Source organism: Salvia splendens, chromosome 5, assembly GCF_004379255.2.
Source record: "Salvia splendens isolate huo1 chromosome 5, SspV2, whole genome shotgun sequence".
NCBI classification, from domain to species: Eukaryota; Viridiplantae; Streptophyta; class Magnoliopsida; order Lamiales; family Lamiaceae; genus Salvia; species Salvia splendens.
In genome coordinates, this window is record NC_056036.1 from 30697650 (window position 1) to 30841828 (window position 144179).

A 144179-nucleotide genomic window follows, 5' to 3' on the forward strand; every position below is an offset into this window, starting at 1 on the left:
AAACCGTAGTTAAAACTCCCAAGTTAAAGCGTGGCAGCAGCCAACCCCCCTGTTCACTACTCACACACTCGACACACCAACTTCTCTGTGGGATCGACCCCGAACTTGCCACTTTACTGTTAAAGTAGTGCGAAATCGGGAGTTATAAATATAATCTTTGGCGCGTTTCGGTTCGAGGATTGTTTCGATTAAGTGGCAACGACAATTTGCTAACTGGTCCAACCGATTCAGTTATCCTCCATATAACTTGATCCAATCTTAATCCGTGCGTTTCCGAGCCCGCCAGCAGGCTTCACTGTTTGTACACAACTGATCAACTTGGCTTCTTTTCTGGCCATTTTTCACTCATTTCCCGAGTTGATCAAGTTGATCCTGCACTTGCCGCTTCACACTCTATAGCCCCCTGCACACTCAAATTCATCATTCTTTCCTCACATTATCAGCCATGTTAGTGTAATAAACCCTATAAACCATGCTTGTAACGAGCCCTATCATTGATATACTGATTTTGGGAGATAATACGAGAAAAGTTGAGTTTTAGTGTGCATATTTTCAAGTTGATTAAACAGTAGGTGCACCTTGATCAAGTAAGCGCACAAGGGAAAAATGGCCCAAAATTGGTGCAAACGGATCAATTGGGCGTAGATAGGGGATGATAATGCCAGGCAGCCGTGCTGGTTGATCAAGCAGATCTACTATTGATGGCGCTGGAAAGATGAGTCAGAAGAGAGAGAATACAAAGCTGTCTTTTTCTGCAAGGGTATTAATGCCAAATCATGAAGGGTATGCCCTAGGGATTGGAGCTGAAGTCGTCCTATAAAAGCAGGAGAAACTTGAAGAAAAGAGGAGCTCGGATCATTCATTTTCACACTGAGTTTCACACAAAACCACCGGGAGAATACTCCCCACCTCCTAACTTGGAGGGAGAGAGCCTAGTTTTAGCAAGAATCCAGTATTGTTCAACACTCCACTAGGAAGAAACTTAGTTGATTGCGCTCTCATATTATTGGCGCCTCGGCCGAATTCGAAACTCCCTTTGGTCGGCGCCACCTCACTTACGCCGATCACACTGCTTCCGGTCGCGCCCTCCACTACATTGAGAACTATGTCACGACCAAATTACTTCCCTTCTATGGTAAGTTCATCAATAATCATGTATAAATCATAAAATCTTAATTAATCAATCTTAATTAATCAATGAGAGTGAATTCTTTTTGGTTGCTGAAGTGCAGGAAGTAATGTATAGGAGCGAGTGTGTTTTCAGTAAAAATGTGATGTGCTACGCTGGGTCGAGATACCAAGACCTATGAATTCACTAGATCACTTGGTCTAGGAACTCAAGGGAACACAGAATACTCTGTCGTTGTACACACTAACCTCCCCTTCAAAGATCCCTCATCTCGAATACTATGGATTAGTATAGAGAAGCAGGGGTCGATCCCACGAAGATGGATACGTAAGAAAACATTTAGAGACTCTTGACAAAGGCGGCTGCTGCCACGCAAACAGGGTTGAGATATAACTACTACTAGACCTAGGCAGGAAATGTAAACACTAGACCTAGAAAGCTGTAAACATGCTGAGACCAAACATCATCAAGACTTCGATATATTAAATTCACTTCCTAGACCGTGTAAACGACTACCTAATTTAGCTAGACAGGAAACAACTAACAGTGGGGACCATGACCCAGAAATAGCGAGTACGACAGAAAAGCTGCAAATAACTGACTGAGAAAATAACTAACAACGGCATGCTTTTCTTCAACGAATTTAAACACAAAGATGGAGTAAACAGAGCACATACCCAGATTCGAACAAAATGTAAAAGTTTGATCATCGGAAACTTACGACAAGCCGGAAATAACGCAGATCTACATATACTAGACGAAGCGAAATGAAAACTCGAAGACTAGGCATCAAAATAAACCAACTCTGCTCAGATCTCACGTCGAACGCTTAATCCACTTCGGATCCAAGCTATCCGAAACCAACAACAACTAGATTCCACTCCATAACTTTCGATCTAACAGATCTACTCCGATCAACTCCGAATTTAAACGTTTCCACAATCAAGCTACAAAACCAAATTCAAACCTCCGATTCATTCACCAACAAACTCTGATCACTCTGATCCAGTCATTACTCTGCTCAGTTTCCGTAAACAATTACGAAACGCATCCAAAACAAGTAAGCTAGCTCAAACTCCAGAAAATCACAACGGCAAAAACAGAAATCAACATTATCGACATAACAGAAAATTAAACTTGCTTAAAACAAGGGAATAGTCGATAAAACAGAATGCCGAGCTTCGAACAGCGAAGCTCGGTGGAAACCACAAAATGCGAGAAATTAAACGGGGAACTTGTTTCTTCGCCCTCAACAGGACGGTGTTACACCACAGCTTGAAAATACGAGAAAGCAGAAAGTGAACCCAAGTGTGAAACCCCTTGAATTTCCCTCAAAGAACCCAAGTGTATAGAAAAGTGAACTAGCTGCAGACTGTTAGTGAGGTCTCCACCTTCGAAGATCCCTCCAGAATGCATGCATCCTTCCTTTTATAGACACGGACATAATCTTCTAGAACCTTCGTAGAAATCTCCATTCTACCCTTCAGTTCTGAGATTTACTCCGTCTTGCAATTTCTTTCACAATGTTCACTTATTCGCCAGTTTCCTCAGGCGTGTGATTGCCTCCTTCTTTTCCTGGACCTGGCAAATTTCTTCTATACACCTGGCTTAAGACATGTGTTAGACCCAGCAAATTCACGAATTTATCCCCTAGACCTATGCATGAAATTAGCCTTATCAAACTGCTCACACTTAAACCATGCTTGTCCTCAAGCATGAAAGACAAGAAAAAGGAATAAGGCAAATTTCAACGCACGGTCCCCAAGAACGACACTACAAACAAGACACTAACACAAAAACAGACTCCTAGACCTAGACAACTACAGACTCATAAAAGAAAACAAGCTTATATTGGAATATTACGAACAGCCACTACAGACGTAATATTGACCTCCCCATCCAAATCTGAAATTACAAGTAATCCGGGTTTCCATTTTGTTTATTATTATTTATTTCTCGCGCTTAAGATAGAAATGTCCATTAATTAATTAAAGTCTGCTATGGACTTAATTAATTAACATCTTATTAAATCCAAGAGTGGACTTAGCAAGAAACACTTATTTATTATTCATGGAATAATTAAATTCTAACTGGCCAGTTTCTGAATAATAAAACCTTGTTCAAGCTCCTCTTGAGGACATTATCAAACGAGACTCACCTCGCGCACGATTCAACATAATAGCAATCCTAGCACCGCTAGATAATGATCACCACTACCCAATATACCTGGATCGTTAGGTGACGAAAAACCCGCACCTTTGGTAAGTCAAAGTAGTAGATACTCAATATCGTATGCTCAATGCTAACGTACATTGATTAAGAAATAGATATTTATCAAGACCTCGTCTTTCAGTAGATAGCATAAAGACACGTCTTGCTGTTAGATCCATTCAGTGCTATACCACACCAACGTCATCTTATTTCAATAAGGCTTAAAAATAATCGGACTGACATTGCAACCTTTCACAATAGGTAGCCAAAGCCTATCTAGGTTGTGAAATTCTTCTTTTTCTTTTGCAAAGCATTGCTTAGAACCGACTGTAGTACCTTAATGTGAGCGCAGCCCACGACCAGTCTACTAAGCAAAAGACTTAGGCTTTGTTTACTTCTTATGCATTTAAATGTTTATAAAACATCTTATAAACGCACAAGTAAACACAATGTAATAATATACTGATTCTATTCGTGCGAACTGCTCGAATAATACTGAATCGGGTTAAAAGTGGATTGTAGACTTTTTTCGCATACAAGCAAGATTCCTATTCGTGCGAATTTGCTCGAAACATGCTTTTCAGTATACTAAACCTAACAATCTCCCACTTATACTCAAAACATGCTTTCGAGTATACCCGCTGCCAAAAACTCTCCCACTTATACACAAAGCAGGTATTGGAGCTAGATATATCGAACTACCATTCATTTCACATCATGTTTGAAACATGTTGCCACAAAGGCATTTTTCTATGAAAAATCTGCTTGGTTGTTCTCAGATAATATCTTTTGCGTCACTATGTCTTTGCTGCGTACTTGATCTTTAATTAATTTCATCTCTCTATGTGATTGTTTAGCTTATGATCTCGTGTTCCTCTTGAGTTAGCCTTTGCTAGAGTAAAAATACTCATAGGTATACTCAAACTTACGATCAAAGCTACTAGGAGTATACTCCTAATGTAAACACATAAACTGAGGATGACTTAGTATACTCCTAATGTAAACACATAAACTGAGGATGACTTACTCGATCACTGATTAGTCATAAGACTTAGTCAGTGTAACCCTAAGGACATTACATGAATGACTGGTAAACTAGAATATAGCGATTAGTCTTTCTCAAGTACTATGGTATATTCATTACCTCAATCAAAGTCCTTTGTCATGGTTAATATGATATATACTTGCTATGCAAAAGCACAACTAATATCAAACTTAGTACACATCATAGCATACATGAGACATCTATCTGCATAACTAGTCTCATAATTCTTGTTCTCACTAAGCGTCAAACGACACTTGACTGGAGACAAGACAATTCCATCTTGAAAGGTAGAAACTTTTGCATGGAAATTCTAATGCTAAAATGTTCCAAGCTATGTGTAGATATATGATTCCTAAGAGAATCTCAACATTCTTCCTAGCAATCTTAAAGACTTTAGATGCTTAGAATGTAATTAGTTTCTCTATAATCCTTTATCTTAAACTGGGTAGACAACCAGTTTCCTACGCTAGATGCCAATCTTAGTTGTTTGCAACTTTTTTATATTTCATCATCGTAGAGTACCAATAATACCATATTTAATGCACTTTCAACTTCCTTGTGCTTACTACACACTTAAAGAGCACATGTCAAATTCCAAACATTTGACAATCTCGACAAAACACTTATCTCTGATTTAGACGTTTGCCTAAGACCACAAAGGTCTTCATAAGCTTCTAATCATGTGTTTCTTGCCCTCTATTACATACCTATTAGGATGTTCCATGTAGATGATTTCTTCAAGACTTCTATTAATAGAAAGCTGTCTTGACAATCATGATACATACATTCTAATTATGTAAGTGCTGATAGACAATAGGATCGATTAAATCTTGGCACAATGACAGCGAGAAGATGATATTTCTCTTTGGGCATTCCGCTCTAATTAACACATTTGCTAAAATGAAAATATCAATTCAGGAGTTCCATTTTATCTTCTCCCTTTATTTTTTTTGCTCAACTCATAAAATAAAAATATAGTAGTATAAAATTTCGTGGCGAATAGAAAATGCTCCATTTAAGGTTTAGTGGAAGAATTACATTTTTTAAAGTGTACATAATGATATTAGTTCTTTTTTTTTCTGTTGAATTATTTAGAATTCGTAGGAGTATTTAATAAGTAAAAATCTTATAGCCAGTGCATAGCTCGGGTGGTTATACTAGTTATATTTAACGCCGTTGACGTATAATACAAATAACAATTAGATATCAAATTATCAAAACAATAAAAACACACCGAACAATAAAAATATGATTATGTGGTTTCCATTTTTAATTATATGAGTTGTCAAATAATGTGAAATCACCTTAATATATATTCTCAATAGAAATTAACTAGCTATTTTTTGTAGTGGACTAACACTACTATGGATGGAGAAATTAACTTTTTGAGATATAGAAAATGAAAGATGACTCCTATTTATATATCATGTATGCATGCATGCGTATAAAAGAGATCTCGGAGAACTAGACCCTTCGGGGACATCCGATAAAATTGGAATGATAAGAGAAGATTAACATAGCCCTTGCACAAGGATGACATCTCGAAGAAATCGCCCAGCAGGCCAGCAAAACCCATTGATGCCATATTTTTACTATTTAAACTTGATACTATCTTTTCTTTTCTTACTATACGTGTAAACATATGTTTGCAGCATATAATAACATCCCCTCTACTAAATTATTTGACATTCCTAGCTATATGAATAATTTGAGGGATGTATAGTTTAGGTTTATAGAAGCAAGAGGGGCCCTTCATCTTTGGAAGATGTGACTCTGCCCGTGACCCTATTTTTGGTTCTTGCCTTGTTTCCAAAATGCCCTATTAAATGTGATAATTGCTTCCAAACAGATGCTTCCATACAATCTCTAAAAAAACAACTCATTTTGTGGTACATTATTCAAGGCCACCCCATTGATTCAAAAGGGTAGTTATAAAATATTTAGTGGCAATGATGAAATTGATCTCATTTTTGGATGACACGAGCTTTAATGAGCAATTAATAAAGTAAGTGATATGAGGGGAAAAAGGGTTAAAGTAAGAAATATAATAAAAAAAAGTGGATAAAGTATGAAAGATAAAATAAAAAGTATAAGAGAAAATTTTCCATTTTTAAAAATGAGACTATTCTTTGTGAATATTCTAAATGGTAAAATGAGACTATTTTTCGTAGACGAAAGGAGTACAAAATACTAGACACAGTTTAGACTTATGCTGAAATTTTAATTTTAAAAGTAAAGTTATGCAGGCACATCCTTTTACTAGTACTACTATTACAAGCTCCACACACATCACTTCTATTTCATCACACAATGGGCTACTCTTGTTTCACACCACTACTCTTTTTGACCCTCTTCTTCTTCTCATTCCGGCCGTCGTCGGCCGATCTAATTCACCAGACGTGCAAGACCACCAAGTACTACGATCTCTGCGTGTCGACGCTGAAATCAGACTCCTCGAGCCCCAAGGCCGACGACGTCAAGGGACTGGCGCTAATCATGGTGAGGGCTGCGACGGCCAACGCAACCGCCACCAACGCCTACCTGTCGTCGCAGATGCTGAGCGCAGCCGCGAACGACATGAAAGCGGCGATCAAGGAGTGCGCAGACAAGTATGCATTCGCTAGTGAGGCGCTCAAGAGCTCCTCTCAAGATTTGAGCAGCGAAATGTATGATTACGCGTACATGCACGTGATGGCGGCCGCGGACTACCCGAATGGGTGCCGCAACGCCTTTAAAAGGGCGCCGGGGCTGCTCTATCCGCCCGAGATGGCTCTCCGGGAGAACGGTCTCAAGCGCATCTGCGACGTCGTTTTAGGAATCATTGATGCTCTTGCTTGATTAGCTGCTACTATGTCTGTGCTTTTTGTTGAATGTTTCAATGTTGAGAATAAAGTCTCTGTGTTCTGGAATTTTAATTTCCGAAGCAGAAGATCTGCTACTTAAATTATGTACTGTTTGACTGCTTTGATTTATTTATTTATTATACCGGACCAACATTTTTGTTTGTAGGTTTTCTTGAGATGGCATATTATCATACTTTAATGTAGTATGGAATATTGTTTTTTTTAACTTCTTTTTTTGTAAAATACTGCCTACTCAGATCTCGAGAGCTCACTTTCTATGTTTCTCAAATCACTTCCACATTTAAGACCATTCACAATAGGCGACCGTTGGACACCGAGGGGACGGGCTCCAATTGGGCGGACGGCAGTCGCTCGGCGCTGTCTCAGGGCTTATTGCGCAACATCAGACCACCGAGCCTGTTCCATCCCGCATTTTTATTTATTATTCCAACTCTATATATACAACTAATTGCACTTCATTTTATTCACAATTCTCGTTCTCCGGAGTACAAATTTTATTGACACCTCTCATTCTCTCCGATGGGCTAGAAAACGGCAATGCGGATGTCGAGAGGAGCTTCCAGCGGGTCTGCGTAAGTCCAATCGGGCGCCGCCAATTCGGATCTATCCCAAAGCATCAAGATGCAAGCGTCGAAGCATCTGTTCGACGCCGTCGTACATTTGGCCGACACAACCGACCCAAAAGTCAAGAGACAGTTATTTCTCGTCATGAATACGATGAGGCGCAATATGGGGTTGTCGATCGACGACGATGCGGAGGATGCTGGGGATGATGGACAAGACTCCGACGAGTGAGCCGGGCGATGTGTTCAAGCTTGAAGAAGGTAGTTTTTTTTTTTATTTGTAGAATTTTTTTTCTTTTAATAAAGTATGTTTGAGTTGTCCTCTTTTTTGTCCGATTAATTTCGTATTTGTTGTTTTTATATTTGATAATCACCAACAACTATTATGAATTAAATGGGAGGGCAGTTGGAGGGCCATGAGGTATTTTTAGGAGGACTAATGATATGGCAAGAGGTATTATTGGGAGGGTTGTGGGAGGGCATATTCTATTGTGAATAATCTAATGAGTTTTTCTCTTACATAAAGTGTGTACCACTCTAAACTAACAATACTTCAATTACTTTTTCTTTCTATCTCTTATACTTTACCAATTTCGCATTAAAACTCATTCTATCCAACAAAGTACTTATTTTTAGGGGACGGAGTGAGTATATTATATGTATTGAGCACGGCAATATTAACCTCGAGCACTCCCAAACTTGCAAACTAATAAGGCAAAAAAAAAAGTAATAGCCTTAGATACAGCACTACTTGTAAGTCCTTTCTACCATTAAAGTAGAATTCTCAGTCAAGTAAATATAGGCATCATCTTTTCTACCTGTGCATGGAGATGAATGTGGTAGGGCTAGATCAACAGGAAACTGCTAAAAATCAAGAGCAAAATACCAAGTTAATCGATAGCCATGGGGGTAATGCGCCTCTTTGCAGCCTTAGCTTGAGGTGCTGCTGCTGTACTTGGAGGAGCATGTTTAGCATCACCGTTCTCATCCTTCTCTTTCAGTAAATTCTCTTCCTTTTCTTTTCTACTATCTACAGAAGCACTGCTACTACTGACATCAACCATGGCTTCTTCCACAACGAGGCTCGTATTTTCATCACCCGTCACTTGCTTTTCCTCTACAAGACAAAAATTCATCAGTATACATGTTTTGCATCTTACCTAACAAAGCATATTGCATGTACAAACCGGATATGGGAATAAGTGCCCCAAGTTCTTGATTTTCAAATTCAAGCAGTGTGCAGTATCCATCTTGAGAGGATAACACTAGAAAATTACCGGACGGTGACCTGTATGAGAAATATAGAACAAATAAGAAAGCTGGAATAATTAAAGAATATATATATACAGAAAGGGGGGAGTAAAGATTACCATGCAATGTCTGTTATAGCTGCATAATGAACTCCAGCTACAATTACTATTGGTTGAATGCTTTCAGTGTCATAAATATACAAGGAGTTCAACGTGGCCACAGCAAATATAAGGCGATAGGGGAGCTTAAATGATGAAGCTGTCCAGAGAGAGAGATAAAATAAGATAAGTAAGAAGGCAGTGCTAGGACTTTTAGGTCCAAAGAGTGAACAGCAGAGATGAATCATACATGTAGTCGTCCCTAACAATTTAAACTTCATGGGGCAAAACCGAACTGCAACAACAGGTTTACTTGCACCAGGAAGCATTAGAGCAGGTCTGCTTGACAGAAGGCATAAAATAGATTTTCAGCTTATATATAACCAGACATGAAAAGCAAAACTATAATCTTATATGTCGACATGCAGATATTAAACAAAATTTAGCAGAGTTTGATCTAGTGAGTCAACAAAATAGGAATGTTTTATCAAGATCAACATGTTGACCGTATTGGAATATAATTTAGTTAGTTCTTGCCTGGAAACATCTTTTCTTGAAAATACATAAGCAGTATTGACAGGTTCAGAATTTGGTGCACTTTTGTGGGTACCTGAAATGAAAAAAAGTGTATGACAAGAGATTTTTTTAACTTCAGTGGAGGAAGTATAACATGCTCTCAAGCCACCGAACTATACAAGAATGTAAAATTTGGATACCAGCGGGTACAAGTAAAAATGATCCATCTGGAGACCAGGCTAATCTTCGAAAGAAAGATGGCAGTGTCTCATCAAGGAAAAGATGGCTTCTAGCTGACTGAATCATAGTCCAGTAAAACTCATTAAATTCAGTATTTAGTGTGAAGCAAGATATAGTACAAATTTTTTGTTTTAAAACCTTAGACTCATCAGGCACTGGCAACTCTGCCTTTGAGATGACATGCTGGCAAACATAATTTGACCTCTCAACACCTTTGGCTTTAGAAGGCTTGTTGACATAAATACGACAAGTCCTGTCTGAACTGAATGATGCTGCATATTTCCCCAAGGGGTCCCATGCTACACCCTGAACATAATGAAAATGTGCATCCAAAATTTGGTGTACAGAACCTAACATACGCAATAAAGAGTTAATGGCTTAAATTGCACACTTTGCAGGATACCAGTATTAAATTTATATTTGCAGTCGTACCCTTATTAGCATCCCATATGATGCATGAATTATCTACTGAACCGGTTATGAGACATGCCCCATCAGCAGACCATTGCAGGTCTAATACATCCTTACGATGAAACCTGAAAGAGTCTTATCCATGAATATATGGCAAATGACACTTATAACCAGTTACCGGCATATTCAATTGAATACATACTTTTTCATATACAGGGTGATTACACATTTTGGTTGCAATTATCAGGCTGCAAAAACTAAATATATTAAATGGATACATTGAATGCTCACACTAAAGACTTGTGGACTTTCCAAACTTCACCAGCATCAGTAACATTTAATTTCCATAAAATCAGCTCTCCACCTGCAATAACAATAACATAAAGCTTTAGGTTTTCTAGGGAAGAATAAAATTTAAATGAACAATCTAAGTTTAGGCAACTAACCATCAGCACCAGAAGCCAACTGGTCTCCTGCAGTTTTAGAATAAAGTTATATTTATGAAAACCTACTAACAGAGTAACAATCACGTGAACGCAAATCCACAACAAAAACAAAAGGAGGTCCCAGTTAATGACTACTAAATCTAAATTATAGTGTTCTTCATCACGCTTTACTAATATTACCGGATGAGTTCAGCAAGTGTCCAAATTTAGGTCCTTATTGTCCAGAAAATCTCATTAGCAGAAACGCAATCATTGGTCTTAACAGGGACAAATTCAGCAAATTGATTTACCTTCTTCTCCTTTCTCTAGTCTGTAGGCATGTAACCTTATTAACATTTCCATCTATGCATAAGACACTTAAAAGTTACATTGGACATGGACAAAACTACTGTGGAAATAATGAATCAAAAAGATTTATTCAGTACAAGGCTAGATAGAAAGCCAGAGACTGTATTATGAAACCATTCTCTCATTTAGGTGTCCTTATCATTGCCCCTCGCACTAATATCTGATGCACTGCCAGGATCTTCCATTAATTTGGTAGTTGGTACTAACAAGTGTATAAATGTTATTTTCATACTGTAGATGAAAAATCATTGAAGTAAACTTGGAGCACTGGGGAACATTTAGGCTGAATGAAAATCTCAGTTGAAAGTGAAACAATAAGAACACTGACCAGATGGGGAGAAGCGAAGTGCATTTACAGCAGAACTATGGTATGAGAGATTGCTCTGGTAAGTAACCCCAGGAGCCTTCTTTTGGTCAGAGCTAGAAACCGTTGCCCAAATCTGCATATCGCCATTAATTAGAAATACAAAAATCCACCATCAATGTTAAAGCAAATTCGAGCAATACTCTCCTCTGCACCTAAAATTGGATACCTATAATTTATGCTTGCAATTTTGAATTGGTAAAATTTGTAACAGAATACAACAAAAAGAAGTTTGAAATTTTAAAACCAAAGAAAAAGAAAGCCCAGAGTTTAAAACCAAAAAAACCTGAAATGACAAAATAAACTAAATTTGGAAGAATTGTCAGTTCCAATTAGACTAACTCTACTCAAAGCTGTGGGAAAAAATGTCTCCACGCAGGAAAAAGTTGTCAATTCCATGGAACTACTCGCCTTAAGAAAGTAAATTAACCTTAATGTCGTAGTCGGCGCCGGCGGTAGCGAGGAGGGCGGAGATCGGATGGAAATCGCAGGCGAGTACGGGTTTGGAGTCGTGCCAGTTGATCTGAACCGTTCCACCCCTCATTTTTCTTCTTAAACCTAAATTTGTTCAGCAATTATAGAGAGAAGAATTGCAAATCCGAAAAATTCAGAGGTTTACGAAGATGGTATTAGGGTTTGAGCAGTATTAATGGCGGGAGCAAGAGCAGCAGACAAGTGAAGGGGATTTGGGCGGGAAAATGGAGCTCAAGAATCGCTCTGGAAATTGTAAAATCGTCATCTTCTCTTAACAAGATAGAGCTCACCTAATTTATTACTCTCTCCGTTTGTCAATACTCCGTCATTGAAGTACGTCCATTAATATTTATCATACTTAGACATCATTTGATAGCTATGTCATGTTTCGATTAAATATGATACAATTTGTGATAGTTATTATAGTTTTGATTAGTTAATTTATCTTGGTTTATGAGTTATCCTGTTTATGTGTTCGGTAAAATTATGATTGTCCAAATTATTCTCATTAACTTAAGTTAATGACTAAACTATCCTTATGTTACCCTAATAATTCATATAAATGTAACAGCCCCTGCTATTCTCGCTTCTGAGCAGTATTATATTGTGCTTCCGCATCATGAAGAATCTAGTGAGTTTACTCATTTTCATCTAAACAAGTATGGCTTATTTCGTTTGTTTAGATGTCGATTTAAAGCTCCCCTAAGTAGTTTTATATTATGCTTCCACTTCAATTGTCGATTTACTGCTTCCACATCACAAGCGTTTTCGTTATTTTGTTTAGATTTTCGAGAGGTTTTTTTCCCCAAATTTTTGGGAGTTTTTTTTTCTTAATTGTGTGTTGATTTTATTTTATACAGTGTTGGTTTATGTATTGTGATGCATAGTGTTGTTTATGTAGTTTTTGCTTGTTTATGTATTGAAATATAGAGATAAAGGTGCTGAAAATTTATTATTTTTTCAAACCTTTCTCCAAGTGAAGTTGTTGGTTTATGTATTCGAATGCAGTGTTGTTTATGTGGTATTTGCAATGTGTTTTTATTAGTGACTGAAATGGTTTATTTGTTGTTTATCAGTTGTTCATTAGTTGGTTTTAGGAATGCAAAAATTGTTGATGCAGTGGTTGTCTAGTGTTTTTTATGCAGTTAATCTAAAGTTTTATGCTTTATTCAGTCTGTGTATTAGTATTTCCCATTCACATTGTTGCAATTCGAAAGGGTTGATGCACGTAGAGCGAACAGAGGTGATAAGTCCAGGCGTAGTTGGTCCGGAAAGGAAGAAGTAATCTTGGCTGCAACAATGAAGGAGATTGTGGCTCAAGGGTGGAAGTCTGATAATGGCTTTCGATCCGGATACCTCAACAAAATAGAAGAAGCCCTAAAACGTGAGTCAAATATCTATTCCTAAAAGAAGAATTATTCCTCCTTGGTGTAGATTTTAATATCAATGGTGATTTCAAAATTGATTGTGAAAATGATCAACAGGTGCAAATAGTGACGTATATTTTTACCCCTTGTTACTTGTGAATATGATTTAATTGAATTAACTAATCGAGTCATACTTTTTAACAACATATTGATGCAATGCTCGTTACATGAGAAACAAGCCATGGCCTTTCTAGTAGGACTGGAAGATAATTTTTAACAACATATCGGCATAGTCCATGTTGAAGATTTCAGCCTCAACGATTTGTTCAGTGGAGAGGGAGCGAGTGACAGCTTAACGACGAATGCAACTGCTAACAGTGTGACTGCAGGCGGGAAGGCACTCTAAACTTTGATGATGATGGGCAGGAGTACAAATACATATTTCTAGCAGGCGTGCATTTCGTCAATGTTTATCCCATTCAATTCAGATATGAATTGGCAAATTGATTAATATCTCTGTAATTGTAGGGCAGTTTTCCCATAAAAATTACACCACTACAACTATCCCTAAATTAATGCCTCTTTAAAAGATCCATATCATACTAAAAATCCGGTCTGTAACAGACTACATTCAAAAATACTTTGTGCACAGCTTGTTTGTAATTAATGCAGCTGACAAATGTATATTTGGTGATTACATTAAGGGTAAATGGGTCCTAAACATATGACCAAAATACGAATTTGATCCAAAACATTCACTTTTTGAAAAACTTGTCCATAACAAATGAAATCCTTGTCGGAGTGGATTAACCTCCAAAAGAACAATTGTTTTACTTTACGAAAACCCATTTTAGAGTAACAAAGTAAACAGCGGATTAACTTCTAAAAGGAGTTGACATGCCAAAAATAGTACTCCCTCCGTCCCGCTTTAGCAGTCCCGGTTGAGCCGGACACATGTTTTAAGGGGTATTTAAGTGTGTAATAAATAAATGATGTAGTGGAGGTTGGGTCCCACTTTTAAACAACTTTTTTTTACTTTTTTGCTTTTAAGTGTGTAAAATAAATGATGTAGTGGAGGTTGGGTCCCACTTTTAATTGATGTAATAAATAAATTGATGTAGTGGACATCAATTTTTATGCACCGAGTTCAACTGGGACTCCTAAAGCCGGACACCCGAAATTGATCAACTGGGACTGCTAAAGCGGGACGGAGGGAGTACGAAGTAAAGAACTCTTGGGGCATAGATAAAAAAAGTATAGCAGCGGAAATAAGGTTTCAAAGAGAGTCAAGGATGACGCCTATGTATGAAGACACAACGCATCCAAAAATTTCCAAGGCCGACTCAACATCCACCGCAACATCCCGCTCAACCTGCACATAGGGAAAACACATGCAGGGCTGAGTACTTGTTGTACTCAATGGGCTCATGCCGAAAACATTTTATATATAGTTATGTCATCCATACCAGTGATCTCGAGTTTTACATGTAGTTAAGAAATATCACGAGAACACAAAAATATTTCATAGACTGGCCAGTCAAATAATCTCCCCACTTTCTCAACAATCCATAAATCACAATCATCATTCCATGTGCGACGAAAGTGTGGCCACACTATTCACCCACGAGACCGGCCGACTAGCAAGGACGGCTCACGATCCCACCAGTGTACACAGCCTGATAGGGTTTGCGGCCCTACTCAGACCCGAATTCGTTTCGTAACACAGCCATATAGCCTAACGAAGCAAGCTCGGAGGAACTAGGCATCAGGCAACAATCTCATAAACAAAACATCATGGCTTGACATAACAAGTTAAACCACCCTTATAACACCACATCATATTTTCAGAAAATAAAATATTTGTAAAAGAAAGCCCACCTCGTTTGCTTAAACAATTCAATATCCAACTTAAGGCAACCCTCATTCCTCGTGCTCACGTACACACAATAACCCTTGCCAACATCACAACACAAATCAGCCTTCCATCAATTCACATTATCATGCATGTCCTATCGTTCCTTTCCTCGTTCTCTTAAATTACACATCCCAAACATTCATCAACATAAGAAAAACATGCCATAATATTTCTCAACGTGTCACACATAATCACGTCATAGGGTACATTCCTTAATCATACATGCATCATATAATTTACCCAAACTTGGCAACAAGTGATATTTCAACATAACAACAAATCTGACAGAACGTTGCAGTTGGTTTGTAAAAATCACCAAAACTCCATCCTACCTCATATGAAGCTAAAATTTGGTCACAACACAGTATACACATTCAAGTTCATCCAGTTAAAATTTTACATCAAAATCATGTCATTTGGTCAGTCAAAACAACAATGAAACTCTCTGGTCGGGACACAAAAATTCAGGCAGTACTGCGCAGTTCAATTGAAAAATTTACCAAAACTTTATCCGATGTCCAATCAGGCTGAAATTTTCACACAACATAGAAGACGCTTCAAATTGCATCCAGTTCAAAATTCTCATCAAAATGAGGCCATTTGGTCGGTCAAATAGAAAACGAAACTTTCTGAGCGAGAATACAAGTTTCTGGCAGAATTGCGCAGTCGACTTCAAATATTTATTAAAATTTCATCTTTCATCACAAGGGGCTGAAATTTACACACAACACAGAAACCACCGTGAAGTTTACTCAGTTAAAAATTCGCACCAAAATAAGATCGTTTGGTCAGTCAAACACACGTCGGAATCCACTATCCGAACACCACAGTTTTCAGGTTTCACAATTTCGAAATTAGGGTTTCTTCCTCATTCATCCAAACACAATTTTTCATGCTTCCCACACACAAACATGCTTCAAAAGGTTTTCACAATCATGTTCTCATATAATCACACATCATTCACCAATGATTCATTCAAACTTCACACATATTCATTCAAAATCGCATATTCACAATTCTCTCATACAAAACACAAATTCCCACTGATTAATTATGCGATCTATGATTCCTACACTCACTATATGCATGAGAGAATCAAGAACAATGTTTCAATGGAGAAGATGAGGAAAAGATTTTAGTTATATCTTCTTGAATAAAAAATTAAACGGTAGAAGTAAAGATTGATGCGATTCGTCGGGAACTCTTGAAAATTACAACTCCAATGGATGCAAGAACAAGTATGGAAGAAATTTTGGAGAGGATGAAGAGAGTGAGAGGAGAGTGGCGTGTGGAGAGAGGGAGATGATGAAGGTGGACGAAGATTTGAGGGAGAATGGGGGCTAGGGTTTAGTTTAGGTGATTATATAGTCCTAGGTTTAATCCCAAAAATTAATTAATTGTGGAGGAATAAAATAGAGGCCAATAAATAAAATCCCACAATTAAAAAGAAGGAAATTTCAAAAATTGGGTTGAAAAAAATTAATAAGGAATTTATTTGGTATTTACTTGGAGAAAAATAGATTCACAATTTAGGAAATAAAACAATGACTATTCCATAAACAATGGAACAAAATAAATTAAATCTCCAAGTAGAAAAAAAGGGGCCGAAAATTCCATAGGGAATGCACAAGGAAATTGTTTAAATCCTCAATTAAATAGAATAGGGTTTAAATTTGGTAATTTCTTTATAGAAAAAGAGTCCCATAAAATAGGTAACAATTAAATAAATTTCCACACGAAAATTAAACAAAAAGGGCGTGCGACACAAGGAAATATTCACATCCCCAATTAATTTGACTTAGGTATTAATTTGGTATTTCATTGAATAAAAGGGGTTCCACAAAATAGGAAACAAATATATTCTCCTCTACAAAATAGAGGGGGGCGAAAATTGGCTTAATTAGCCGCAAAGAAATAATTCAACTCTTAATTTAAATTAGGGTGAGGAAATAAAAGGTGGCAAGATTTAATTGGATTTAAAATAGATCAAGGGAACCAACAAGGTACCAATTAAATCAAAGAAACTAATTCATCCTCCTAATTAAAAATAGCGAATATTCGAAACTCTAAAAAATAATAGGCTAGAGTTCGAATTTCATTAGCACAATTTAGGGATAATTTGATTTGAATTTAATTTGGATGAATATCCCAAAAAAATTAATTAAATCCAAGAAAATAATATAATTTCCAATAATTGGAGGGGCCGACAATAGCCACTTTATTTGGCTAGAATAAAATGCATGATCTTATTTAAATTGATCCCCCCACATTTGAAATATAAATTGTTCTTCATTCCAAACACCCATAATCATTTATTCCACATAATCAAACTCAATCACATAGCAACAATTAAATTTCATAAATAAAATTCCCAATCGACATATTCAAATAAGAGTCGCAAAAATTTTGGGATGTTACAATTTGCGCACGAGATAAGTTGGAATTAAGTCAAGTTGATCAGTTTGAATTTCCTCTGGATCCACTCACATGCATCTGCATGTGAAGATATCCATCGATCGGCTGGATCATTTTGACCTTCCGATTTGATCAGCCCACAACGACAGGGGAACTCAGAAAACAACTACGAGAGATAAAACAAACACAAACATCGAACACAAGAACAAGTGCTTTCACTTTAAATAGAAAAAATTACACACAAGAACAGGGAAGAAAAAATGAGAATGAGGAAAAATGAGAAATAAGAAATTGATCTTGCATAAGAGTTAAAGATTTCTGATCACCCATAAATTGTGCTCGGAAATCTGTGAGCACGTGTACTTGTGCTCGAACATTTCCGAGCACAATTTTTGGGCACTCGTATTTCCTAGCAATCCAGTGAACATAATTTATTTCACTCACAAACTATCGGTGGAAAAATAATAGTTATTTTTTTCCTAAATAATTTTCCGACCACTCGTTGTATTAACCATTTTCGGAAAATGGTCTGTGTTCATTTTTCCTCGCAATTGTGGTCAATGTTGTCCTAATTTGCGAGCGCAAGGTGTGCTGGGAAATATGTTGTCGGAAACGAGCATATTTTTTGTAGTGAATATTGGTTACTATGTTGTTCTTAAGGTTACATAAAATAATAGAATTGTTTGATCAATTAATTTTAAAGAATAAATCATAATTTGAAGGCCAATCATATGACTAATTAATTAATGTTTTTAACTCAAAACCGAGAACATTACAAAAGGCAAGCAATTTGTTTGTATATAAATCCTATGCGTTGCTCGATTGATTTTTATGTTGATAAGCCTATGGTGTTAGGGCTACTGTTTTGGGCTGATTGTGCATAGTTTTGAGTTGTTAGTGGGCTTGTTTTGAAACCATTAATACGTTGAAAACAAAATTAGGTTATTTTTCTAAAATCTGTTTGTATATAAATCACTTTTTCGCAGCAATCTAAGGGAGCCGATCATGTTTAGCGAATACGGTTAATAAATAGTCTTTCTTCAAAAAAAAGAAGGTTAATAAATAGTCATTCCTTTCTTAATTTACGAGAATAGCCATTTCATTTCTATCTTCGTTTTGTTTCCACTTCCATTTCATTTTCTTCGGATACATTCCATCAAGCACCTCGAAAAAATACTTCCTCCGTTCCCCATAAAATGCCACATATTTCATTTGTGGAAGGTCCCCAATAAATGTTCCATTTTATTTTTACAATTTTTAGTAAGTTTTTAGTTAGTGAAACTCAATTCACTAACTTTATGCACCCGCTTTTCTTCACAAAGTTAAATAATTTATTAAAACTCGCACTTGTCAAATTATGAGACATTGGATTGGGAGATTAGGGTTTAGGGTACATGGATTAAAGGTTGGTGCCAAACTCTTCATTGACATTGACACCATAATAGTCGGGAAGATATTAGAAGTGGATGGGAGTTTTGGTATCCAAAAAGAAGTAGGAATTGTTGAATATGGTGTGTTTTGATGTCATTTTTACTTGTTTGTTTTTGTTTGTTGGGAGAACGTAGTAGGATCGCTATGAGCGTGGCTTGGTGGATGGTGTAGCTAGTCTTCTATGATTTTTGCCTTTTGGATCTGCTTAGATTAGACTTAGATGCTGCTTCTCCTTTGTTTTTGGTGATGTTATGCTTTTTCCGTTGACGGACTCCTAACTCACCAATGATTAAAGGATTGGAAACCTTTTTTTATTACTTTTTCAAGTTATTCAGTTTTAGCTTTGTTTTTTGTATTCCTAAAGGTTGAAAAGTCTCACGAAATATTGTTGCTTGACAAAATAGAGAGAATCCCAAAATAGTGAGTTGTTTTGTGAAGAAACAGTTTTGCCAAGGTAACTTATCTTTTCTTTTTTGATGTCCATAAGGTAACTTCTTAACGTATATTTGTAACTATCGAATTACAATTGTGAAACAATACTCCAAAATACCAAAAACTATATTTCCTCATATGATGCAAGAAAATCAGCTTCTTTCATTCTTGTTATTAATTTTCTTCTATTTTTCTTAAACAAACTATCATACTCTAGATAATTTGAATTAATAAGTGTACTGTGTACACTTTTACCTCACCAAATTTGTCATCCGTCATCAACTTAGAACATAGTTTCTCAGTAACATTAATGTATATAATTAACACAAATACCTTACGTTTAGCAAACTAAACCCTAATTAACATTTATCCAACCATCCACAAGAGAATGGTTCATGATTTTGTAATCTATCATGTGTGGTAATTTAAAGTGTTACCGCGAAACACAATGCTCCTCCGTTCCCAAAGAGTATGAACTATTTCCTTTTTTTCATCCGTCCCTAAAGAGTATGAACTTTCTAATTTTGAAAAATTCAAACAACATACTACTCTTACACATCATTTTATTTACAACTTATACCATCACCATTAACACTTATAGCATTATAATAATGTGGACCTCACTCTCCTCTAACATTATTTCCTCTACTCTTTCTCTCCTTCTCTTACTTTACCCCTTATTTATTAAAACCTATGCCGAACCCAAAGTTCATACTCTTTGGGATGGTGGGAGTATATGTATAGTAAAATAACAAATTACAAAACCATCAAAATAAATCATGAAATCAAGAAACTACAATAATCTGAAGGTACAAGGTGACACTATATGAATTCAACTTCCACTGCATTAAATCTTATTCCCTCCTCCCTATTTTAACATCTCACAGAAAAAAAGGGAAAAGGAACCAAAATGAACATGTATAGAAGCTTTTCTGCCAGGGCAGTTGAATTCATTAGCATCATTAAATTCAACAATTACTTAACTTCCTAAAATTTTACAGAAAAAGAATCACAATCTAATTATATGGTTAATACAATTAGGTTAAGAAACGAAACTTAGAGCATATACATCTAACAGACTTGGCTCCATATTCTTTTTTTTTCTCAAAATATGCCCACTATTTTTATTATAAAAACTTATTCTTAAACTTGTAATTTTAATTACAAGGAATCCAACGACATTAATCATAGCTCAACCTAATTTTGGAGTATAGAGGGTGGATGTATATATATTACCTAGATCTACTGAAACTTAGGCAGCAAATTTGCAACCGAGGAAAATCTTAGTACTAGTCTGTCACAGTAGGGTTTGATCGGCAATGTTGATCTCTCTGATATTTGCAGTACCTACTGCAAAATATCAATCATTTCTGCCTATTTTGGAATATCCAATTTAATATCACCACACTCACTTCCATAAGCCTATACTACACACACTCATAGGTCAAGTGTGTGTATTATAGTACTATATGACATTTTTTTGGGGAGGGAATTAGGCGAAAGGAACTTTCAGATGACCAAAGGTTTTAATTTATACAAACATACAATAAATAAGTTAGCAGAGCTAACCGTTTTTTGATTATTCCGATGCCCATTTAGTCAACGAAATCCTAACAAACCTTTATTTTTTTTCTTATCATCACATGATGGTTTTCATTTCTTCATCAAATACCACTTCATTTAAGAAATTACTAAAATAATTATTCAGTTGGAATTTAGGATCATCACCTCATGCCGTCACGTCACCGTATATATTTCTAATTTCCATCGCTCATTATTTTATAAATTTTTTTTTTATTACTTTCACTCCTTTGTCACCCATATCAATACCATTTTCGACGATATTCACACCAAAAGAAACTGCACAGCTCTCAATAGTGAAGTGAACCCCAACATCAAAATCTTTGATTCGTTAATGAGTATATACAGACATAAATAATATATTTGGACCAAATCACAAATATCAATTCATTCCAATGGTCCAATTAGTATATAGTATAAACATACATATTATTTCTAATTTCCATCACTCATTATTTTATGATTTGTTTTTCATTACTTTTCTCTATATTCATGCCAGAAGAAACTGCACAACTCTCAATAGCGAATTGAGCCTGATAGAAATCCATGGGTTCCATCCTAAAACCAATTGGTGATAGGAGGAGGGGCCCATGAGACTTATATATTAGTTTCAGTTTTATCTTGACACCGATATGGGACAGTTATATGTTATTTTTTTAGTTTCAATTGCCAACACCCTCCCTCAAACCCTTCAAGGTGAATCTTGGAGGGGTTGGACTTTTTTCTAATCGATTGGACAATCGGTCCAATTTTTTTCGATCGGTTGAGACCACTTGGCCCAAATTTTCCTTCAAGGTGAATCTTGGAGGGGTTGGACTTTTTTCTAATCGATTGGACAATCGGTCCAATTTTTTTCGATCGGTTGAGACCACTTGGCCCAAATTTTCAGCCCAGTTATACTGCTGGGTTAGTCATTTTTTTTTTCGGTTTCAGCCCAGATATACTGCTGGGTCAGTTAAATATGACCCACAGTCGGCGACCCGCTCTGATACCATGATAGAAATCCATGGGTTCCATCCTAAAACCAATTGGTGATAGGAGGAGGGGCCCATGAGACTTATATATTAGTTTCAGTTTTATCTTGACACCGATATGGGACAGTTATATGTTATATTTTTAGTTTCAATTGCCAACAGAGCCATCCAACATCAAAATCCTAGCTTCGTTAACCAGTATATACAGACATAAATATTATATTTTGACCAAATCACAAATATCAATTAATTCCACTGGTCCAATTAGTATATATAAACATACATATTAGGGCAAATAATAATTAAACTAAAATGAACTAACTAAACATCAACAAACTTATTAGTCATGACCTGCGGCGGCGCCGAACAAGTAGGGCGGCGGCGGGGCCGGAGCGTCGCCACCGCCGCCGCCTTGGAGAATTCGGATTTGCCTCTTCAAGAACTTAACATACCGAATAGCCTCATCGAGCATGGAGGCCGTGTCCATCTTGGTCCCGCCCGGCACCAGCCGCTGCAGGATGCGGATCTTCTCGCTGATCCGCTCGCGGCGGTGACGGGCGGCGACGCTCTGCGGGTCGTCGCTGATCCGCACGTTCCGCCTCCTCGGCTTGCGGATGGTGGCGGGGTCGATGTCGACAGGCTGCATTGAGGCGATCTTGAACATCATCTCCTTCATCGCCCCGAGCTCCTCCTCCTCCTCCTCGGGATCCTCCTCCTCGTGGTGAAACGGGAGGTAGAGATCGTAGTCGTTGCTATGCTCCTCCATTGCCATTGCCATGGCGTATGGATTATCCCAGAGCTTGTGTTCCATTATTATAAAGTGGAGTATATTATTTTTTTTTTCTTTTTCTTTTTCTGTAGAGAGAAGGAGGGGATTAAGATTTATGAGTCTCCTCTATGGAATAATAGGTTGAAGAAATCTTTGATGGGGCTTTGCAGCTTTTGAGAGAGGTGGGAAATTGGGATATAAATAGGAGGAGAATGGAGATGGGACCAGCCTTGGGATAAAGTGAGGGAAACTAGTTGTCAAATTTCTTCATCACACAGATTGTTAGGGTTTGTTTTTTCAACTATTGCTTTTTCCTGCTACATCCACTTTTTAATATTTATACTCTCTCTATCTATACATATCTTCATTAAGGAATTTTTTTATTATTTTTAAATTGTAGTGGCAATGCGATGCTGAATAAAATTAATTATGCTACCTCTATCCCCTTGAATTTATCTTAATTAGTAATAAAAGTTTTTGTTGCGGTTTTATTATTAGTTTAAATGATATCTTTGAACTATTTAATAAATAAGATTTAGAAACCTTAGTTTCTGTGTCTGTTGGTTTCGTTCCTCTCATATGTTCTGATGAAAAACGTTATAAAATTTGATTGAGTAATAGTAAGAGAAAACTCAATTTCTTGAAAATGTAAATACTCCTATTAATCAAAACTTTCGTTCAAAACAAATACACCCACCATTTATAAGCAGCTAGAAAACCCTAGAGACCCAAAAAAAAATGAAACGAATACTAAGAAATTAAAAATAAACCTGAAAAAATTGTAAATTGTGTTTTTTCACCTAAAAATTGTCGAATGATCGAAGTCACTGTGTTTCGGCGCGTGTGAATTTCAAGTCAGTCTGGCATAGAAAACTTTCTCAGTGTCGTTTCTTGACGTCGACTGATGAAACTGCATCATATTCGGTCATTCTCGATTGCGATTTGACATCCATTTAATCACTCCATTTTATGACAAATGTTACTCCTATTTAGCTTTTTTTTCTTTCTTCCTTAATAAGTGTTCAATCTCAAAAAAATGGAGTGAGTATTTGTTTATGAACTCATGCATTTTTTTTCTCATAAACTATAATCTGTAGCACTAATAATAGATGCGTTTTTAGAATATTGCTACAACATTTTTAGAATTTCGTTAATCCGAATTTTCATTTTAGGTTAATATTGCAACAAGTGGTATAATTAGTACTCCTTTTACTAATTAAAATTGATAAAAAAATAGATTTTTTTAAGCAATTAACCCTAGTTATAAATAGTTTTAAATTGAAACCTGATGCAACAATTGGAATGATTGTATATCATATTTGCTTGTGATCGGTGACAATATATCATTGTTACTATAGTAGAATTTGAATCATAAATCTCTATGTTCAAACACCTTACAAAGAAACAATTGAAAAACAATTTATACTATATATACTTAGTTAGTGAAACAAACCAATATCTCACTATAATCATTAAAGGAAATAATACATATATCAGAAATTTCTAATATTGTTTCTAAGATGAGTATTCCATCAATTGTGAATCCACTTGGTATTCCTGTTGCAGTTACTTTAAAAGTAAAAAAAAGCATGAAAAAAATCTCTATAATTTATTGAAAAAGTCTGGCTAAAGAAATTAATTTTTACTTCTTATGCACCCCTATTTATTAATAATAATTTGACACGATCGTCACAGTGCTTCGCTAATATTTCTTAAATTTCTCTTGAGTGACAATGACCACTCGATGAACTGCATCTGGCTGAGATCATGATAATTTCCAAAATAAGAGCTCAATATATTTCATACGTTACTTCTTTATCAACTAAAGATGCAGTCTTTTTTTTATCATTAATCAATTAATGTCGTAAGAAATATATATGTTTTCGTTCTAATTAATATCTAACTTAAATGATGCATTGAATACTATTGTGTACAATGGAACGTGCTACTAATCTACTAGATGTACGAGGTAAAATTTCACCAAATTTTAATTGCAAAAACTCATAATAATGGTAGTACTAACATTTTTTATCTGTAAACAAAATAAGTAAGAAAATCCAAATGCGAAATTTGGTAGATTTTGCAAATACTTTATACATAGCAACCATTTATAAGATTTAAAATGTTACATAATCAGGCAAGAATTAATGAAATGAAAGGGCTGAGACTATATTTTATGTTCTGTTACTCACCCATTATGTGGATAGAATACCTTTGGTTCTTACACATCTTACAATTGCTTAATATATGGGAAAATTTTGTATTACTTAAAAGTAATTATCATTAATTAGCAAATTATATTATTCGGCTTAAGGGAGTACGACTTTTAAAAAGAACCCGTCGGAGATAGCGTGGAGTTTGGGGTAGTCTAAAAAGAACAAGCAAGGCTCGAACCGCGCTGAACGACCAGCTCCAAAGAATAGCCCATAGACCACCCAATGACCAATTGCCAAGATCCAAGATCCAAGGCACCAGGCACCCGGTGCACAGGGCACGGGGCACGGGTCACGGGACACGGTGCACCGTGCGCGCATGTGGGCTTTGTCACCCGTCTTATTCCACGATAATTATTACACCTGATAATTCATCTGATTAAATACTTCATCAAAGAAGTTTATCATCCCCGATGTTGGATAATTAACACCTAGTTAATTAATCTCTTAGTCTTTTCACATAGTTCATTTCTAGCTTTATTGTGACCAACTTTAATATATTATTTCTCACTCACCGGGAATCGGATTTGAGAAAATGAATATACTACGGTCATCTACTCGGAACGTAGATCGACGTTATTGCATTTAATTTTATAAAATTAAATGTCTTGTAACATTTATTATTAGTCAAAAATCATTTGACCAAGCACGATTCCAACAATTCCCCACATGAGTGGAAATTGTCAAATGCATATGTATGCAGACACAAGCTGAACCCTCAAGAGGTATGTAAGCATAAGGATAGGTAGTTTTTGGCTTTGAACCATCCATAGTCAACACCATCGGATACACAGGCGGACTAGTAGCGCGATGCTTTGAACTATTTCTCCACGGCGTGCACCGAGACAATGATGTTAACACTTAAAAACCTCAACCTCATCCATTCTCACGTTTTGTGTCCATTTCTAGCCTTGGACACCACTTTGGATTCATAAGTGTATCGTTTGAAGCGGCTCCACCTCACACTTACATAGGTGATTCCTCGTTAAGTATCTTGCCATACTCGGTCTCCTAGAGAACTTCATCTCAACGAGATCCTTTAGGGATCATTAAAAGTCATAGACTTAACCTCACCACTAGGCAAGTTTTACAACACTCTATTGCTCTCTAGGGAATAGATATAGATGAGTGTTTCACACGAACTCTCATAGCTTAGTTTTCCCATTGAACCAAGTTCTTGGGATCTCCAGTCATCATGGTTGGGTTACCACTATGACAATTCTTTATTTTGTGGATTTCAAACTCATTCCCTCTAGCAATTTATTCATTTGATCACGATTTAACCATTTGGTTAGCGGATCCGCTAGATTATCCAATGACTTCACGTAGTCAATTGTAATCACCCCTGTTGTGATCAAATGTCTCACGGTATTATGTCGTCGACGAATGTGTCGAGACTTACCATTGTACAAGCCACTATTTGTCCTCCCAATAGCGGCTCGCTATCACAGTGAATTAACACTGGAGGCACGGGCTTTGACCAACATGGAATATTTTCAAGGAAGTTTTTAAGTCATTCGACTTCTTCCGCGGCTTTATCTAAAGCTATGAATTCAGATCCCATAGTAGATCGGGTTATACATGTATGTTTCGTGAATTTTCACGAGACAGCACCACCCTCAATAGTAAAGACATATCCACTTGTTGAAAGTGAGTCTTTGTTATCGAATATCCAATTTGCATCGCAGTACCCTTCAAGTACCGGGGGGTATCTCGAAAAGTGTAGCCCATGATTTTGAGTATACTTGAGATACCTCAAAACTCTTACAAGAGCTTTCCAATGCTCTTTGCTTGGATTGCTCGTATAACGACTCAACTTGTTCACGGCGCAAGCAATATTAGGTCGAGTGCAATTAGTAAGATACCTAATGAGATTGTGTTAAGGTGATTCCTTCGGATGTTCTTAGAGTTTTCATTCCAAGAATTACATGGGCTAGACACATATCCTTCATGTTGAAGTTTCTATTTAACATGGCTTTCGTGTCGTTAATCACTTGGGTGTTACTACCCATGATTAACATATCATCAACGTAGAGACACACTATAACGTATCTGTTATCTGTGTTCTTAATGTAGACACATTTGTCACATTCATTGATTTTAAATCCATTTGATAACATAACGTTATCAAATTTCAAGTGTCACTGCAACGGCGCTTGTTTCAATCCATAGAGGGATTTAACCAGCTTGCACACCTTTTTCTCTTGTCCAGGTACTACAAAACCTTCAGGTTGTTCCATAGATTTCATCTTCAAGGTCACCATTTAGAAACGCAGTCTTAACATCCATTTGAAGAATCTCAAGATTGTGTACAGCAGCAATCGCGAAAAGCACTCGAATTGATGTAATCCTCGTTACAGGTGAGTAGGTATCGAAGAAATCGTACCCTTCCTTTTGTTTAAAGCCTTTGACTACCAGTCTAGCTTTACTTGTCCACTGTTCCATCGGCCTTAAACTTTCTTTTAAGGACCCATTTGCATCCTAAAGGTTTAGCACCTTCAGGTAGATCAACCAACACCCACGTGTGGTTTAGCAAAATTGAATCAATTTCGCTTTGAACAGCTTCTTTCCAATGCAACCCATCTGGCCAGCAAAGGCTACTTTTATCGATGTTGGTTCTTCATCCAACATAAATGCAATATAGTTAGGACCAAATGTCTTTGGTGTTCTGACCCTGCTACCATGTCTTAGTACCGCATCGTTTAGATCATGCCTTGTTCGCTTGCGAGATTCAGGCTCTTCATCTACTGATTTAGAACTAGTGGCTTCATCCTCAATTCTCGTCTCAGAATTGGGTGTAATATTTTCCTTGTCTTTGCGAGGAAATATATTTTCAAGAAATACAACATTTATTGACTTGATTGTTGTTCCCATGGTCACAGTCGGTATTTCAGACTTGTGGACAACGAATCGATATGCACTACTATTAAGTGCATACCCATAAAGATACAATCAACAGTTTTAGGACCGATTGTAACTTCTTTGGGCGGAGGAACCATTTCCTTAGCCAAACACCCCCACACTTTGAGGTATTTGTAAGATGGCTTCCTTCCCTTCCACAGCTCATAAGGAGTAACGTTCTTACCTTTGCGTGGGATTTTTTTTAGGATGTAGTTGGCTGTCAAAACAGCTTCCCCCCACATGTTCTGAGGCTTCCCCGAACTGATTAGTAACGCATTCATCATCTCTTTGAGAGTTCGATTCTTGCGTTCTGCAACACCATTAGATTGTGGTAAATATGGTGCAGTCGTTTGGTGAATTATACCACTTGCGTTGCATAATTCCTCAAACGGGGCTACGTATTCACCCCATCTATCACTTCGAATCATTTTGATTTTACATCCAAGTTGATTCTCAACTTCGTTCTTATAATTTTTGAACGCTTCTATTGCTTGGTATTTACTTCTTAAAAGATAGACATAACAATATCGTGTGCAATCATCTATGGATGTGATAAAGTATTTTTTACCACATCTTGTTTGCACCAATTTTAAGTCACATACATCCATGTGAATTAATTCAATGGTTTTTGTGTTCCGTTCAACCGAATGAAACGGTAACTTAGTCATTTTCGCCTCAAGACAAGTTTCACATTTGTTTTGAGTTTCTACTTCATTTGCCTTTAGTAAATCTAAACTTACTAATCTTTTAATGGCATTTGGATTTACATGTCCCAATCTATTGTGCCACAAGTTAGAACACTCAGTGAAGTAAGAAGAAGTAGATGCATTCTTATTATTAGCCAACGGCTTAGGGACATGGCGTACAACTACACTAAGCTTGAAAAGTTCGTCCGTTACAAAGCCTTTTCTGAGTGACTTTCCAAACTTGTACAAAGAAAACCAATCAGATTCAAATACAAGTTTAAACCATTTATTCACTAGTATTGATCCTGACACTAGGTTCTTGCGGATGTCCGGGACGTGCAGCACATCCTTCAAAGTGATGGTGACGCCGGACGTCATCATGAGAATCACGTCTCCAATGCCGAGGACTTGAGACGAGGCTTGATTCTCCATATTGATCTTCCTCCCTTCAACTGCAGTGTAGGAAGCGAACTTGCTCTTATCGGTACAAACGTGGGCAGTAGCTCCAGTGTCGATATACCAGCCACCTTTGTTATCAACAAGGTTGACTTCTTCTGTGACCACAGCAACAAGGTCACTTTCATCCCAGTCCTTGAACTCTTTTTCAACAACATGGGCAGTCGGCTTCTTCTTCGGCTTGCGGCTGTCCTTGGAAAAGTGGCCAGGTTTGCCACAGTTGTAGCAGTTGCCTTCAACCTTCCTCGCAGGCTGCTTCTTCTTGCCCTTGTCCTTTGCAATTGGACGGGAGCGTTTGTTGGAGGGACCGCCCCGCTCCAATAGATTGGTCTTTGCAACATTTGGGCCATGGCCCTTAGCCAATTCATCGCGTTTGCGCACGTCTGACTCTATGCGCAACTTAACGATCAATTCTTCAAAATTCATCTCCTTTCGCTTGTGCTTAAGGTAGCTCTTGAAGTCCTTCCAGCCGGGTGGAAGTTTTTCAATGACCGTGCCCGCCGTGAAAGAATCAGGCAGGGCCATTCCCTCGGCGGCGAGGTCATGAATGATGAGCTGGAGCTCTTGCACTTGGTACATGATTGGTCGGGAGTCGACCATTTTGTAGTCCAAGTACTTGGCTATTACAAATTTTTTAGTACCCGCATCATCACTACGGTACTTCTTATCTAGCATTTCTCACACTTGTTTTGATGTGGGAATAATGCAATACACGTTGTTAGGTAGAACAACATTTTCTGTTGCCATCTCTTGAAATTCGTTCCCGTGAACTTCGATAGCTTCTCGGTGGGTGGCATCATCCTTGGTGCCATTGGTGTCGAGCTTGTCCCATCGAAGGGACCAAATCCGTTGCCCCGTAGGAGCTAACAATTGGTTGGGGCACAGTACCCCCCACAGTTGCGTGGAGCATGGAGGCCCCCGCATTTGTGCCGACCCTGAAAGATCCAGCACCCGTGCCGACCCCGATGGATCCAGCACTCGTGCCGATCCCGAAGGAGCTAGCACACGTGTTGACCCCAAAGGGTCCAGTACCCGTGCTGCCCTGAAGGAGCTAGCACTTATATTGACCCCGAAGGATCCAACACCCGTGCCCGAAGGCCCCGACACTCGAGGTGAATCCGGAAACGGTCCCAGAGAGGTTGTCAAACACCCAAGTGTTGAGGAAGAAGTTGAGAAGCCAGGAGTCGGAATCATCGTTATGTCCGACGACGTGTTGACGGGAGCGACGGGGGACACAGTGGATGGAACGGTGGCAGCGGCGGTAGACGGGTAAGTCGACATCTCCAAGCAAAGGTGTTGATTTATGTTCAGTTGGTGTGTAAACTCCTTAGTGGCAAGAATATCTCGTCTTGCGATTGTTTTTTAAATGAGATATACAAATCTTGCCGGGCGAAACTACAATGGAAAATAAAACAAGGAAATTACACGAAAAATAACTGAACAAAATTACACGGAAAACTTGTGGAAAGTGGTAAGCCGAGTCGAGGAGTCCTCTTTCTGTAAGACGAGATACGTCCCGGTAGTGCTATCGGTTTGGCGTGTCGTCCTCAAAGATAAAACGGCTTCGTCTCTGAAATAGCAGCACTGCTAGCAGCAGAGCTCCGGCGAACGGGAGTAAGGCGGGGGCAGAGCTTCGACGGGGAAGATTATGCAGAGAGGGAGAGAGCGTGTATGCAAGATGCTTGTGTATGTTCTGTGTAGAATGCAATGGATGCATGCATATTTATAGGCCAAGTCCACCTGCAGGGCATTGATGAAGTCAACAGCCATTATGTGTGCCATGATGGTTTGACTATAACCGCCGGGGGTTATTGACTGGTGCACTAGCCAATGGGAGCTGAAGAGACACGGCGCATCTGGACATGCTACACGACAGGATACACCATGGACCGTCGAGGACCTTTTGTCTCCCGTTATGCGTCGGGGTCCAGCAGGGACCTTTTGTCTCCTGTTGTGCGTCGGGGTCCAGCGGGACCATGACGTGGACTAGGACCCGTCGGGGATAGCGTGGAGTTTGGGGTGGTCTAAAAAGAACAAGCGAGGCTTGAACCACGCTCAACGACCAGCTCCAAAGAACAGCCCAAAGACCAAGGCACCCGGTGCACGGGACACGGTGCGCGGGTCGCGGGCGGCGGCGTGCGTATGTGCGCGCGCGTGGGCTCTGTCACATGTCTTATTCCACGATAATTATTACACATGATAATTCATCTGATTAAATACTTCATCAAAGAAGTTTATCATCCCCGATGTGGGATAATTAACACCTAGTTAATTAATCCCTTAGTCTTTTCACATAGCTCATTTCTAGCTTTATTGTGGCCAACTTTAATATATTATTTCTCACTCACCGGGAATCGGATTTGAGAAAATGAATATACTACGGTCATCTACTCGGAACGTAGATCGATGTTATTGCATTTAATTTCACAAAATTAAATGTCTTGTAACATTTATTATTAGTAAAAAATCATTTGACCAAGCACGATTCCAACGGATACCGGGGTTGGTTAAAACCTTTTTTCGTAAAAACTACACGAAATCTTACGCTTCTTAATTATATTCCCTGTGCCCTATTAATAATGTCTCAAAACCATTTTTTTATTCTCATTTATAAAGTCTCGAACCCAAAAAAGTTCATAAATATTGTCTTACAAACGAATCCCTTCAATTTGCTATTGATAAATTATGAATGTCTTTATTTTATTTGAATAATTGCAATGTGCACTTTTCTTAACCTATTTCACTTTAATCTACATTAATTAGTCCCAATTCCACAACAACTTTTGTCACTTCTTTGAATAATTATTATTTGAATCATGCAATCCTGTTACTATGCACATTCGACTGCTTATAAATACTTATATAAACATGCATTTATTAGTGAATCTGTCCAATACAGTCTAATTGTATCCATGAATCCTATGGAATTAATTAGTTGTAACCATAAATTCGATAAAGTCGCCCTTGTAGAGTTAGGACCATTCATGATGACTAAATGTATACTTTCTTCTTATGATGACTCATTTTACTATTATTCATAAGAAATATAACAATTCAAAATAGCATCAGAACAGGTTAATTAATTGCTTTTAAATTTTTTAAAATTTTATAAAATCAGTTTATTGATATTTAACACCGAAATGGTTAGAATTTCTAAATTTAAATTATACAGATAAATGATAATAATACTTGCAGTGACGATAATATCCTACGTACGCCTACAAAAACCAAAGAGTGACATCAAAGATAGTCCGGATTGGAGCCTTGAAATCCTCCGGAATATTGGATTTAATTCCAAAGTCCAAACAGTTTAATTTATAAATTATTTATAAGAATAAAGAGTAATATTGGTCTCTTCTTTGTCGTTTATTTTGAACTTTGTTACGTTGTCGATGCTACAATTTTAAACCATGAATTAACCAAAAACAGAAGATCAGTCGATTGGTACCTAGCATGTAAATTTCAAAAACTATACTCAATTCAGTCTTCAACATAAGTTAAAGAATAGTGTGAATTTTTAATATAATTTGACATTAGTTCATAGCAGTGGCGGATCCAGGATCCGGAATCGGAGGGGGCGGAATATATAGTATTAGTTTGATTTAGTGCGGACATGGCTATTCTTTTCGTTGTTCGGGGTGACGCCGGAGGCAAACGGAGGGGGCGAACATGGTAATTTTACGTCCCGATAAGGGGAAAATAATCGCACGGAGGGGGCGACCGCCCCCTCCTGCCCCCCCTAGATCCGCCACTGGTTCATAGTATTTCATTGTCTAAGAACTTTATTTTTCATGATGTCTATTGCAAAGCTCTAGACAAGACATTTCACATGTACTCCATCCGTCTCATAAAATTAAATCACTTCTGATATGACATGAGTTTTAATGCACAATTGATAAGTAAGAAAAATTGAAAGAAAAAGTAATTAAAATATTATAAATTAAGATCTATGATGGTCCACCTTATTGGAGAGAAAAAATTTCTTAAAATAAAAATTATTTTTATGGAACATGCCAAAATGATAATAATAAAAAATGGTCTATTTTTATGAGTTAGGAATAATTTTATGGAAACTTACAAACCATTTTTTTAATCACTTTGGGTGATTAAAATCAAACATTAATTATGAATGACATTAGAAATTTAGAATACTATCATCAAGAATCTTTCAACTATACTTATATCAAATTTATGTATTTACAAGTGATTTTACCTAATTTAACCAAAGCAGTAACAAATTTTCAAATTCTAAAATATAACTATTTCAATAACGATGTCACGTCATCCATATATGGAGTAATTAATACGAACAACAGCTTCACTCTTATAGACGATCCCTTCACTTTTGAACTAGTAGTATATACTCCTATTGTTCTTTTATAAGTTTATGAATATTTACATTACTACATAGACACAAAAATATACTCCTATACAATAAGAATAAGATATTTAGATAAATTCATATTACAAAAGACCTATCTTTTATGGACATAAAAATTGAGGCGCAATCACTTGTATTGAAAAGTTTTAAAAAATAACAATAATTTAAGAAGCAAAAGCAAGTTTACAAATTAACTTAATTTTTTATTTTTTAAGACGCTTCTATTTGTGTCCATTAATTTTAGTTGGGACACCAACAATAAGGATGTTTTTTGAAATTTCGGTAGTATATTCAGAAACACAAATTAACATATCTTTAATTGTATTAAAAAATGTCCTTAACGATTTTTAGTTAGTTTAGCAATAAATTTTAATCATAATTTGTTTACAACTCACACCAGGTATATATACATGAGTTTTACAAAAAGGTGATGAAAAAGAGAGAGAAATTGCGAACACTCTCATGGACCATGATTAAGCATAAGTATGCAATTTCATCTTAAAACAACCAACCCCCTACCCATGCTGCTAATTGAAATTCGTAATAATAATATCTCATTTACTTGGTTAATTTAAGAAAGAAGAAAATGGATGTACATAGCTAGATTTTAAATTAATCCAATATAAAGTGATTTGATTAGCAAGAAAAAAGGTAAAAAGAGAGGGAGAATTAGAGAGGAAAGACATAAAAAGCAAAACATGGAGAGATATAAATTGAGAGGTGATGAAAGAAAGTGTGATTCAGAAATGTGTAAGTGGATGAGGTCAGCTTCTCCCTCTCTTCAATGGAAACAAAGCAGCTGTCTCATCATCATCATCATCATCATCCCATTACCTCATCATTCTTTAATTTTGTGTATAGCTGTTGCAGGGATAGAATTTCTGGGCTTGAGAAATTGTTTCAATAGTGAATGCAAGTAGCCAGAACAAGTTAATTTTGTGTCCATTTATATATTTTTTTTGCTCATGGTAAAGTTGAAATGTTAATGCCTTTTCCATCCATTTATTTAGCTCATTGTCTTTTTTATTTTTGGATTATATGAGTGAGTGGTGTTTCTAGTCTTTCACTTTATACCCACTATTAAAGAAATTGAGTGAGTTGGATTTTGTCCATTCAAGATTTTCACAAGAAAGAGCTTTTTATTTTACTCACTTTTATGGATTGCAGCTTTTCACTATTTGCTAATTATGGAAACTATTCTTTGAAATATTGGGTTTACCCATGCTCTTTACACCTCTTTTTTCTCGACGAATTATGAATAAGTAGGCAGATAATTATTTCGTTGCATTCATTTCTTTGGATCGAAAAGGGATTCACCGTTTGGGAACCCAATTTGATTATTTTTTAATGTTAATATTTTAAATCCTACTTGGAACAACAATAGATTTGATCATCAACATATAACAACATAGTAATATCCTTAGATCCAACATCAAATTTAACATGTCATGAATTGAAACTAAATACTACCTTCATTTAAAGTAGTAGTCTTAGAAATTGGACTGGTACAAATTTAATTAACTTGTTTATTTGACTAATTTTAATGAATAGTCCAAAATTACAACAAAACTATTTTTATGCTACCACCATTAAGAAAAAAAGTTTTGTACTTCCTTTTGTTAGGTTTCGGCGTTTGGGAGATGACACGTGATTTTATGAACATTTTTAGTGTGTAAAGTAGAGAAAAGGATGATTATATTTTTAAAAGAAATGAGAACAATATAGTTAAAGTAATAACGACAAACTTTAAAAAAAATGTGACATCTATCTAAATAGACTAAATTGAAAATAAAATACTCCTACTTAATTATGTTTTTCAAAATTGTTTTATTAAAACGTTTTTAATACCTTCGGAAGTGTTCAAAATCGATTTTCTTAAATAATAGATGGTTTTGTATCTCATAATCTATTATCTATTATTTGGTAATATATATTCTACGTATAATATAAAAAATATACAAATATAGCAATTCACCTGTCACGCATCTACAAAATACATTGATAATATGTTCAATAGGAAGAGATATATAGTGGAAGTGCTAGGATATGTATAGAAAAGTATGTTTATAGTATATTCATTATTTTCCTATTTTATAGTATGAAATTATATACATATATATATATAGGGTTTTGATCTATGCAAAACTAGATTTAAATACAGAAACGCAGAACAATATCATGCGTAGGACATTTTTAGGTCATAGTTAGTTAATTTTTAGGTCATGCTAACAAAGTATGATCTAAAATGATCTTAGCATGACATTAAACCCAAATATTATAATATGACCTAAATTGCTTAATTATGACCTTCCGTGCTTTTAGTTAATTATTAACCATTAGATCATCTAATCCTAGGGCCAAGATTTGGGATGCATTTCTGTATTTAAATGAATTTTTATTTTGATCATATATATATATAGAGAGAGAGAGTAGTGATCTAGGGCAGGTGCCCATTAAGTACATAAGAGCATCCACAACCGTGCTCTTGCTAACGAGCACGGATGTGGGTCCGGCCTCACTTTTTCTGCCTGCTCTTAGGCAAGAGCACAACACCCACATCCATGCTCTTCCGCAAGGACGAGCACAAGGGTCCTACCATTCCATTATTCAATTTAAATAAAAACATTTCCACAAAATTAAAATACGTTAAAAATACCAGGAATAATATTACAAAATACATTAAAAATTAAAAATTACATAATTAAAATCCTAAAAAATAAAAATTACATAATTAAAATCCTAAAAATTAAAAATTACATAATTAAACTCCTAATCAATAAAAAATACATAATTCAACTCCCAAAATAAAAAAAAACCACTACTCGTGGCCGAATTTCGCCCAAATGTGTTTGATTAGGTCTTCTTGTAGCTCAACGTGGGTTCGGGTATCGCTCATTGTGTACCTTGTTTCGATCCTCTCACCCACCGTCGTATGTACACCTCAGCGTGGGGGAGACCTCGCGCTTGAGCTTCCGACTTCATCCTCGTCGTAAAAGCTAGCCGCCATCGGTCCTTCGTCGGCTATAATCATGATGTGTAAGATAATACACATGTACATGATGTCGACGATATTTTTCACGTACCACAGCTGAGACGGGGCCTTCACAATGTTGAATCGGGCTTGAAGGACCCCAAAGGCTCTTTCGACGTCTTTCCGCGCGGACTCTTGACGCTGCGCAAAAAGAACCAGTCTCGGGTCTTGCGGGTTGCTGAGCATCTTCACGAAAGTCGACCACCTTGGGTAGATACCATCGGCGAGATAGTAACCCATGTGGTATACATTTCCATTGACGGTGAAGTCGATCGCTGGTGCTACACCATTCAACACATCATTGAAGAGGGGTGAAGAATAGAGCACGTTCAAGTCGTTGTTGGATCCGAAAACACCGAAATATGCATGCCAAATCCATAGGCGGTAGTTGGCGACCGCTTCAAGGATAAGTGTTGGGCCGCCGCCTTTGTGGCCGCTTAAGTGTTTCCCCCTCCAAGCAGTCGGGCAATTCTTCCACCTCCAATGCATGCAGTCAATGCTGTCAAACATACCGGGAAAGCCATGCACTCAATGCATTAAGTTGTATGAAAAATATGAATGAGAGATGATTTGATGTGAAAAATGGATGATGAATGTGTGTATTTATAGATGATTTTGGGGAAAAAACTTTAAAAAAATCAAAAAATACAAAAAACGGGAAAAAGGCCATTTTTTGGGATTGGGAAAATATTTTTATTTTTATTTTTTGGTATTATTTTCGATTTTTAAAAAAAATAAAAATAAATGATTTTCCAACGGATATGCCATGGCCAATCACACGCTGCCAAGTTGTCTGCTCGCTGGCACGGACGTGCTCGATAAATCGAGCAGCGCCGTGCCAACGGCAAGAGCGCAGCGGCGGACAGCTCCTCCGCGCCACTAGTACGGACGGACGGACGAGCACATGCTCTCTGTTGTGGATGTTCTAACTAGAGAACAAATCACAGCCACAAGATCAAGAAAATCAAAGGCTAGTATTAATACATGTGATTTTCGAATTTAAAGGAGAATCAGTTCACTTTTATCACAAATTTACTTCACTATAACAAGGTGGGGGTATAATGGTCACTTCACGGATAAAATTAGGGCAAAAAGTAAAATGCTCTCATTTGAAAATTAACATCGTCGCGCCATTCAACCTTCTCTTCTCTCTTCTGCAAAATTCACGCGATTCAATCTTCTCGTCGTCGGAGGCAGCGGTGGAGCTATGGTCGGATAAAAATGGGGATGAGGCCACAGCGGAGGTGGAGGGGGACGAGGCGGCGCGATTGCTATGGAGCTCGAGTGGCGGAGCTCCGTCGTCACTCTCTTCAGGCTGAACGTCAGCTTGGAATTCGGGATGGTGCTCCAATTGGCCTTGCCTTCAATTTTTTCTCGTAATTTTAACCATTTAGAATAGCCCGATCAACCAATAATCGTCATTCAATTTCTCTGTAATTTTCCTTTTCGATTAAATGTAATTGAATCACAACTTTTATAGACGTGGAATTCAATAGAGGGACGTCGACGGAAACAATTATAATAGGGAGTATTATAAAGTTTTATGTGATTTGATTACGTGAATCGCAAATAATTTTTTAAAAAGGTTTTGATGTTGATCAAGGAATTAATAATCAGATAATGCAAATAATGTTCAAATAATTTGGTAATAAGGAATTCAAGGTTTTAAACACATCACTCTAAGCATGTACTTACTTCACTGATGTGAACAAAATAGATCAATATAAGTAAATATCACAGAGACTTCACTCTAGCCTTGGAATACATCACTTTAAGCATGTACTTACTTCACTGATGTCAACAAATTTGACCACTATAAGTAAATATATCAGAGACTTCACTATAACCGTAGAACACATCAATCTAAACATGTACTTACTTCACTGATGTTAACAAAATAGATCACTATAAGCAAATATCACAAAGACTTCACTCTAGCCTTAGAACACATCACTCTAAGCATGTACTTACTTCACTGATGTTAACAAAATAGATCACTATAAGTAAATATCAATGAGACTTCACTCTAGCCTTGGAACACATCACTCTAAGTGTACTTACTTCACTGATGTTAACCAAATAGATCAATATAAGTAAATATCACAGAGACTTCACTCTAACCGTGGGACACATCACTCTAAGCATGTACTTACTTCACTGATATGAACAAAATAGATCACTATAAGCAAATATCACAGAGACTTCACTATAACCTTGGAATACATCACTCTAAGCATGTACTTACTTCACTGATGTTAACAAAATAGATCACTATAAGCAAATATCACAAAGACTTCACTCTAGCCTTAGAACACATCACTCTAAGCATGTACTTACTTCACTGATGTTAACAAAATAGATCACTATAAGTAAATATCAATGAGACTTCACTCTAGCCTTGGAACACATCACTCTAAGTGTACTTACTTCACTGATGTTAACCAAATAGATCAATATAAGTAAATATCACAGAGACTTCACTCTAACCGTGGGACACATCACTCTAAGCATGTACTTACTTCACTGATATGAACAAAATAGATCACTATAAGCAAATATCACAGAGACTTCACTATAACCTTGGAATACATCACTCTAAGCATGTACTTACTTCACTGATGTTAACAAAATAGATCACTATAAGTAAATATCACAGAGACTTCACTATAACCGTGGATCACATCACTCTAAGCATGTACTTACTTCACTGATGTGAACAAAATAGATCAATATAAGCAAATATCACAGAGACTTCACTATAACCTTGGAACACGTCACTCTAAGCATGTACTTACTTCACTGATATTAACAAAATAGATCACTATAAGTAAATATCACATAGACTTCACTCTAGCCTTGGAACACATCACTCTATGCATGTACTTACTTCACTGATGTTAACAAAATAGATCACTATAAGTAAATATCATAGAGACTTCACTCTAGCCTTGGAACACATCACTCAAAGCATGTTTTTACATCACTGATGTTAACAAAATAGATCACTTTTTGTAAATATCAATGAGACTTCACTCCAGCCTTGGAACACATCACTCTAAGCATGTACTTATTTCACCTATGTTAACAAAATAGATCACTATAAGCAAATATAACAGAAACATCACTGTAACTGTGGAATACATCACTCCATTAATATAACGAATTACTGTATATGTTGAGAAACAATCAATAAATGGTAGTAGTAATAAGTTGAGCAACAATCAAGAAATGACACAATTAATAAGTTGTGCAAAAACTAAGAGTGATGTGTTCCATGGTTAAGTGATGTTTCTGTGATATATGCGTATAGTGATGTATTTTTTCTTTATATCAGTGAAGTAAAAACATGCTTAGAGTGATGTGTTCCACGGTTAAGTGATGTTTCTGTGATATATGCGTATAGTGATCTATTTTGTTCACATCAGTGAAGTAAAAACATACTTAGAGTGATGTGTTCCACAGTTAAGTGATGTTTCTGTAATATATGCGTATAGTGACCTATTTTCTTCATATCAATGAAGTAAAAACATGCTTAGAGTGATGTTTTCCACGGTTAGAGTGATGATTCTGTTATATTTTACATTATCACTTGAAATTATAAATATCGACATGTTGCAGTCTGACGTATCCTCCAATTAGTTAAATCATTTGTAATTATAATTGAATCCTCCAATTCAATTCCTTAGTCTGACGCTATGAATTTCGTCAAATCCATAATCTCAGACGGTCACGAAGCTCCCACTTCCGAATCCGACCCAGATTCTTCTGGCGGGCCGAGCAATCCCAACGACGCCGCCGATGCCTGGAGTTTCGGGGGTTTTATCAGATCTGTCTCCATGCAATCTGAATCCGTGATCGAGTCGTACCGCAAAGATCTCCAGGAATTCAGGTCGGGCTTGAAGAAAGAGACCGAAATTCTCCGGGATGCGGCTAGCCGCGCTGTCAAGGACCTGCCGTCTTCGCTCGACGTGGTGCTGAAATCCACGGTCAGTATGATAAACAAAGAAGCCCTGGCGCCGTCTTCCGACGGCTAGCCCGAGACACTGGGCGCCAACCGAACCCTCAATTCGGGTCGGTACAGTCGGTTCGAGGCGCATCTGAGTGCAATGCAGAGTGATTTGAATACTTTCTGCGGTTAGAGTGATTTTTCATAAAGTGAATTGGAAAATACCCTTGGCCTATTTTACATTATTAAAATAAATAATATTTGTTGCATTTATTGTGTGGCTGAGATTTGTTCTCTAGTTATACATTGAATATTAGTTATACTTTGATCATCTCACTATATATATATATATATAGAGAGAGAGAGAGAGAGTCGTGATCATATGATAACCCCTAAATATCGTAATAACCCTATAACCAAATCTGGACCACACATATTTCTAATCATGCGGTTGAGATTCAAACTTAGATTTACTTCATAAAAAAAAGCGCGGGGTAAAACTGTCATTTCCCTCATTTAATTTCTAAATTTCGCCAAATATCACGTAAAATGATAGGTTTATTGCATAGAATGATAGTTTTGAGATTCAAACTTAGATTTACTTCATAAAAAAAAGCGCGGGAGTAAAACTGTCATTTCCCTCATTTAATTTCTGAATTTCGCCTAATATCACGTAAAATGATAAAATGATATGTTTATTGCATAGAATGATCTCTGAGTTGATAAAATGATACTTTTGACTGACTGATAAAATGATAGGTTTATTGCATAGAATGATAGTTTTGCCGGATAGAATGATACTCTGAGTTGATAAAATGATACTTTTAACTGACTGATAAAATGATAAAATGATAGGTTTATTGCATAGAATGATAGTTTTGCCGGATAGAATGATACTCTGAGTTGATAAAATGATACTTTTGACTGACTGATAAAATGATAAAATGATATATGTTAGGTTTATTGCATAGAATGATAGTTTTTCCGGATAGAATGATACTCTGAGTTGATAAAATGATACTTTTAGCTTATAAATGTTAGGTTTACTGCATAAAATGATAGTTTTTCTGGATAGAATGATACTTTCAGCCGATAGAATGATAGTTTTGCCGAGTAGAATGATACTTTCAGCCGATAGAATGATAGGTATTTTTGGTGTATAAAATGACATTTTTGTTTAATAAAATGATATTTTTACCTGATAAAATGATAATCTAAGCGGATAAAATGACAGTAACCTTATAAAAATGATACTCTGAGTTGATAAAATGATACGTTTACTGCTTTGTAGGTTTGTATATTATGTATTATGCCGATTATATTAGGTTTATTGCATAGAACGATAGTTTTTCCGGATAGAATGATACTTTGAGTTGATAAAATGATACTTTTGACTGACTGATAAAATTATATATGTTAGGTTTATTGCATAGAATGATAGTTTTGCCGGATAGAATGATACTCTGAGTTGATAAAATGATACTTTTGACTGACTAATAAAATGATATATGTTAGGTTTATTGCATAGAATGATAGTTTTGCCGGATAGAATGATACTCTGAGTTGATAAAATGATACTTTTGACTTACTAATAAAATGATAAAATGATATATGTTAGGTTTATTGCATAGAATGATAGTTTTGCCGGATAGAATGATACTCTGAGTTGATAAAATGATACTTTTGACTGACTGATAAAATGATAAAATGATATATGTTAGGTTTATTGCATAGAATGATAGTTTTGCCGGATAGAATGATACTCTGAGTTGATAAAATGATACTTTTGACTGACTGATAAAATGATATATGTTAGGTTTATTGCATAGAATGATAGTTTTGCCGGATAGAATGATACTCTGAGTTGATAAAATGATACTTTTGACTGACTAATAAAACGATAAAATGAGCGAAATTCAGAAATTAAATGAGCGAAATTTGGATACGTAAATTTTATCATGAGCGAAATGACATATTTACCCCCGCGCTTTTTTTTATGAAGTAAATCTAAGTTTGAATCTAGACCACGTGATTTTAAAAATGTGTGGTCCAGATTTAGTTATAGGGTTATTACGGAAATTGGGGGTTATCATTATAATGCACCCCTATATATATATATATAGGGATGTATTCATTTCCTTTTTGTATCTTTTGTTCTTTGTTCTTTTTAATCTCAGCTCCACGATTTTGTCATCCGACGGTTAGATTGGTGCCATGTGTCATTTAATAATGCAGATTTTCAGTTGAATAATGCACACCGACTAATAATGCACCATTATAGTGTAATAATGCAGATTTTCAGTTGAATAATGCACACCGACTAATAATGCACCATTATAGTGTAATAATGCAGATCATCTGGATCGTTGATGAATGAGATCTAACGGCCCATATTAAGAAGAATAAAAGATCTAAGGGATGAATAGGAGAATAACGCTCCCATATATATATATATATATATATATATATAGGTCCATGATCAATTGAGATTTTTTAGGCTAATTGAGAAATGAGATGCAATATTAGCCACTCATTTTTATTAAATGAGTGGTCCAGAATTTGCCACATTAAAAATATTTTTAGATTAATTAATTATAAAAGGGCGGAATGGTAATTTCATGTTTAAAATGGGTTGTTCAGCTTGTGTTCTCCCTCTCCTTCCCAAATCACCGACGCAGATCCACGACCCTCACGTCCACGCGGCCCTTCCTCCTCGCCCTGAGGCGGCGCCGCTCCTCCTCCGTCAGGAAGCCGTCGCTGATCTGGCTCGCCGGGATCGAGAGGCGGTTGTGGTTTTTGCTCACGTCGGTGCGGAACAGCTCCTTCTGAATCACCAGCGTCGCCGGCGCCGTCAGCTCCTTCCCGCGCGCCATCTCCTCGATCGCCCTCCTGAATTCCTCCGGCAGCTGCGGCGGCAGCGGCCGATCATGTTCCTGATGCGGCGAATTTTGCCTTATACTCCTCGGCGGCGCTAATTTGGATTGCGCGCTGCGCGGCGGCGGCGAGTACGTCGAATTTGTGGCCTTCTATTGTGAACAACAGAACAAGTCTTCCACATCTTTCAATGTTAAATCCCTAAATCCCATGAAAATCTGTCTCTGCGGCGTTTCTCGGATGTTGTTTATTTGTTGAAAATCTGCGGCATTGGCTGTTGGTTTTTGGGTGAACAAATTTGCTGTTGACATTATACTGAAACTTCAGTTGTAGACATTTGCTGTTGACATGTTGAAATATAGGAGATGCTGGTTTGTTGACATTGTGAATTGAAGATGAAAATTTAGGATGACATTTTGTAGGTGCCTTTGGAGGTCTGTTGACATATTGACATTTGCGTTGCTAGTGACATTTCTCTGAAATTTATGAATACATTATGGGATGTTTTTTGCTGACATTTGTGGAATTAGCATGAGAACATACCTTGAGCTTCGTAAGACATATCCATAAAATACCAATTTGGTAGATGAGATTGTATAAAATATTGACATGTCATGTCAACTACGGTACATATCGTGTCAACTACACGTACAAGCCATGTCAACTGTGTTACAAGTCATGTCAACTACACGTACAACCATGTCAACTGCACATAGAAACCATGTCAACAACAATTATAAGTCATGTCAACTAGACATACAAGCCATGTCAACAATCCGACACATTAAAACACGAAATGACACTTATACCCCCGTGTTGACATAATGTGATAGCTGTTGACATGTCGTTAATCTTGTGGATTAGTGGCTGAGATTGCATCTCATTTCTCAATTAAGCTAAAAAATCTCAACCTAACAGGACCCTATATATATATATATATATATATAATTGGTTTTCCTTTTATTATTATTTTTTGTTAAATTTATGGAAAATAATATTCTTTTCGTCCTGGGCTAAGTGAAGTGTGTTTCTTTTTGGGACGTCTCAAAATAAGAGCATCCACAATATAGTTGTCAACTGGCCCGGGCTGGCCCACCCATCAGTGAAACGATGTGGGCCTAGGCTGGGCTTATTGGTTGAAATTGGCTCTAATTGGGCCATTCTGTATACCAAGTCCAGGACCATCTGAAGCCCAAGTCAGGCCCAAGCCCATCAGAGGCCCAATTTATATAATTTGATTTTTTAATGTAATTAGGTAGTTAACAACTAAAAATTGTATATTTCTCTATTTATGCATGTAATCTTGTGCATGAGAGAGGTTAATCTTCTCTATATCATTCTAATTTATTGGATATCTCCGAATTGACTCAAACAGTAATAGTCTATTATATCTCCGTCTCTTCTTATTGAGTAATCAAGTATGAGATCTCAATGATTATTTTTTTACTAAATTTGTAGAAGCAATATTGAACATATGATGTTGGTTATACGTTAAAATGACTTGTCAATTTGTTAAGATTTTTCGACCCCCAATATTTCATGGCATCTTGGATAGCAGTAACTAGCATACAAGAAGGGTTAGTATTGTTACGTTATAAAATTGTCTCTATCCGCCGACTGTCCACAAGGGATGTTATGAACGAAGCTTTAGATAGAAACCTAACTAGTTAGAATTTTCCAATACAAAATAATGGCATCATAACTCTTAGCACTCATTGGGTAAAGAAATTAATTATATATTCGAGCCAATAGCAAGCTCATTTGATTAATGGATACAGAATTTGTTAACTACTCTCTCTGTCCCAAACTACAAGCATTATATTGCATTTCATCCCAAATTACTTATATTATTTTACTTTTTGGCAAAGAAATTTATTATCTTTTACACTTTATTCCCTCTACTTAATCTTTAAACATCAATTTCTTAAATCATGTGACTTTAAATTATGTGACTAAAGAAACAGTGCTAGTTGCTATAGATATAGAGAGGAAATATAAAGGAGCATAAATTTGGTAATCTGACAAGTAAATCAACGTTAGATCACTATAATGGTAATAATTTATTAAAAAGGAGCATTACTCTATGTGCAAACAAACAATAGCCAATTGTGGTTTTACTCTTTTTAAATATGTCAACAGTTAAACCATTAACATATTCAATTTCATCTTACAAAGAAAGCAACAGCTAAAATAGTTTATTATATAATCAATATTACATTGCCAAGTAACAACAATCTGCACCAGAAAGAATAAAATAACTACATATTGAAGGTTATCACAAGAGGATCCTCACCTGGATCAACTACAAATGTCTTGGTCACTTTCTCATCTTGTAAAAGACTGACAATTTCAACTTCATATGATCCATGAAATCCTCTGAACTCGAAATGGCCTTGTTCATCGATATGGCCATGACATTTTGACAGCCACTCTTCCTTGAGAGCAAGATATTTTTTACCAGCTTCATTGATGTCCCCTTCTGCATTAACCAAGTGTCCGTTGTCTCGGCTCATGAAGAGCTCCCAGAATCCCCACAACATCACACCTTCAACTGCAGGGTGGGCAAAAGCTTCGCGAAGCATAACCTCCAAATCATCAGCTCTAACATACTCATTAGTGGAAGAGACATCGAGTTCTGTGAACCAGATCGGGAGGCCAAGAATCGCCAACTTATTAAGAGCGGAACAGACAATCGGCCCAACTGGATGATCTATGTGACCTTGTATGCCTATTCCTCCGACGGGGGCTCCCTGCTCTTGGAGATCAAGAATGTGCTGAATGTACTTCTCGGGTGATGAATGTGAGTCACATCCATCCTCAACATGATAGTCGTTCACAAAAAGGGTGGCAGACGGGTCCAGCTGATGTGCAATCTTGAACATGTTTGCCCTGATATCTTTTCCCAGACGATCTTGGTAGAACGACCCATGCAGCATTTCATTGTTGACATCATGGTGCTTAAACTTACCCTTGTAACGGGTCAGTAGGCCTGTCAAACGGTTTTGAACCGCTGTCATCAGATCATTTTTGCTCAAAGCTCGTATCCATGACTGTACTGTTGACTCCACCTCCCAGAAGATACAGTGCCCACGAAGTTGAATGTTTTGGCTTGAACAAAAATTCAATAGGTCATCAGCGTCTTTGTAGTTGAAGTTTCCTTTGTTCGGCTCCGTCCAATACCACTTCAACTCATTACCAAAAACAGCCCAGTTGAAGTTCTTTACAAAGAAATTAACAAAGTCCTCATTGTCTATATTTGTCCTGTTTACACATGAACCAAATGGAAAGCTGTTTTGAGTTTGTCTAATTTTCACAAAAGTTCCAAACAGAGGACATGAATCTGATGTGGTAAACTTCAAGATAACATCCCGCTTGCGTATCTGCACAGTTAAACATATACCAATATTGTGAAAATACATATCAACATAATGGATAGTAAATTTAATAGAAATCTGGTAAAAGTCTTTACACCAAGAAAACAAGGGTTCTGTTTCCAAAGTTTTTACACCAAGAAAAACCAGGGTTTTTTTATCATGTCCGACAAAATTGAAAAATTAAGATCATCATCTGCTGCTAGCACGAAAGTACGTTGGACAATCAATAAAATGTGTAAAAAAGCTGAAAACCTACTTTTAGTAGTTTTCGAATACACCAAAAGCCAGAAGTTCAGAACTAACCTTATCAGTTTGTGTTTTCAAGTGTTTGAATCTCGCAGATCTGTCCACTGGAAAGATTTGTAGCCCTGCAACCATTAAATCAACCCCAGGATCAGGACCCTGTACATAAACTATTATCTTCGTGGCCCGATTCTCAATTCTGAAAGATCCACCAATTTCATGCCATTTATCATCATTAATCTCAACTTGGCCACCATTTACCCATTGAGAGTCCACCCCAAGAGCCACATTGACACTCTGAGGTCTAGTTGCCCCACTTCCAATTCGTACCCATGCAGACACTTGATAGGTCAAAAAAAGTTGCACTCTTTCTGTAATCGTCTGAGCTGGACCCATCCACGTCTGAGTACGATTAGTTACAACAATACAGCAACCACTCAATGGCTCCTTAGGTCCAAGAGACTCTTGAGCCATTGGAGGAAGGATATGTGGTGCACCATTGCCAATACTAAGATTGCAATTTCCAAGTGGGAACCACCCATTGGTGCCTTTTGTAAGGGTGCTATTAGCAACAATATTAAATCCGAAAATAGAGATCTGGAGAGGCAGAAAAAAGGTAGAGCTATTAGCAACAATATTCATTCTGAGACTACCAGTTTAATTATTCAGCTACCTGAGTGGCTGGTCGGGATGCAGGTGGAGCTTTCGGAGCATGCTTTACAACTAAATTGTTAAGAAGAATATCAGTGCCCGGAGGCGGACCTTCCAAATAAATAACAGCCCGTGAAGGCAAGCTATTTAAAAGAAATTTTCCATGCAACTGCACCCAATCTTTATCTGTTGCCTGCACACTGGAAACCAGCAAACTTCTAAGAAGAAAGACTTACAGAATATGCAAACTGCATAGGGATGATCACATTATATTACCTAAAATCCCATGCATAAATCAGACAAGATATGCTACCTAGTTCAGTTACAAAGTGTGATTAAGAAACATGTGAAAACAAGAATGAAAAATATAAGCCTTGGTGCATCAGTCTAGAGACTCTAGTCATACCTTTTCCCTTGCATCTTATCAAGGAACTCATAAGAAAGAAACAATAGTGTCCACTAAAACCTAATACCAGACTGATTGAACGATAACACGCTCGGAAATGTCTACGAATTTGGTCTTCCACGAAAACCAAAAAATACGACTCAGACGTTAATGACATGTTACATATTTTAACCAGTGGTACTTCAGAGCACAATATATTAATTTATTAAATTTCTAGATATATTTATTCATGGGGTTCTTTTGGGTCAATCTTATCGTGGACTGACTCTAGGCAGATATGCTAAGTTAGTATTTAGAAATGGTGATTATCATTTGTTAGGAACTCTAGTTCTCAAAGGAAAATTCAAAACTTCATATTGGCAAGTTCAGTCTGGCCATTGGTTGCTCGGAATGTCTACCAGTTGATGAAAGGACTCCAAGTCAGTCCACCAGAAGAGATAGGATATGCGAATTTCTTTACAAAAACCAAAGATCGTATCAGGCATGTATTGGTTAGAGTACATACCTTGCAACCCCTATGTATTGTTCACGCAGATCTGCTGTCTGAACCCACAGTGTAGCTCTAACATCTGCACTACTGACATTGTTACCAAATATTCGCACTGTAGCAAAAACCTCATAGGCAAGCTTCTTCTGCACTCTGCTCGTTATCTCTTGTTGAATTCCATTCCAGTTCTGAGTACGATTTGCTGTTGATGCAAAATATTTTCCCGTCTGTGGAAGAATTTTTCCACCTGCCATAGACTCATTCAAAACAATTTTGCAACCTCTCCCAGACCAGTTATTAAGGCCGTCATCAAATCTTGGGTTCTGTACAATGTCACTATCCTCATCACAGAGAGAACTTTTGCTTTGGGTCTGTTAGATGAAAACAAACAGACCACTTCATTATATTGCATATGAAAGGGAAGGAGTATCATATCAAAATAGTAGAAGACTTTTTCTTTAAATATATTTAGATTAGATTGTGCATACTGAATATTTCATGACAAAATCGTCTCAACAAATTTACATGTATATTATACTAGGATAGGGGCAAAGACAACCCCCTGATAATTATTGTGGAGCAAATATACACGTCTCTCTAAAGAATTTTTGGGCGCAACTGAGTTCAAATCCAACATTAAGAGTGCAATCAAACCCAGTCCTCTAATGGTGCAAATTGACCTAATTCTATCTTCATCTTTCTTGTGGAATTCAACTACTGCTGACCATTGGCCAGTTAAATCAACCTGATGGTTAGGCACCACACACTTTCAAAGCCCTCTATCAATTATACAATCCGATGTGAAATCAAACGTCGAAATCCAAAAACCACACAAGACTATTGTATTCATACTTGTTGGTATTCCCGTCTTTAGATTTCTCATAACAGGAGTTTCTTATAGTATTCATACTTGTGGGTGTTCTCTCCAGAAGCACCCTGAAATTTGTCCAAAAATCCGAGCATTCACACTCATGCATTTACATTATTGTGTGACATTTTGGGCTAAGTTCATGCAGCCCAGACGAAGATACTTTGAAAAATAAGTACTGTTAGTTGAACGAAGGGAGACTGTTATGTTCACCAATGTCCTAGGATGATTTCAAGTTGGGATCTGACATTGATTCTTGTAATTTAGCAAAAGGTTTTAGGACCCTGGAGTGTGGGATGTCCAGCCATAAGGTCGATTTAGATGGCCAAAGACCAGCAGTGGTGTAATTGCACTCTATTTTGCACCATTGGAAAATTTAGTTCAATTAACTATAAATTTGAGGGTGCAGACTCAAGAAAAAACCATACTTACTGGCTATTGAGCATGTGACAAGTCATTAAAAGAAAAAGTAGTTTGTAAATAAACTTACAACATATTGACTGGAACCAGGGCAGGAAACTACTACTGATTTTACGAGTATGTCAATGCCAGGCGGAGGTCCCTCCATGTAAAATATAACTCTCTGAGGCATAGTTGATAGACAAAAAGTCCCTTCTAGCTTTTCAAAGCACTCCATAGAAGCAGATACTCTGAAGAAGGCTCATGGCAATCAAGATCGTGATCTCAAGAAACAGATTTAAATCAGAGAAAAAGAGTTTACCTTCCAACGGATAAATAGCTAACTGAGGAATGTTGGTATTCAAGTTTCAGAGTGGCCTGAACATCAGCAACAGCTTGACCAGATCCTGATATTCCAACCCAAGCACATACTGTGTAAGTGGAACCTGCAGAAACCCTATTTGTTATGTCTTGTTCGAGGCCTTGCCAGCATTCGTTCCGGTTCGTAACTCTGGCAAATGGACCATTTAAACTAGCCGAAATCCGTTGAGAATAACCAGAGTCTGAGGAAACCACAGAGCCATCACAGCCATTAGGATGCCATGAATCAAGTCCTCCAGAAAAGTCATGGTTCAGGATGACATTAGTTGCAGGTCTGTTTGTTGTATCATTCAATTCCTCTTTCGAATTCTGCCAGAAATATGCCAAAAAGAAAAGGACTGATGAAAATGATATGAACTTGATGATTGATATGTGAAATCACATATCACATAGACTACAGCACCAGGCCCAACAAATGGTAGCAAAAAAGAATTTCAGGCTGATGCAGGGTGAAAAATCAAGCTACGCACTTGCCAAAAATGTTTGGGATTTCCTTGACAATTCATTATAGCAGAAGCTATACATTTGAAGGCAGATTCCAAATCATCAAATGATAATAAAAAGAAGAGCTGGAGGTAAAAAGAAGGAAGTTCAGCTCTCTAATCTTCAAAACTGTTGTACTCCATAATATATGTACCAAAACACCGCTACTATGAGATTAACATGATGCTGCAAAATATCATTCTTGACATTGCACAAGAGTAACTGAATGTCAAGCTCAAAAAACAGATTGATCTTGATTCTTGTCACTGAAATCAAAAGATAAAATATCGGCTTATCTCAGTTTAACTTTTTGAAGCACCATTAGATAGCTCATCTGCACGACAATTGACAAATTACTCCTTCATGCGGCACTAGTCAAATTTAAAGCACAATTAGAAAGTTCGTGAAATGAGCTTTCTAACAGTACTCGTAGTTATGTGTATTCTCGCCATAAGCAGCCTAAAATTGGTCGGAAAATTCACGCACCCGCACTCACACATTTACATTATCTTGTGACCTTTTTGGGAAATTTCATGCATCCCCCGAGGATGCATCGAAATATGGATACTATGAGTTGGAAACCGAAGTTAGTGGCAAGTGCTTTTCGCACCTATGTCCTCGCGTGATTATAACCTGGAAGTAGACATGAATTCTTGAAATTGACAGAGGACTTGTGTAGTTGCTCTACTTTATATAGTCCGGCCGGAAGGCTGAGTTTAGTTGAAGCGTTAATTTGAGAATTTGGAATCAATTGCTCCCAAACAATCTTTAGGGATGGAAATGCACACTTGGTTAAACTTAGAGGGATATTAACTTAATAAATCTTAATCGCAACTAAGTAGATTCAAACTGAAGCTAACTCCTGCAAAGTTGCTGGTAGGTAATACATACTTTATCAGGCATAACTTCGCCTACTAAGAGTATAGAATGATATTAGTATGTTCCAGAAGTAAGCTTTTCCAGATGTTCAATAACCAAGGATAATGGCACATGCAAATTATGCAAGCTAATAAACTAAACATTTTATACAAGCTACAATTCATAATGTGATAATCTATCATTACTCGTAACATAATAATGTAAAGAGAAAATAATAATTACCGGTTATCATGCACTTGGCCAGTCATTTAAAGAAAGTAGGTTGTAGATATCAGATAAACTTACATCATATTGACTGGAATCAAGGCCAGAAACTTCTACAGATTTTATGAGTATGTCAATGCCAGGGGGAGGTCCCTCAATGTAAAATGTAACTCTGTGAGGCATAGTGGATAAACAAAAACTCCCTTCTAACTTTTCAAAGCGCTCCATGGAAGCAGAAGTCCTGAAGATGGCTAAAGGCAATCAAGATGATGATATTAAGCAATGCGATCAAACTCAAAGGGAAAAAGAATATACCTTCCAATGAATAAATAGTCAACTGATGAGTCTTGGTATTCTAGTTTCAGAGTGGCCTGCATATCAGCAACAGCTGGACCAGATCCTGATATTCCAACCCAAGCACATACTGTATAAGTGGATCCTGCAGAAACCCTGTTGGTTATATGTTGTTCGAGGCCTTGCCAGCATTTATTCCGGTTCGTAACTTTGGCGAACCACCCATGTAGGCTATTTGAAACCCCATGAGGATAACCAGATTCTGATGAAACCACAAAGCCATCACAGCCATTAGGATGCCATGAATCAAGTCCTCCAGAAAAATCATGGTTAAGGATGACATTAGTTGCAGGTCTGCTGGTTGTATCATTCAATTCCTCATTTGACTTCTGCCAGAGATATCCAAAAAATGACTGATAAAAATGATAGTATGAACTTGATGATAGAAAATTAGAAATGTATGACAGCAGAGCCTATAAATGTTACAAACTTTTCATGCTGATAAAGGGTTAAAATTAAAGCAATGTGCTTGCTATTTAATGAAAAATAAGAAAACGGATGCCCCCGACAATTGATGACAGCAGAACCGATAATACACAAGCAAATTCCAAAACCATCAAATCACACTACTTCGCTGGTGGAATGTGGGGTCTACTTACCATTTATGGTAACACCATTTATGGTAATAGTGAAATATGACTCTTATTGTGGGACGGAGGTGGTACATGATTTAAACAAAAAATGTACTCCTTCCGTCCCACCGAAGATACCTACTTTCTTTTTTAGTTTGTCCCACCCAAGATGACCCATTACTAAAAATAGAAACTCATTTAACTCTACTTTATTCCCAACATACAAAATAAAACTACATAAAATCCTGTGCCACCCAAGGAAGGGGTCATCTTCCTTGGGACGGAGGGAATATACAATTTAAATTACTATAAAACATATATTTTGAGAGATAAATCAAAATATAGAGAAAAGCTGGAGAAAAACTAAGTGATTGGATAGTACCGAGCGAAAGGATCATCACTCAACGGATAAAAGTTATTCTAGAAATAACATCGCTCAACGGATAAATGCTGGAGGAATAAAACGAAAAAAGCTCATTTCTCTAATCTTCAAACATCTCGTAGTCTCGTAGAGACTATAATACACACTTAAGCCCATCAGCCAAATACCACTACTGATGGGGTTAACATGATGCTACCAAATCTCATTCTTGACATTGCACAATGAGCTCAACAAAAACAGATAGTACTAGCTCAACAAAAACAGATAGTATATCTTTTCTCTAAAGCCAAAACACAAAAATATCAGTATATATAAGCTCATCCAAAACCCAATTTTCAATCATGCGAGCACCATGAAGCACCAAAAAGAAGAGGAATCCACATCATTACCTCAGAAGGAGTGTTACCGTTGGCGTTGCTAGTGGATGGCTTCTCCATAGAGTCGATTGATCCCTAAAACCCCATTTTCAAAAAAAAATAATCATTATATTAAAATGAGAAGGAAACAATTGACTATTCCAAAAACTGATCGGTCAATGCCCTACCTGCGGCTGCGAATCTGAAGTTTGATTACCGACCGGAATCGTGAAGCAGCAATTCAGGAAGCGCCCCATTATATACAAGCTCCGCTCTGCCAAAGTTTCGAAAAGTGAAATCTAAGTTAAGCAAAGGCGTTGACAATTGTCAAGTAACCAATCAATGTTTAGTAGTCGTATGGAGATAGATACATACATACACAAATTGAAATGGCATAATCATCTCCACTTTGGGCTTTAAATAGACTGAATTAGGTGCAGTAAAAGATTGATTTTTGCGGAATTTGGTCATCGGATCGGATGAGTGACGTTTCCTCAGGGGATGCTGTGCGTTTGGGATTGGGATGCTTAAATTGAAATGCAAGATTTTGCAGGTTTTATTTGATAATTTATAGATTAATTTGCTTCACAGCAATGTCATGCTTGCGTATCGCCAAATCGATTGCTGCTGAAATCTGATTTTGATTACAAAATGTTTGAAAGTAGAGGTGGAGCTGCATGTATAGGAACCGACACTGATGGGATACTATTCACTTCTTTTTCAATTAAAGCAATTTACATATAAACGTAAAATATTACTAGTACTAGTATTAAATTTCATGAAAGTAAAAATATATGATTAAAATAATAAACAACATCATTTAAATAAAAAAATTTATAGACAATTTAAATTGTAAAAATATATACTTCATCCGTCCACTAAAAATAGTTCTATGGATGGACGTCACGAGTAATGAGAAATTGTTAAAGTAAGAAGTATGAGAGAACGATAATAAATGGGTAAAGTACGAGGGATGAAGAGGAAGAGAATAGGTTGATAAAATGGTGTTAATAATTTGAAATAAACTTTCCATTCTTGGATGAGACTATTTACTGTGGACACACCGAAATAGAAAGATGAGACTATTTTTCATGGACACGTGAAACATGTGTATAGATTTCAAAACTTCTTTAAGAAGCTAATTTTTATGTATTTTATCGGATCATTATTTATCCAATAGTTTTGTCTTTTGGTTAACCAATAGAAAAATTTTCCCTTTTAAATGGCATTCATGTAAAAAAGCTAGTTTTTTTTGTATTTTATCAGACCATTATTTTATCGATGTGCCGCCGTGCATGTCGCGGTATGTCCTTGGTTTAACGCAACAACTGATGCATCCGTCCTTGTTGTCGCTGCCTGGACGCACCGCTGTTGTCTCCCTTCAGGCTGACGCTGACCTTGTCCCCGGTGAGCTATCTTTTTCTTCATTTTATTTCATGTTTTCAAGACATTGAATTCAAAACTAATGTAAGTGTTCAAACTTTCAGAATTAGGTAAGTCGAAAGATTCTATACATTTCTAGCTAATTTGATATGTTTGTGCCGGAGCGGTCGTCGGATTCCAAGCAGAATCACCCAGCTATGTTGCAATCAAAAAATTAGTTCGGATTCCAAACAGAATTACCCCTGCTATGTTGCAATCAGAAAATTAGTCCACGTAAATGCAAATTCAATTAATGATGGTGCACCTATTTAAAGTGTTTCAAAACTTTTCTAAGAAGCTAGTTTTTCTACATTTTATTGGATTATTATTTGTCAAATAAATTTTGTCTTTTGATCAACTAATAGAAAAGTTCCGGTGTAAATAGCATTCATGTAAAATTTTCAGAAAAGTGTCATAAAATGTATAGATAGCAGTATCCATGGCATGGCCCATCAATCCAAGATTGTAAGTGTCATTATCTGGTTGGACTTCACATTTCGTTGAACTGATGACGATGCCCATAAAAATTGAGGAATAGTATATGAGAGTGTGGAGAGTGATGAGTCTATGCATTTGAAGAAGCCATTCTAGCTACGGCAGTCTTGTTTCCAGTTTCCACCCCAGTGGCGCAGCCTCTCCAGCCAGTCGCAGTCCTCATCGATGCACGTCTCAAGGCGGACGTCCTTCACCCGGATCCGCCAATGCGCATCGGAAAAGTTCCCCATCTCCGCCTCCCTCCTGTCCAGCTGCAGCTGCGCCTTCTGCATCGCCCTCAGCAGGCAGTAATGCTGCAGCTCCCGGGCATCGCGTCGTGCACCCGCCACCACAGCGCGTGCGCGGCGTAGCTAGCAAACTCCCTCAACAGCTCCACATTCCAGTTGCAATCATAGTCCCTAAAACACATCCACGGCTTGTTCCCCAGATAATGCAGCACGTACATCCCGGGAGGGTCGGACTCGAACATATGGTTCTTCTTCTTTTTCGCCACCGCGTCATCCCCTACCCAGAAATGCTTCAGGAAATTCACCCACCTCGGGATCCGATGCCACCACGTGAAAACCTCGTTCAGGTATCCCTGATCCCCGCCGTTGTAGGATTCCAAGTCGTTGACATGGTCCATGAGGAGTTGGAAGGTGCAATTGGATGGCTCGATGACCATCACGCCAGAGTTGAACATGTGCTCGTGGTTCCCGGTGGCGGAGAGCTCTGGCATGGTGAACAGGAAGTCGATGTTGCGGAGGACGAGGAGGTCTGAGTCGATGAAGATAACCTTGTCGTAGTATTGAGCCAGAGCCGGAACTTGCTGTAGTTCCACTCGTTGTAGGCATCTTTCTCGGCTTTAGGGTTGCGGATGCTCTGTATGGTGCGCACCTCCCACCCGGCGGATTCCAGCCCCGCTCGGTCGGAGGTGTTGATGTATTCATCCACCAGGATTACCAGGTCCTGTCGGACCTGGACATCCTGATGCTTTGTGTTACCGGGATGGCTCCACAAACGTAGACATAGTTCGAATGAAGCACAGTCGCGTACGCCTCCCGCCTCCTCTTTCTTGGTATTGAGTATGGTTGCTCTTCTGTTTGGTTTGTAATAAAAAAAACATTATAAAGTTGAATGAATGAATAAATGTAATAATATGTCTGGACCACTAAATTTTTATTCGAAATCCTAAATTTTTATTCGAAATCCTATGTGATTTGAAAAAGAGAAACCTAACCCAACAAGTGGAAGTGCCAGCTGGCAAGATCTGATTGGAAGATGTTTGGTTCGTAATAAAAAAAAAACACATTATAAAGTTGAAAATGCAATATGTGAACACTAAATTTTTATTCGAAAGACTTGGATTTGAAAAGGAGAAACCTATCCCGCCAAGTGGAAGTGCCAGCTGGCAGGACCCGATTGGAAGCCGAAGCTTATCCCTCAATCTCCCCAAATTTGGTTTGTACAACCAAATGCTGCCTCTACGTGTGACAAGTTCCTCGCATCTGAACAAATTAGGCACGGGGAAGCAGGTCGTGGCGAGGAGAATATGCAAGGGCTGGGTCCCCTTGTGCGCGGCAGCCAGATCCGCAGCCTCGCAACGTTTCTGAACCACTTGTACTTGTGTCAGGGCAGCTTGACAGCGATGAGGTCGAGGCACTGCTTGGGCAGTGCAACTCTGGGGACGGAGGGGCAGCCGGGGACTTGCACCTCTTCCTCCTCGTCGATCCACTCAGGGTAAAGGACCTCCCACGTTGCGTTGCTCGACGCGTGATCTAGACTTAGGACTGTCTGATTGGCATGGGGAATCAATTGCTTCCATTCATGGATTTCTTTCATGTTGAGGTTGAGAATGCCTATGTGATTGAATTTTCCATCCTCTCCTAATTCATTTACTACTTTCGATATCTCGCCCCAGTCCATCTCCAAATCCGATTATTCGTACCCATCATCTGATGACCATGTCCTGTTTCAATAAGAACACAGTTAGAGAATTCTAAAATAGAAGAGTTATCTATCTTTGAAAACGGGCAACTTACTCGGACAAGGGTCGGGGAGCGATTGGATGGTAAACAAAAACTACAAGGCAAACCACAAGTATTATGACTTGGAATCTCCATTCTGTGATCTTCCTCAATTTAAACCAAATCTCCCAACTCCTAGCCTTTTGCACCCTTCTCTTGTACATCTCCTCTTTCAAAAATTCAACTGTTTAATTTTTTCCAAACTTTCATTCACAAAATGGTAGAAACTAAACACACTTATGATTGAGGATCTCGTGTGCCAGCATTAATATGCATAAATAATAACATCTACACTTACCATGTTCATAAGATCTTATTATAACGTCGTACACTTCATAAAATTGGATGCTTAGAAAATGGGACATCGGATTTCAAGTGTTTGTATGTATAGAAGATAATGACAAATTGAGTTATCTATTTAATTCACCTAATTCAAATTCTCTATACACAAATGTTTTCATGTGTGGTGCAATCATTGTATATCTTCTCAATTTGCTAAAAAAGATCGGCATCTATATATTCCACTTGTGTAATTTGCATATCATACATTTTCCCCTAGAGCAAACGATGGACTCTTCTCTTGAGTTACTATCTTTTAACCGACGGTGGTATTGCATGATTTTACAAGCTTAAAATATAGGTGAAGTATTATTCGCTTAGGTAAAATAATAATGAGATACAATGTGAGAAAAACTAAAACAGTGTTTGTCTAAGATTAATTATTCGCAGGAGGTGAAATGAATAATTGTAAGATACAGTGTAATCTTGCATTGTAAAGACGAGCTAAAATACATTGTCATGATCGAGCCTTTGAAAAAAAAATGCAACCTAATAGTACTCCCTCCATCCCAAGGAAGATGAACCCTTCCTTGGGCGGCACGGAATTTTATGTAACTTTATTTTGTGTGTTAAGTGAAGAGAGTAAAGTAAGAGAGACTAGATAGAGTAGAGATAAATGTGTTTTCATTTTTAGTAATGGGTCATCATGATTGGGATAAACCAAAAAAAAGGTAGATCGATCATCTTCAGTGGGACGGAGGAAGTAATAAAAATAGATATGGCTTCTAGCGAGTATATATGACAACTGAATGGTTGGATCGGGATTTTGAGAAAAAGGACAATCCAATAAGAGCATCCACAATAGTTCGTGGACAAGCAATAGCCCAACCATAGCTCAGCCACAAACTCCTCTGCCACATCAGCAGTACTAAATTCCTCCTGCCACATCAGCAGGACAGGCAACTGGACAAGCAATAGCCCAGCCATAGCCCAGCCACAACATCAGCACTAAAAACAAATAATTAAACAATCACACAAAATACGGAATTAAATTTACTACACATATATGGGAAAATTCAATAATAATATTAAAATTTAAAAAAGTACATTAATTAAAAAAAGGTCAAATAAAAAAATTACATTACTTAAAAAAAACTCCTAATCCACGCACCAGCCCCTCGCCTCCGCCGCCGCCTCACTCCTCGCCGTCGTCACCGCTATCCGGGACCCCCAAATCTGCGGCATCTAAGCCCGCGTCAGAGCCCCCCACCTGTGCCGCGCCGGGATTCAAATCCTGTTGCATACTCACGAGCACGGCGTGAAAAAAACTCTTCTCCTCGGGGTCAGTTGCATTCTTCCATTGATCTATGATCTTGATCATCTGAGCCCGCGCTTGTTAAGCGCCAAGAAGACGAGGTCGGCTGTCGAGCTGCCAACAGGGGGGATGCTGACTGGACCTTCTGGGACCTCTGGCGCTAGCGTTGCGCCCGCCTTTGACAAACCGGGAGAGTGCGGCGAGTAAACGCGGGAGGGGACGGGTCTTCTGAGCATCTTCGGGGAGGTCGTGGGAACCGTCGCTGCTACCGCCGGCATAATCACCTGAATAGTTCAGGCGCTGCTTCTTCGGCCAGCCCGCATTGACACTTGCCCGAAACTTCTCGGAATCCATTAGCACCTCGTAGCAGTTCCAGTAGGTGAAGTCCTTGTAAAGCCCGGGCACGGGGAACTCTTTCTCTGCCTCCCTCCTGCAGTCCTCGTCAGTTTGGCCGTTGGACTTCATTCGGAGGGCGTTGGTGTACAACCCCAAAAATCGGGAGACCCCAGACCGGATTCGGTCCCACGCCTTCCGGCACTCCTCCCCGCTGCGTATCCTCCCCTCCGGGAAAAATGCCTTGTAGGCTGCTGCTATTTTAGCCCACAAGTTGAGGATCCTCTGATTGTTCGAGGCGAGGGGGTCATCGCAAACACTCACCCACGCCTTGGATAGCGCGACGTTCTCCGCGTCCGTCCACTTCCTCCGTGGCTGGCTGTCGTCACCAGCTGGCTGCGACGACTCGCCGACCACCCTCTTCCCCTTCTTTTTCTTGGCCACGCCCCGACCCCGCCCTACTCATCCCATTTGAACGGGAGTGTCCGCATCCCCGAGATCTATCCCCAACTCCTCTAAGGAGAAAGTATCACACCCAGTGAACTGCGCCTCCGCTGGGGTCGATGTGTGCGAAGCAGTAGTAGCAAAATCAAGACTGGGGCGATAGACGTTGTCCCCCCCCGGCGTCCCCTGCATCCCCGGGTACCCCGGGCTCATCTGCATCCCGGGTGCCCACCCCGGCATCATCGGCATCCCGGATTGCATCCCCGGTACCCCCTGCCCGCCCAGAACCGCCGACCCGCCCTGCATCGTCGGACCCCCCGGCATCCCCTGCCATCCCGGCATACCACCCCCGGATGCCATCCCGGGCATCATCTGCTGCCAAGGGTACATGTTGTTGTAGTACCCGGGCATCTGACCCCATCCACCTCCCACGGGGACCGTGGGAGTTTGAGACCCGCTCGTTTGAGACCCGCTCGTCCCTGGAGTAGGCTCGTTGTTGAGATCCATTTCTCGTTGTTGCTCTTGTATAGAAATTAAGATAGAGAGAGTATTCGTTAAAACAAGTGGTGCGAATGAAAATGAAGTTCAAATCGCGTATATATAGACTTTCGAAAATTAAAAAAAAAAAAACAAAATTGCGCTCGTCGGTCGCTCGCCGATCGGGAGGCTGCAATAGGGGCGAGCCGATCGGCGAGCGCCCGGGAATCGGCGTGCGCTCGCTGAAATTCTCGCCGGATTTGGCGCTCGCCGGCTGCAATAGTTCGGCGAGCATACCGCCGAGCGCCAAAAATCGGCGAGCCGGTGCGCTCGCCTCTATTGCGGATGCTCTAATAGATAAAATAAACATGACTTCTAGTTATAAGTAAACATGACAACAACAGAACTGCTGGACGACATATGTAGATATAAGGATCGTGATTTTTTACTAACAAAGATTACAATACGTATAGGCTACTTCGCTTGAGTTTCTACCTTTTCATATTTTGTCAATTCTTCTGAAAATGTTGATATTAGTCAATTACAAATATCATTGGTATTCAATGTGATATTGGAGGCGACATTTTGGTATTATCAAATTAATTTACGTGTTTTTTTTCGATTACATATTTACTTTGGATGTTTAATAATATCATGCAAAATGTGGTGTATTAGTAAAATCAATTGAAATGCCCTAAAATCATAGAAAACGAGACAACAAAAAAATAGAAATATTTATAGCAACGGTATATGGCATTTTTTAACTGGCCACACTCTCAATCAAATGATAGGAAGGTGTGACAAACTGCAATTTGGGAAGGACATAACTCAACTGTCCGAGTCGGAGATCTTCTCTTCTTTAGAAGGCGCATATTGTCTGGTAAGTCGCGATCTCGTCCATGGATCAACAGTTGGCCTCTGTGGTGGTGGCGGCGTCGGTGGCTTAGATTGCCTAAGTTCGTTTTCCCTATCTATAAACCTGAGGTGTGGAGAAAACGAAAAAAAAAAAAACTGGACTGGACTGGACTTACTCAATGTACGCCATTGGTGCAGCATCCCCAACTCGTATACGAGTTCGAAGCATTCTCGTGTATCCACCAGCTCTATGTCTGTAATCAATGAATATCAAATATGTTATAGCAATCATGTACCAGAAGCAGAGGATGAGATTGGAGGATTGAGATTCACTTGTGTCGATAGGCCAATTCTGTATATAACTTGTGGATGACATCATCACCACCAACAAAGGCACCAGCACGCCTTGCAGCACATAGCGAGATCAGGTGTTCAACGATGTAAATATCACAAAATTAGAATTCAATCACTGATAGAAGTCCTTCCTTAATTATAAAAACCAATCAATAACATTAAAATGCTGCTTAATCCCACTTCCTTTTGGAAGACATTTTGGATATGAGAATAATAGCATAAGTTAATGTAAACGTGATAGTTGATAGTTCCATCTTTTTTGAGTTAGCTAGTGAATACAAATTTCCAAGCATTTTAACTGTTATGCTCTACGTACTTATAAATAGTAAAAGTTCGTTCAAGTATATAAGTCCTATTTCAATACAATCAAATCCTAAATTGAATAAAATAATAAGCTATTGACTAGTCCTACTGAAACATGATTCTCAAATAAAGACAACCAGTGAAATAATAAATCAACTAAGAAAATCATGGAAAAGTGACTCAGATACTATTCACAACATTTTCCATAGCACGTAATCTTCTTCTGTATCTTCAGTCTTCACTAATATACCACAATACCTCGACAACTATCCGGATCAATGTCACTAGATATGTGACGGTACATTAATTGAATCGAAATATACATATAGGGTGGAAATTGTATAAATTCTGATTTGAAATGTATGACATTTAGAATAAATCCAGTGAAGTGTCCATCATTTCAAACTTTATGCTCGTAAAACTTCAGATTGCATAAAACAAATAACACACCTCTTTTCCGAGCTGCACCATATTATCAGCAAGCCTGCGAGCTTCCTTTGCCTAAAAAGATAACAAGAGAAATTATAAACATGAAGCCATTTATTGAGCCTTAAAGAGTGACTCTTATTGTTGGACAGATGGAGTATTACTCTTTCTGTCCCAAAGAAGATGACTATTTTCTTGAACGGCACGAGATTTTATGCAATTTTATTTTGTGGGTTAAGTGGAGAGAATAAAGTAAAAGATGTGAATAATGTAGAGATAAAAGTATTTTTATTTTTAGTAATGAGTCATTTTGATTGGGACAAACTAAAAACGAAAGTGAGTCATCTTCGATTGGACGAAATGAGTAGTAAGTATATAACAATTTATTTCCTCTGTCCACCAATAATTATGTAATACCACGACTTTTTTTCTACCTTTTTATTTTTCTCGAAAGAACGTCGTTGTGCGTCTGAAAATTTTTAACCTTTGTTTCTTTTTTTTCTTATTAAAGAATGATCAACGATGGTTCTCCATCTACCCCCGAATTGACTCGGACCCCCGGCCTAACGGTCAGAGGTGAAGCGTCTTACCACCGAGCTGCGCTTCGTTGTCGGGTTGGGAAGGAACGAGTCTGTATAACCAACCTCCCCCAAGCACGGGTCCAGGCCAGTGACTCATTAATCCCTAAGATGCGCCATCAGGGGTCGAACACGTGACCTTCAGGATGGCGCGGTATCCTTACCCCTCAACCACTTGAGCTAAGGGTCTTGGATTTTAACCTTTGTTTCTTTGAGAGAAGGATTTTACAAATTCGGGCCTATTACATTTATTCTTCCCTAATTTTTGTCGTGTGTCAGTCTCACAAATCTCACCCGAAATTATGGAATAGAATTCAGATCGTATATTTTCCTCAATCACACGATTCCTTCCACATTCATTCAATTTCAGAGAAAACCTTGCTTTCTCCCATGATCTGCAGTTACAATCATTACTCTCCATCTCCTGCACGATCAGAATTTCAATTTACACCATGTTCCAAACTGCAGATTTACATCCTCCTTAATCTGCTCCATAGTTCACAAATTGAGAGGAAACACCCCAGTGAAAGCAGAGAGTTCTGTAGTCGAAAATCAGCAAGGAGGATTCTCAGTTCCATCTCAATTTCAAACCCGGCATGTTCGGAATCGGAACTGGCGCTGACCGAGATGATGCGGGGCAAGACGGCGCTAGCGGAGGAGAGACCGAGGCGACCGAGAATGACGACTAGCCCTCGATTTGGAGTACGAACAGCAGCAGTCGTGAGAGAGAGTGAGGCAGCACTGAGGGCGAGTGTAACGGCGGACAGCCGCTGTGTGAGCAATGGCGTGCAGGCAAACTCGAAGCAGCGGCGAACTTTCTTCAGAGGCCGAGATGGAAGAGGATGAGAGAGAGATATTGGGAAATAGAAACGAAGAAGCGACGGAGACAGATGAGAGACCGAGAGGGGGAAACGGAGAGCAGAGATGCTTAGACTTCGGCGGATGGCGATGGCGGTGTGGTTTCGAGCAGATCGGAGCAGCAACGGAGAGGCAGAGGCGCAGTGTTGAATTTGGGGAAGAATAGGAAGAAGACGGAGGAGTACAGAAGAAGAAGGGAAGGGAGTTCTCTTTTAAATTTGGATCGGAGATGTCGACGAATCTGAGAGAGGGGTATGCCGAATGCAATGACGAAGCTGAATCGAGAGAGAAGAGATGAGGAATGTGAAATTGGGGAAGAATGGAGCTGACGGAAAGAGAGTCAGACTAGGAGAGTTGTTTTGGGCCAAGGAATAACATAGAGGTTGAAAGCAATGTTCTACAGTCATAGATAAATCGGATCAAAGGGGTTATCTCCACGAGCAAAGTAAGATTGAGAAGGAGAATTCAAACGAGGTGGGCTTTCGAACTAAAGTATTTTCAAGAGCTTTCAATTTAATGTATTGGTTTGAGCATCATTTTAAGTGATGAAATTCCTTAAGTGTGATTGAAATGATTATTTTTATTCCAATGATGATGTGAAATATCTGATTAAATTGAAAGTATTGTTGTGTATGTTATATGCTTTGTGTTGATTTATTGAGTGATATTACAAATTGCTTGACTTTGTTGGTATGATGTGAATTGATGCTCGACCTTGATGAAAAATGATTTTTGTTTCAAATATGTCTTATGAGAAAAATGGAGTTTGAGAAGGGTATGTCATGCCATGTTTTTGTTTTGAGAAATGTCTATCTGTTTGTTTAGCAAGGGAAGTGTCCTTACTAGACCTATTGAAATCGAACTCGGGTCTTACTAGGGAGTGAGTCCCTACTCAGGCTAGTGTACACCATTGGGGATCGTGAGCCGTCTTTTGGGTCGGCCGGTCCGGTGATCGAATTTATGGTCATATTCTCGTTTCACATGTTGTTGAGATGATGATGTTTATGATTGCTTAGTGTGGAGTGAGTCCCTACTATGAGTTTAATCGAATTCGGGTCCTAGTAAGGGTGCGTCCCTACTCGGACTAGTGTACATGATGAGGACTGTGAGTCATCGAACGGGTTGGTCGGTTTTCGTGCTCGTGGAAAGTGGCCACCTTACACGACACCCTAAAGAACAGATATGACAGTTTCTTAAATAACTCAAGGAGAAATGGTTGTGTTTTTTAAATGATGAGGAAATGGATTTGATGATGAGTTGAAAGTTTGTGTTTGAGATATTTTTAGTGTCTCGGGCCCTTTTCAAAGTTAAAACCCCGAGGTCACTCAATGGCGGCATTACATAACTGTTTTTTTATAAAATTGTTTTGACATTTGTTCACTGAGTACATCAAGTACTCAGTCATGCATATGTTTTAAAAATGCGTAGGTTGAGTTGTGATGAGTGCGGTGGGTGTTGAGCAAGACCGTTGAAGAAATTTAAGTGTTCAGAATGTGTCATGTCTTCACACGTGGCATATTCCTTCTCTCGAATGCTTCTGCTGAGTAGTTGTCTTTCTTTTGAGTTTTTGTATTGCTGAGATAATATTATTTTTGAGTTGTTGATTGTTGAGATACTCTGATTTTATTCGAGCTATTCCCATTTATTTTGAGCTATGGTCAAGTATTGATTATTTTCCCCTTTCTTTCCCGCTTCTTTAACCCTCCCCTAGTCGCGACTCAACCGTGTTTTCTATCCTTAGAAAATGCGGGCGTGGCAAATTATCCCATTTTTTTCATTTTCATCCGTCCACCAATAAATATCACATTTGGTTTTTTACTACTTTTGGTAAGAGACCTCATATTTTATTAACTTTATCTTACTCACATTTCATTATAAAACTAATACTCCCTCCGCCCCACAAGAGTATGCATTATTTTCTTTTTTTAGTCAATCTCACAAGAGTATGCACTTTCTAATTTTGGAAACTATTTTCTTTCTAAAATGAGGTGAGACTCATCTCCACTATCAATACTTTAATTACTTTCTCTTTCTATCTCTCTTAGTTTATCAATTATGCATTGAAACACGTGTCCAACCAAAAGTACCTACTCTTGTGGGACCAGAGGAACTATATAAAAATAGGACTCACCTTCCAATAACTCATTATACTCACTTTCTACTACATTTTTTAAAACTCGTGCCCAATCAAACGTGACCTTGTATTGGGAGTATATACATAAAATTAACAAAATATCCCTAAAATATATGATAATTGTAAATTATTTTTAAATTAAAAAGTACAATACAACTGGTGGAAACGGACGAGGAGTGATTTGGATTGATCAAGATATATAGAAGATAACCGATCGGATGGATCAGTTAGCAAATGTCGTTGCCACTTTATCAATGCGTTCTCGCTCTCTCTCACCACCAATATAATTTATAACTCCCAAACTCGCACTACTTTAACAATAAAGCGGCAAGAACGGGGTCGATCCCACAGAGAAACCGGTGTATCGAGTGTGTGAGTAGTGAACAGGGTTCGGCTGCTGCCACGCTTTAGGTTGGGAGTTTTTACGCTACTGGATTTATGCTAGGCAGAATGTAAACTAACTACTTGATCAAGCTACTCATCATGCTGACACAATTTAATGGGTCAAGTAAGCGACAGACGGAATATAAGAACTTAACTACCTTAGCATACTACGAAAAACACAAACACTTTGTCATTCATCATGATTAAACACTAAATCAAAGTATAAAAAGTGAAATTGAACTGGAACAGTAAACAGGATGACGAAAACAAAACAACTCCGATTTTTATAGCTCAGAACAGTGCGGTGAACATGCGGAATACAAAAAGATCAAAGCTTGAACTACATAACTGAATTTAAACTAAACTAACAATTTCAGAAGGTAAGAAAGCGAGTAAGGTCGAGGAGCTCTCGGTTGGAACTTGAGACAACGCCGAACAAATATTGAGTATTCTGTCGCGCTCCCTTCGGTCGCTCTCTCTGACTGAACCTTTCTCGAACTAAGCTATCTCGGAACTAGAAACTAAACTAAAAAAAGAAACTAAAAGGAATATGCTAAAAAGAAGATCCTTCATTGCGGTGGCACATCCTCTATTTATAAGTTCGCCGCAATGATCTCCAGCTGGATAACGATCTCGGAAGAGGATATTCGCTCACGCTATGATCGAGCGTCTCATCGATTGATACGTGCCTTTATTCTAGAATGACGTAGCTCCTCAATAACAGAATGATGACTCAGCTCCGTCCTTGCGTCTTGCGTTCAACACGTGTCCCCTTCTAGAATGTCGTCCTTGATAACAGAATGATGATCATCATCCAGCTCATTAGCCTCACGTGTCCTTCTTCTAGAACGCAGTGGTCCCCGCTTAACTGCTTGATCACCCCCTTGATCATTCCCCCCGATTTTTGGCCGTTTTCGCCTTTTGTACCAACTTGATCAGCTTGGCCTTGTTGCCTTGGTCAAGCGGCATTCCTGCACAATTAACACTTGCTTTGCGCGATAAACTGATCAAGTAGCATACATTTTACCCCTAAACCAATGCATGAAATAGGGTATCAAACTGGTCACACTTAAAACATACTTGTCCCCAAGGATAAAGAAAAAGATAAGGCAAATTTCACACATGGTTTACTCATTTCAAGAAAGTAAAAGAAAACGAAAAGACAAAACAAGACTCAAAACAAAAACACATATTCACATAGACGCATTAGATCGAATAAACTTTCAACAATCATACCCGAGGTCGAGGTCAATCCATTTGCCAGCAGCTTATGTTTCTTCCCTTTCGCGTTCACTTGATCAAGGTGTCAGTTTGTCAAGATTGCTCAAATGAAAACCAACTGTTGGATTCACTCAGTCACTCATTTCTCACCGGAGATGTTAGGACTGTTCACTCGGTATTGCCCCAAGTTTAATGCCTCGAATCGGAATGCATAAGATAGTTCCTTAAGGTCTTTGTTTTGGTTGTAATGGGGCTTAAGGGGAGTAATGTGTTAGGGTAGGGTCCTAGGGGTTCTAAGTTAAAGATATAAACTGTAAAAAGAAAAAAAGAAAAACACATGAGTCAAGAGACCAAAGATCTTAATAAACTTGTTGGATCAGGCTGAACTATTTATTTTATCACTGGATATCTCACTAGGTCAAGTTGCGACTTTTAGCCTTTAATTTTTGGCTTATTCCCTAACTTTCGACTTACTGGGTCAGGTTATAACTCTTTTTCTCAAACTTTCTTTTTCTGATATTTCCAACATTTTTTAACAACTTGATTCTTGACTTGATCAACCTGATTAACTAACTTGCTCAACTCGGCTACCCTTTTATTTCGATTTTCTATCGTTATCCCTCTGTCTTTTGAAATGATTCATCTCTCGACCCATATTCCTCACGTGTTTGTAAAAAAAGTTTAAGGATGTGGGTTTCGGTTTTAAAAGAACAGATAAGAGTGTATATGGCTCAACGTGGTTAACTAGGGGTGCCTTTTTTGATGAGGCGGGTTTATGAAACGAAAGAAGAAAAGGCTCAAATGGTTAAGTCCTAATGCCTTTAGTCCTTATTACTTGTGCAATTTTCATCTAAATATTAAAAAGCAGCCTCTCATAATTTTTTCTTTGTAAAAATAGTAGAAAGTGTTCTACTTTGGCTTATAACTCACATATTGTCACGCCCGCACTTCCTAAGGATAGGAAGCACGAGGAATCGTGACTAGTGGGGGAATTAAGAAGCGGGGAAGAAAGGGAAACAATCAAAGAAGTACGACATATCGGTCGAAATACGAAATTTCATTTATCAACAGGGTTCCAAATCCCGAAGGTACATAACGTGAATGACATAGTTTGACAATTCAAAGGAAATCAAAGAAATTCCTAAACTTGGCATAGCGAAAGCATTTGAGAGTTAGCTACTACTATGTATGAAGACACAATAGCAACCAGATCATTTATTGAATACTGTCTCTGTCCAATGCTCAACATCCTCCGTCCCCCGTCCACGCTCAACCTGCACATAGGGAAAACATATGCAGGGGCTGAGTACTTGATGCACTCAGTGAACTCATGCCCGGAATACATTCATCGTTAAGATATGTCAAGCCATCATTGAGTGAAACTCGGGTTTTACTTTAAAAGGCCGAGAAACACTAAATCATTCCTTAAAAGGTGTCTGCAGACACATATCATTATCATCCTCCATCATATACCATATCTGAACCATCATGTGAAACGAGAATGTGGCCACAAACTCGATCACTGGACCGGCCGACCACAAAGGACGGCTCACGATCCCCATCAGTGCACTAGTCCGAGTAGGGACTCACTCCCTAGTCAGACCCGAATTCGTTAACCATCAAAGTCTAGTAGGACATTATCCTAGTAGATAATCAGATAGGCAATTCAAAACATGAAATACGGCATGACATACTATCTTAACCGCCCTTATCTCACCATAACATATCATTTCAAATAAAAGAGTTTATGTAATAAAGCCCACCTCAAAAGCTTAGGATTTCCGTAAAAAGTTCCTCGTTCTGACTTTTAGCGTGCGTGCAAACCACCTTCTCGGAAAATACATAAAATTCATATCAATCTCGGTAACAAAAACCATTTTAGAATGCATGCACTCTAATTAAATCTTTTAATTCATTTTCTCGGTTTTCGTGCATTTTCAGTTATTCGGCGGCCGCCCAAGGCGTCGCGTGCGACGCCGGTCGGCGGCTTACGCTCGTTCTTTTCCTCCGTTGGCTCCTCGTATTTTCCATGTCGTCGGAAATTTCTAAAAATTATTCAAGCGCATGCTTAACTTTTCGTAATTATTTACCGTTGAAAAAGTATCATTTCATACTTAGGTAAATTATTCATTCTTCAAAAAGTCTTCCGGGAATTAATTAAATAATTTCCCCGATTAAATTTTATTTATCGGCCCAAGAGATTAAATTCCTTAGCTACTTTATTTCTCCAAAATTAATTAGTGAGCCCATCAAATTAAAAGAAGAGCCCAAAAATTAATTAAAGTTCCAATTAATTATTAAAAGGCCCAACTACAAAATTTAAATCAAGGCCCACTTCACAAAAAAAAAGAGGCCCAACTCTATCTTCTTCCTCCAACATACTTTCTCTCTCTCTCCCCCCTTTCTCTTTCCCTGTCGTTCTCTCTCTGTCTCGGCCATCCGACCGCCACCAGCTGCTGCGTCACCTTGACGCCGCTGCTGCCGTGACGCCGCTGCGGGATCGCCACGACGCCGCCGCTGCCGCGAGGAAGAGGAGCTACCGCCGTCGCCACCAGGAGCTGTCGCCTGCCCCGAATCGTCGAGCACGGCTGTCCGCCGTTGCTCGTCGCCGGCGGCGGGTCTTTCTCCACCGAAACCACTCCGATTCGTCACGCTACGCGCGTTATATTTATAAAGTTACGTTCTTTCCCAGTTTCGGTTATATACGGCGATCGTTCGGTTATTTCTTAGTTGTTTTTCTTACTTGGATTGATTATGGAAGAATTATGAAACATGGCTATATGAAATGCTATATTAAACTCATGCTTTGAGGGTGGAAAAGATAATATACCTCAAGATGGTTGAAAAATGGTGGAAGAATACACAAGATGGTGGTGCAAGCTTCCTCCTTCTCTCTCGGCAAATTTCCTCTCGGCGCTTCTTTTTTCCTTTCTTTGTTGTGTAATGTGAAGTGTTTAGGGAATGGTTTAAGGATGTAGTGGGTGTCTCTTGAGTGGTGGAAGTAGAAGGTGGAGGAAATGGGGAGCCCCCCCCATGAAGTGGGAAAAACCGTCGGCCACCTTGTGAGAGAGAGGAAGAAGAAAACTTTTGGGCTTGAAAAAAAAAAGTAATTCTCTTCTATGTTGTGGGCTCAATTAATTTATTTTTGGTTTGGGTTAAAAGATAAATGGGAAGCCCAAATTAATAACATACTATTATTTGGTGGTTTAAAAAGTAATAAGAATCCAATTATTTTGTATTTAATTGGACTTCAAATTTATTTTGGGAAAGTCCAAAATAAATTCATACATTATAATTTTTTTCGTATTTTCCCTCGTCAATTAAAAATTCACGGGAACTTTATTAAATTTCGTTATCTTGTCTTCACAACGATTAAAAACGCCCAACGCAAAAATTATAATATTTGGTGTTGTTCCAAATATAATTCCTTCGACCGTTCCTCGATTTACGTGCGTCATCTTCCATAAAAAGTACGGGCGTTACATTCTACCCACCTTAACAGAAATTTCGTCTCGAAATTTGCTCATCTCATACTATCATCAATCATACTCCATTCATCATCACGTCCAACATCATTTGCATAAACATTTCTCGTTTAAAAACATTTTACCTTCTCTCTTGTTGAGCGCGGCGAGACGTCACGCCCGCATTTTCACCACATTTTGTTGCTCAAGATCCAATATCTAGAGGTATAGCATAATGTTCGATCCCTTAGCAACTCGCTATTAGCGGTATGTAAAAGCTGAAAAAAATTTAACACCTCGTGTTCGTGGTTATATCAATGCCTCTAGTTGGTGTATCACTTTTACGCATTTCTGATTATGGAAATTTATTCCCCGTGTGCATTCGAAAAGCTCAACCTCACTCTTTCCTCCAATTCCAGTATCAAGAACTCGAAAATTGATCAAACAGTCTTACTTGGATATAAACTGATTTCAAAATTGTAGCAACACTGCTGAAAGTGTCTTAATCAAAAAAAAACTGCAGAATTGATCAAGAAAACAAGAACAACATTTCTAGCTCGACTCTTCTTAATCTCATCACCAACTTGAGAAAATTGGTTTGTAAACAAAGCAAAGACTAAAGCCATTGAACTTAACACATCCATTCTGAGATTTAAATGGTTTAAACGGTATCAAATAAAATCCATAGAGCTTGGGAATTTACTTCTGATGAGAGCTCGAATGAATATGAGATAGGTCATGAAAACATGATGAAACTGAATTAAGTCTCAAATTCCATAGTAGGCTGCCAAATAAGATATTCAATTGTCAAATCAATGTGCAAAATATCAGCATCAATGAATGATGGCTCAAACATGTCATGACATGAGATGATCAATCGTGGAAGGGTTTAGAAGCATAGACAAATGTCATGATGTAGCACTGATCATGGTTCAACGACATCAGGTTATTGAATAATGAAATCACATCAATGGATTCACAGGTTTGCAACCAACGTGAAGTGAACTTTTTAGGAAAAACGGCTAGATCAAACATATAAAGGAAAAAGAGAACACGATAGCCTTCACTTGGTGTTGCAGAAAGAAAAATCATTGAGCATGAAACAATATATGTAGTGAAACTGAGCAAAAAAAAAAATTCACATCTGCAAGAAAGAACTTGCCGCATTCATAGTTAGGAAATAAAAAGGTGTACAAAAGTTCCAAGAAGAATATTCCATCCTTTGAAGAAACATGTATGGAGATGTGATCATACTGAAGGTCATAACTGCAAACAACTTTAGGAATGAAGTTCAATAACGAAAGCTCATAAGGTCAAAATATTGTCCTTACGAAAGATGAATCAAAGAAGACTACTAATCAAGATGTCCAAAGTTACAAAGGCCAGCACCAATTTTTAAGAACTGCAAGTGAGTCATGACTCGATATAGGAAAAGAAATAATGGGCATTACTTGCGATTTGTGAGTCGAACAAGGTCTTAAATAGACGAGGGCTCACCGTTAATTGAAAGGTTCCAAAAAAAATATTTCTTAGAATCCAAGTAAGTACTGTTGATTAAAATCATTCATTCTAGCTACGAAAGTCACACTCCCTCGCTCGTCTTTCTGAGGCCGAACATGGTAACATCGTTTTAAGAAACCGTGGATTCCAAGTTGACATTCATCACGTCATTACAACCGAATAATTGTAGTCAATCAAAGGCCATATCTTCTTAATATTCTTGCATTTTATAACAACCATTCTCTTAAAACATTTTCATCATCCGTGTGCTTCTCTGCCTCCAATAAAGGTCGTCTCCATCGTGTTGCTACTTTTAGCAAAATTATGCGAGATAATGTTATATTAATTTGCATCACGAGTATGATCTCTTGTCGTTGCATAGCTACATCACTTAGCATCAGTTCTTCTTGTCTCGCACTTTTTTCGTGTTTGAAGCTTCATTTCATCTTCTCTATCCTCATCTTCTTGAAATCTTCCTCGCATTTTTTCCTTATCGTTCACGAAAAACGATAGAAAATAGTAAAATGGTTCACACACTAAGCTTGCTCTAACGTTTCGCGTCATTCCAAAGAAATAACAAAAGTTCACTGGTCCACCGACCTCCATTCGCATTCTCTCTCTCCTTGCCTTGTCGTGCCTTGACACATTAGAGATTCACCCCACACTTTCAGATTCTCGTTGGTTTTCATCGCTCGAGAAAGCGATGGATAAATTGTCAACTTACAACTATGGTTCGCGCACGTTTCATCTAGCTTAGTCTTAGGCACTCTAAGTTCACAACACATTTCACCACCTCATAGATCAACAAATATCACATTTAAAGTCATTCGTACCTCAAATAACAAGTATAATACATAACATTTCGCTTCCCAGAACCCAGTGCTTTCACATTTCACATCTACTTTCAAAACAATCATTTTCTTCAAAACTCACACTTTTCTCAAATATTTCAACATCTCACTTTCAACTTTGAAGTACAAATTTTGAATCAAAACTCAATATATACTTGAACATCAACTTTCATCTTTCATGTAAAAACAAACAATCCATCGTCCCTCATCAAAACTTGTTCTTTTCTCAAACATTAGCAAATACTCTTCTCGAAATCAATCTCTCACAGAAAGATTCTACTTCTTCCTTCTTATAAAACTTTTCTCCTTTTTCTTTCTCAAAAATTTTCTCGTCTTTCTTTCTCCAAAACTTTCTCATAAAAATTTTCACATAAAAAAAATATATTACCTCTTTCTTGGTTGAGCATGGTGAAGCGGGATGTTGAGCCTTCAATACACAATTATTACTTTAATTTATTATCATTTTAGTCTAGCGAAACAAGTCTAGACTAAGACTGAATAAGACTCTCGGATCCAGAGCGGAAAGAAAAATTGCTCTGATACCATTATGTCACGCCCGCACTTCCTAAGGATAGGAAGCACGGGGAATCTTGACTAGTGGGAGAATTAAGAAGCGGGGAAGAAAGGGAAACAATCAAAGAAGTACGACATATCAGTCGAAATACGAAATTTCATTTATCAACAGGGTTCCAAATCCCGAAGGTACATAACGTGAATGACATAGTTTGACAATTCAAAGGAAATCAAAGAAATTCCTAAACTTGGCATAGCGGAAGCATTTGAGAGATAGCTACTACTATGTATGAAGACACAATAGCAACCGGATCATTTATTGAATACTGTCTTTGTTCAATGCTCAACATCCTCCGTCCCCCGTCCACGCTCAACCTGCACATAGGGAAAACATATGCAGGGGCTTAGTACTTGATGTACTCAGTGAACTCATGCCCGTAATACATTCATCGTTAAGATATGTCAAGCCATCATTGAGTGAAACTCGGGTTTTACTTTAAAAGGCCGAGAAACACTAAATCATTCCTTAAAAGGTGTCTGCAGACACATATCATTATCATCCTCCATCATATACCATATCTGAACCATCATGTGAAACGAGAATGTGGCCACAAACTCGATCACTGGACCGGCCGACCACAAAGGACGGCTCACGATCCCTATCAGTGCACTAGTCCGAGTAGGGACTCACTCCCTAGTCAGACCCGAATTCGTTAACCATCAAAGTCTAGTAGGACATTATCCTAGTAGATAATCAGATAGGCAATTCAAAACATGAAATACGGCATGACATACTATCTTAACCGCCCTTATCTCACCATAACATATCATTTCAAATAAAAGAGTTTAAGTAATAAAGCCCACCTCAAAAGCTTAGGATTTCCGTAAAAAGTTCCTCGTTCTGACTTTTAGCGTGCGTGCAAACCACCTTCTCGGAAAATACATAAAATTCATATCAATCTCGGTAACAAAAACCATTTTAGAATGCATGCACTCTAATTAAATCTTTTAATTCGTTTTCTCGGTTTTCGTGCATTTTCAGTTATTCGGCGGCCGCCCAAGGCGTCGCGTGCGACGCTGGTCGGCCGCTTACGCTCGTTCTTTTCCTCCGTTGGCTCCTCGTATTTTCCATGTCGTCGGAAATTTCTAAAAATTATTCAAGCGCATGCTTAACTTTTCGTAATTATTTACCGTTGAAAAAGTATCATTTCATACTTAGGTAAATTATTCATTCTTCAAAAAGTCTTCCGGGAATTAATTAAATAATTTCCCCCGATTAAATTTTATTTATCGGCCCAAGAGATTAAATTCCTTAGCTACTTTATTTCTCCAAAATTAACTAGTGAGCCCATCAAATTAAAAGAAGAGCCCAAAAATTAATTAAAGTTCCAATTAATTATTAAAAGGCCCAACTACAAAATTTAAATCAAGGCCCACTTCAAACAAAAAAAAAGAGGCCCAACTCTATCTTCTTCCTCCAACATACTTTCTCTCTCTCTCTCTCTCCCCCCTTTCCCTTTCCCTGTCGTTCTCTCTCTGTCTCGGCCATCCGACCGCCACCACTGCCGTCGCCGTCGTTCTCCCTCTGGCTCGCCCCCGTCGCTGCTTGATCCGCCTGCCGCCGCAGCTGGAGTCACCGGGGTTGCTGTGCCGTCGCGGAGTCGCCGTCGGGAAGTTGCTGCGTCACCGTGACGCCGCTGCTGCCGTGACGCCACTGCGGGATCGCCACGACGCCGCCGCTGCCGCGAGGAAGAGGAGCTACCGCCGTCGCCACCAGGAGCCGTCGCCTGCCCCGGATCGTCGAGCACGGCTGTCCGCCGTTGCTCGTCGCCGGCGGCGGGTCTTTCTCCACCGAAACCACTCCGATTCATCACGCTGCGCGCGTTATATTTATAAAGTTACGTTCTTTCCCAGTTTCGGTTATATACGGCGATCGTTCGGTTATTTCTTAGTTGTTTTTCTTACTTGGATTGATTATGGAAGAATTATGAAACAAGGCTATATGAAATGCTATATTAAACTCATGCTTTGAGGGTGGAAAAGATAATATACCTCAAGATGGTTGAAAAATGGTGGAAGAATACACAAGATGGTGGTGCAAGCTTCCTCCTTCTCTCTCGGCAAATTTCCTCTCGGCGCTTCTTTTTTCCTTTCTTTGTTGTGTAATGTGAAGTGTTTAGGGAATGGTTTAAGGATGTAGTGGGTGTCTCTTGAGTGGTGGAAGTAGAAGGTGGAGGAAATGGGGAGCCCCCCCCCCCCCCCCCCATGAAGTGGGAAAAACCGTCGGCCACCTTGTGAGAGAGAGGAAGAAGAAAACTTTTGGGCTTGAAAAAAAAAAGTAATTCACTTCTATGTTGTGGGCTCAATTAATTTATTTTTGGTTTGGGTTAAAAGATAAATGGGAAGCCTAAATTAATAACATACTATTATTTGGTGGGTTTAAAAAGTAATAAGAATCCAATTATTTTGTATTTAATTGGACTTCAAATTTATTTTGGGAAAGTCCAAAATAAATTCATACATTATAATTTTTTTCGTATTTTCCCTCGTCAATTAAAAATTCACGGGAACTTTATTAAATTTCGTTATCTTGTCTTCACAACGATTAAAAACGCCCAACGCAAAAATTATAATATTTGGTGTTTTTCCAAATATAATTCCTTCGACCGTTCCTCGATTTACGTGCGTCATCTTCCATAAAAAGTACGGGCGTTACACATATAGATAGGCTTGACAGATGATTTTAGAATTGAGCATTTCCATCATACTTGCGTTGTTCAAACTGATCAAGTTTGGCAATCAAGTTTCTACATGTGAACATACTCGGTCCTTTTTCTTACTCTTCCCAAAGCAATCAAGTCTTTCATTTATTCAATTGCATGCATACTACCCTAATTATTACTAACTGTTATTTTGCATTTTTATAAATCGACATGAATGATTAAATTAAGGCTAACCCTACCCCCTCCCACTGCATATGAACTCGTCCTCGAGGGACTTGATGCAGTGGAAAAAGGGTTAGGCAACGGCACAGACAAGCCAAGAAAAACTTCTCACACTTAGACCAGACACTGGGTTAAGTGGGAGATGGTGCCAACAATCAAAGCATGCCAATCAAAACAGAAAAAACAATAACCCAAAACATATAGGCAGTCAAAACCAATAAAAACATGCATAACTTCTCACACTTAGACCCGTCAAAGGTTATATTACATAATAAAACACATAAATTGTATCAATTTGAAATGAGTTGAGTTCAGGGGGATATACTAATGCTTCCGTGAGGGTTGACCGGGGGATGTCGAAGGATGCCTGGATGAGGTGCGTCGGACTAGAGGGGAGCCTGTAGAGGGAGGTGGTGGTTGCTGATTGCGGGTTGCCTCCAACAACCTGGTCAGCAGGACCAGTTGAGCTTGGGAATTCTCCACCAGCTGCGTTAACATTTGCTCCATGCGGAGCTTCTATCCATTGTCTCCTTGTGCAGCCTCCTCTTGCTCCGTCCTCGGAGTGGGCACCAAATCTAGCCTTGGCCTCTGTTGCCTATCAGGGCTCGCCGGGCGATCAGCTGTCCTCCTCCTCTCCTCCTGCTTGCCCTTCTGCTGCTCCTTCTGAGCCGTAGTGTAGAAGCGAAGTTTCCCACCGCGCATCCGTTCAAGTACCTATATTCTTACAAAGAAATCCAGGTCAAATAATTCTGGTTTAGGGTAGCGGCTGGGGAGCTCTACATTCTCCTGGAACACCAGGGTCCAATTTCGCCTTATGTAGGCTCCAAGAAGGTTGCAGACGTTCAGGTGGCGGGCAGGACGGGTGGCAATTTGATTGATCGAGTAAGCCAGCCAGAAGCCAAGGTGCACCTTCCTCTGCTCCCTCATGCTCCACATAAAGTAGAGCTCGGCCAAGGTTATGATTGCCATTGTGTTGGCTTGACCAAGGAGGTTGCAGCCGAGGTAGACTTGGGCTAGGCGAAGGGCTGGATCAGCAATGTGATGTCCTCTGGATTCAGAGGCTTTGAAAGTGGGGGCACGTCCATTGCATAAGGCCTGCTAGACGGCCTGCTGATCGAAGTCCGGCTTCCTTTGAGGAAGGCGTATGTCACGCCTGAACCACTCCCTGCTGGCGACCTGGGCGTCAGTGTAGAGTTCCATCCTCACAGAGAACTCGTTCAAGCTCATCTTCTGCCCGCGGCCAAACACCCTGAAGGAGACACTCCTGGCCTCCACGTCTGTGCTTCGGGTAAACCGGAATGTCGTGAAAAATTCCTTAGCCAGGACCTCCGGCACGGAAGTCTCATCAACCTCCAACAACCATTCAAATCCAATGCCGGTAATGTACTCGGCAAACTTTTCCTCAACCCGGATCGTTTCCAGGGCTGGTTGGTGGAGTTTCTTTCCGGCCTTCAGCCGCTTCTGGGCAGTCACCCCCTGATGGACCTCCTCCTGCCACTTAGGGTTGTCAAATTCCAGCATCTGCTGGAGGAGGTCTGCAGTCAATGCCATAGTCGATTTGGAGTAGTCGGCGGTAGGGGGTGTTGCAGGCCTTCCCTGTTGCCTGCGGGATGTTCGTGTCCATCGGAACTCCCTACCCTCGGTATCACTGCCCTCACCTCCATCTTGAGTGGAGGCAGGCTGGTCGGCGTCAGCGATCACAATCCCAACATTGGCAGGGCGGCTTCTCTTAGGAAGAGGAAGAACATTCTCCTTCCCCTTTCGCTTTCTCTGTTGGCACCGGCACTGGAGGATGAGGATGAAGTGCTAAGTTGATTGATCTGCATTTTCGGTGATGGTTGTGGGTGATTTCGTGGAAAAGATGATAATTTGGGAGGGTTTTGAATCTTGGGAGAAAACGGATGAGAGAAAATAGAATGTACTGTAGGCGGTTTGGATAAAAGTGAAATACGGATCAGAAAGCCGCCTTTTATACCGAGATCCCGACGGTTGAGATCCCTGCGATGCTTCGCGTACAGGTGCGCTTTTTCAGAGTGACAGCTGGCCTAGCTTCTCCGATACGCTTCTTCTCTCCAGTACATCTTTTCCAATGCAGCAGTTAGTACTCTCTGGCACCCTTTTAATAAGTGTACTCGTCCTGTCATCACCCTACCCTGATCAATTCAACCACTGTAGCCCACAAATTAAATTCAAATTTCAACTGATCAAGTGGACAATTAATTCCAGATGAAAACTCAAATAGTACCACTTGATCAGTTTCTTCCTCACTTTCCATCTGTTAAAAACCTAAGCTTAAAAACTAACACATGAAAAATATTTACACTATCTACCAAGGAATTGACCAAGTTTTCCTAGGACGTCACTTGATCAGTTTAATAGATTAAGAAATTTGTTGCTTGATCAAGCAGACTACCCAAGAGTACCCGGTCACTCCTTTTACCTGCTTACTGGCGAGAGTCAGGCACGAGTAGTGGAATGTCGTCCACCACAGATGCCTCCATTCCATCTCTGTATGGCTTCACCCTGTGTCCATTCACCATAAAGGAAGGCGAGTCTGGAGTTCGACTGCTCCATTTGCTCTGATGGCGATGATGGTATAAGGGCCGATCCACCTTGACCGCAACTTCCCGGGCATCAATTTGAGTCTTGACTGGAAAAGAAGCACTCTCTGGCCCACCTTGAGTTCCTTCTTGCGAAGGTTCTTGTCATGCCACATCTTTGTCTTCTCCTTATACCACACGGTCGAATCGTAGGCATCAAGGCGGAGCTCTTCAAGCTCTTGCAGTTGCATTCTCCTCTCTTCCGCACCTGACTCGGCTTTCAGGTTCATTTCTTTAATTGCCCAGAAAGCCTGATGCTCGACTCCCACCGGTAGATGGCACATCTTCCCAAATATCAGCCGGTATGGGGACATTCCGATGGGCGTCTTAAAAGCGGTCCTGTAAGCCCAGAGCGCATCCTCCAGACGACGGCTCCAATCCTTTCTTGTAGGGTTAACCGTTTTTTCTAAGATCGCCTTGATCTCTTTGTTCGATACTTCAGCTTGGCCATTGGACTGCGGATGGTAAGGTGTGGATAGGCGGTGGTAGAAATACTTTATCATTAATGCTTCGATGGTTCTGTTGACGAAATGAGTTCCCTGATCAGAGATAATGGCTCGTGGCACCCCATATCGGATAAAGATGTTTGACTTTAAGAATTTCGCCACTTCCCTGGACTCACACGTCCTCGTCGCCTTCGCTTCTATCCACTTAGACACGTAGTCCACTGCCCCTAGAATGTAGAGATTGCCTTCAGAATATGGAAAGGGTCCCATGAAATCCATCCCCCATACATCGAATATTTTGCATACTATTATGGGGGTCTGCGGCATCTTATCTCTTGCAGAGTTTCCTCCAGTACGCTGGCATCTTAGGCACCTCTTGCAGAACTCATAAGCGTCTCTATGGATGGAGGGCCAATAGAAACCGCTGTCAAGTACTTTCCTCGCTGTTTTCTTTGGCCTGAAGTGACCACCACAGGCTAGTGTGTGGCAGTGGACCAACACGACCTCTTGCTCCCAATCTGGTATACAGCGCCAGATGACTTGATCCGCCTCCATCTTCCATAGGTAAGGATCATCCCAATAGAAGTATCGGGAGTCGCTCTTGAGTTTCAGCTTCTGCGATCTCGTAATCTCACCACTTCCGGGCAACTCGCCTGTGACCAAATAATTGGCCATGTCAGCAAACCATGGCTCATGTTGCTTGTGTTTCCCCTTTATTCCTTGGTCGGCTTGATCAACCCCTTCTGCTCGGTTGATCCATGGAAGTTCAGGTGTTGACTTGATCAGATATAGATGCTCCTCGGGGAAAGCGTCAGAGATGGCATCCCCATTATCTTCTTGCAAAATTCGGCTCAAATGATCTGCCACTCTGTTCTCGCTTCCCTTTTTATCAACTGCTTCCCAATCAAACTCCTGTAGAAGGAGGACCCATCTGATCAGACGCGGCTTTGATTCCTTTTTTGCCAGTAGGTACTTGATCGCCGCATGGTAAGTATAGACAATCACCCTTGAGCCTAGCAGATAGGGCCTGAACTTCTCAAAGGCGTAGACTACCGATAGCATCTCCTTTTCGGTCGTGTCATAATTCTTTTGTGCTTGATTTAGAGTTTTGGAAGCATAGAAGATAACGTAGCTATTTCCTTCAATCTTTTGACCTGATACTGCCCCTACTGCATAATCACTGGCATTGCACATCACCTCAAAGGGGTGACTCCAGTCGGGGGCGCGTATGATCGGAGAGCTTATCAGTCCGTCCTTCAGTAGCTGAAACGCAGCCTTGCAGGCATCAGAAAATTCAAACTCCACATCATTCTGGAGCAGCCTCGTCAGGGGCTAGGCTATCTTTGCAAAGTCTTTGATAAATCGTCTGCAGAAGCCAACATGTCCAAAAAAGGCCCTGATCTCCTTCTGGTTGGTGGGGTACGGGAGTTTTGCAATGACCGCTATCTTCGCTTGGTTGACCTCTATTTCCCTGCTCGACACTACATGGCCTAGGACAATTCCTTCGGTAACCATAAAATGACACTTCTCAAAGTTTAAAACCAAGTCCTTTTGTCGGCATCTTTCCAACACTCTGTTTAAACTATGCAGCCCTTGATCTAATGTGTCTCCATAGACAGTAAAGTTGTCCACGAAGATCTCTATGCACTCCTCCAATAGATCAAAGAAGATGTTCATCATGCATCTTTGGAAAGTGCTCGGGGCATTGCAGAGGCCAAAAGGCATTCTTCGATAGGCGTAAGTGCCGAAGGGACTTGTAAAGGTAGTCTTCTCTTGGTCTTCCGGATTCACCGCGATCTGGAAGTAGCCATTATACCCATCGAGGAAACTGAAATATTGTTTCCCAGCCAACTTTTCAAGCATCTGGTCAATGAAGGGCAGAGGGAAGTGATCATTCTTCGTGGCTGCGTTCAACTTCCTGTAGTCAATGCACATTCTCCACCCAGTAACTGGCCTTGTCGGAATCAATTCGTTCTTCTCATTCTTTACTACTTAGATTCCCTCTTTCTTCAGCCCCCTGTCCACTGGGCTGACCCAGTTACTGTCCGAAATGGAGTAGATAATTCCTATCGAGACCAACTTGACAATTTCCTTAAGCACATCTTCCCTCATGTTGGGGTTGAACTTACGTTGTTGGTCGCGGTGTGGTTTGGCTCCTTCTTCCAGTCGGATATGATGCATGCATAAGTCTGGGCTGATGCCCACCAGGTCTGTCAGCTTCCAACCGATAGCCTTCTGATTTCTTCTCAACACTTCCAGCAATCTGTCTTCATGCCTCTGGGTCAACTGACTGTTGATGATGACAGGCTTCGTTTCTTCCTCCCCCAGGTAAGCGTACTTTAGATGTGTTGGAAGGGGATTTAATTCCATCGCGGGCTTTGGCGTCTCAGTAGGCAAAGGATTTTCCTCTGCTTCCTTTCTCAGCTGTGCGCCTTGATCAAGCCGCTTCTCTAGGCTAGATACTTGAGCCTTCCCGCTTGACCCAGCTGGTCGCGGGCGCTCGCAAAAATCCATCATCGCTTTCATGATGGCTTGATCATCCATTTCTCTGACTTTCATGGTTTCATTCCACTCTGTAACTTCTCTCTCGACTTCTTCATCAGCAGCGGAGTCAGTGAACTGTCTCTGCAAGAATTCCTCCTCTAGGTACTTCTGTACTAATGGCTCAGTCACGTCTACTGAGTACACATTTTCGCTATCAGCTGGTCTCTTCATAGTTTCATCAATATTGAATGTGAACTGCTCTCCATTGAAGTCCAAGCTTATCATCACATTACGGACGTCTATTATAGTGCTGGCCGTAGACAGGAACGGCCTTCCCAGCAGGACTCCACTTGACTCCCTTGCGGCTGGCTCTGTCATCTTGATTACGAAAAAATTAGCTGGGTACAGAAAGTTATTCACCTTCACGATCACGTCTTCCAGAATTACCTCTGGGTGAATACACGATTTGTCGGCCAACTGTATCATTATATCAATATCGATGAACTTGGCCTCTTCCAGCTTCTTATAGGTTGAGTACGGCAGAACATTGATAGATGTCCCCAAATCGCACATCGCGTGCTCCACTTGAATATCTCTGATTGAAATCGGGAGCGTGAACATTCCCGAGCAGTCTTCTTTGAGGGGAGATCACTCCGCTGGATCACTGCGGACTCATTCTCATCAGCAATCATTCTGCCCTCCTCATTGACCTTCCCTGCCAGGTAGTCCTTGATGAATTTGCTAATCAGGGGTATCTTTAACGCCGTCAAAAGCGACACCTTGACTTCCACATCTTTGAACATACTAGCCACATCAATTGTGGCATCTCTCTTCCTGGTGACCATTCCTCGGTATGGATATGGCTTTACCTTCTCAGCTTCTGCTTCTTGGCTTTCTCCTGAGGATTCACCTCCTACTTTTGCTTTGCCTTTTTCTCTCCCTTTCGCTAGATCCGCTCCACTGGATTCGTCTTCTTCTTCACGGCTCGGTCCAGACATAGATGCTGGAGACATCACAGGTGGGCTAGGGCTCTGGTAAACCTTCCCTAACCTTAGGGAGGCTTCGCTAATGTTCTCACGACCAGGTGGCTGCACAGTGGCAGGGATCTTTCCTTCGTTTCCTCTCAGCTCTCCCAGCGACATCGCAACTTGAGACAGTTGCTTCGTAAGCATATCCAACGCTGCCCTTTGCTCCTTCTGAGCCTCCTGAATTTCCCGCATCACATCATTGGGAAGGTGCAGAACTATCATATCTCCTTGACCTTCGTTGGGGTGCCAATTATATCTTTGATTTGAGAGCCCCTCACCGTGGTTGGGTTGTGGGTAGTCGGACTGCCCAGAGTGCTCTTGCTGGTACTGTGGCTAGTTGTGTTGTTGGTTTCCTGGGTGCTATTGGTTGCCTCTTTGATGTGGCGGGACATAACTCACCATCTGGTTGTTTGATTGCCTTCCCTGGTAGCTTGACTAGGGGCCTTGATATCTGTACCCCCAGTTTCCTTCATTCTGTCTACTTGACCAGTTAGGTTGTCCTCCACTGAACCAGTTCCCTTGAGGTCCACTTGACCAACTCGCCTGACCTCCCTGCATTCGTTTCCCTACGTTGTTTGATCTTTCTTGGTTCCGAGCAGGCCAGTTGGGCTGCCCTTCAGAGGGTTGTATCTGTTGTGTCGATGGTTGAGACGGATAGCTTTGATTCTGATCAGTCCACCTAAAATTGGGATGGTCTCTCCACGGGGCGTCCCTTTGCTTCCCCTGGATCCAGTTGCCACTCGCGTTCCGGTGGTCTACGACATTCACCTGAGGTCGCGGCTCCACTTCAGGGGGAAACTCTCAATAATAGTAATGGTGCTCCTCTGGCGGTGGCGGTGGCGGCACATATTGCTTCTCCTTCGGTGCAGGTGGTGGAGGTGCTCTGGACTTTTCTACTGCCTTCAGCAGCTTCTTTTCCATTTGCTCGAATTGAGCCTCCAACTTCTCATCATTGCGCGCCTCTGCTGCGTGCACGACACCTCTTCTGTACTGGCCACGGGATGTCTCATACGATCGCTTGGCTTCGATTAGCCTCTCCAGGATATTCTTTGCTTGGTTGAATGGGGTTTTTGAGAAATCCCCTTCAGCTGCTAGGTTGAGATCGTTCTTGCTATCCACTGTGAGTCCGCCGTAGAAGGTTGAGTAGATCTCCCTCTCTCTCATCTTGTGGTTGGGGCATGCTTGAAGCAGCCCTTGGAAACTATCCCAGTACTGGCTTAGGGGCTCATCATACTCCTGTCTAGCCTTTGTAATCTCCCGCTTCAGAGCACTCGTCTTCGATGCTGGGAAGAAACGATCTAAGAATATCATACGAAACTCGGCCCAGGTCCTGATCGATCCTTCTGGCAACCTTGACAGCCAGATTCCCGCATCGCCCTTCAAGACGAAGGGAATAGCCTTGAGCCTGTAATCTTCTGATGTGGATCCAGCCGGCACGGGCTGAATACCACAGTATCTACAAAATTCCTCCAGAAAGGCGTAAGGACACTCCTTCGAGAGGCCATAGAAATTGGACAAAACGGCCAGTACTCCTGATTTGATTGTGATGGTCCGCATCCCATGAGTAACAGCAATGGCATGGGTGGGCTCCTTCTCGTCATGAGCGTGCAGAGAGCCAATTCCTGAGTCGTTTTCGACGAGGGCCATTTTTGCTTCTGCTTGTTCAAGTGGTGGTGGCTGGGGTGGCGCATTCTGTTCTCCTTCTTCTTCGCTGGTCAGTTGATCAGGGGTTGTTGTTGCTGCTAGCGCGGCTCTGTATCGAGTGGTAACAACACCGGCTTCCTAAACTCGCCAATGAGCGTTAGTGTCTCTTTATATATAAGAGGATGATTCCAGTGTCGGCCGCGGTGGTACCTTCTCATGAACTGAAAGAAAAACAAATTAGAAAAGAAAGAAATAAAACATTTACACCTATGCACTAAACACATCCATGAAATAACACCATGCTTCCCCGGCAATAGCGCTATTTTGGTGGAAACGGACGCGGAGTGATTTGGATTGATCATGTTATATAGAAGATAACCGATCGGATAGATCAGTTAGCAAATGTCGTTGCCACTTGATCAAGGCGTTCTCGCTCTCGCTCACCACCAATATAATTTATAACTCCCAAACTCGTACTACTTTAACAGTAAAGCGGCAAGAACAGGGTCGGTCCCACAGAGAAACCGGTGTATCGAGTGTGTGAGTAGTGAACAGGGTTCGGCTGCTGCCACGCTTTAGGTTGGGAGTTTTTACGCTACTGGATTTATGCTAGGCAGAATGTAAACTAACTACTTGATCAAGCTACTCATCATGCTGACACAATTTAATGGGTCAAGTAAGCGACAGGTGGAAATAAGAACTTAACTACCTAAGCATACTACGAAAAACACAAACACTTTGTCATTCATCATGATTAAACACTGAATCAAAGTCTAAAAAGCGAAACTGAACTGGAACAGTAAACAAGAAGACGAAAACAATACAACTCCGATTTTTATAGCTCAGAACAGTACGGTGAACATGCGGAATACAAAAAGATCAAAGCTTGAACTATGGAACTGAATTTAAACTAAGCTAACAATTTCAGAAGGTAAGAAAACGAGTAAGGCCGAGGAGCTCTCGGTTGGAACTTGAGACAACGCTGAACAGATATTGAGTATTCTATCGCGCTCTCTTCGGTCGCTCTCTCTCTAACTGAACCTTTCTCTAACTAAGCTATCTCGGAACTGGAAACTAAACTAAAAAAAGAAACTAAAAGGAAGATGATAAAAAGAAGATCCTTCATTATGGTGGCACATCCTCTATGTATAAGTTCGCCGCAATGACCTCCAACTGGATAACGATCTCGGAAGAGGATATTCACTCACGCTATGATCGAGCGTCTCATCGAATCATACGTGCCTTGCTTCTAGAATGATGTCACTCCTCAATAACAGAATGATGACTCAGCTACGTCCTTGCGTCTTGCGTTTCAACACGTGTCCCATTCTAGAACGTCGTCCTTGATAACAGAATGATGATCATCATCCAGCTCATTAGCCTCACGTGTCCTTCTTGTAGAACGCAGTGGTCCCCTCTAACTGCTTGATCACCCCCTTGATCATTTCCACTGATTTTTGGCCTTTTTCGCCTTTTGTACCAACTTGATCAGCTTGGCCTTGTTGCCTTAGTCAAGCGGCATTCCTGCACATTAACACTTGCTTTGCGCAATAAACTGATCAAGTAGCATACATTTTACCCTTAAACCGATGCATGAAATAGGTCTTATCAACAACCATTCAAGATAGATAATTGATCCCAATCTTAATGAAATGATTTCATTTTAGAACAAGAATTTAGATAGTGATATTTTAATAAATTAAATTATAAATAATAAAGTATGGTCTGGTTTGACAGTTATATTTCACCACGATAATATTATTTATCATGGCTTTACTTATTGTTTGGTTTACAAAATAAATTCTACAAGACAATGTTATTTCTTCAGCCTAAAGAGACTCACACTCTGTTCCATGCATTTATAGAATAATTGAACAAACCTTGAAGGTAGGATTATTCATATAATTAAAATAAAAGGAAAATAGTTTAGTTTGATTACCTAATTACCCTCAAATTACTTGATCACCTTACAAAATGCTTAATCTATCAAAGAAAATCATATCCTCTCTACAAAATGTAGCATTGCAATCTCTTCATCCATAGATTCATACATAGCAAATTTTGGCACCAGAACCCTAGCTTTCAACCAACAAAGTTTTGTACCTTGTCACTGGTAATTAGGCAGAACCACATTTTATTATATTTCTTCTTTGTTTATTGGTCCAATCTCGTATCAGTCTTTGATTTTTCTTTTGTGTTGGTTGTTTTCGGCTCATCAAATCCTAATTTTTAGGTGGTACACAATTGTGCTTCGTCATTCATACATGGGATTAGGAGGTGATAATTTGAAGTAATTATAATTCTTATTTTATATGATGGAACCACAAAGAATAAGAAAGGGAAACAATATTCTTTAGGGTTGTTAAATCATGCGGATAGATCGTTACCGAGTCAACCAAATATCGATCTAATCTGATAAGGTCAAACCCTAACCTAACCCAAAATTATCGGACTTATCGGGCCTCTTAACCCATTACCATTAATGTATTACTATACACATTAGCTTGACACGACACAATGACGACTAGAACATGATATTACACGATTAAACTTGATATTAATATGATATTACACTGTTAAAACATGTCGTAACATGATTAAAACTTTATCACAATTTAAATCTAAATAATAAAATTAAAGTATAATATTTTTAAACAATAAAAATAATTAAAATAATAATTATATTTCTTATCGGATAACCTAAATCCAACCCGACCCAACTCGAAATCTTCGTGTTCTTATTGGGTCGACTTGATAAGGACGGAAACCCAATAAGGCTTAACCCAAACAATTGATGGAATTATGGCCTACAACTTTGGAACAATCGAGTTAACAGATCCAATAACACAAATGCAAATAAATAACTAAAGTCCATGGATATATTTTGGAGTATCGTTTTTTATATAATTTTCTAACAATTTGGGGAGGGAGGAGAATTTTTTGCTCAAACTTACAAAAAGAAGAACCAATGGCTCTTGATACCAAATAACATGAATCTTGTTGATTCAAGACTATGTTGCCCAAGACTTGTTCTTGCAAAAATACCCAATAAACCCAACAAAGGCCGATTAAAAATAGAATAATAAAAACAATGGAAAAGAAAAAGATGGTAGTGTCATGATTTAGGTTAATGAAACTATAAAGATAACTCAATGTCTACTTTCACTAAAACAACAACTTAATGGCTCCACTAAACTAACAACAGAAGAATTAGTAAGCATACCTTCACGTTCAAGATAGGTGCTCAATATTGAGACTTTGTTTATTAACAAATAAATCAAAAACTGCCATGACAAAACCTTAACCTTGGTATATATAATAGGAGTTAAAATAGAGAAAAATAAAACAAGCTTTGGCCAAAAAGAATGTCGTCGGGAAAATTGCTCGGTAGGGTATTCCCAAGTTCCCAGGTTGCTCGAGCCGAGCAAACATTCTAGAAAGCGACATGTGCAAAACGCACAGTCGGGCGTTAGTGGCGTGCCCAAAAGCCTGTGTCTGGCAAACTCTCTAGACTCTTTGCAAGAGAACACGACTTAAACACTTGGTCGGGCGTTGGCTGATTGCCCAATCGCCCTAGCTGGGAAAACTCTCTGTAATGTTATTGCTAAATATCTGAAATGCCCAACTGGGCATTCCCTAGTTAGCCAATCGCCCGGGCCAGGCAAACTCTATGTCATCCCATTTTGTTGTGCTCCAAAGTGGCTTCGAACACAATTTTAAGCTTCGAGGTATCGACAACTCGAGCTTCCTCTTTGACGCAGTGTGCTCATTTGTCGTAGATCCTTGATCAGCTTTGTCACAAGATGTGTGATGGTTAGATTCACATCACCTAGCCAGAGCCATAGACTCCACCAGGTTATACTTCTTGAGACCGACAGGATGAAGCGTCTCCTTGGCTTTGGTCTTCCCCTTTGCGCGTTACTTGGTAGGATCCTTGGAAGGGACTGTGACATATCCATGTCCAAAATCTTGTAGTCATCGGTGTTGATTAGTAAATCAAGTTAGGCCAATGTCTGGGGTACCAAGTGTTGGGGTTTGAAGCCCTAGCACAGCGGAAGACTTGTACAAAACAAGTAAATCAGACGTGGGATCTATTTGACCCATTACGGGATTAATCTATTCACATGTTAACACAGAATTGCATGCTAGAACGCAAATAATTCATGCTCACAGAATATAAATCCTAAACATGAATCTACGGTTTAGAGTTGCCGATTTGATTCTCCAAAGAATCGTCGATTGCTCGCGCCTTCTCCACGATGATCTTCAATACTAGACCACGGATCTTCTGACTGGTGTCCCGAACTGTATTTCGACATCAGGGTGGGCTGATCTTATCGAAACACTAGGACTCGAATAAAGAAGACACAAATTCCTCACGGAGGAGGAGCTGAAAAACTCACGAAGGAGATTTTTCTAAGGAAAAATCGTCCCTCTCTTTAAAATAAGAGTGGGCGAAATTTTCCACTCCAAAATTCTTATTTTCTGTCTCCTTTATTCTACTATGTATAATACTCACATATTGGGCCCAGTCAGGGATCTATGGAAGGCTTTGGATATGAGCTCCCCCAATTAGCTTTTTACTAATTAAATTGAACCCACAATTTAATACAAGCTTATATTGGAATATTACGAGCAGCCACTACAGACGTAATATTGACCTCCCTCTCCAAATTCGAAATTACAAGTAATCCGGGTTTCCATTTTTGTTTATTATTTATTTCCCGCGCTTAAGATATAAATGTCCATTAATTAATTAAAGTCTGCTATGGACTTAATTAATTAACATCTTATTAATTCCAAGAGTGGACTTAGCAAGAAACACTTATTTATTATTCATAGAGTAATAAAACTCCAATTGGCCAGTTTCCGAATAATAAAACCTTGTTCAAGCTCCTCTTGAGGACATTATCAAACGAGACTCACCTCGCGCACGATTCAACATAATAGCAATCCTAGCACCGCTAGATAATGATCACCACTACCCAATATACATGGATCGTTGGGTGACGAAAAACCCGCACCTTTGGTAAGTCAAAGTAGTAGATACTCAATATCGTATGCTCAATGCTAACGTACATTGATTAAGAAATAGATATTTATCAAGACCTCGTCTTTCAATAGATAGCATAAAGACTCATCTTGCTGTTAGATCCATTCAGTGCTATACTACACCAACGTCATCTTATTTCAATAAGGCTTAAAAATAATCGGACTGACATTGCAACCTTTCACGATAGGTAGCCAAAGCCTATCTAGGTTGTGAAATTCTTCTTTTTCTTTTGCAAAGCATTGCATAGAACCGACTGTAGTTACCTTAAAGTGGACGACGCCCACAACCAGTCTACTAAACAAAAGACTTAGGATTTGTTCACTTCTTATGCATTTAAATGTTTATAAAACATCTTATAAACACACAAGCAAACACAATGTAATAATATACTGATTCTATTCGTGCGAAATGCTCGAATAATACTTAATCGAGTCAAAAGTGGATTGTAGAGTTTTTCTGTACACAAGCAAGATTATATTCGTGCGAACTCGCTCGAAACATGCTTTCCAGTATACTAAACCTAACAATCTTCCACTTATACTCAAAACATGCTTTCGAGTATACCCACTACCAAAAACTCTCCCACTTATACACAAAGCAGGTCTTGGAGCTAGATATATCGAACTACCATTCATTTCACATCATGTTTGAAACATGTTGCCACAAAGGCATTTTCTGTGAAAAATCTGCTTGGTTGTTCTCTGATCATATCTTTTCCATCACTATATCTTTGATGCGTACTTGATCTTTAATTAATTTCATCTCTTTATGTGAATTCTTAGCTTATGATTTCGTGTGTCCCTTGAGTTAGCATTTGCTAGAGTAAAAATACTCATAGGCATACTCAAACTTACGATCAAAACTACTAGGAGTATACCCCTAATGTAAACACATATAATGAGGATGACTTACTCAATCACTGATTAGTCATAAGACTTAGTCAGTGTAACCCCACTTTTATTACTTTTTTACTCTCTGCTCTTCCCCAAGAGCACAACACTCACATTCATGCTCTTCCGCAAGGACATGCTCAACGGTCCCACCATTCTATTATTCAATTTAAATAAAAACATTTCCACAATATTAAAACATATTAAAAATACCCGGAATACTATTACAAATTACAAAAATCTTAAAAATTACATAATTAAAATTCTAAAAAATAAAAATACTTAATTAAAATCCTAAAAAATAAAAAATACATAATTAAAGGCTAAAAATATCCTCGTGGAAGACTATTCCTCTAGCCCTATCCCCAATATTCTTCGGAGACCCCGTATCATTGCCAAATGTGAATCAAGTTGCTCGGGGGTCATATTTGACCTATCGGCCAAATTGAGTTGGGCCAAAAGGGTCCACAACGAGTTGGTGGGGGGTTGAGGTGGCACAAAGGGAGCGGGAGCAGGGGCGGATGGAGTCGCGGCGCGACGGCGGTAGGCCGTCACCTTCTTCCTTCCTTGCAGCCGACGTTGGGAACTGCTCGGGCCGGCGTCGGGGCTATCCAAGTTAGCTCCGGCAAGCTGGCTAGCCACCTCATCCTCGCCGGCATCAGATAGGGATACCGACCTCGTCCCGTTTGCTGGAGGAGCTGGAGGAGGATGATACGCCTCACCTATACTTCGGATGCATACGCACCTCCTGCCAAGCACTGATGTACTTGAACGGTTTGTAATTTAGGGATTGGTAGGTCGCCAAGGCGGCACTGATGATGTCGAGCTCGCTCCTGCCGCTCTCCGCCGACCTCTCTTCTTGGAGGTAATACCCCTGGAACTTTTGGATTTCTTCATTGGCTCTGAATATGGCATTGCGCTCGATGGTTCCAGCCGGGCGGTTTTCATTGTACCGGCGAGAGACGCGCCACCAAAACCTATCCTCGCTTTGGTTCGTGTCTATCTCTGGATCTTCGGAGATAATCAAAGAGGCTTTGAATAATTGATCCATCTCCGCCGGAGTGTACGGGGTGCGGACACCACGAGGAGTAGGAGTAGGAAGAGGAGGAGTTTGAGAGCTGCTGCTCCCTCCCAATCTGGGTTCGGGTGCTCACCCGTATCGCCCATCGGGGGCATCTTGGTCGTCCATCGGGTAAGGCCGGTAGCCACACGGAACTTGAGAACCTTGGGTTTGAGGAGGGGCCGAAAATTGCGTTTCCAGAGTAAGGAATGGTTGTGATCCGAACCATTCGTGGTTCCAACCGCGGGAGTCGGATGGGTAATCGCCGGAGCCGGACATTTATTTTTAATAGTGAAAGATTGAGAATTGATAAGAGAAGATGAGAGAATTTAGATGAGAATTGTCTAGTGTGGTGTGAAATTTTTGGTGTAGAAGTGGAGGTATTTATAGATGAAAATGTGAATTTTGGGGAAAAAAATGAAAAATAAATTAAAAGTGGGGAGCAAACGGATATAATTTATTGTGAAGTGGGAAAATATTTTTTTTATTTAAAATTGATTTTTTAAATTAAATTCAATTTTTTAAAAAAAAAAGAAAAATTGAAAATGTCAACGGCTTTGCCGTTGGCCAATCAGAACGCGCCACGTCAGCCTGCTCAGCGGCACGGACGTGCTCAATGCATCGAGCAGTGGGAGTGCAGCAGCGGCGACAGCGGTGCCGCGCCAGCGGCACGAACGCTGTCCGTCCGTCACAGCGAGCACCGCTGCGGATGCTCTAACATCCCACCCTAAACGAAACTATATATTTCCCCTATGGGGTGTTCGGTTGGCAAGATTAAATCTCATGATTAAATATGTATCAGGTTTGGTTCATAAGATTTAACCATTCAACTTAATCCTAGATGGATAGTTTCATGATAATTAGTCATAGTCTTCCCCCTCCAACTAAAATAATCTCACAACTTAATCCTAGATGGATAATCTCATAATATTAATGACGACAATCGAACACCACTTATATAAACAATATACAGCTATGCTATTTCTGGGTCAATCTTTTTCAACGTAGAGACTTATTGGGGTGTGAGCAGCCATTTAAAAGAGCAGAGCTCCTTCCCTCAATTCAATAATTCAACCCACACACCACTTGCATCCGAATCTCCATCACAAATCCCCATCCATGAACCTCCCGGAGTTCTTCTCCGACGCCGCCTCCGGCACCAACCGCCCTTCCCCAAGAAAGGAGGTCCAGCTGCAGGGCCCACGCCCCACCGCCCTCAAAGTCAACAAAGACTCCCTCAAAATCCGAAAGCCCCCAATCGCGCCGCCGCCCCACCACCATTTTCCCCCGCCGCCGCCGCCGCCGCCGGCGGAAAATCGCCAGCCCATCATCATCTACGCCGTCCCCCCCAAAGTCATCCACACCACCGTCAACGACTACAAAAGTCTCGTACAGCGCCTCACCGGCAACGCCACAACCTCCTCCTCCTCCCCCTCTCCCTACGCCGGTGGGGCCCTCTCTCCCGCTGCCAGGCTGGCATCTCTAGAGAAAACCACCTCTCCCAAAGAGAGAGATCCCTCCGCCTCCGCCTCCGCCGACGCCGGAAATTTCGCCGTCGGCGATTTCGTCGGAGACGCCAACGTGGAGATGGGGGCGGTTCCCGGAATCCTTTCCCCGGCGCCGGGGAGTTTGCCGACGATTTCTCCGGGATTCTTTCTACCGTCGCCGGGGTGTTTTCCGGCGATTTCGCCGGGGATATTATCGCCGGCGAATTGGGATCCGTTCAATATGTTTATTCCGAGCCCGTCAACGCTCTTCACGGCGCCGATGGTGTCGCCGTCGCCGTCTTCTTGCGATTTGTTCAATCCATTCTTTGACTTTTAGTTCGCTAGTGGAACTCAAAATATCTCTTTTCTTTTTTTTTACAATTATTAAATTAGATAAATTGCATTAACATGTGTCTTTTAGCTAAGTTTTTCTAGAGAGAGAATGTGGAAAAAGAGGAGTTTTGGATAGAGAGAGGAAACTTCTTGGATGATTGTCACAAAAGATAAAGGTAAGATTGTTATTTATGCCAAAATTGGCTTTCGATAAGAATGCAATATTGTTTGTTAATCTGTTATTCTCAACTAATTATAGCAGTATTTATAATGTTTATTTATTTATTTATTATTAATGAGGTTCTAAGCTATTGCATGATTGTGTATGAATGAATAGATGGTGAAGGTGTTGGTTCCACCTACCTTTTTTCAGTGGGAACAATTTTTTGGATTATTTTTTTGTCTGTTAGAATAAATTTGTTGTTTTAATGAGTTTTATCAAAGGAAAATATCTTCCCAATGTTTTTCTTTAAACCGAAGTACATCTTTGAAAAAACGTAACTTATCTAGAATTACTTTCTATTCCCTCCATCTGTCATTAGGAGCTTGACAGTACATGTTTTAAAAAATGTGAAAAAAGTGAGTGGAAAAAAAATTAGTAGAATAGGGGTCCACTACTTATATATATATTAGTTTTAAATAATATGTGAGTGGAATGAGTCAGTGAAAGATGAGACCTAAAAGTGAACCGTGACTTATATTCGTGGATGAATTAAAATGACAGAACGGGACTCCTATTCGCGGATGGATGGAGTAATTACTTCGCAAACATTGGTAAACGTCATTATAAAATACATAAACTTAGTTATTAAGATGATTTCAATGAGTAAAAATACCAATTTTACGGTCATTTCATTTGTTTAATTTATATTTAATTATTTCTAATTTAGTTCAAACAATAATTTATTTAATAGTATTACTATTTTACTTTGTATTTTATACTACTTTATTTTTCCAATTTATTATATTAGGAAAGTCCAGAACTCTTACTGAATTTAGGCGAAACTCATTTGTCATTCAAATTTCTAAAAACAGAAGTTTCATCTTGACCAATCATATTTTTCTATCACTGGCTATCTTAATAAAACAGGTCAAAGGTTTGAAGTCAAAATTAGATTTCAACAGTGCATATAGAATACTGTATTGCTTTAAATTTTAATCTAAATAAAAAATTTAACCATTTCATGGTACAATTACCCGAATCACTTTCTCCATAATCTTTTAGTAGGTTTAATTTTCACAAAGGTTTGAAAAATTAATTGAATGTGTTATGAGTTAATGAGATAGTGAAGTACATGGTTTTCATTCTTATAGGAATTTTACAGTACTGGTAATCTAGTCGACTGTTTTGTTTTTAGTTATTCATTCTAGAATTAGAATATTTATTTTGGTTATAATAAATTGATAAGTAATCAAGAAAATTAATTAAAAGAATAGGAAATATACAATGAGAAGAAAGATGGAGTTTTAATCATCCGCAATCGAACTTTTTCAACATTAACATTAAAATCAATATAAAAAATGAATTAACTTAAATAAATTATTCGCCTCGTCCCCCATTAATTGTCCACTTTAGTTCCGGCACAGGTTTTAAGAAGTATAACGGAAAGTGGATTAAAAAAAGTTGGTGGAATATGAGTTTCACTTTTATTTATTAGTTTTATAATAAGATGTGGGTGAAATAAGTTAGTGGAATGTGAGACCTACTTACCATTTATGGTAAAAGTGAAAGTGCACAATTAATGGGGAACAGACGGAGTGCATGGTAATTATTCCATATGGCCGCCGCCCGCTCCGCCCATCTAGTGACCGAAAGTCGGGCGCTAGCAAGACCCCGTGCAGCTACATTGTGGGGTTCGCGATGCCTACAACCTATTCTGCTTTTTTTTAATAAAATAGAATTATGTTTTAGTATTAATTTGAATATCCTTTTGTTCTCTATATATACCCACTTTTTACACTCATTCTTTTCTATAAATACTTCTTTTTGTTGTAGTTTGTACTCCCTTTGTTCCCGCATAGCTGAGTCGATTCTTTTTGGCACTCGTTTTAGAAAAAATACAATAAATAGTTAAAATGGAGAAAAATAAAGTAAGAGAGAGAATAATGTAGATAAAACTTTTATCTACGTTATTCTTTTTTTTTTTTACTTTACTCTTTCTCCATTTTAACTATTTATTACTCTCTTCTCTTCGTCTCATTACATGTGACACATTTCTTTTGGACATAGATTTTTAGGAAGTGGTGTTTAGTGGTTAAATGAGGAATGGGAAAAAAAGTAAAGCGAAAAAAGTAGGAGAGAGGATAAAAGTAAGAGAGAGATAGAGTATTGTTTTTTTGCCATAAAATGAAATGTCTTACTTATAGTGGTACGGCCTAAAAGTAATACGCCTCACTTATAATGGGACGGAGAGAGTATCATTTTTCCAAAACGAGTGCAGAAAATGAAACGGACTCTACTACCGTGGAATAGAGGGAGTATGACTTTCCCAAAACGAGTGCAAAAAAGAAATGACTCAGCTATGAGGAAACAAATGTACGTACTTTTTTAATTCTAAATTTAATTATGTTCTTTTAATTGTGGTTTGTAATTTTCTATATTTAACTATAGTAGTACGAAATAGTTTCTCTTTTTTTTAATTACATTGCATTTTTATTATTTTCTCATATTGAAGTTAAAAAACAAATTTAGTTACAATTGAGTTGTGGCTGATCCATAAAAATTGGGCTGTATTCAAGTGGGTATGGTTAAAATGAAAAAGCTGATATGACAAATGAAAATGTGAGTTTGCGGCTGAATATTAGGACTGCATTGTTGATGCTAAGTGCATTTAAATCACTCTATTTACAAATACGAAACTAGTGCAAGTCTTGATCGAGTCAAAGAAATTAAGGATAGCCGGCACAACACTTCTGGAAAGCCCAAAATTCTCCGATCATACTCCTACATAATGAAAAAAGCATTGTAGTTAAATTATGCCTGTAAGAGAATCATTAACCTTGGCCCGGATTCAGGCTCCAAGTCCCCTTCACGTAATCATTCCCCTAATTTTTAGGCTCAGGCCACAACTCTTATAACCCTGCCGTCTCCATCCAGGCCACAACTATTAAATTGCATCATTTACTCCTAAAAATTCATTGTTCAGTAAAAAATAAAAGATTACAAACCCAAGAAAAAAAATTCAAACCCTAGAATCTAAAAATTACAAGTCCTATAGAAAATAAAAATTACAAGTCCTAGGATAAAAAATATTGAAATAAATAGAGGGCAGAAGTGAGAAATTAGAGGAAGAATGTTGAAGATATGAGATATAAAAAAGCCAAAAATCGAATTTAAAAAAAAATTAGGGGGTTCGGGTCCAGCCCGAACACCACATAACGCCGGGCCAGGATGCAACGAGGCGCGGCCCTGGAGACTTCAACGCCGGGGCGCGGCCCCGGGCTGCTCCACCTTCCCCAGGAGCGGCTCAGGCCACGAATCTTCCTCCTGAAACGCGTGAGGCCGCGGACCGGAACCCAGATGCGATCTGGACCGCGGCGTTAACCAAGCTCTACTGACACAAGGTGAATTAGAAAAGTCTTTCATTATTGCGACTCATAAATGCAACAAGCAAATAGTTAACTAAGGGATGACTATCCCACATTTGGTGGGATTCTAAAAGTAGTGAAGATGTGACTCTTCGAAAGAAAAATCCCAAGGATCATGTACAAAGATGATAGTGAAATTTTCTCAGTGTCGCAATATTTAAATTTCAATATACTTTCAATCAACAATTACCCCGTAAATTACTTTCAATCAACAATTATCCCGCAAAATACTTTCAATCACCATTCAAAAAATTTCAAGCTAACAAATAGGAGAAAGAAAGCTGTAGATATTTTAAAGTTGGAACTGCAATCCAAAAGTCTTTATCCTTTTTCTAATATTTACTCCAACCCATAATAGATGACACAAAATTTTAGAAGACGTTGTTTTATTTTTAAGTAGATAAAGAAAATAGTATATTTATATTAATATGAGAATGAGTTTTTTCTGAAAAGAGAGATGTAACATCTTTTGTGGGACAAACTAAAAATAAAAGTGTAACATCTAATATGAGACGTATGGAGTAGTGGATATCTCAACCAATACTTTACATCTTTTTAGAGAAAAAAAAAATCAAAGCTCAAGCATGCTTCTCATAATAAAATAAATCAAGCTCTTCCTTTCAAGTTCAACTTTTCATTTTTTGTGCTCAAATTAGAAATAAGCATCTAAAAAATGACACCCTGATAGGAACCTGATATTTTGTTTTATTTTAGAAGGGAGCTGATAATCTCTCAGTATAATTAGTTAGCTTATTTTATGTTTTATTATTTAGTTATTATGTTTTGATTTACTTTTCTCTATTGGTTGCTTTCCTAGTTTATAGAGATCTTTTTGTATCTCACGTATTATAAATATGTGTGGAGTCTATTATTATTATTATTATTATTATTATTATTATTATTATTATTATTATTATTATTATTATTATTATTATTATTTGTTGGGTATCGGTGGTGCACACCCGAACTCCACATTAGTATGATATTGTCCGCTTTGGGCAAAGCCCTCACGGTTTTGCTCTTGAGGTACTCCCCAAAAGGCCTCATACTAATGGAGTTGGGGTAGCCCATTTATATGCTTGCAACTCTTGTTCATTCTCCGATGTGAGATATGGTTTGCTTCACCACAATCCCCCCCTCAAACCAAGACCACCAGACCAAGACCACATGTCTGTGCCCCATGTTACAGGTCACCAGGTCACCACAAGTCTTGGTCGAGCTCACGCAGAGACATCAGAGAACTTGCAAGCGCAACCCATCGAACCCCGAGCCACACAGGCCCAGCCCCTGAACCAGGGCTCTGATACCACTGTTGGGTATCGGTGGTGCACACCCGAACTCCATATTAGTATGATATTGTCCGCTTTGGGCAAAGCCCTCACGGTTTTGCTCTTGAGGTACTCCCCAAAAGGCCTCATACTAATGGAGTTGGGGTAGCCCATTTATATGCTTGCAACTCTTGTTCATTCTCCGATGTGGGATATGGTTTGCTTCACCACATTATTATTATTATTATTATTATTATTATTATTAATAAGCAGAATGAATTAAATTAATATTATTATAAATATGTGTAGAGTCTTTTTCTGAATTCCACCTTGAGGGCAAGGTGGTTTTCAACGGTGGAGGAGTTGATAAGGACCTGTTATTTTATTTTATTCCGGAAGGGAGCTGATAATCTCTCCGTATAATTATTTAGCTTATTTATATTTTATTATTTAGTTATTATGTTTTGATTTACTTTTCCTAGTTTTTAGGATTTTATTTGCTTTCTTAGTTTATAGAGATCTTTTTGTATCCCACATATTATAAATATGTGTGAAGTCTTTTATTATTATCAAGCATAATGAATTAAATTAATATTTATCATTCTCTCCATTGGTTCTCCCTCTTGGAGAAACTGCCAGTTCTCTCAAAGTTACGCTATTTCATTTAATTTCTTCAGATGATTAATTCCTATCAAATTGGTGCTTTCATTAGGTTCTCATCCTCTTATTGATTTACTTTCTACCACCATGTATGTCTTGCTGTCAAACTCAGCTCCAAACTCTCATCCTCGGTTTTCTGGTGCTAACCCCATGAGATGGATTTTGGATATTCAAGAATATTTTGATTATCACTTGTTCTCTGATGCAGATCGTTTGTTTTTTGTGAGGTTATGTTTTGACCATCCAGCATCTGTATGGCTCCATGATTATTGACGCTCGAATCATGATTGCTCATGGCAAGAATTTTTGGATGTTGTTTATCATAACTTTGATGAGGATGTCATTTACTTTGCCGAAACTAATAAATTTCTCAACAAAATAATGGAGGCAGTTGCATATTTAGCAAAAAAAATAGGCTATGGCTAAAAAGGAGGCCACATCTAATTCTATCGTCGAGACTTTTGCAAAAAACGATGATGAGTCAACAACAAATGTCAAGTCTGATCCCATCATCGAAGAGATGGTAAAAAATTGATGATGAATCGCCTCAAAAGCTGGATGAGCCAATGGTTTTGGTGGAAACCAAATTTCCTCCAAATGCCATAGCCCAAAAATCATTGTTGTCATCATTGGTTATGTCACTGAAGTCGCGGAAGAGATCTCATGTCCAAAGACGGTTTCTCCGTCACTCGTCGGGGTCTCAAACGATACAATTTTATTTGCAGACGAAGATCCAAACAAAGACATCGACAACGAGATGGAAGATTATTTTTCTGACTTCCACCTTGAGGGCAAGGTGGTTTTCAACGGTGGGGGAGTTGATAGGGACTTGGTATTTTATTTTATTCCGGAAGAGGGCTGATAATCTCTCCGTATAATTACTTAGCTTATTTTATGTTTTATTATTTAGTTATTACGTTCTGATTTACTTTCCCTAGTGGTTGCTTTCCTAGTTTATAGAGATCTTTTTTTATCCCACGTATTAAAAATATGTGTGGAGTCTTTTATTATTGTTATTATTATTATTATTATTATTATTATTATTAAGTAGAATGAATTAAATTAATATTTGTCATTCTCTCCATCATGGTTACTGATTTCTCTCTCAATCTCTCTCAATTCAGGCCAATTCATCTCTATTTATGCTCTACCAATCGATAGGGAAGATAACCCTATCACACCCATTTTAGAAATTAATAATAGAAGATCTAACCGTCCAAATTTAATTTGCTTTGGTAAGGATGAAGTTGGATGAGTCTCCGTGACCTTCTATTCAAATTTTAGAACGATTGGAAAACATTTGAACCTTCGATCGTGAAGAAAACCAACACTAGTACTGTTAAAATTAAAGAACAACCACTTCAGCTATTAATGACGGAAGATCTAATTGTTCAAATTTGATTTCCTTCGGTCCGAATAAGTCTGATTAGTCTTTTACCTCTAGTTAATTTTAAAAAAGATTGGACAATGTTTAGACCTCCGATCATCAAGAAAACCGAGACAACTACTACTACTACTGCATTTTCCTTTTCTTTTAATTTTGCCGTTTTCCGGTGGCCGGGTGGCGTTATTCATGACCAGAAGTGGTGGCGGCAGCTGCATTTTTTCCGGCGAGACGGAGAGAGATTTCAGAGAAAGGGAGGGGAGAGAGTTTCTATCTCTAGTTTGCGTGCAAGAGAATGAGAGGAAATATGAGGGGCTATACTCTTTAATTTATGGGTTGGGTTAATTTGGGCTTATTATATTTTCATGACCCCAAGTTCCTATTTAACTATGTTCCCTGGAGCTAACTAAATTAATTTATTTGGATTATTTGGATTAGGATGATTTTAGTTTTAGGTTACATGTAATTAATCTTGGACAATAGCAAATGTGGCAAGCTAATAAATCTATGACCTTAAACAGTTATCTAGAGCTCGGTTTTGAAGATTTACCGTAGCTGTGAAGCGTTATGGGTTTTAACATAGCAACTCTAATCACACGTAATTCTTGAAGAAAAGAGGTGATCATATTACTCGTTTGATAATTTATGTGGATGACGTGATTATTACGAGTGGTGATGCAACTGTGATTCAAAATTGAAGACAGACTTATTTACCGAGTTCAAAATGAAGAGCCTTGGAGCTTTCAAGTACTTCCTCGATATTGAAGTTATCAAATCATCTAAAAGGTTATTTTTATGCCAAAAGAACTAGTACATACTTGATCTTATCACTGAGACGGGAATGTTGGACTACAAATAAGCAAATTCTTTCACGGTAATAATCATGGGTTACAAATGCCTCACCTTTTCATATTAGTACATTCCGTAGTTATTGTTTGGCTCTTGTAAACTCATAGACTATGTGATGTACAAAATCATTCATCATTGTTTCATGTTGGTACAAATAGTTTTATTATTGTTTTATAATGATACAAAAAATTTAATTATTGTTTCATATTTTGTACACTATGTAGATCAATGGTTAACGACATTCAAACATATACTATGACGGAATGTATTAAAATGAAACGTGGATCAAACTTTTTGTATTAGCAAACTTTAAATATTTTGTACCAATATAAAATAAGTGAGAAATATTTTGTATGAATTATATAATTATGCTAAATTCTGACTCAGGGCATCCACAATGGGGCGGACGATGGCACATCCATCATTCGCGCCCTATGCTTCGTCCGCGGACGATAGGGATTCGACCAGGCATCGTCCGCGGTATCGTCTGCCCCACTGCGGGCGAGGCGGACGATACCGCGGACGATGCAACTTGTTTTTCTTCTTTTTTTAATTCTTCAAAATTTATATATATACACCACAATTCCTTTCACTCTTCAACATTTCACTCTTTCATCTCATTCTATATTTCACTTATAATGAATCCCGGTGATTACCCAAGTCCGAATAGTCCGATGTTCAGTGGTGGTGCATGGTGGTCGGGTACAGACTCTGAATACCGGCCCTTTGACTCCAACACCCAGTACGATCCTGATTTCAGTACGGATTCGTACGGGCTGTCAGACATAGAGCCGTCTCCCACCCGCGCCCGCGCCCCACTCCACCCCGCCGCGCCTCTGGATCCGCCGCCTCGGGCTCCGCCACCAAGAAGAAGCGGAACAGGAAAAGGGCCTAGAAGTTGCCGCTTCTGGAGAAGAATGAAGAGTTCGCCCCAGGGAGGACGAACGGCAACCCGGATGAAACCATCGTCTTGACGAGGTGTTGGATTGATATTTCAGAGGACCCGGTGTTTGCCAACAACCAAAAGCAAATAGCGTACAGGGAGCGCATCACTGAGCGCTACAACGAGGCCAAGCCGTCCGCCGCCTACAAGCGCCATAGGGAGCAGCTCCTCAAGCACTGTGATCAGGTGAAGTGCGAGAAGTGTTTGAGGGAGCAGGGCAGCGGCGAGAGTTTGACTGATGTGCGCGATAGAGCGCTTGCATCGTACATTTCATTGTACGACGATTTCAAGCATTACAACTCTTGGCTCCTCTTGAAGGACAAGCATAAGTTCTAAGGAGGGATTCTGCCCCTATCGGCTGCGGCGAAGAGGACGAAGAACACCCCACCGGTGATTATACGACCAACGAAAGTGGCGCACATCCGATGGACCTCAACCAGCCGATGTACGAGGATGAGAGTTCCGGCACACCGATGTCCTCCCGGCGTCCCATTGGCAGCAAGGCTGCCAAGAACAAGGGCAAGACGAAGGCGACATCCTCACAAGCCGCGGCCGCCCCGACCCCCACCCCGATCGCGACCCCGGCCCCGACTTCGGCTACGGGACATGCCTACGCCGCAAGTGGATGATTGATGATCTGCGCCGCAAGCGGGGAATGAACTAGTAATGCAGGATTTAGTGAACTTGTTTTTTTATTTCCAACTCTTGTAACTTTTTTTTAATTAGTAATGTATGATTTGGCTTTAATTGTAGTATTTTTTTTTATAATTTTGCATGATATATTTGAAAATATAAAAAATTAATTAACAAAATAGTAATGAAAACTATAGGACGAACTTTACGGCGTTCCAGTGTAGGGGGAAGGGTAGACAATTTGATGTGTTTATCGAAATAGTACAGGATCTTCCATAAACATTTATACTTTAGTTAAAGTTGGTACACGTAAATTGGAAATATCTATATAAATTTATTGACATGGAAAGACCCGACAAAAGTATGTTCCCGCTGGAGTTTATTGTTGAAATAGAAATAGAAATAGAAATAAAAAAGAAAAGAAAGAGGAAAATGAAAAACAAAAGAAAATTGGAATAATACAATCGAAATAGAAATCTATGAAACTGCATAGTGTCTCCCCCTCGGACTAAAAGTACGATAGCAGTAGGGCTTCTCTCTCTCGCCCTCTTCTCAGTAAGGCGCACGTTTATAACTAACCTGCGCCCTTTTTTTTATCCTACGCCATTTCGTGTATGATCCCCAATTCATCGACTATCCACGGTAATCAATTTGTATTGTTTCATTCTTCTGTTTGAATTATTAGTAACAATTTTATGAACTATAATCAATCGATTACTGTTACCGCTTTCATTCAGTCCCTAGGGTTTTTATTTTCATTCACTTGTTGCTGCAGCGAGATCTATTCAGGGGAGACATTGAGTGAGAGAGAGAGAGAGAGAGTTACTCAGGGTTAGGGTTTTGATGCGTTGGTGTGGTTTGGGAGATCCTTGTGCTCGGAGATGGCCAATCATGGCTCAAAGTTTACATCCGTCAATCTGAACAAGTCCTACGGGCACCATCATTTTAATGGTGGTAGCGGGCCCGGGGCTGCTGGACGGGGGCGGGTTGGGGGTGGAGGGATGTTGGTTCTATCTAGGAACCGAGGAGCTGCCCCCAAGGTTGCTCCTAAATTATCCGTTCCGCCCCCTTTGAATTTGCCATCATTGAGGAAAGAACATGAGAAATTTGATACCTCAGGACCCGGTGGAACGGGCGCTACTGCTGGCACTGGGACTGGATCCAGACCTTCGTCCGGAGTTGGCTGGAACAAACCTGTGGCATCTGCCACTGCATTGCCCGAGAAGATTGATAATGGGGTTAACGGGGTGAGTGATGCAGCTGGGGCAAGTAGAGTTGGTTCTTATATGCCACCGTCTGCTCGTTCTACGGGGGTTGCTGCTTCTGTATCTCGAGAATTCTTACCGTCTGCTGAGAAAGCTATGCTTTTGAAAGGTGAGGATTTCCCATCTCTGCAGGCTGCGAGGCCTGTCTCATCCGGGGCATCACAGAAACACAAGGATGGATTAAACCAGAAGCAGAAGCAAGTCACACATGATGATTTTACTCAGGATAAAGAGGAAAGCTATAATTTGGGTCCAATGGCTGATATGCATCCACCAGGAGTGTCCTTGGGAATAAATCCATTGGTGGAAAATGGTAGTGCAGTCCACAAAAAGGCTGGTGGAAGGATGGCCGATCAAATTAAGAAGCAGGAACAATTTTTGCCTGATCCACTGCCACTGGTTCGCATGAATCCGAGGTCTGATTGGGCCGATGATGAGCGTGACACGGGGCATGGGTTTGTGGAGCAGGGACGAGATATTGGATATTCAAACAGCGGAAATTATTGGGATAGAGATTTTGACTTGCCAAGGCCCAGCATTTTACCTCACAAGCCAGCTACAAATCAGAACGATAGATGGGGCCAACGAGACAATGAAACTGGGAAAATTATTTCTAGTGAAGTCTTTAAAATGGACCCGTATAACAAAGATGTGAGGACACCTAGTCGGGAAGGTAAGGAAGTCAACAGATGGAGAACATCTCTTCCTAAAGATGGGGTTAGCGAAATTGGAAATCATAGAGTCGATATTGGTGCAAGAATGGCCGTTAATAATATGGCAAAGGAGAACAAATACACCGCACCTTATTATGGAGGAGACACTGTTCAAGATGGAAGCAAGGATTCTGCATTTGGGAGGAGGGCCATGGGACTTGTAGGACAGCAGATGCAACGAAATAGTTCAAGTGATTCATATAATAACAGAGGGGCAGATCGTAATTCTCGGGATCACCATGTCTTTAACCAACCTAATAGGCATAAAGCTGATATTTTTCATAATAATGCATTGTCCAGACCCTTTATTGCTTCTAGTGGGAGAAGGCATCCTATAGCTGACCCCATACAGGAAAAGCGGTTTTCAAATAGTGATAGACCCTACTCAGATGATATTTTCTCGAGAGACTACAGTTCTTCAGGATTTGATGAAAGGGATCTCTTCTCAGATGGTCTTGTTGGGGTAGTTAAGAGGAAAAAAGATGCTGCCAAATCTACTCATTTTCATGATCCTATTCGAGAATCTTTTGAGGCAGAACTTGAAAGAGTCCAGAAAATGCAAGAGCTTGAGAGACAGAGGATTGTTGAAGAGCAAGAAAGAGCCTTGGAGCAAACTCGAAGGGAAGAGGGGGAGAGACTGAGAAGAATTAGGGAAGAGGAGGAAAGGCTGCGAAAACTGGATGAAGAATCCCGTGTAGCTGCATGGAGGGCAGAACAGGAGCAACTTGAGGCTATTCAAAAAGCTGAAGAGCTGAGGATTTCCAGGGAAGAAGAGAAGAAAAGAATTCAGTTAGAAGAAGAGAGGAGGAAACAGGCTGCGAGACAGATGCTTCAAGAATTGGAAGATAAGATGGCCAAAAGGCAGGCTGAAACTGTAAAGGTTGATGCTTCTGTACCTAAAACAACCGTTGACGAGAAACTAAATGCAGCTATAAAAGATCTTGTATTCAGGAATGAAGACTTGGAAACCTGGGAAGATGGTGAGAGAATGGTGGAAAATGTTATGAATTCAGGTTCATTTAATTCATCAGCTAATGTCAAACCTGCTGAGATCAGCTATCCTCCCAGAGAAAGTTCTTCAAACTTAATTAACCGAGGAAAACCTATTAATCCATGGAAAAGGGATACTCTGGAATATGATGGCAGCTTCCCTTCATCTAAATCAGATCAAGAAACTGGTCATTATAGTCAATGGGAGGATGCAGTTGCTGGTGGCAGAACAGGTTCACGAAGAGAGTTCCATGGTGGACCTGGCTTCATGCCTTCTAGGTCTTACGGAGTGCAAAACTCTTACTCAGATGATTTTGGATATCAAAAAGAACAAAGATGGAATCTTTCTGGCAGTGCTGACTCTTATGGAAAGCTCAGGGAGATGGATTTCGATTTTCAGGATATTGCAGATCGATATGGAGATGGTGGATGGGGACAGGGACGCACTAGAAGTGGTGCTCGTCCTCCTTACCCAGATGGTGAATTTAACTCCTACGGGAGATCTAGGTACTCTGTCAGACAGCCTCGTGTCCCTCCCCCTCCTTCAGTTTCTTCAGTTCAAAAGACTAATCTTAGAGGAGTCAGTGAACACTCTGGTTCTTCAGCGTTTCTAGATAACAGCATCCATCATACTCACGCTCCACGAACTGAATCTGGCAGGGTGTCAGATTATTATGGCACTAATCAAGGAGGTCCTCGGCCATCTGAGATTTTTGGAAGGCCGTTAGAAAGTAATTCCTCTGAACGTCAGAAATTGAACAGTGGATCGAGGTGTGACTCGCAATCCTCACTCTCTGTTTCCAGCCCCCCTACTTCTCCACCTCAACTATCCCAGGATGAGTTGGATGCATCTGGAGATTCTCTTTTAACATCCGCTGTAGCAGAAGGGGACATCAATTTAGTTACAAGGACTGAATCTGATGCTCACAATGGTGACTCTGGACCTAATGCAATGATGATTGTGCAAGATTCTATTTCAACTATTGAGGATGAAGAATGGACTCCTGAAAATGAAGATGTGATGCAGCAGCAAGAGGAATATGATGAGGATGAAGATGGTTTTAGAGAAGAGGAGGAAGTGCGTGATAGGGATGTTGAGAATCTTGAGCTGAACCAGAAGTTTGAGGTACGGGAACTTGAGCAAAGAGACTCACCTCATGTGATGGACAATGTAGTCTTAGGTTTTGATGAGGGTGTTGAAGTTGAAATACCAAGTGATGATGTTGAGAAAAGTATAGGGCATCAAGAAAAATCATTTGGGATGAATGATGGTTCTGTCAGCATGGTTGAAGAAAGAGTCATCATTGATAGGTTTCCATCTGATGAACAAAATCTTCTGACTGCAGAGGATTGTCACGGGACATGTGCTGATAGCTCGTCTTGGAAGGTACTGGATACATCAGCTTTGCCAGGTTCTATTGGTCAACTTGTTGGCGCAACCTGTGCAGCAGCATCAGCCGATATCTTAGATGGTGCTGATTCCTCAGGTAACACCTGTCTAGCTCCCCAGCCAACTGTACTTTCCTCGACAGTTAATGTTTCAGCTGTGACAAGTCAGCCTATCGTGTCATCTGTATCTTCTACTGGAAGTCAGGGTGATTTACCAATCAAGCTTCAGTTTGGGCTATTTTCTGGTCCTTCTTTGATCCCTTCTCCAGTGCCTGCTATACAGATTGGTTCCATACAGATGCCCCTTCATATCCATCCTTCTGTTGGTCCGTCCGTTACTCATATGCATCCATCACAGCCTCCAATGTTCCAATTTGGTCAGCTGCGATATACTTCTCCTATCTCGCAGGGAATTTTTCCAATACCCTCTCAATCAATGTCTTTTGTTCCGCCTAACATGCTGGGCCATCTTAATCTAAATCAGGATGTTTTAAACTCTGGAAATCACAAGGACGCTCAAGATGCTTCCACGCAGAACATAAGCAAGGACGAGACACCATCTGATTTAGTGAATGATCAGCCAAGATTTGTTTCTGTATCATCTGTGCAATCTAATGGTGGACTTCTCTTGAGTGTAAATACAGTTTCAAATTCAGGCAATCATGATGATAATTCTGCCGTCCATACATCTACTTCTGGGGCCTCTGGGCCCTGTGATGGAAAATTTATGTCAAACTCAAGCCCACATGCTGAAGAGAAAGGGCAGCTTCGTGCTGCTTCAAGGAACTATCCACCACCATCGAAGGCAAGGGGATCTGACAGACAGTCCCATCATGCACATCCAATGTCGCAGTCTGCTAATGTTGACAGGAATTATGGCGTAAGAGGGGCAGGTGCATTGTCTGGTGGCAGGGGGAGAAGATTTGCTTATGCAGTTAAAAGTTCTAACACAAGATCATTGGTCCAGGATCATGATATGCTTGCAGATTCAAATGGGTTTCACAGGAGACCTCGAAGATCCGTCCAACGAACTGAATTCCGGATTCGTGAAAACAATGACAGAAGACCAGCACCTGCAGCGGCTTCTTCTAGTGCTTTCACTAGAAGTGGGGCTAAGAGGGGTAGCATGTCTAATAGAACTATGAAGCACACTGAGCCCTTGGCATCTGGAAGGATGATATCTTTGGAGGTTGATTCTGGAGATAGGGAAGCAAAAGTAGTGGGGAAAGTTTATTCGAGTAGGAGCCAGAATATCTCGAACCCTGGTGAAGCAAATCTGAGGAGAAATGCTTCTGAGGAGGATGTAGATGCTCCATTACAAAGTGGTGTTGTGCGTGTTTTTAAACAACCTGGCATTGAAGCCCCTAGTGATGAGGATGATTTCATTGAAGTCAGATCCAAAAGGCAAATGCTAAATGATCGGCGTGAACAAAGGGAAAAGGAGATAAAAGCAAAATCATGGACCACCAAGGTATTACTGATCTCAGAAGAAGCTCTTAGTAAATGTTTGGCAATTTTGTGTTGGTATCTGTTTCTTCTCTTTAACTTGTATTTTTCTCTGCATCATCTGTGCTAATTACATCTTTTTTTTTTTATCATATCAGCCACCACGTAAACCACGCCACTCCAGACAAAAGGATGTAGTCTTAAGAAGCAATAATAAATACCCAGTACCATTGGGCAGTGAAGGAACAGCTGATCCTCAATTGGCCTTTTCTGTATCTGGAGGATCAACCGCATTTTCTTCTGCAGCTTCCCAGTCTCCAATTGGCACTCCTCCTGTTAATTCTGAAGCACATACCAACAAGTACATTTCCTAAGCAAAAATGTCAGTTGATATTTTGTATTATCAAAATAACTAATATATTCTTCAACTTGCCTTTTTGCAGGCCTTCACAATCCGATTCTGTATCTGTCGTCTCTAACAGTGGAAAAGAATGTGAACCTGGCCTTTTTGACAGCAAAAATATGGTATATGATCATACTGGATCACCCTAGTAATTGGTCTTTATTAAAATAAAATAAAAATTATGACCATGGTATGTGCTAGTGATTATTGGTTCTTATTCTTCTAAGAGGCAGTTGTATTTCCGGTTCATCTGACACCCTATGTTTCTGCGATTGCATCATTTCTGACAGTCTAAGGGAAAAATCAAAACTAGTTTAACTTTAACCAGAGCCTGGTTTTCATAAATGAAAATTACTTAACAATTTGATTAGAACGGACCTTTCTATTTTTCAGCCAACGCTTGGAACTTTTAGTTTGCTCAGCTATATCTTGTGTTAATCCATTAATTTTATGATAGGTTATGTCTCTAAGCCAGACACAAATTGACGAGGCTATGAAACCTGCTCGGTATGATTCACACATTTCTGCTGTTGGAGGTCATTCCAGCCCAGTTAGTGGCCAAGTTTTGCCACCATCATCTATTTTGACAAAGGACAAAACATTTTCTTCTGGTGCAAGTCCAATCAATTCATTGCTTGCTGGAGAGAAAATTCAATTTGGTAAATATTCTGCCACATGGAACTTTACATATGCTGATATATTCCTCTTGAAAAACTTACGATTTTCTTTTCCCCCTTTTCCTGTTGTCAGGTGCTGTCACATCTCCAACAATTATTCCTCCTAGTAGCCGTGTTGTATCACAAGGGATTGGTGCTCCAGGTTCCAATCGACCTGATGTGCAAGTATCCCGCAACTTTCATGTAGCAGAGAAAGAAAATATACTTTTCTTTGAAAAGGAGAAGCACCCGAGTGACTCTTGCAATTCTGAGGCTGAAGCAGAAGCAGAAGCAGAAGCAGCTGCTTCTGCTGTTGCAGCTGCTGCTATCAGCAGTGATGAGATAGTTGGCACTGGCTTAAGCTCAGTCAATGACACAAAGAATTTTGGTTGTGCTTCTGTTGACGGCATTACGACAGGTAGCTCTAATTACAGAAATCAAGAGGGGTGGAGAATATTATGCGTGGCTTTGCATCGTAGTATAATTCCTTCTCCTTCTTTTTGCAGGTGTGCTTGGAGATCAGCAGATGACAAGTCAATCACTGGGTGAGGAGTTGCTAAGTGTTTCTCTTCCGGCAGATCTGTCAATTGAGACCACACCAATCTCTTTATGGCCACCATTGCCAAGTCCACAAAGTTCTACTGGCCAGATGCTTTCTCATTTCCCTGTAGGTCCTTCCCACTTCCCCTTTTATGAGGTGAACCCTCTGTTGGGGGGTCCAATTTTTGCATTCAGTCCACATGATGAATCTTCTGGTACACAATCACAACCCCCAAAGACTACAACATCCAGTTCTGTTCCTCTTGGTAACTGGCAGCAATGCCATTCTGGTGTGGACTCGTTCTATGGTACTCCGGCTGGATATTCTGGTCCTTTCATTGGTCCTCCTGGAGGCATACCTGGGGTTCAGGGGCCTCCACATATGGTTGTCTATAATCATTTTGCTCCTGTTGGACAATATGGGCATGTAGGTTTGAGTTTTATGGGTACCACCTATATCCCATCTGGGAAGCAAGCTGATTGGAAAAATAATGGTTCGTCTACTGCAATGCATATTGGTGAGGGAGAAATTAATAGTGTGAATATGACTGCTGTGCAGCGAAGTTCTCCCATTACGGCTCCCATTCAGCATCTTGCCCCAGGATCTCCACTCTTGCCTATGCCCCCACCATTGCCCTTGTTTGATGCATCACCATTTCCGGTAAGAGCTTCTTGATTAATTATATCCTTTTCTGAAGTTTATTTGCTTGACTAAGTGTGTTACATTCGTGGACAGTTTATTCTTTTCAAAGTTCCTTCACATTTTGTCCTGGTTGGTTTGTTAATTGGTGAATAATTGTATTCGGAATTTGAATGAGATTGTTCTCTTTATTTCTTCAAGCATATGAAGTGCATGTCAAAATATGTCATTATATCTTGAAAAATGTGGTAATTTTATTTTCAGACTCCCCCTGATTTGTCTGTCCGTACTCGATGGGGCCACATTCCTGCTTCTCCACTTCACCCAGTCTCTGTTTCTCGACCATTGCAGCCACAAATGGAAGGTGCATTGCCTCCTCAAGCTAGCCACAGACACTCAATTGACCAATCAGTAACTGCCAATCGGTTCACGGAGTCTTGTACTCCTACATTATCAGGTGACTCTGGCCCAACTTTCTCTACTGCTGCAGATACAAATGGTGTCCCATTTCGTGCTGAATTAAGATTGGTAGATTCAGTGAGATCTAACACGGCTTCATCAGGGCAGACTGCAGTTCAGGGCATGTCCGCAAGTGCAAATGCTGAATCTGAGAAGATCGATACAATTGAGAGTGAGAAACGATACAATAATGCAAGATCTGTGAAGAGTCAATTCTCAAATAAGAGTTTGCCCACCCAACAAGGTAATACCACTGGTCGTTATTATCAAAGAGGCCACAAATCACAAAGGAACAATACAGGAAATGAATTGCCTCACCGTAGGATGGGTTTCTATGGAAGGGGCGGCGTGGATAGAAATTTGCCTGCTGTAAGGATGAAACAGATCTACGTGGCTAAACAGACCACAACTGGAAATCCGTCTACGTGAGCCAGGCGATTGCGAGTTATGGTTGTTAGAAGTGCATTTGCTATGACTGACACCTGATTTTGGGGGATACACGAACCCTGCAGTTTTGGAGCTATATAGTAAACATTTTTCTGATCTCTTGAAGCCTATCTGTTGGGTCGTTGTTTTGCAGAGATCCATTCTAAATCTTGCAGTGAAGTTCCTTTCCTCCATCGTGCTGCTGGTAAAGAAATATGTTGTGTCACTGCCATTCGACACGTTTAAGTCTCTTTTTTAACTTCTTGAATATGTATTGGCTTATTCTCTTTAGTTAGGATGCTGTGGTTTTAGTAAGAAATATTATCATATGTTAGTACATTTTTTAATCTTCAACATGTTACTAGTCGAATCAAAGAGCGCCCAAATTATCTTTGTTTTTAGATTAATGTGATGACATCTTTTGGATTGGAAATAGATAACTAATTCGCCATGTTTGTTTTAGCGGAAAGTAAAGTTGATTGGGAAAATGGCTTTAATTTCTTGTGTTTGGATAAACATTGAGATTTTAGATTTTATTTTTAAATTAAAACACTAAATTAAATAGAATATGGCAACAAAATTGGTAAAATAAGATAATGCTAGAATTAAGAAGTAATAAGTATTATTAGTGGAAATGAGTCCTACCTTATTAGCGAGAAAGTAGTTTTCAGAATCATAAAGTACATATTCTTGTGAGACAGACCTTAAAGGAAAGATTGCATACTCTTGTGGGACGGATGAAGTAGTTTGTAACATAATAGTAATAATAATAATAATAATAATAGTAGTAATAAATAATAATGAAATGATAAAATACTTAATTGTAATTATAATTATAACTATTTATTAATATTTTAATTAGATATAATTCATAAATTCAAAGTTTAATCGACTTTCTTGATTTATTATTAATTTATGATAAAATAATATTATAATTTATACTTATTATATTATTCATAATTCAATAATCATATTAGTAAAATACTAATGATAACAATTATAAATAATAATATTAATAAATTATTACTATTATAATAATTATTATAAATATAATATACCTATACTTATAGTTATTATTATTATAAATATGTACTATGATACATTATTTTAATGTTGAAAAATATGATAATTAATTTTTATAATAACAATAACAATAGTAGTAATAATAATAATATTTGGAAATAATTAAAATTATATTAAATACTATTCCCTCCGTCCCACAAGAATATGCACTTTAGGTTGAGCACGTGTTTTAATACACGATTGGAAAAGTAAAAGAGAGTTAGATATAATAAGTAAATAAATTATTGTTAATGGAGAATAATCCCACCTAATTAGAGATAAAAGTTTCTAAAATTGGAAAGTGTAAATTCTTGTAGGAGAGACTAAAAAGGAAATAGTGCATATTCTTGTGGGACCCTGAAAATTTGTCACTTATTTCTATTTTCATCCGTTCCTAAAAATTTATCACCTTTCACTTTTACCATTTTTGGTAGTAGACCCCACATCCACTAACTCATTTCCACTCACATTTTATTATAAAACTAATATATAAAGGTATGACTCACATTCCACTAACTTTTTCAACACACTTTCTATTACATTTCTTAAAACCCGTGCCGGGTTAAATGGTGACAAATGATAAAGGACAGAGGGAGTATGTAAGAATCCTCAAACTGTAAAAAAGAATACCTAGGAAAAGCTAGAAAATCAGAATCTGGAGAGTTATACTCCCTCCATCCCAAGGTAGTTGAGGAATTTTTTCCGGCACGAGATTTAGGAAATTGATTTATTAAAGGTTAAGTGGAGAGAGTAAAGTAAGAGAGGGAATAAAGTAAGAGAGATGACGAGATAGTAAAGTAAGAGAGTGAATAAAATAAGAGAGATGAAGAGAGAGTAAAGTAATAAAGGGAATAAGTTTTTTACTAAAAAATGAAATGACTCAACTAATTTGAGACAAATAAAAAAGGAATATGACTTAACTACCTTGTGACGGAGGGAGTACTACTTTCCTTGTTTCAGGATTATGATTACTTTATCAGTTGAATTAAAAATAAACAAACACTGGAATTTAAAATTTTAAAAAATCATACTCCCTCCGTCCCATGTTACTTGAGGCGTTTCTTTTCGTCACGAGATTTAAGAGAATTGTGTTTAGTGAGTTAAAGTAAGAGAAAGAATAGAGAATAAAGCAAGAGAAAGAATAGAGTAAGCGAGATTAAATGTTTTCTTTTTAGCTTAATAAAAAAAATGACTCACGTAACTTGAGACATTACAAAATAGAGTACGATTCAAATAATTTGGGACGGAGGAAGTGTTACTTTTTTCAAACAGAATCCTGCAAACAAACACGACTATCATGTTTAATGGCTTTAGAGCATCAGCAATGGCGGACTTCCAGCCGGACGTCGGACTGGCGTGCCGGATGTCCGCGCGGGACGTCCGCCATTAGGCACGAAGACACGGATGCGGACGTCCACCGCGGATGTGAGGTATCCGCGGCCTTCCGACGACGTCCGCCATTGCGTGACACGACGGACGTCCCGATTTTTTTTATAAAAAATCTATATATATGGCTAGTTGAACTTCATTTCATTCGTACCACTTGTTTTAACGAGTTTCTCTCTCTACTTTCATTTCTTTTGAAGATAAATGGAGCACGACTGTGATTCTCCAGCCACGAGCAAGTCACAAAAGCAAACTTTTCCTGTTGGAGGTGGGGGAAATGCAAACGGAACTGCAGGGATGTCGGGGATGATGTCCGGAATGGCGCCGATGATGCCCCAACCCCATATGGCGGGGATGATGCCCGGGTACTACAATATGTACCCCTGGGCCGGTATGGGAGGGATGATGTCCCAAATGGAGGGCATGAGTGCAGGGATGGTGCCCGGGATGATGGTGCCCGGTATGATGCAGGGCATGCCAGCCGCTGCAGCTGGAGGGGGTAGCAGACTGGGGGTCCCCCAATCACCTGGGGACAATGTCTATCGGCCCTACATGGATTTATTGTCTAGCGATTCCCAGAGTACTCATCTGGAGACATAGTTTGCTGGCATTGAGACTTTCTCTTTTGAGGAGTTGGGGATATCTCCGGTCAGGGAGTCTTCCACTGAGATACCACCGGCGGTAGGGAGGTGGAAGAAGAAGGGCAAAGGGAAGGGCAAGGGCACTACCTCGTCCTCGCATGTGGGGGACGAGGGTGGGGCGGGAGCCGGGGGTGGAGGTGGAGGCCGGCGAGGGAAATAGGACCATCTGGAGCATGGCGGAGTGCGTCGCGCTGGCGAAGGCCTGGGTCGGTATAGTCGAGGATCCCTACATCGGGGCTAACCAGCATATTGACAGAATGTGGTGGGGCATTAGCCAAAGCTACCTCAAATTCATACCGCCAGATGGGAAGCCTCACGATGGAGAGCAATGTCGGAAACAGTGGGAGCAGCTGAGGAGGCAGCTCATCCGATTTGCCAGCATCTACCAAAAAAACTCCGCATGGCAACCAACAACATGTCCATGTAGGATGTGAAGGATTTGTCCATGCAGCAGTACCCCGACAAGGAGCAGAAGTTCAACATCTTTAATTATTGGAAGGTCTATCTTGTGGTGCAGAATTCATCCAAGTTTTGTGCGAGTGTTGAAGCTGGCTGGCCGAAGCGGATGAAGATCACCGCCTCCGGCGAGTACAATAGCAGTGCCGGTTCCCATGACCTCCGGGACGCCGAGGCAGAGTTCCCGACCCTCGATCGTCTTCCCGCCGCCGTCGCCCAGTTGGGCAAAAGACCGCGATGCGGATGGCTAGGGGAAGCGCCAGCGGGTCCCACGAGGTCCAATCGGCAGCTCCTTCCCAGCTTGATCCCGAGCTCCCCACACTCGCCCACATGCAGCAGCATCAGATCATGCTTGACACCATGGACAAGTGGCATGCAGCTACTGACCGCTTATACAAGTTGATGGTGAAGGATGTCATCGACAGTATTCGTCGCGATTTGGGGATGCCACCCCTGCCCGGGATGACGAGGAGTGAGACGGGGGCCGTGTTTGTCGAAGTTTTGGGTTGTAATTTTTTTAACTATGTATTTAAAAAAAAATAATTATGTATGTTTTTACTATTTAAATAAAAAATAGTAAAAAATAATAAAAAATAATCATTGCATTTTCCCCGTATTAGTGTCAAAATTTTAATTCTGTAAATTGCATATTTGTGAATTTGTGAATTTTTATTATTTTGGATGTCCACTGGGATGTCATTGGGGATGTCCGCCATTGTGCAGTGGGATATCCTTATAATGTGACAGTGAAGTACGAGGTCCTTATGACGTGGTAGGTGGTGCTTTTGGGAAGTCTGCCGGGAGATCCGCATCATTGTGGATGCTCTTAGGTGAATTCTAAAGTACGACGCCTTATGATACCAGTAAACTTGGTACCTATTAGAAAACTAATTTCAAAATAAATAAGGATTATATTAAGTAATTTGATAAAGATGTTAACTTGATATGTAGCATGTTTTAAATAAACTATTCATTGTCGAAGAAAATAAATAAAACTAGTGTTCAAGTTTTATCGCTAGGACGAAACCATCTAGCATAACACTAGAAAATAGACTACTAACCATATAACATCAAGATTTGACAAGATATATCATCAATGATTTTTCTCTCACTCAAAAATGAGTTGCCAATGCATAGACAAATTTCCCAGCAAAGAGGCCAATGTTAGTTGAGCTTGCGAAACAACATTTTTGAAATTTCTTTAGGCTGCTTGGGAACATGGAATTGGAGTCGTGGAATTGGAATTGGAGCATTCAATTCCAAATTGGTACTCCTTCCATTCCCTCGTAGTTGAGTCATTTTTCCATTTCAGGAAGTTCCCTCATAGTTGAGTCATTTCCATATATAGTACTCCCTTCGTCCCGCTTTAAGAGTCCCGGTTGGGATAAACTAATAAAAAATGTCTACAAAGTAAGTAAAAAAGTGTTAAAAGTAGGTCCCAACATCCACTACAACATTTATTTATTACACACTCAAACACTTTCTTAAAACATGTGCCCGACTCAACCGGGACTCCTAAAGCGGGACGGAGGGAGTAACTTTTTTCTTTTTCTTGCTTTACTCTCTCTTATTCTATTATCTCTACTTTATTTACTTTTTACTTTATTCTCTCTATCTTTTTGTCTTTCTTACTTTTTTTTATCTATTTATTTAAGTGTAAAGGCCAAAACTAGTCCTGAACATATGCCCATGTTATGATTTTGGTCATATACTTTAACTTTTGAATTTTTGCATCCTGAACATTTCAACTCAGATCACAATTGGTCCTACACTAACAATTCCGTTAATTTTTAAACGGTTTTAACCGATTTTGACCGATTTTTAAACGGTTTTAACCCGAATGGGACTGTTAAAACCGTCAAAATCGGTAAGAATCGGGTTAAAGTTGACGGAATTGTTAATGTAGGACCAATTGTGATCCGAGTTGAAATGTTCAGGATGCAAAAATTCAAAAGATAAATTATATGACAAAAATCGTAAAATGAGCATATGTTCAGGACCAGTTTTGACTTTTACTCTTTATTTAACACACTCAACATTTATTTCTTAAACTCCGTGCCGAAAAGTTTCGTCTCAACTATGAGGGAACAAAGGGAGTACCACAAAAGTATTTGGATTTGGAATTGAATTGCAATTTCAAATCTTTCAATTCCACAATTTGAAGATCTTGGTGGCGGCAAAAAAAAAAAAAAAAAAGATCTTGGTGGCGGCGGGTGTGCTCCTACCCCTTCACTGGCGCGGTTGCACTCCGACTGTCGACTTCATGCCTTCTGTTCCTCCTCGCCGGCGAGTTCTGAGGTCCCTGAGTGTGCTTTGGCATCCACCCGACGATCCTTGGGTGAAGCTGAACACCGATGGGGCCTTTTTCACCTCGACAGGACAAGCTGGCGGTGGGGGAGTGGTTCGTGGTTCAAACGGTTCTCTCCTGGGGGCCTTTTTCACGCCACTCGTAGCTGGGTCGGCCATCGAGGCGGAGCTCTTAGCTCTTCTTCACGGGGTTGACATTGGCTATGGAGTTCTCTTCGCAGGTTTGGGTCGAGATGGATGCAGCAGCAGTGGTCGCGGTGTTCGCTTCAAGACTCGGAGGAGCAGCGGATGTGAGACATCACATGGCTCGCATTCGCACTTTGCTCTCACAGTTGCAGGTCATGTTCTCTCACATCTTTAGAGAGGGCAACCGACCAGCCGATTATCTGGCAGGTAGGGGGGTACAGATCCCTGCCATCACTTTCTTTGATGCGGATTCAGCGCCTCGGTATTTGAATTCGCTTGTGAGGATGGACCAGTTGGGCTATCCGAACTTCAGATTCAGATATCAAGATGGATGACTACTACACTTGGCTCGTGGTTTCGATTTATGGTTTTTATTTTTTTCCTTTGGAGTTGGCCATCCCTTGGTCATCATCCTTGTATTTATTTGCTTATTATGTTAGTTTTCTCGTTTGTTAGATGGTTAGTACCCGGTCTGTGGGGATACCATTGTAGCTTTGTTAGCTCTTGTGATTTGTATCTCCTGTGCGAACCGAGTCACTTTTGGACTTGGTTGATGTATGTTTCTTTCGTGATTTTTGATATAGACAGGTTGGGGGTCTGCCTTAACCCTCCACCGTGATGGTGTTTGAGGGAAAAAAAAATTCCATATCAATAGTAGAAAATTAGAAATCCAAATAGTTACCTATTTTCACTACTTCACACACTACACCCATTTCACACGCACTATACACACTTCACACATTTCACATACACCACACACTTCACACACTACACACACTTCACACACACTACACGCATTTCACACACTACACACACTACACAAATTTCACACGTTTCACACACTACACGCATTTCACACGTTACACAAATTTCATGCATTTCACACGCTACACGCATTTTACGCACTATACTCATTTCACACACTACATGAATTTCACACACTAAACATTTCACACATTTCAATTTTCGGACTTTTTTTATAAAGTTTTTAGATTTTTTCGATCTGAACTGAACCGCATCGAAAAATTTAAATTTTTAAAAAGCTGGACCAAACTGAAAAACTGAACCAAATTTGAAATATTAGTTTGTGAATAGTGTGTGTGCAATGTGTGTATTTTGTGTAAAATTTGTGTAGTGTGTGTATTTTATGTATAGTGTATGTAGTGTTTATTTTGTGTATACCGTGTTTAATGTGTGCAATGTGTGTAGTGTATTTTTTTATAGTGTGTGCACAATGTGTATTTTGTATAGTGTGTGTATATTGTGTGCAGTATGAGTAATTTGTTTATATTGTGTGTAGTGTGTGTATTTTATGTATAGTTTGTGTATAGTGTGTGAATTTTGTGTATAGTGTATGTAGTGTGTGTATTTTGTGTATAGTGTGTGTATTGTGTGGATTGTGTGTATGGTATGTGCATTGCGTGTATAGTGTGTTTGTAACGTGTGTAGTGTGTGTATTTTGAGTATAGCGTGGGTAGAGTGTGCAATGTGTGAAGTGAGTATTTTGTGTGTTTGTGTGTATAGTATGTGTATTTTGTGTGTTTGTGTGTATAGTATGTGTATTTTGTGTAAAGTGTGTGTGAGTGTGTATTTTGTGTATAGTTTGTAGGTGCAAAAATTCTTCAAATTCAATTCATTTATTTTACCAAACATAGGATTTAGAATTGAATTTCCTTCCAATTCAATTCCATAGAATTTGAATTCCAATTTAATTCTAATTCTTTGAATTCCAATTTAATTCTAATTCTTTGCACCAAATGAAGCCTTAATATTTTGGCTCTAAACCCTACCTTCGCCTTTTTAACTTTTCTTGACTATTTTGGCTCAAAGCCCCATATTGTGTGGATTGGTTCCTCGGACCATATCCATAATATACACTAAATCTAAGCACAATATATCATATCAAATACAAGTATTTTTACTTCAAATAATATTTTTACTTTACTTTTTTCAACATAAGTAAAGAATATTCTATATCCACTTACTAATTATATTCACAAAATCTCAAAAATGATTTTGATATATTTAGTGTAAATTCATAAATAGATATTTATATGTTAAAAGCTAAAATAAGATAGTTTTAAAATACCATTAGAGCATATTTCTTGCTCTATATCAATTTTGGAGTATCATTGGAGATAGTCTAAACAATGACGAAGCCACGATGAGACGTAGGGGCGGTTTGTAATTTAAGTCGATACTCATTATATACGTATATCCAGTTTGAATATGAATTGTTTAGCGCAGTTGCCTTCGCTGCGTGGCATACTAATAGCACGGGCGTAGCCAAAATGTGCCATATTTTTGCTTCTAAACAAGGGCGGACACAAAATTTTTTTTGGTAAGGGCCCCACTGTAAATGTGTGCGAAAAGTAATAATCCCTTCGTTCATAAAAAATTTGGTTGGTAGTGGGCGATACAATATTTTGATTCAAAATTGCTAAAACATCAGAAAGTGAAAAAATTGGTTTAAATATTACTCCCTCCATCCTACAATAAGAATCACATTTTTCCATTTCGGTCCGTTTCACAATAAGAGTCTCATTTCATTTTTACCATAAATGATAAGTAGGTCCCACATTCCACCAATTCAATTCACTCACATTCTATTATAAAACAAATACTTCATCCGTCCCAAGATAAGCGAAGCATTTCTTTCGGGCATAAGATTTAAGGAATTGATATTTAAAGAATTAATGTAGAGAGAGTAAAGTATGCGAGCGAGAGATGATCTTTTGCTAAAAAGGGAAATGAGTCACTTATAATGGAACATTTTAAAAAGAAATATGACTCGCTTATCTTGGGACGAAGGAAGTATAAAAAGTGAACCTCATATTCTATTAACTTTTCCAACTCATTATTGTTTACATTTCTTAAAATCCATGCCCACACCAAATGTGATTCTTATTGTGGGATGAATGGAGTATTAATTCAAATAATACTCATAGAAAAATATAACTATTTTTAATGTACGGATTGAGTATATAATAGAAAAAAACACTACCATAACAACTATATTTAGATTTAGAAACTTCTTGATAAATATGTTATATGTTACTAATATAAAGTGAATCAATGACAAACATAATACTGAAATTTAAATAAATTAAATTGGAATAGCACCTCAAACTCAGATCCACATAGCCGTATATTTTTCTCATTTTCACCCTTAATTTCTCATAATAAAATAAGTATAAAATTGTAGAAAATGGTAGTTTTACAGTTAAATTAGAAAGAAAAAGGATTAGAAAAAAAATGAAGTTTACAAATAAAAGCCAACCACCAAAGAAGATTTACCATGCTAAAGAAGAAATAAAGATTCAACATGGTTCTAATCTATATTTTCTTAGTATTTAAACTAGAATCAGTAAAAATAGTATGTATGACAATAATTTTTTAAAAAGTGGTTTACTACTTAAATTTACAATGCTCCCTCCATTCCAAAATAATTGGGCCATTCCTTTGGGGCACGAGATTTTTGAAATTGATTTGTTAAATATTAAAGTGGAGAGGAAAATAAGAAATGAAATAAAGTAAGAGAGATGAAGAGAGACTAAAGTAAGAAAGAAAATAAAGTTTTTAACAAAAAAATGAAATGACTCAATTATCTTTGGACAAACAAAAAAAAAGAATACAACTTAACTACCTTGGGACAGAGGGAGTACTAAGGACGGCAGTCTATTATTTAAAACGGCCGTCAATATATACCAATGTTTTAAAAACTGGACCAGCAAGCGAACCGGCGTCGTTACTGATTCAACCGCTTCAGCTAGTCGAACCACTGGTTGAACAGAAATATATAATAAACATATATATTATATATTGTTAAATACATATAATAAAATCCGTAAATAATAAAAAAAAACAGCCTTATAAAAATATAAAAAATGACACATTTGGCCACAAATGCATTTCAAGTATTTTTCCACACACTGCCATGCCATGCTTGTCAGCTTGCAATTTGCATTACACATGCGTACCATGCTTGACTTCTTTCAAACTAGCAGCTTTCAATATATATACATAATTTCACTCCATTCCTCCAAGAATTCAGTGCTACTCCATTAATGTAAAATTAGGATAGTACAAAAGAGATAAAGCATCAATCATGGAAAAAAACAGCAGTGAAGAACAAAATGGAAGGCTGACCAACCTTTAAATGTGCGGCGGTGATGGGGATGCGGAGGCGGCGAGGTACGGTGTTGGATGTGATCGAGGAGAGGAAAACGAGCGGCAACGGGAGAGCAAGAGAGAATGAGCGACGAAAGGGAGTCCAGTAGGCTGGAGCGGCGATTTGAGGCGCCGGAGGTAGCGAGGTCGGCGGCTGTCAGGTAGGTGTGGAGAATCGAGGGAGAAAGTGGGAGGGGAAAATGGAGGGAGGTGGGAAGTGGAAGAGATGCAAAAGTGTTTCTAATCCCAAAGCAAAGACCCCACAACCCAAGCAAAATAATATTTTAAAAAATATTTAAATATAGTTGAACCGGTCCATGGTTAGCGGTCCAACCGGTTTGACCTGCCGATTTTACCGATTCTGGGCGGGTCAACCTACAAATGATTTTTAGAGGTAAATCGGACCGGACTACCTACCGGTTCGAGGTCCAACCGGCCGGTCCGATCCGGTTCTTATAACATTGATATATACACTTCCAAAAGGTGATGACAATGAATTGCCAACAACTCACACGTTATCCTTTTATCCAATGTCTTAAAAACCGGACTATTAGGTGAATCGGCGAGGTTATTGGTTCACGGTTCAATTGGTTGGATCGGTTGAACCACTGGTTGAACCAGAATACTATATATATACATAAAATATAATAAATATATATTTAACAACAAATATTGAATAAATCTATTAAAACAGGTATATAAAAAGTCAAATACTCCCTCCGTCACAAAAGAATATTCACTTTGAGTACGTCACGAGTTTTAATGCAAAGTACTGTTAGTAGAAAATGAGTTCCGACTCATTAAAAAGAAAAGAGTATTCAAAATTAGAAAGTGCATATTCTTGTGGGACATATTGAAAAGGAAAGAGTGCATATTCTTGTTGGACGGAGGGAGTATATAAGTATTTTGTTACAAAATTATACAGTAAGTAAAGAATATCGCACAACGGAGGATAATTTAATTTAGTTATTACTCACTTCGTCCCACAATAAGAGTCATATTTTGCCATTTCAGTCCGTCTCACAATAAGAGTCCTATCACTTTTACCATAAAGGGTAAGTAGGCTCCACATTCCACCAACTTATTCCACTCACACTTTATTATAAAACTAATATATATAAGTGAGACTCATTCCACTAACTTTTCTTTACATTTCCTAAAACTCGTGCAATAACAAAATAAGACTCCTATTGTGGAACGAAGAGTAAGTGATACGCTCGGATTTTGCACTATTTTAAGGCCATTATTTGGTCCATTTTGAGTGTCAAAGTTGCATTACATGTCCATTATTTGCATATTTTATCCATCTTGGTATTTTGACGTGTTTTGTGAGAAATGTGCAAAATAGAGCTGAAAATGACATAAAAAGGTCAAATCTGGAAGCTGGAATTGAAACGCAACCTAGCGGCCCGCTGGACCCATGCCAGCAGTCGCTGAAACAAGTCCAGAGAGTTCTGGAGCTGTCTAGTGCCGCTGGACCCGCTCGTGCACGATAACCTCTATTCAAACTCATTTTTCCGGTGATTCTGAAGTTCGATCATGGCGTGCTACACACCATTCTCTTCGTCTTCGAAAGATCTTCGCGATGGTATCTTGATCATCTCAATCGGAGTTCTTTGGAGAAAAGTATGGCCATTTTACGAAGGTCGCGCGAAGTTATCAAGTGCAAAATTTAGGCGGAAATTCAAGGAAGGAAAGAAGACATTCAAATCTTTTCCTTAACCTATGTGGCACGAAAATTCCATATTTACTATTACTTGGAGGAAAGAAGTTTAATTCCTTTTCAACCCTATAAATACCACCTAACCTAATCCATAATATTCACCCATCCATAGACTCCAAAATTGGGGAGCCCCCAAGGCTCCTCCTCCAACCCTAATGTTTCCTCTATCATTCTATACACCATTCTTGGAGATTGGAGCAAGGCAAGAGAAGACTAAAGATTGCACAACAATTCATCCTTGGGTTTTGTTTGCTTTTTCTTTATGTTTTGTACTTTAATTTGTAGTTTTTACTATTTGTCTATGAGTAGCTAAACTATAAGAATTCATGCGATGTGTTAGTAACTTTTATTGGTTTATATAATTCCAATTTTTGGTATCCGTTTTATTCATTACTCGCTTCTATTCTAAGTGTTGGATAATTGCTTCACGTTTAAGTGACACATTCTGTGATGATCTGTTGACTTGCTACATAATCGTGAGAGGAGGTTGGCGAGTTAGAAGAGCTTATTTGACACTACAATTAGCTTCCCTTAAAACGACGCTGTTAATTGAGAGTGAGGACATCTTGAGGGTCTTAGGAGCTTTTAGGAGTTACAAATCTAGGATTGACGCCCCTAGTGTCTGTAACCTACGTTTGTGCCACATGGGCAAAACTTATGTGACTCGTTCTAGTGAAGTATGAACTGTGCTAGGGTATCATAACCGTGTTTTGTGTAAACCATAATTGTGAAAGCTCTATCCTAGGAATTCCACTCTTTGCCTGATTTACTTTATTTATTTGCATGCTTTGTTTATTTATTTTTTTCTAGTTAATTATTCCACTCCAAAACTCTTGTTTCTCTATTTAGTATTTGACGCTTAGTACATGATAGATAGTGGCAATTATATTTCATGTTGTCGATATCCCGGTACTGACCTTTTTCTATACTATTTCTGTTTTATATACTTGCAAGTAGTAGTACTGAAAAATAGTGCATCGATAAGAAATAGAGCAATTGATATTCTTCTTTTTAAATCACACGCATATGCATATTATCAAATTCCAAAAAACTTTTTGCTACACCGAATGCATCCTATTATAATTTACAACAGCAGAGGCAATAAGCCTATAAAGGCTATTCAAATCAATGTTTTAAAAACTGATAAGCGAACTAGCGAAGCTACTAGTTCATGGTTCAACCGATCCAATCGGTTTAATCACTGATCGAACCGTTATACTGTTACAAATACATATAATTAAATATATAATATTCAAAACATATAAAATTTACATATAATTAATAATATATCAAAAAATATTAACCTTATATATAATTAGTTGTAAATAAAAATATTAAAATTTAATAAATAATAAAATTTCATAAATTTTTTGTCGATAAATAAAATTAAATATAAAAGGGATATTGACATCTAATATCATGAAACTTTAAAAAAATTAGTTTTTCCAACGAACTTTAAAATTGGCAAATAATATCACGAACTTTACCTCGTGTTTGTTTTTTTTCCACGAATGAAAAAATTCTTGTTATTTTAATAGATCAAAGAACAATTTTGGAGGGTGTGCTTCAAGAAAAACTATCTTCAAAGATTAAAAAACTTGAAGCTATCAAGATTGTTGTCGAGAAATTACGAAAATAAATTCGTATCATAATATTATTTGTGGAAATTTTTTCATTCGTGGGAAAAAACAAACCCGGGGTAAAATTCGTGATATTATTTGCCAATTTTAAAGTTCGTGGGAAAAATCCAACTTTTTGAAAGTTTCATGATATTAGATGTCAATTTCCCAATATATAAATGATTAGTTATTGTAAATAAAAAATATTTTAATATTATATAATAAATAGGTAAAGTTCATTTTAACCTAAAAAACGTATTGGATGAAATAATATTATAATATAAAATAAAACATGAATTATTATTTATTTAAGTAAAACTATATATTATTATCAATAGTGAGTATATATAAATTAAATATATACAATCAAAATAATACTACTCCCTTCGTCCCTTTATAGTAGAGGCGTTTCATTTTCAGCACTCGTTTTGAAAAAATATAATAAATATCTAAAGTGTAAAAAAAAGTAAAGTAAAAAAGAGAATAATATAGTTAAGAGTGTTTTCTATATTATTTTTTCACTTATTTTACATTTTCTCTATTTTAATTATTTATTATTATTTTTCCAAAACAAGTGCTGAAAATGAAACTCCTCTACTACGAGGGATGAAGGGAGTATATAATAACAATAAATTATAATCAATAATATTAAAAACTATTAAACTCTATGTATAATTATAAACTCCTATATCATGAAATATTAGTGAATGTTAAAGTATACTTTAAATATAATAAATACTCCCTTTGTCCGTGAATAGGAGTCCCGTTTTTTCATTTCGGTCCGTCCGCGAATAGGAGTCCCGGTTCACTTTTACTATAAATGGTACATAGGCCCCACATTCCACTGACTCATTCCACTCACATTTAATTTAAAACTAATATATACAAATGAGTTTCATATTCATCTAACTTTTTTCACCCACTTTTCTTAATATTTCTTAAAACCCGTGCTAAAAAGAAATTTGCTCCTATTCGTGGATGGAGGGAGTATATATTATAATTAACAATTTCTTAAAAGAATATAAAATTAAAATGAATTATTAGTTCATAATATTTCAAAATGATCATGTGGTGGAATGGTATTAGAGATGAGGTCATGCCCTAGCGCCAACAAATTTTAAAAATATATTTTGAAAAATGAAAAAATCGATCCGACTGGTCGGTTTCACCGGCCCACGACAGTTTAACATGCTAGAAGTTTATATGGGTGAACCAGACCAGACTGCCTGCCGATCATGGTTGAACCGGTCGAACCGGCCAGTCTGATCCGGTTTTTAAAATACTAATTCATATACTCCATTATTTACTCTCCTAAATCAAGAAAGGGGAAAGGAAACGTGAGGAACACATCTAAAAGTTGGAGGCAATTCCTCGATTCGGATGGGGACTGCGCAGCCACTGGAAGAGGTGTTGTAGTGTGCAGGTGAGCAATGTAGTAGGAGCCACAAAGGAGGAGTGGGCACATGCTGGCAGGAGGCTCAGTTGGGCAGCGTCGTGAGAGTCGTGAAGGAGTTGCTGGAGGGAGTGAGGAGAAACAGAGGAATTTGTGAACGGACAGTGAGAAAGTGAAGTCAGGAAGATGGCAACATATCAAATCTAAATCAGCCGGTCGAACCAATTCCTGGTTCCAGGTTGAAACACCCGGTTAATCCAGTTCAAAACGGCCCAATTAACAAACAATTTTATAGAGTGAATCGAACGGAACAAGGCAACCGTTCGTGACAGATTTAATATTTGTTGTTGGATTTATTTTTATCTTTTGTTTGCTTTGGAAAATTGAAAATTACATAAAAAAAAGTAAGATCAAACATCAAATTGGGTTTTCCTTGGATCTCACAATACTTGGATCCATACCAATATTACTCTCTGATATATTATCCAGCAACAAGGTTCCTATTGATGAAGTTTTAAGAGGTATTTATAGCCTCCAAGTCGTGCAAGATGATATGGTAAATCTTCTATCCCAGTTAGGAAAGTCTTGGAGAGAAATTAGGTAAACTGTTGCGCCGCGATTTTCCAGCGGGTCGCTGCGGGGCCATCCAGAACTCTCTGGACTCTGATGAGCGGTCGCTATACACACCCCAACAGTCGTTGGGCTGGGCGTGTTATTCTTTCAAGGACAATTTTTCGAGACAGGCCGCTGCAGGGTTAGCGGACAATGGTGGCCGCGGCCGCTGAGTAAGGACTAGTGGACCACTGGCTGGTTAAAATGCTCCATAATTCAAATTTCAACTTTTAGCTATCATTTTAGGCTCTATTTTGTACATTTATCACAAAACACGTCAAAATACCAAAATAGACAAAATGTATAAATAATGGACATGAATTGCAACTTCGACACTATAAACGGAACAAATAATGGCCTTAAAATAATGCAAAATCCGAGTGTATAGTGTGCTTAAGTGTAAAAGTGCATGTTATGAAATAGAAAAAAAAAATTCAAAGTGTGCTTGATCTAGAAAGGATGCCTATATATATATATTAAAAAAATGATAAGAAAAAGAAGAGAAAAAAAGGAAGGTTGAGTTGAAAAGAAAAAAAAAATCAAAGGATTGGGAAAGTGAGTTGAAGTTAGACAAAATGTCTAAGATAAATGTCAAAAGTGTCTTGGGTTTGAAATAAAAAGTGGAGTCTATTTTACTACTTGAGGTTTTTATTTTTAGTCACTTTTTAGCTAAATATTCTACATCTACCAAAGAGCTTACATTACAACCTAAATAAAGACCTTTCGAATTTTTGATGCTTAATCACAACTAGTAGAGGAGGGATGAGACTTTGCACGATGTATGATTTGAGTGCTTATATATACATTGACTTATATACTTTAAGAGTGAGAGATAAACACACTTCCCATCTTTGGAAGTTTAACCACTTGTATGTGCATGATTCTAAGGTGATATGCGAGTTAGTAATGAAAGTGCACTTATAAGTCTTACTTGATTTGATTATGTGTTATTTCAAGCTTAGTCTATTTTTCCATAATTTGATGAATCTACGACGTCTAGTCCTTATGTAATCCGTGCGTCTATTTTATGTTTCTTTCTTGTTTTATTTGGGGACAAACAAATATATAAGTTTGGGGGAGTTGATACACTCGGATTTTGCACTATTTTAAGACCTTTATTTGGTCCATTTGGAGTATCAAAGTTGCAATTCATGTCCATAATTCATACTCCCTCCGTCCCACGTTACTTGAGGCGTTTCTTTTCGGTACGAGATTTAAGAAAGTTGTGTTTAGTAAGTTAAATAAAGTAAAATAAAGTGGATGAGAGAATAAAGTAAGGGTAAAAGAAAGAATAAAGTAGGTGTGATTAGATGTTTTGTTTTTAGTCAAAAAGAGAAATGACTTAAGTAACTTGGGACAACCCAAAATGGAATACGACTCGAGTAACTTGGGACGGAGGGAGTACATTTTGTCTATTTTGGTATTTTGTCGTGTTTTATGAGAAATATGCAAAATAGAGCCTAAAAGGACAACTAAAGTCGAAGTTTGAAGTCTGTAGCATTCAAGACGGCCCGTAGTCCGCTGGACCTTACTCAGCAGTAGCTGGCTCTATCGACCATTGTCGCTACAGCGGTTCGTCTCGAAATTCATGCCTAAAAGAGGAACACGTTCGACGACCGATGGACTATGCGCGGTGACCTCTCATAGTTGCACCGAGAGAGTTTGAATGTTTTCAGCGGCCCACTGGATTATATGCAGCGACCACTCATAGTTGCTTCGAGAGGTCAGAAGGTTTTTAGGGCTCCGCTGGATTTCGGCGGCGCATTATTTTACTTAATTTCTCTCCAAGACTTACCTTACTGGGTTAGAAGATTTTTCATATTATGATGCACGATTCCAAGGGTATAAATATCTCCTCAAGCTTCATCAAAGGAACATTTTGCTGCATTCTACACGAGAGTTTAATATTTGAGAGCTCATATCCATTGTTCATCATATTTTCAACCATACTTGGAGTTTGAAGCTTGGATTCAAGAGAAGACCAAGAGTACAAGATTTATCCTTTGGGTTTTTTATCTTCACAGTTTTTGTGTTTTCTAGATTTTCTGTACAAACCATGGGTTTAGTTTAATTGTGTATGAGTAGCTAAATTTGTACTCACTCCGTCCCAGTAAAGATGACTCACTTTCCTTTTTAGTTTGTTCCATTCAAGATGACACATTACCAAAAATAGAAATCATTTCATCTCTACTTTATTCCATCTCTCTTAATTTATTCTCTCCACCTAACACATAAAATAAAACTGCATAAAATCCCGTGCCGCCCAAGGAAGGGATCATCTTCATTGGGACGGAGGGATGTGTTAGTAACGACTTTAGGTTTATACAATACCTAATTATTTAATATACGTTTTGTTCATGCTTGCTTTATTCTAAGTTAGTTGTTAATGGTTCATGTTTAAGTGACACATTCTATGATGATTTCTTAGCTTGCAAAATAATCAAAAGAGGATTTGCATGTTAGATGAACTTAGCTAACAATACAATTAATTTACCTTAAAACAATACTTTTAATTAAGCATGAGGACAACTTGAGAGTCTAATCGAGCTTTTTGGAGTTTCTAATATAAGATTGACAACCTTAGTGTGTAACCTACTTTGTGCCGCATGTGCAATACTTTTGGAACTCGTTCTAGTTAAGCATGAACTGTGCTATGGTGTTGTAGTTGGAATTTGTATAAATCATAACTGTGAAAGTACATTCTTGGAATTCCCTTGTCTCAATCTATTTTACTCTCGTGTTTAATCTGCAATTGGTTACTTGCTTTCTTTTAAATTATTTTAGTAACCGTTTTCAGTTTTCAAAACCAATCCTTAACCGTTCTCCAAATAGTGAAAGAAGCCTAGTCTGAGATAGCCAGTTGATGCACTTTTTATTAGCACTAAAAACTACCTGCAAGTATACAGGGTAGATCTATTATAGCTAAAGGTCAGTACCGGATATCGAACACAGGGAAAACAATCACAGATTGTCTACCTTCTACTAAACGTCTTTCACTATTTGGAAAAACGAGAGAAAAGTGAATTTTTGAAAATAAAAACTTTAGAAAGCGAAATAAACAACTTGAGCAAATAAAACACAAAGATAAAAATATGAGATAAGGGAATTCCAGGGATGTGCGTTCACAGTTATGGTTATACAAATTCCTACTACAATACCCTAGCACAGTTCTTACTTCAGTAGGTCGAGTCGCCTAAGTTATGCTCATGCGATACAAACGTAGGGTTGTCAATCCTAGATCCGTAACTCCTAAAAGCTCCTAAGACCCTTGAAAAGTCCTCACTTTCCAGCGGTGCACTCGAGCCCACGCTCGTCTGCACGTCGCCACGTGATCGCACACCCTTGGCTCCCACTAATTCGACGACCCTTGCTCCGATCAAACGTAGCGCGATCCGTCTCGGCGCTAGTGCCGACGGATCGTACGTCTCGTGTGATCGAACAATTCAAGTTCTTTGATTCGATAGTTCTTGAGTTCATCATGCATAAATAACCACTAAATACAAGAACATGCTACGAAATCAAATACCACATGCATACATGAATTTCGCAAAATTTAAATCCAAAGCATTTCGCGAAATTTAAATCCAAATAATCAGAGCAAAAAACTGGCTCTGATACCAATTGACGGGGTTGACAGCGGAAGCATTAATAAATCAGAGAACTATATCTATTTAGCAGATTATTTAGACAAAATCTATTCGTGCAATTATCACATGTATCATGCTCATAACTTGAATTAATTGAAACCTAAATCATCCTTTTCTACGGAGCAGAAGTTGTACCTTCTTGATTCTCTAAAGAATCACAGATGGCTTGCTACTTCTCCACGTGTCGATCTTCAATACTCGACCACAGATCTTCTGACTAGTTCCTGAACCGTATTCCGATATCAGTGTGGGCTGATCTCACCAGAACACTAGGACTCGAATAAAGAAGACAGAAATTCTCACGGAGGAGAGCTGAAAAATCGTCCACTTCTTAATGCAGGAGGGGACGAAAATTTTATAAAATATATATGTATCTGTCTCTCCATTATTCTCCTATTTATATTTAGTTCATTTTGGGCCTAGACAAGGATCTATGGAAGGTTTTGGATATGGCCTCCCCCAATTAGCTTGGGACTAATTAAATTGAACCCACAATTTAATACAAGCTTATATTGGAATATTATTTGCAGCCACTACAGAAATAATATTGCACTGCCCATCAAAATCCGAAATTACGAGTAATCTGGGTTTTCATTTTAAATTAAATGTTTATTTCCCGCACTTAAGATAGAAATGTCCATTAATTAGTTATTGTCTGCTATGGAGGAAAATTAATTAACTTCTTATTAATTCCAAGAGTGGACTTAGCACAGAACCCTTATTTATTATGCATAGAGTAATCAAACTCCAACTAGCCAGGTTTCGAATAATAAACCTTGTTTCACGCTCCTCTTGAGAACATTTTGAAACGAGACTCCCCTCGTGTGTGTTTCTACATAATAGCAATCCTAGCACCGCTAGATATTAACCACCACCACCCAATATATCAGGCTTATTGGGTTACAAAAAACCCGCATCATTTGATAAGTCAAAGTAGTGTATAATCAATATCGTATGCTCAATGGTAACGTGTGTAGATTAAGAAATACTTATTTATCAAGACCTTGTCTTTCAGTATATAGCATAAAGACACGTCTTGTTGTTTGATCCGTTCAGTGTTATACCACACCAATGTCATTGAAGGTGCAGGCTCTCGGTGTCGTGTTAAGCAAGGTGTATCCACCTGATCAGGATAGAAATCCCAGCCAACCTGAACCTGGTATCAATAATATTCCTCAACCCACTTCTACTGGTTAGTATAGTGGAGGTAAGGGTCGAATCCCACAGAGATGGACGCGCTTGGGTAATTGTGGTGATAATCTGGAGGGGTTTGGTTAGCTACCACGCTTGGGTTGAGATTCTATCTAGACAGGAATTAAAGGTGGTACTCTACTGACTGGGTGGTTTGAAAGTGATTGACATGTAGCTGTGTACGTGAGAGTGGGGGACACAGTGTTTCAGGGATATATGGAAAGTAGATAGTTACTATAAAAGGCTAAACAGAATATCAGAGAATAGGTGATGGGTTGGTGGCTACACTGTCAAGTATGTAGGGTACCAGCAGGAAAAGTAAAGGACAAAAGCAAAAAGTAACTAAAAAGCAAAAGTGGTCCCAAACTTGGATGTGGATGTTGTCTTCTTCAACAAGTATGCACAAAATCAAACAAACTCAGATTCTATGGATGACACTTACAGAGTAACAACTTCACAATTCAGATCCACAAATGAACACTCTAAAATTCAAAGATTAATCGAGTGAAATCAAGAATTACACTTACTGGGCGACATGCAAGGTGACAGAATTCACGTAAACTTGGATTTCGCACTTAACCACTTCGGAAACTAAATCTAAACAACAAACTTAACTAACAATCTCAGATCGAGAAACTCCAAATGAAATCATGCTTTCAACACTTAGAAATTAGCGCGACAACTAGATCTAAGCTACATAGGCAGAATGAAACAAATTCAAACTGAAAGAGATGCATAAAAACAACTTAATTGCATAAAACACTTGGATCCCAACAAAACACTTCAAAAGATAACAAGTACTGAATATGCAACAGATCCAACGAAAGGAAAACAAGTAAAGATTAACTAAGAAAGCGAATAAAGATTGTTTTGCCACTCCGGGCGATGAAACTGCTACGACTATGAAATGAACTGGCTGGAACGATGGAAGGCGACTCTCCGGTGGACTTATGGAACTTCAGGTGACCATGGCTGTGGTGAGGGAAGAGAAGATTTTGGACGATGCCGAAAGAATTTATCTACCGAGAGAGATGACTCTAACTAAGTGTGAATGTCGATGCTCATTCTCTCTCCAAGTGGCTTCCTTTTATATGGAGGCCTGCCCTTGCTTTTTAGGGTAGACTCTCTTCGTGAAATGACTCTTTTGCCCTTGTTTGTGGTGGATCCTTCACAGCAATCCTTCTTTTCTATCTCGAGCCTTTTTGGTATGTATCCTGGTCAGTATTGCACCTTTCTGGCGCTTTTTTTCACCCGAGTTATCCGAACCCTTTCGTACTGACTGGTACCCTTTCCCGGCACACTTTAGCAACTATTTTGCAGATATAATCCAATTAAGCTCGTTATACTAATCAGTAACCGAGGCCTAGAATGCGACTTATCAGTCATCTTATTTCATTAAAGCTTAGAAACAATCGAACTGACATTGCAACCTTTCTCGATAGGTAGTCAAAGCCCATCTAGGTTGTGAAATTCTTCTTTTTCTTTGTTCAGAACTGACAGTGTTACCTTAAAGTGGGCGACGCCCACAACCGGTCTACTAAAACAAAAACTTAGACTTTGTTAAGTTTCTTATACATTTAAACATGTTATAAAACAGCCATTAAATGTAAAACATAACAATATTATGACAAAAATAATCCGTTTTATTCCTTGGAAAATAAAATAAGAGTTATTACAGTATACAATCACTCGAAAGATGATTTATAGTATACAAAACTCTAACAATCTCCCACTTATACTCAAAGCAGCTTTCGAGTATACAAAATGTGCTAACAACATGTCTAATTTCTCCCACTTATACTGAAAGCGAGTTGAGGTCTTGTATGAGTCGAACTCCCATTCCTTCAACATGGCGATCAAACGGCTTGACTGCTAACGCCTTTGTGTAAGAATCTGCCCGGTTGTTCTCTGACGCAATCTTGACAACTTCTATGTCTCATCTCTGCACTATATCACGGATGATATGATACTTTCTCTCTATGTGTTTGCTCTCTCTGTGAGCTCTCGGTTCTTTCGAGTTCGCCACAACACCAGAATTGTCACAATAAATGGTGATGCTTTTGGGCAGATTCGAAACCACACCTAAGTCCAGAAGGAAGTTTTTCAGCCATACAACTTCCTTTGCAGCTTCCGAAGTAGCCACATATTCAGCTTCAATGGTAGAGTCCGCAATGCATTTCTACTTTACACTATTCCATATTACGGAACCACCTCCTAAGGTGAAGACATATCCAGAAATAGATTTCCTTGAATCCCGATCATCCTGGAAATCTGAGTCGGTAATCCTAAAGGACAAAGCTAGACTGCATTATAAACTAGAGCATAGTCCTTAGTCCTTTTTAGGTATTTGAGTATGTTCTTTACGAAAGTCCAATGTTCCGGGCCAGATTAGGTTGATATCTTGCTACCATGCCAATAGCAAAGCAAATATCAAGCCTTGTACAAAGCATAACATACATGAGACTGCCAACTGCCGATGCATACGGTATCCTTCTCATCTCTTCTATCTCAGAAGGTGTTTTGGGACACATCTCTTGAGATAAATGGATTCCATCGCCTAAGTACAATCTCGATGTAAGATTCTTGAGATAAACACAATATTCTCTTTCCACGGTCACGGAGGACCTTGATACCTAGAATGTGTCCAGCTTCTCCCATATATTTAATCTCGAACTGGTTTGACAACCAAGTTCGTACTGATGACAACATCTTTTTATTGTTTCCAATTAGAAGAATGTCATCTACATATAAAACCAAGAACACTACATTCCATTTTTTCAACTTTCCTATACACACAGCTTTCATTCGGGCACTTTTCGAATCCAACGATTGAACGGTTTTGTCGAAACACTGGTTCCATAATCTAGATGCTTGCTTGAGGTCATAAATGGCCTTCTTAAGCTTCCAAACCATGTGCTCTTTGCCTTTAACGGCATAGCCCTCGTGTTGTTCCACGTAGATGGTCTCCTCAAGACTACCATTCAAGAATGCAGTCTTAACGTCCATCTGCCACACATCCCAATCCATGTAAGCTGCTATAGACAATAGTATCCGGATCGATTTGAGCATGGACACTGGGGAGAAGGTCTCATCGTAATTGATACCTTCCTTTTGGGTATACATACCCCTTGGCCACTATTCTTGCTTTAAAGACTTTGACTCATCCATCGGGTCCACATTTACGTTTGTATATCCACTTGCTCCCAATGGTAGTGCAGTGACTGTCAAATCGTATACGTCTTTTTCTATCATTGATTGTAGTTCCGAATCCATTGCTTTCACCCATTCGCAATTTATCAGTATCCGCTTGCGCCTCAGCAAAATTCCAGGGATCTGATACATTGTCGTCCGAGGTGTGGTCTGAGGACTCCCCCAAACTAATGTACCTATCGGGTTTATGTGAAACCCTCCCACTGCGAAGCGGCACTACAACATTAGGAATAGCAGTTGAAATTTCTGGTGTAGTTTGTACGTTTGGTACTTGTTCTTTGGTAATGGAACTTGTGACAGAAGTTAGCTCGTCAAGAGCCACTTCACTGCTGGGTTTATGACTTTCTTGTCCCGGAGACTATAGAATTCATACGCTTTCGATCCTCTAGGGTAACCAAAAAATACATATACCTCAGTCCTTGATTCCAGCTTAGTTGGATCCTTTTCCAAAACATGAGCCGGAAACCCCCATATCTTGAGATGTTCTAGATTAGGCTTGCGCCCAGTCCACAAGTCATATGGAGTAACATGAACTGATTTTGATGGTAAATTATGTAAAATATGACTCGTAGAAAGGAAGGCATGTCCCCAAAACGAAATAGGTAACCGCACATAACTCATCATCAACCGAACCATCTCTAACAAGGTCCTATTCCTTCTTTCAGCTACGCCATTCTGCTGGGGTGTGCCCGACGCAGTCAATTGGGATTCAATTCCCGACACTGACAAGTAGTCCAAAAACTCAGCACTAAGGTACTCGCTTCCATGATCAGATCGTAGGAATTTGATATTCTTACCATGATGCGTCTCTGCACATGCCTTAAACTCCTTGAACTTGTCAAAGGATTCAGACTTGTAGCGCATCAAATAGACGTATCCAATTTTCGAATAATCATCAATGAAGGTGATGAAATATCAAAAACCACCTCTTGCCTAAGTCGACATTGGTCCGCATACATCAGTATGAACGAGCTCAAGTATTTCCTTGGCCCTATTACCTTTTACCTTGAAAGGTCTCTTAGTCATCTTGCCTTTCAAGCAGGATTCACACGTTGAAAATGGCTCATTCTATAGACCTTTAATAAGGTCTTGGTCCACTAGAGAATGAATCCTTGTTTGGTTGGCATGACCAAGTCTAAGGTGCCATAAGTACGTTGCGTTCATTGAACTTGAAGGTTTTTTTCTCTTTCGAGAAACTTTCGATGTTGTATTGAGTTCTGATTTGCGTTTGTTAAACTGTGTAGAATTGATTGTGCACAAATTGTTTTCCATGATACCACGACAGACATAAGGACCATATTTCTTAATAACACAATTGTCATTAAAAGAAATCAAATATCCATCAAAAACCAATTTAGAAATTGAAATTAAATTTCTTCTAAAAGAAGGTATCAACAAAACATTCTTCAAAATAAAAAATCTATCACTACTAAAACGTAAATAAACGTCTCCCACTACAACGGCTGCCACTTTAGTAGCATCGCCTAGCTGGACTTCGATCTCACGATCATGTAGCTGTCTTGTCACCTGCATTAAGTCAGGATCAAAACAAATATGATTAGTGGCTCCAGTGTCAATAACCCAAGTATGAATTGATGTTGAAGTCAAACATGATTCAACTACTAGAGCTTGGTACATACCTGTAGCCTTGCCCTTTTTAGGACAGTCTGGCTTCCAATGCCCCTTCTCTCCACACTTGAAACACTTTCCACTAGGCTTCGAGTAAGCCTACCTCTTCTTCTTTCCCTTAGCATTCTTGGTAACAACCTGGTTCGACACTTTTTTCTTTCCTAGGCTAGGCTTAGGGCAGATGAATGATGTGTCGAGCTAACCATCACTGCCTTAGCTTGGACCAAGAGGTCCTCCTCCGACTAAAGTTCAGTCAACAATTCAGCCAAGGTGTAATTCCTTTTGTTCATCTCGAAGTTGAGCTTGAACTGCTGAAAGTTAGGGGGAAGACTCTAAAGGATAATGGTAACTTGGGATTCGGGATCAATCATCCCTCCCAACACCTCAATTTGATTGAGGTGACTCATCATCTCGAGGACGTGATCCCTCACAGATGAGCCCTCCTTCATTGTCTTTGACATGATACTTCGAAAGGCCTGAGACTTGGCCGTTCGATTCTGAGTACCAAAAAGATTTATGAGGTTCTGCATAATCTCGGTGGCAGTTTCCATGGCTGCATGCTGATGCTTAAGCACTGTTGACATGGAGGCCAACATATAACACTTAGTCATCTCATTAGCCTTATGCCACTTTCTATGCGCCTCAAGGACCGCTGCTGCAGCATTAGCCGCCGGTACTAGTGGCTGAGGAGTAGTGAGCACAAACTTGTACTCTTCGATTGTGAGAACGATGTCCAAATTTTGTTTCCATTCTATGTAATTTTGTCCTTCGAGTTTGTTTTATTTTAGTATTGCAGAAAGAGGATTGAACGACATCTTGGCGGTTTAAGTTGCACTGCAAATCAATAAACTTATGTAAGAATATTGAATAGATTAACCATAAAACTTTTCAAAATCTTACAACTGTAAATTAAAATTCTGTACCCTCAAGCAGAGGTAAATATGCATTAAAATTTTAACATTTTTCCTGGTCACAACACCGACGAATAGTCCATAGACCACAGCATGGCATGGCCGCCAAATGTTGCCTAAGCACGACCATCAGATTTAGCATTACAAATTTTATTTCTACAACACACTCCCATAACAATACTCATGTGTTGATAACAAAATCAAGCTATCTCATAAATTCCGTTTGAACTTCTGAAACTTGTAATTTCTTAGGATTATTGTCCACAGAGTATGGGTGGTGATAATATTAGAAACCACTTTCTAGTTCAGACAATTTATATTGAGAAGTCTGCCCATATGAACTTGTTACTTCTTATGATTATTGTCCCCCATAGCATGAGTGGGGATAATATTAGAAAATTGCTTCATAAAAGTTGCATACCATATCCAAACTTAGTTTATAATTATCGCTTACATATTTTGGTTATGATTTTTCATTAATTATCCTAAACCTTAAGGAAGTAAAAAGGCTTAATTAAATTTTGTTGGCATTAAATTTCTGGATAATTAAAACCTTATTATCTTTTATCATCTTATTAAAGGAAAATTAAACTTAATTAGCTAGAATTTAATTCTTATTCATGTCTTCTAGATCTTTCTAAATTAAATTAAATTATTTAAATCTTGGACAGACTTGAAAAATTAAATTCAAATTAATTCCTTGTTCAAGATTAGGAAGAGAAATAACTATATTATTTAATGTACTCCTATATATCTATCCTAATTAGGATTCTAGATATATAATATTTAGGAAACTATTTAATTATTCTTGTCCATAGCTCGCCTCCCGTCTCGGTGTCGCCCTTCGTCGCTCGCTCCCATTGCTCCGGCCATCATCGCACGGTGATATGCAACGTCTCGGCCAGCTACTGGAACATCATCGTGACAAATCCTTCCACCTAGGGTTCGGGTCGTCCGCACGGTGTCTCAGCGGTTCTTGGAGGGTCCTACACACCACGCCTTGCCCTCGTCGATCACGGTACCAGCGCCGACTAGGGTTTCTCGGTCTTGTCCAGCGACACGCTCGAGCCCACGCTCGTCTGCGCGTCGCCACGTGATCACACACCCTCGACTCCCACTACTTCGACGACCCTCGCTCTGATTAAACATAGCGCGATCCGTCTCAGCGCAAGCGCCGGCGGATCGCACGTCTCGTGTGATCGAACAATTCAAGTTCTTTGATTCGATAGTTCTTGAGTTCATCATGTATAAATAACAACTAAATACAAGAACATGCTACGAAATCAAATAAACATGCATGCATGAATTTCACAAAATTTAAATCCAAATAATTAGATCCAAAAACTGGCTCTGATACCAATTGATGGGGTTGGCAGCGGAAGCATGAATAAATCAGAGAACTAGATCTATTTAGCAGGTTATTTAGACAAAATCGATTCGCGCAATTATCACACGTATCATGCTCATAATTTGAATTAATTGAAACCTAAAACATGCTTTTTTACGGAGCAGAAGTTGTACCTTCTTGATTCTCCAAAGAATCACGGATGACTTGCTACTTCTCCACGTGTCTATCTTCAATGCTCGACCACAGATCTTCTGACTGGTTCCCGAACAGTATTCCGATATCAGTGTGGGCTGATCTCACCAGAACACTAGGACTCGAATAAAGAAGACAGAAATTGTCACGAAGGAGAGTTTAAAAAATCATCCACTTCTTAATGCAGGGGGGACGAAAATTTTCAATTAAATATATATGTACATGTCTCTCCTTTATTCTCCTATTAATATTTAGTTCATTTTGGGCCCAAACAGGGATCTATGGAAGGTTTAGGATATGACCTCCCCCAATTAGCTTAGGACTAATTAAATTGAACCCACAATTTAATACAAGCTTATATTGGAATATTATTTGTAGCCACTACAGAAATAATATTGCACTGCCCATCAAAATCTGAAATTACGAGTAATCGGGGTTTCCATTTTAAATTAAATGTTTATTTCCCGCACTTAAGATATAAATTTCCATTAATTAATTATTATCTGCTATGGACGAAAATTAATTAACTTCTTATTAATTCCAAGAGTGGACTTAGCACGAAACCCTTATTTATTATTCATAGAGTAATCAAACTGCAACTAGCTAGGTTCGGAATAATAAAACCTCGTTTCACGCTCCTCTTGAGGACATTATCAAATGAGACTCCCCTCGCGTGAGTTTCTACATAATAGCAATTCTAGCACCGCTAGATATTAATCACCACCACCTAACATATCAGGCTTATTGGGTTACGAAAAACCCGCACCATTTGATAAGTCAAAGTAGTGCATAATCAATATCGTATGCTCAATGCTCAATACTTATTTATCAAGACCTCGTCTTTCAGTAGATAGCATAAAGACACGTCTTGTTGCTAGATCCGTTCAGTGTTATACCTCATCAATGTCATCTTATTTCACTAAGGCTTAGAAACAATCGAACTGCCATTGCAACCTTTCTCGATAGGTCGTCAAAGCCTATCTCGGTTGTGAAATTCTTCTTTTTCTTTGTTCAGAACTGACCGTGTTACCTTAAAGTGGACGACGCCTGCAACCGGTCTACTAAAACAAAGGCTTAGACTTTGTTAAGTTTCTTATACATTTAAACATGTAATAAAACAGCCATTAAATGTAAAACATAACAACATTATGACAAAAAATAATCTATTTTATTCCTTGTAAAATAAAATAAGAGTTATTACAGTATCCTATCACTCGAAATGTGATTTCTAGTATACAAAACTCTAACAGTATTTATAGCCATAATTTCGATCCTCATTAGTTTAGGTAAAAAGTGGCTAAGTATGGTAAATCTTGGAGAGAAACTAGGTCAAAATCGTGCGCTGCGTTTTCCCAGCGGGCCGCTGCACTTTGGCCAGCGGTCTTTGTTGGTTCATCCGTAGCCTCTGCCTCTCGAACAGCGGTCGCTGCACTTTGTTTTAGCGGTCGCTGGCAATCATCCCGTAGCTTCTGGATCATTCGAAGCTGTCGTTGCGCACACCCCAGCGGTCGCTGGCTTGGTTGTAGCGGACCGCTGGACGTCTCGAAAGCTCCAGATTTCCAACTTTGACTTTTAGCTATCATTTTAGGCTCAAATATGCACATTTCTCACAAAACACGTCAAAATATCAAAATAGGTAAAATATGCAATTAATGGACGTGTAATGGAACTTTGACACTCAAAACAAACCAAAAAGTGGTCGTAAAGCAGTGCAAAATCCGAGTGTATCACCAGTCTGGGATAAACCGTATCCCTGTGTTCGATATCATGTTCTTACCTGTAACATCCCAAATCTTGTGACATTTATTTAAGATATGTCGATTGGAAATTTCATTTATGAAATTTAAATTGTTGCTACGTGATTGAGTTTGATTATGTGGAATAAATCGTCATGGGGAAATTGGAATGAAGTGCTAGTTATATTTAATGTGGGGAATCAATTTAAATAAAGATCATGCATCTTGTTCTAGCCAAATAAAGTGGCTATTGTCAGCCCCTCCAATTATTGAAAATTTTCTTGGATTTAATTAATTGTTTTGGGATATTCATCCAAATTAAATCCAAATCAAATTATCCCTAAATTGTGCTACATGAAACTCGAACTCTAACCTATTATTTTTGTGAGTTTCGGATATCCTCTACTTGAATTAAGAGGATGAATTAGTTTCTTTGATAAAATTCGTACCTTGTTGATTCCTTCATTTATTTTAAATCTAATTAAATCTTGCCACATTTTATTCCCTCACCCCAATTAAATTAAGAGTTGCATTATTTCCTTGTGGCTAATTATGCCAATTTTTGGCCCCCCTATTTGTAGAGGAGAATATATTTGTTTCCTATTTTGTGGAATTCCCTTTATTCAATACCAAATTAATACCTAAGCCAAATTAATTGGGGATGTGAATATTTTCCTTCTATTGTGTCTCCATCCCACACTTTTTTTAGCTTAATTTCCTTGGGGGAAATCTATTTTATTGCTGCCTATTTTATGGGAGTCTTTTCCTATAAAGAAATTACCAAATTTAAATCCTATTCTATTTAATTGAGGATTTAAATAATTTCCTTGTGCACACCATCAAGATTTTTGCCCCTTCTCTCATTATTTCCTACTTGGAGATTTAATTTATTTTGTTCCCTTGTTTATGGAATATTCATTGACTTATTTCCTAAATTGTGAATCTACTTCTCTCCAAGTAAATACCAAATAAATTCCTTATTGAATTTATTAACCTAATTTTCAAAATTTTGCCTTCTTTTTAATTGTGGGATTATATTTATTGGCCTCTATTTTATTCCTCCACAGTTAATTAATTAATTAATTTATGGGATTAAACCTAGGACTATATAATCACCTAAACTAAACTCTAGCCCCCATTCTCCCTCATAATTTTCGTGCCTCACCTCTCCTACCTCTCTTCAACCTCTCCAAAATTTCTTCCATCCTTGTTCTTGCATCCATTGAAGTTTTATTTTCAAGAGTTCCCGACGAATCGCATCAATCTTTGCTTCTACCGTTTGGTTTTCGATTCAAGAAGGTATAACTAAATCTTTTCCTCATCTTCTCCATTGAAACCTTGTTCTTGATTCATTCATGCATATAGTGAGTGTAGGAATCACAGATCGCAAAATTAATCGGTGGAAATTTGGTTTTGTATAAGAAAACCTATGAATATGCGATTGTGAATGAATCTGTGTAAAATTTGAATGATTCATTGGTGAATGGTGTGTGGTTATATGAGAACATGATTGTGAGAACCTTTTGAAGCATGTTTGTGTGTGGGAAGCATGAAAAATTGTGTTTGGTTGAATGAGGAAGAAACCCTAATTTCGAAATTTTGAGACCTGAAAACTGTGGTGTTAGGACAGTGGATACCGACGTGTGTTTGACAGACCAAAGAATCTTATTTTGGTTCGAATTTTTAACTGAGTAAACTTCAAGGTGATTTCTGTGTGGTGTGTAAATTTCAGCCCCTTTTGACGAAAGATGAATTTTTTTATAAATTTTTGAAGTCGACTGCGCAATTCTGCCAGAAACTTGTATTCTCGCCCAGAAAGTTTCGTTTTCTATTTGACCGACCAACTGGTCTAATTTTGATGTGAATTTTGAACTGGATGAAATTAGAAGTGTCTTCTGTGTTTTTTGAAAATTTCAGCCTCATTGGGCATCGGATGAATATTTGGTAAATTTTTCAAATGAACTGCGCAGTGCTGCCAGAATTTTTATGTTCCGACCAGAGAGTTGCATTAATGGTTTGACTGACCAATAGACATGATTTGAGTGAGAAATTTTTAACTGGATGAACTTGAATGTGTCTACTGTGTTGGCCTAGGAACTTTGGATGCGTTGTGTCTTCATACATAGACGTCATCCTTGACTCTCTTTAAACCTTATTTCCGCTGCTATATTTTTGAACTATGCCTCAAGACATTATTCTGTTTCGTACTGTGTTTGAGCATGTTTGATTGTGTTAGGCGTTAATCTGATGTTCCCTGTTACTCTGAAATGGTTTTTCGTGAACTAAACCAAATGTTTTCTTTTGGAAGTTATTGGATTTTAATATTTATTTTCTCCGCTGCTTCTTTTGAAAAATCCTTTGCCATAAGTCGTTGCTAATTAATAATAAATTTATAACATTTAGTTTCTTTAAACTAAAAATTTGTTGTCTAAACTTTTAATGAACTAAAATATTATTCCTTTAAGCTAATTAAGTTTTCATATAAAATGTTATCCTTAAATATTGTCTTTAATGTTATCCCGTGGTCACGATCGTCTCGTTTGTAGTACCCCTAGTTTGGGCGGTCGTGACATTTCCCTTAGCTATACTATTCCTACGTTGTATATTTGCAATAGCTATACTATTCCTATATTGTATACTTGTAAGTAGTTGTAGTGCTAAAAAATAGTGCATCATAAGTGAGGCGAGCTTCGAATACCACATGAATTCGACGAGAGAACCGTCGTGGTGAGTAGCAGGGATGGCTTCGTACTCATCCAACGCCATATTGTCCCTAAAAAGCTTCATCACTGCTTGTGTAAAACGATCCCACGATGGAGTGGGGATCCGTCGCTTTAGCCTAAGCATGCCACGTAAAAACTCCAACTTTACCGGCAAAAGGAGGGTAGTGACTTGACACGTGCACTTGCCCAGCAAACGAGATCACTCGCTTCCATACTCTGCAAGAGGGAGAAG

At 38.9% G+C, this 144179-nt stretch overlaps 8 protein-coding genes, 1 long non-coding RNA gene, 1 other non-coding gene and 2 pseudogenes across 15 annotated transcripts; 5 read left to right on the forward strand and 7 right to left on the reverse strand.

Annotated features, from left to right (window-relative positions):
• The first annotated feature begins 5852 nt into the window (after positions 1 to 5852).
• LOC121806087 lies at positions 5853 to 5976 on the forward strand (annotated as a pseudogene).
• Positions 5977 to 6635: 659 nt separating this feature from the next.
• On the forward strand, positions 6636 to 7389 carry LOC121802456 (cell wall / vacuolar inhibitor of fructosidase 2-like). The gene has a single exon (XM_042202133.1). It carries the CDS (start codon positions 6696 to 6698, stop codon positions 7221 to 7223), a length of 528 nt encoding a protein of 175 aa, XP_042058067.1. The 5' UTR covers positions 6636 to 6695; the 3' UTR covers positions 7224 to 7389.
• Positions 7390 to 8489: 1100 nt separating this feature from the next.
• LOC121803393 (chromatin assembly factor 1 subunit FAS2) lies at positions 8490 to 12256 on the reverse strand. The gene is made up of 12 exons (XM_042203064.1): positions 11917 to 12256; positions 11451 to 11562; positions 10775 to 10801; positions 10620 to 10692; positions 10350 to 10453; positions 10056 to 10267; positions 9878 to 9974; positions 9699 to 9771; positions 9412 to 9500; positions 9183 to 9321; positions 9000 to 9100; positions 8490 to 8929 (listed from the first exon to the last, which is right to left on the reverse strand). The coding sequence occupies exons 1-12, from the start codon at positions 12028 to 12030 to the stop codon at positions 8703 to 8705; spliced, it is 1368 nt and encodes a 455-aa protein (XP_042058998.1). The 5' UTR covers positions 12031 to 12256; the 3' UTR covers positions 8490 to 8702.
• A 302-nt stretch (positions 12257 to 12558) lies between these two features.
• LOC121803394 lies at positions 12559 to 14024 on the forward strand. Of its 2 annotated transcripts, none has more exons than XR_006050983.1 (2): positions 12559 to 12591; positions 13178 to 14024. It is a non-coding gene; the product is annotated as an uncharacterized LOC121803394 (long non-coding RNA). The 2 variants fall into 2 exon arrangements; XR_006050982.1 differs by having other exon boundaries at positions 12565 to 12619.
• An 8289-nt stretch (positions 14025 to 22313) lies between these two features.
• Positions 22314 to 23034, reverse strand: LOC121803293 (transcription factor HEC3-like). Its single transcript, XM_042202973.1, has one exon. The coding sequence runs from the start codon at positions 22884 to 22886 to the stop codon at positions 22416 to 22418; it is 471 nt and encodes a 156-aa protein (XP_042058907.1). The 5' UTR covers positions 22887 to 23034; the 3' UTR covers positions 22314 to 22415.
• Positions 23035 to 43124: 20090 nt separating this feature from the next.
• On the reverse strand, positions 43125 to 43669 carry LOC121804091 (B3 domain-containing protein At2g24670-like). Its single transcript, XM_042203635.1, has 2 exons — positions 43649 to 43669; positions 43125 to 43484 (listed from the first exon to the last, which is right to left on the reverse strand). Exons 1-2 carry the CDS (start codon positions 43667 to 43669, stop codon positions 43125 to 43127), a joined length of 381 nt encoding a protein of 126 aa, XP_042059569.1.
• Positions 43670 to 44598: 929 nt separating this feature from the next.
• Positions 44599 to 44699, reverse strand: LOC121806090. Its single transcript, XR_006051623.1, has one exon. It is a non-coding gene; the product is annotated as a U6 spliceosomal RNA (small nuclear RNA).
• Positions 44700 to 45431: 732 nt separating this feature from the next.
• On the reverse strand, positions 45432 to 54016 carry LOC121805349 (endo-1,4-beta-xylanase 1-like). The gene is made up of 11 exons (XM_042205158.1): positions 53747 to 54016; positions 53560 to 53645; positions 53405 to 53467; positions 52023 to 52390; positions 51789 to 51948; positions 50083 to 50450; positions 49852 to 50011; positions 48512 to 48864; positions 47623 to 47800; positions 47010 to 47546; positions 45432 to 46712 (listed from the first exon to the last, which is right to left on the reverse strand). The coding sequence occupies exons 2-11, from the start codon at positions 53626 to 53628 to the stop codon at positions 45591 to 45593; spliced, it is 3378 nt and encodes a 1125-aa protein (XP_042061092.1). The 5' UTR covers positions 53629 to 53645; positions 53747 to 54016; the 3' UTR covers positions 45432 to 45590.
• A 1364-nt stretch (positions 54017 to 55380) lies between these two features.
• Positions 55381 to 57205, reverse strand: LOC121804092 (annotated as a pseudogene).
• A 3765-nt stretch (positions 57206 to 60970) lies between these two features.
• Positions 60971 to 63153, reverse strand: LOC121804093 (50S ribosomal protein L17-like). Its single transcript, XM_042203636.1, has 6 exons — positions 63133 to 63153; positions 62999 to 63082; positions 62104 to 62155; positions 61331 to 61421; positions 61174 to 61251; positions 60971 to 61121 (listed from the first exon to the last, which is right to left on the reverse strand). Exons 1-6 carry the CDS (start codon positions 63151 to 63153, stop codon positions 60971 to 60973), a joined length of 477 nt encoding a protein of 158 aa, XP_042059570.1.
• A 29516-nt stretch (positions 63154 to 92669) lies between these two features.
• LOC121802324 (protein MKS1-like) lies at positions 92670 to 93788 on the forward strand. Its single transcript, XM_042201967.1, has one exon. The coding sequence runs from the start codon at positions 92853 to 92855 to the stop codon at positions 93555 to 93557; it is 705 nt and encodes a 234-aa protein (XP_042057901.1). The 5' UTR covers positions 92670 to 92852; the 3' UTR covers positions 93558 to 93788.
• A 9573-nt stretch (positions 93789 to 103361) lies between these two features.
• On the forward strand, positions 103362 to 112256 carry LOC121805352. 5 transcript variants are annotated; one of them, XM_042205163.1, is made up of 9 exons: positions 103362 to 103520; positions 103654 to 108706; positions 108840 to 109042; positions 109125 to 109206; positions 109542 to 109743; positions 109835 to 110158; positions 110247 to 110941; positions 111185 to 111377; positions 111483 to 112256. In XM_042205163.1, exons 2-9 carry the CDS (start codon positions 103760 to 103762, stop codon positions 111806 to 111808), a joined length of 6972 nt encoding a protein of 2323 aa, XP_042061097.1. In that variant the 5' UTR covers positions 103362 to 103520; positions 103654 to 103759; the 3' UTR covers positions 111809 to 112256. The 5 variants fall into 5 exon arrangements, with proteins under 5 accessions (XP_042061097.1, XP_042061098.1, XP_042061099.1 ...); XM_042205164.1 differs by having other exon boundaries at positions 111488 to 111664; XM_042205165.1 differs by having other exon boundaries at positions 111272 to 111377; positions 111488 to 111664.
• The last annotated feature ends 31923 nt before the right edge of the window (positions 112257 to 144179 follow it).

Coding starts and splice junctions, on each gene's coding strand:
- LOC121804093 (XM_042203636.1), bottom strand. CDS start 63,153: ATGGAGCAGATTAAGGAGGAT. Junction 61,422..62,103: donor GGTGCAGCTCGGAAAAGAGG/TGTGTTATTTGT, acceptor TTGAACACCTGA/TCTCGCTATGTGCTGCAAGG. Junction 61,252..61,330: donor GAATTGGCCTATCGACACAA/GTGAATCTCAAT, acceptor CATTGATTACAG/ACATAGAGCTGGTGGATACA.
- LOC121804091 (XM_042203635.1), bottom strand. CDS start 43,669: ATGTCTACAACTGAAGTTTCA. Junction 43,485..43,648: donor TGTCTACAACTGAAGTTTCA/GTATAATGTCAA, acceptor TGTTCACAATAG/AAGGCCACAAATTCGACGTA.
- LOC121803393 (XM_042203064.1), bottom strand. CDS start 12,030: ATGAGGGGTGGAACGGTTCAGATCAACTGGCACGACTCCAAACCCGTA. Junction 10,268..10,349: donor CATATGGGATGCTAATAAGG/GTACGACTGCAA, acceptor TGCGTATGTTAG/GTTCTGTACACCAAATTTTG. Junction 9,322..9,411: donor ATTGTTAGGGACGACTACAT/GTATGATTCATC, acceptor CTCTCTGGACAG/CTTCATCATTTAAGCTCCCC.
- LOC121802324 (XM_042201967.1), top strand. CDS start 92,853: ATGAACCTCCCGGAGTTCTTCTCCGACGCCGCCTCCGGCACCAACCGC.
- LOC121805352 (XM_042205161.1), top strand. CDS start 103,760: ATGGCCAATCATGGCTCAAAGTTTACATCCGTCAATCTGAACAAGTCC. Junction 110,159..110,246: donor TGTTGACGGCATTACGACAG/GTAGCTCTAATT, acceptor TTCTTTTTGCAG/GTGTGCTTGGAGATCAGCAG. Junction 110,942..111,184: donor TTGATGCATCACCATTTCCG/GTAAGAGCTTCT, acceptor TTTTATTTTCAG/ACTCCCCCTGATTTGTCTGT.
- LOC121802456 (XM_042202133.1), top strand. CDS start 6,696: ATGGGCTACTCTTGTTTCACACCACTACTCTTTTTGACCCTCTTCTTC.
- LOC121803293 (XM_042202973.1), bottom strand. CDS start 22,886: ATGGAACACAAGCTCTGGGATAATCCATACGCCATGGCAATGGCAATG.
- LOC121805349 (XM_042205158.1), bottom strand. CDS start 53,628: ATGGGGCGCTTCCTGAATTGCTGCTTCACGATTCCGGTCGGTAATCAA. Junction 53,468..53,559: donor CTTCAGATTCGCAGCCGCAG/GTAGGGCATTGA, acceptor ATGGGGTTTTAG/GGATCAATCGACTCTATGGA. Junction 50,451..51,788: donor TTGATTCCAGTCAATATGAT/GTAAGTTTATCT, acceptor TATTTCTGGCAG/AATTCGAAAGAGGAATTGAA.